Here is a 144,179-nt window from a genome sequence, read left to right as displayed (position 1 = left end):
ATGAGGTAGTTCCATTATCATTTCAAAGCACGTCCAATATTTTTAGTAGCTCAAATTGCTCAGGAGGTCGCTTAGGAACTGGAAGGTTTCCTGTTTGATCCCGGGCTCCCCCAGAGTTAGTGTCGAAGTGTTCTTGGGAAAGACCACTGTCATGAAATGTGCCTAATGGACATTAATTATTCCATTCACGACATTCACGTCGTTGTAGACATTGTGCTACACTAGCTGCGGATGTACCGTGGCCCAAAAACTCTTCTGTGTTGCTCCTTCCCTAAAATCTTATCTCACTTTTTTTCCCCTGGGCGCTACTCTCCCTCGGCCAACCTGGGGCGAGCCAAGAACTGAGCTCATGCTTCATTCAATGCATGAGGAGTGAGCAGGCCGCTTCTTATCACCTGACAGGGGGGGGGGGGGGAGTTTCCCCGGTTGGACGTAGCGCGTGGAAGGAACATGTTATTCCAACCAACCAGTTCCTTTCCCCTCCATCAGGCCGGGCGCCCCGGCCGACCTCGTCGCACGTGGCAGAAATTACTTCGCCACACATCCTTGCCAGTCATTGCCTTATTATTATTATTCCAATTATTCAATGGAATAATTCATTTCCATTACGCACATTAATGATAGACCCGATGAGCACCTGCCTTGCATGGTTTCCGTCGACATCGTCGGTGTATGAGTGTATGTGTGAATGGGTGAATGTAATGCTCAATCATTGTAAGGCACCTTGGATAAAGGTGCTATATACTGTAAATGCACCATTTACATCTCCCAAGTTTGGTAAAAGCGCCGCAAACCCTATCATAGATTTCACTTTCTTCGTATATGGTATCCTTTCCACAGCACAGCAATTGAGGCGGCTCACTGTAATGACCCATCCCATGATTGTGTGTGTGGTTCGTCTGGTTTGATACTAATTGTTATGTTTTCTGTTCCTGGAGGAGAGGGCCACTGGGCCGGCCTGCTGAGGTGTGTCTTGGGATTGACACACCTGGTCCCAATTATCCCCTTGGGTATTAAAGCAGGCTGGCCGAGGCCATTCTCCCAACCCAGAGAGATGCGGTGTTGCATAACGTTTCGCGCTAGGGTAAATCTTTCACCAGACAGTGGCCTTGTGGTTAGAGTATCTGCCCTGAAACTGGGAGGTCGGGGTTCGATCCCCGGCCTGGTCATACCGAGCGAGGCACGGCTAGCCGCTCCAAGAGAACGCGGTAACGTGTGAGACAAAACCGTACGACTTTGAATTTGTTGTTATCACTTTGGGGAATGCCCAAGGAAGCTTACAGAAGGAAGGGACATGGTCACGTGACTGACTGGTCACATTCATGGATGCTTTCATGGGAGCCAAACTACACCCGGAGGTTTGGCAGAATGCAGTGACCAATTCATGAACAAACACTATTTCTGAATGACTGAGACCTTTTGTAAAGTAATCGCTTCTGGAAAATAACAGAAGACATATAACACATTATTGTCTGTTTCTTTTCAATGTGTACACTGTGTAACTGTGCAGAGGTATCTAAAGAGCAAAAAGGGTGCTATTGTTTCTGAACGTGCAAAGTATCGCAAGAATGTCCACAGTTTCCTGTCTGGCAGCCAAATATCTCGATACATCCGAGACAGAAACGATACCTGCTGCTGTTTAGATCCTCAAATAAAATGATATAGGCTACTGTGCACTCTGTGCACATCGAAAAGCAAGTGATTAGAAAACATGTAATATGTCTTCTTTTATATTCCTGAACCGATTTATATGACAAATTGTTCAGAAATAATGTTTATTATGAGCTGGTCCGTGTCATGGCGCAGCCCAGTCACATGACCATGACCTTTCCTTCTCTAAGCTTCCTTGGGAGGGCCAAGGAAAGAGTATTTCGGTAAGACAGGGTCAAGTTTAATGCTACACTAGGCTAGGTCATTTTGTTTTCCCCTTTGCTGATAAATCAGCTTGAAGAGACAATGGAACTGACATTCTTATTGACATTCTTAACTCAAAGGCTAGGTCTACATAGTATGATGATGAATGCTGTCACAAAAGCTACAAAATAAATGCAAATTAAGTCGTCATATCACTCTCAAATAAGTATGTATAGCTATGAACTTTTAATAACGTGCCACAGCACAAGGAAACCGATGCATGTCCTCAGACATTTCATGAGAATTTAGGACATAATGCATGTCATAGGCCTACCCAAAAGTGTGAACTTCTGCTGATAGGCTGATAGCATCTTACCACACAGGACACTGTGTGGACACTGCAGCCAACAAGAAGCAAACTATAATTGTGTAGCATTCAGTTACTTCACATGTGAAGATGAAGTTTGCATCAACCTGCACAATATCATGTGAGTAGTTTTTTCATCCTTATTTTTAGTTTACTTTAACTATTACACTGTATTTAGTCAAGTCATAGCAGCATCAACAGTTTGTCTGTATCATAGAAGGTCCTCACAGCAAACATTCCCCTCACCCTGCTGTGGAGAGAGCAAACTGTCCCCAGGTTTAAAATAAAAAATCACACCCGAGTGAAGTGAGGGGCGCTAATATATTAAAGTCTAACTTGTGTCTAACATGTTGATTAGGTGATGTAATGGTGATGTAAAACAAACGTGCATAAACATTAAATGCCATTAACCCATTTTGACCTGAGATCAGATTCTAAAAATGTCTTCTACATCCTGACAGTTTTCTGAAAAAGCTATGTTTCTATGTCAGTCGTTCTTCGATTTTTCAAAAATAGCAGACCTACAAGCTCGTAGCGCGCCACTCGGTGGCGCGCTATGAGCTTGTAGATCTGCTATTTGTAATAGCTAAAGCATAACATGATGCTAACACCAAAATGGGCGTTCTTAAAACAAACATTGAACTAAAAACAAACATTAAACCTGTATATAGGAGGGGCTAGCGACCCTCAAAAATGTGTGAAAAAGGGAGGAAGAGATCAAGAGTCATTATGAGAAAGTGATAAAAATAATGAATAAGAGAGAGGAAAACAGAACACACGCACGCGCACACACACACACACACACACACACACACACACACACACACACACACACACACACACACACACACACACACACCCCTCAGGGTATATTCTGGTCTAGGCAGGTATAATTTGCGCAGAGGTATATTAAGGGCTGTTACACCTGTTCGATACCCATTTCACCCCTGTTATGGGTTAATGTCAAAGTGTCATTGAGCAAGACACTGAACACCTGTTGACTTCAGGAGATCCCCCCCAGTTCCCCGGAGCAGTGTTGTCCATGGTGAGCAAGTTGACCATGGTGAACACCTACAAATACTACATTTGACAGCAAGCTGAAATTCGATGTAAACTGTGATTTGCTGTGTAAGAAAGGCCAACAACGCCTCTTTTGTTTGAGGAGGCTCGCCAAATTTCAGGTCGATAAATCTCTAATGAAACTGTTCTACAGTGCATTTATTGAGTCGATTATCTCATTCTCCATCATTTGCTGGTACGGAAACCTGAACATAAAGGACGAAAACCACCTTGGTAAAATGTCAGTACATTTCAGTATCCTGGATCATATATTTAAAGAACAGGTGCTTAAGAAAGCCAAGTCCATTTGTACGGACAACTCCCATCCCCTCAGCTCTGAGTACAGGCTGCTTCCTTCCGGCCTTCGCCTAAAGGTTCCAGGGGCCAAAAGTAACAGGTATAAATTCTCCTTCGTGCCTGACTGTGTCTATCCAGGCCTTAAACGACGATAGGAGGAGGAGGTAACTTTGTCGCTGTTATGAATTTCCATTGCTATACACTGAAACCTTGATCTGCCATCCTGTTTTTATTTTCTATGTGTACCATGTTCTTTTTACTGTATTGTATGTGATTCATGTGTCTGCCTGTTATGCTTTGCTGTAAACCAAATCGCCCATCGGAGACAAACAAATCTCTTGGAGCGGTGAGCTGCAGCCGTGCCGCGCTCGGGAATCATTTGATTAGTAAATTTGACCCCCCAATCCAACCCTTTGATGCTGAGTGCCAAGCAGGGCACCCATTTTTACAGTCTTTGGTATGACCCGGCCGGGGATCGAACCCCGACCTCCCAGTTTTAGGGCGGACACTCTAACCACAAGCCCACTGTCTGGTCCTACAGTAAATGCTCCTGATTATTACTAACATATTTTGTCTGTTCTCTCTCTCTCGTTCTCTCTCTCTCTCTCTCTCTCCCTCTCTCTCTCCACACAGTGCTGTATTTCCTCGTCTGCTGTGGACCTGCTCAAACAGATGGTGAGACAACGTCAATGCAAGGCATTATGGGTAGTGATAGACAGGTCATCTGATGTGTTCCTACCATCCTGCTATACTGTAATACACAATTCATTTTAATACATGCACAGTTGTTAGCTTTCATAGAATAATAGTCAATACTGGTCATTTGGATAGTCCGTATTAGCATCGTCGATAGGTAGATGAGGCATTGTTTATTCTTCCACTTCCTTGTTTCAGGGTCATGTGAAAAACAGCCATGTTCAAATGCAATGTACAACCGTAACATTTCTGCCCTGGTGATGGAGTTGGTAAAAATGGCACAAAAAGGAAAATGAATTATCTCTTTGTTATTATCACTGCTATTATAGTTAGTTATATAGTTGGAACTAGGAATTATCATGGAAGACGGAGGGGGGTGGCAAGATGTCAGATCTGGGAGCAGTTTGGGGTGGGGGAGGAGTGGGGTGGAGTCTTAGGAGGAGTGTTGATTTAAAAAAGAGGGGGGAAAACAAATAGTATTTATTACATTTTACACAATCCATTTCAGTTGTTCTTCTAATAACGCTAAATTTCATGTTTTATGTTTTTTTTTTTTCCAGTGAGGCTGGTCAACGGACCACATGCCTGTGCTGGCAGAGTAGAGATCTACGATGATGGTTGGTGGACAGTGTGTGATGATGTGTGGGATATGAATCATGCCCAGGTAGTGTGTAGACAGTTAGGCTGTGGAACAGCTCTGTCAGCAAAGAAGAACGCATTCTTCGGACCGGGAGTTTGGAGCATCTCGAAGAAAAAGGTCAGCTGTTCAGGCCGTGAATCAAGTCTCTCACAGTGCAGCCATTCTTGGATTGGAACATTTTACTGTGATCACAGTGAAGATGCTGGTGTTGTTTGTGAAGGTAAATATAGGCTACTAGAGGGTCCGGCCGCCATGCGGCCCTCATGTCTAGAGTTTGGTCACACGCTACGTCGCGCCACCTCACGTTTGTTTATGGTTGAGTAATATGACATGCCTACTACTATATGGGTGTATCAGCTTTGTTTATGGTTATGTCTGAGACAGGGTGACGTGGCCGTGGTTAACCCGCCTGCCAACCGGCCCTCCCATTAGCCCATTTTATTAATATAGGATGCACTTAATAAATGCATATTATTGCTACTGTAGGTCAGAGTTTACTATGAAAAGCATCTTGCGTCCGTCACGCCTCGTGACACGCTCCATATATGGCCAATACAGAATTAATTCCATATGTTGATCTGACCTCATCAAACCCTGTACACTCAAGACATGCTCTATATACGGCGTGTGTCATGGAGAAGACTGGATCATCACCTACATCTGCATATATGGAGCCGGCCAGCAACTCTACATCTGACCTCACAGATAGCAGATTAATAGTTTAACTCCTGCTTCTTAACTGTGCCGTATGAAGAAGCTCTGTTGTTTCAGCGCGACCTCACCCTTTAGGGCGTCTTACTGATATATTTTTAACCGTAGTATAATTGGTATGTACATGTGTGTTAGAATTTGTGAAAATAATTCTTGAATTTAACTTTAGAGGAGTGACTTTGAGAGGTGTTTTTAATCCAGATAAATGTACTTTCCAACAGAGCCCCAGCCTGTTCTCAGTGTGTCTCCTCCATGGTTGAGTCCTGGAGTCTCAGTGACTCTGAGCTGTGAGGTTAAAGGATCATCTGCAGACTGGAGCTTCTACTGGTACAGAGCTGTTCCTAAACCTTCACACAACAACTACATGTATGACCTTAAGCTCTTACCTGGTAGCCTCAATGGAACTGTAGAAGGTTCCGTCATCATTCATGATCCTACAGGAACAGGAGAATATGTGTGTAAAGCTGGGAGAGGAGACCCAGTTCATTACACTAGCTACAGTGAACCTCAGTTTGTCTGGTCTGGTGGTGAGTTTGTTTTACATATTGTAACTTCTAGGTAGATTTTTAGATAGCCCACATGACAGCCTCTGCACTTGCTTACTTACTTACTTACTACTTTTCCTATTTTCGCTCACATTCTCAGATTTTTCCAGAGTTTAGTTTAGTGTCATTGCAACACTGTTTTTAACCACTGACCTCTGACCCTGTGTTGTGTTTTAGATTCTCATTCTTCAGGTTCTCTCACAGTGAGTTCTAACAGAACTCAACACTTCCTCTCTGAGCATAATTCTTACTCAGTGAGATGTGAGGTTACATCTACTGAATGGAGAGTGATGAAATACGGTTATCAAAACAAACAATTACGTGCAGGTGAAAGTGTCACCAAAGTGTTCTATTGTGAGTCTGGACTGGGAGAGTACAGCAATGCTGTCAACATCACAGTATATGGTGAGTCCAGTGTTACTTCATTCAATACCTAACAATACTGTTGAATTCCATAAACTCATTACATATTGTAACGACCCTGCGAAAGACCCGGCCGTAACTTGCTCCTCCAAGGGAGCTAGCTCTCTTGGCGCAGCTTGTTGCTTGTTGCCTTGTCTACTGAGTTGGAGGCCGGGGTTCGACTCCAGCTCAGGGTGCTAAACGTTACAATATACTTTTGTATTACCCCATATTAATCCTAGCATATGGGGTGTTTATTTTTTATTTTTTTTACTTCTTACAGCTGGTCCTGTCATCCTGGTGAGTCCTGTTCACCCTGTGACTGAGGGACATGAAGTCACTCTTCAATGCAAACACAGAACACACTCGTCTCTCTCCAACGTGGACTTTTATAGAAATGAAGAACTGGTCCAAACTAACACCAATGGAGAGATGATCATACCTGCTGTATCTGAGTCTGATGAGGGATTCTACAAGTGTAACTATTCTGGAGGAGAGTCACCACAGAGCTGGGTGGCAGTAAGAGGTATACTGTGAACCCATTTATGTTTTACTTTCTTTTTGTATTAATTGTTAATCTGTTCAACCTTCAATGACTGGATCTACTCAACCCTCAGTGACTGGATCTACCCAACCCTCAGTGACTGGATCGCAACCTCCAGTGACTGGATCTACCCAACCCTCAGTGACTGGATCTCAACCTCCAGTGATTGTACCTGAACAGAGTTCTCCACATGTAGTGTGGTTGATTGTAGGACTTGTTGTGATTCTTCTACTGACCGTCCTTCTGCTGCTGCTGTATCGATACAGAACATCTAAAGGTGAGAACCACTCAAACAGAGTTTATCCCTACAATAATGTTAGTGTAAAACACTATTTTCTTTTCTTTTTTACAATATATGTATTGCATTTTCCTTTTTTTAACAAACAAACAATACAACAGAACAATACATAACACACCAGACAATACAATTACTTAAAAAAACAAAACAAAAACATGCAGTACATACATATATAAATACAGTAGGCTATAATATGATAAGGGCACTTAGACTGGTAACAACAACAGAGTCTTTATGGCCACAAGACCAAACAACTGCAGAGAATACAATTAGACACTTTCAGTCTCCACCATTAAATAGGATACATCATTGTCTGTAATATATTGGATGTAAAACACTATTTAACACATTTTACTCTTTGTTTTTAAATTACAGATCCATGTTGTGTCAGGTAAGTACTGATCTATATGTTTGTATAGGGCTGTTCCCGATAATTAATATCCTTAGTCAACTGGAAGCTCATCCTTAGTCAACTGGAAGCTCTTACATTTTCTACAGAGTATTACAAGACAGTGATAAGTAGCCTTGGGAAACAACAGTGGCCCATACTGTAGTTCAGGATCATATCTCCTGTGTTTGTAGCGTGAGGTGGCTTGATGTACACACCTGTTATACCTCCCCTGGACATGATGCATATGCCATAGGAACGTTACCCCCAAACCAACCCTTGACGCTGAGTGCCAACTGCCAAGCAGGGATAGGCACTGTCCCATTTTATAGTGTTTGGCATGACCCGCCCGGGGGAATTCAACCCCAACCTCCCAATGTCAGGACGGCCACTCTAACCACAAGGCCACTGAGGGTGTTACAGACGATGGAAGGGGTTAATTAATAGACTTAGTAACAAATTATAGTTGGCATGACAAGTTTGTGTTTACAGAGATAGAGATGGGCCAAGCTAACGCTGATGGCTAATGGGAATGGCACAAGATTTCAATGTTCGCTAACCAGCATCAGAATGAGTCTAAATCCACCATCAAACCAAGGAAACACCTGTAGATGAACCCAGGAGAAAATGATACACTGGTGCAGTTTGTCTGTCCCTGATACTGTATTATGACCTCATGATATGAGAATAGGTGTAGGACTAGCAATGTGTATAGAATAAAAACCTTGACGAATCAATGGATTCTTATTCAACCACCCAACTATGAGGGGGTCATCTGTGTGTAGCCTACTTTAAGACACGATCACAGCAGATCTTATTCACTACTTTATGATGCTAAATATTTACCTGGAAATAGATCTGTCAGGTTCCAGGGAACCAATCAGCACTCAGGAGCGGACCAGAGGACCAATCGGCAAGGAAGTCCAGACGGCCATTCCCCACTTCAGCATTGTAAGCCTTTCAATCAATCAAACAATCAATCAATCAATCAAACAAACAAACAAACAATTACCCCAGTCCTTGCCTCACTCCCCTGGCTACCTGTTAGATTTAGAATAGATTTTAAGATTGTATTATTTGTTTTTTAAAGCCCTAAACGGGCTCGCTCCCCAGTATCTATCACTCCTTCTAAATCCATACACCCCAGCCAGGTCCTTGAGGTCAGCTGACCAGCTGCTTCTGACTATGCCCTCAACTAAGTACAGGTCTAGAGGTGACTGAGCTTTCTCAGTGGCCGGCCCCAAACTCTGGAACAGTCTGCCCCTGCGGATTAGGTCTGCTCGCTCCCTATAGGAGCTTTCAAGTCCTCTCTTAAAACTTGTTTTTTCTCCATGGCTTTTAACTCTTGCTCTTTTGTTTGTGTTGTTATACAGTTGGGTGCCACCGATATTGTCCCTTATCATTTGACCCATTTAGGCCTGACCTCAACATTTTAAAGAATCCTTCTAAATCCTCCAGTTTTCTGAAATAAATATTTTCACGATTTTTCAAAAATAGCAGACCTACAAGCTCGTAGCGCGCCACTCGGTGGCGCGCTATAAGCTTGTAGATCTGCTATTTTTCAATAGCTAAATTATAACATAATGTTTAAAACACCAAAAGGGGTTCCCGCCCAAAATGGGTTAACTGTCCTTTTGCGCAGATCACGCAAACCTCAGCAAAAATAAAAGGACAATATCGATGGCCTCCAACTGTACCATGCTATTTTTGTCTTATTCTTCCTTTATTTGATCCTGTACAGGACTTTGGTTGACCCTTGGTCTTTGTAAATGTGCTTTATAAATAAAGTTTGATTTGATTTTGATTTGATTTGATGAAACAAACACACAGGCAAATGGAATATTTACAGATAGTTTCAACCAACTCATCTGGACAGCAATATAAACCAACCAAGGTCAATGAAACAGTCAAATTTAAGGCTCTCAAGCCACGATGTAAACATGTACAGTACGTAGCACATCATGTATCACATTATTGTTTAGATGAGTGGACGCTGTTAGATTTTATATCATCACAGTGTAGATGATATGAATTTACATATTTCTTTGTTTCAGACGAGGCTGCCGCTGAGTCCAGTGATGTGACATATTCAGAGATTGAACTCAAACATCTGGGCAAGAGAAAGAATGGTGAGCAAACAAACATAGTTTAAGGTTATGGACTGTATAGTGGTGATTGTATTTAACAACCACTGTCTGTCTGTCTGTCTGTCTGTCTGTCTGTCTGTCTGTCTGTCTGTCTGTCTGTCTGTCTGTCTGTCTGTCTGTCTGTCTGTCTGTCTGTCTGTCTGTCTGTCTGTCTGTCTGTCTGTCTGTCTGCCTGCCTGCGTGCGTGCGTGCGTGATCAGTCCAATTAATATCCTTTGTCTCGTCAAAATAAACAAATAAAGTAAAGGTAAAGAGTGTGCGTGCATGTGTGTTATGATGTCAAATATGCACATGACATGAGGATCCATTAAGACAATAAATTGTCGTATTGTTTTAGTCTCCCATAGTCCTAAATGAATGAGCTCAACTACTACATTGTCATACACAACACGGGGTGTCTTCATAACAGTGTAAAATCATTTCTACGTAGTTATTAAACATATACATTAAATACAAGTGTTCCTAACAGAGAGTTTCTTCCGCAGAGAAACCCGCTGATCCATTTGAGAGTTCTTTGTATTCTGAAGTGAAGACTGGATCACACACAGGTAATATTCAGTTCCTATCAGTAAATTGTTCATATGAATATCCGACATGCATTACATTTTGTTTTGGTGTAATTTTTAAGGGTTAATTATTTACCTCCAACATAGTGTGCATTGTGCAATACACTTCAGAGAACTTAATAGTAACTTTGAAAGAAGCAGCCAAAGTGTATATTGTGAATTGAACTGAATTAATTCAATATATCAAATAAAAGTTCTGAACAGGTTTTAATGCTTTATTGCTCTGACCTGTGTTTTGTAGCAGCAGATGTGACGTACGCCCAGGTTAACTACCAAAACAAAGACAGGAATAAGAAAGGTACGTGACATGTACCTACATGCACTGTCAATATACACAATATACTATAGGAGTTATATATAGCTCTACAATGCATCTGTTACATAATGAGAAAATACTAAAACTACAGCAGCAGCTAGACATATTAATATGGTTAAAGATTGAAACAGCTTGAATCAACATTGTGGATGTGCTCTACTTATAATTTGTTAATATGTGTGTGTATTGACATTCATCAGCAGCTCCAGAGCAGAGTGAAGATACAGTTTATTCTCAGGTCAAAGCAGGGACATCTCTCGGTAAGATTCTGTCTTCATATAGAACAGCATGCAGAGCTAATGCTGCTCATAACATAACTAGCCGTTTCCTCAAGACCTCATGTGTCACTTTGATTAGCATCTTGCCATGTCATTTAAGTGTTAGCCAACATACTTCTCCATTGTCAGTAGTTGTTATGACAACCAAATTTATAGTAACATTATTGAAAGGATTGAGATGTATCATGTCATTTTCGAAGGGATCTAAACTCTATTTGATTCAGTGTAGCAGTGAGTGATGGGTGGTGAATGGTAGTGGTAAAACTAACCGCAGAAGAGAGAGATCTGCCATGCATGGTTCATAAACCATAATGTTTGTGCATCCACTGACCAATGATAAGGTTCTATGAACATGGTGATGCCCTGTAAACTGTTTATATTGTTCATCAATAGCTGTGTAAGGCTATTGTGGTTCACCACTGTCTTTATAGTTGTGGTCCCTTGAGTTGGATTGACTTCATAGTTAACATTCTTTACAGAGCTGAAGGCCAACAGATCTGTCCATGTGTGTAACCTAAGCAAGACACATAGGTGAAAGCAAATAGCGATATCATATAATTATAATGAGAGTAAAAATTAAATAACTTCAGAAATTGTGGTGGGAGAAATGTAACTGTTGGGAACTATACAGAATCTCTCTGTGTATAAATGCAATGCATGTGACTTTTTGGAAGTTAAATTGGTAATGCCAGACTGTGACATCTATTTGGAGTTTTTTTTGTTAAATTGTATGACGCTATTTAATTTCAGGTCTGTGAAGAAAACTGGCTGAAGGGAAAAACAGTCCTGCAGATGTTAGAACGAAGTCTATGGCTCTTTTCTTTTTTTAGGTATTGTTTCATTGAAATCTTATTGTCATCACATGGCTTTGATCATGTTTGATGTTATGTTCGTAACTAGGTGCCAAGGATATAAAATGTAACTTTTATTATGCTTTATACATATAATGCTGTTTTAAATCATGTGCCATTGATTCCAATTCCATGCTCCAAATGTAAGTGCTACCGATGACACTCCTCTGCAGGGACCATACTGTATGTAAATGATATTATAACTATTTCTAATGCAATATATTTACTGTGCATTGTATTCTGTCAAATGAACAAATAAAATCTATATTATGGTCCCATTTGAACTCATTGAACAGTCCTAAAACTGCATTGTTTGCAGAGTCAGATAAAGCATTGCACAAAACGACCCAAATGACCCGCCGGCTGTCGGGGTGCATACTTAGTTTAGACTAGTCATTATAGACATGGGTTAAGGTTAGGTTTAGGTGTGCAAATATCAACGATGCACCAAGGCCCAGACGCCGTGGGGGCCCATGGCCATGAAGGAGAAGGAAGAAGAAGAAGAAGAAGAAAGAAAAAGGAAGGCGACGGTGAAAATAAAGCCTGGGTACCGAGACTATAGTGAAAAGTTGACTCGGTCGCATGAAGAGTAACACCAAGGATTGGTCAGTGATGTCACTGACTGACTGGTTTATAAACAGCTTCAAGTCCGTACTATAGCCTACTTCCGCATTGCATAACAGTGACATCACTGTCGAGTCCTTCTTGGTGAACAAAATATTTGCACCGGGGCCTATCACCATGTCGGTTCGCATGTGTGATAGACTCAAAAGGTTACTCCAAAGGGAAACCTTTTGGATCGTTTTACTTTAAAAGCCACCAGTGTTCCCTGGTTTTAATCGTGACAGCCATGCAACGCCTGCTTGCAACCAACAGCTATCTAGACTCCAATGACAGTTGGAAGGAGTTGCATTGGTGCAGTTAAAACTGTTTTTGTTGCAACTGGTGTGGTTTGGGCTTTAAACAGTACCAATTTTTGGTCATTTGCCAGTTAATTGGATTGGTATATTAATGTTCAGCCAAGTCAGATGCTCCACGGTGGATTCAAACCTCTAGACTCCACAGTGGTGGACGTGTACTTTCACTGGCGGCCCGGGGCCCACATGTGGCCCCCACCTTCACTTAATGTGGCCCGCAGGTTAATATCTGAATTCTGATATATTATTGATTTCAGCTGTTACAATTCCCAACATGCAAACATGACCCGCTTTAATTACTTAAGTCTAAATTAGTAGCTTAATGACTAGTATTACAATTGTATTGTCTTTTTTATGTCCAATGTATTTGCATTTAAGTTCATAAAGTTAACTAAACACATTTGAAATTAAATAAAAAGTTTACTTTTCAGGATTCCAATTCCAACATATCAAAACAATAAATTCAGGATTTCAATTCAAATATAGCAAAAATAGCAGATCTACGAGCTCAAAATGCAACTCAGTGTGACATGCTTTGAGCTTGTAGATCTTCTATTTTTGATACGACAGTATATGCCATGTGGCCCTGCCTCTGGAGTGAGTGTGGAACTGTAGTTGGCAGTGGCCCTCTCCATATTCAAAGTTGCCCACCCCTAATCTACACCCTTTACTTCTAAACTGCTGCATAAGACAATTAACATTGGTTTATACCTGCACTGAATAAGATCACAACTTTGTCTTTCTACATCTTTCTTCAAAGAAACACACTTCTGATTTTACTAAAGAAGTTAAAACAAAATATGCTGAGCTCACGACATGAAGTGTAGCTTCTCTCTCACCCCCATCACCCTTCCTCCCTCCATCCCTCCCTCTCTCTCTCTCTCTCTCTCTCTCTCTCTGTATTTCTCACAGCAGTATGTATTATTTCCGTGTGAACAGGAAGTAGACACGTTTATTTAAATTGTTCATCACAGGAGAGGATATGGCTCATATATTGCCCTGCGTTCTCCTCTGTGAGTAAATCACTATTATGATTAGTAGCTTTGTTGTCCATTGAAATAATATGTAAATGTAGTTAAACAACAATTAAGGTTTTATAAAAGTCTAACTGTTGCAGTGTTTCAATACATTAAAAACAAAATTGTATACTCAATGTGTGTCACAGATGAACCAAATAACCCTGCCATGTGTGTGTGTGTGTGTGTGTGTGTGTGTGTCTGTGTGTGTGTGTGTGTGCGTGTGTGCGTGCGTGCGTGCGTGCGTGCGTGCGTGCGTGCGTGTGCATCCATGTGCGTGTGCATCCATGTGTGTGGGCACACATTGCAGCCAACCATTGCCCTAGCACTTGCCTTCAAGAGGAAGTGCCCTTGACAAAGCTCACATTGTTGCAACACAATAGGTTACGTCATGAGCTTGCAGATCAGCTGGTGTCCGTAAATGGATTTGGTGTAGAGGCAAATACTTGCGGACCCGAGTACAGAGCCCTGAGGATCAACTAAATATAAGTGTTTTTTGTCTATAATTCATTTTATTTATTTTACTGAACCCTGCAGTTGCTGTCCACCCTGCTCTCATTCTATCTATGTGCTGTGCTGTGACTGATGTCCAAAGAAACTATGTCCAAAGAAAAACTTTATAATATTTTCAGTTTTTTTGTTGCTGAGCCAAACTGCAAATGCAGAATCATGAAAAAAACAAGAGGCATGCAAGCATGTTCGTTACAATTGCCACCGCAAGCACGATCAGTGCAGCTGCACTGCCTTCTTTGTAGTGTCTACATGAAGTCATAACAAGCACATGGTTATCTTATCGTCAGTTTTAAATTTTGCCAAATGGAAACATGCTCTTCTGCGAGACATGTGAGCGTGAAGTCGCTGTAAACGTGTGAACTTGCTGTACTTTCCGTTGACAGGCTGAGCAACTCACCGCACGGGAAGTGAACACTGTCTGCAACGAGAAGCAGAGGGTCAAACTACGCAGCATTCAGTCACTTGTTAAGATGACGATTTTTTTTTACAAAAAGGCAGATGTTAGGGTAAATTTCACCCGGGTTTAGTGATAGAGGATACAAAAATCTACAATGGGCAGTTGATGTTGGTGATATTCCCTCAAAACTGAAGCAACTTACTGTTTCTTCTGCGTGACATTTGTAGTTTGGTGTGCAGCAATGATGTAAATTCACCTTTGAATCACTATAGGTCTGAAAAATCATTATCTTTCATTGCCATGCCAAATATGTGGTTGTTTAGTTTAGTTTAGTTTATTTAAGATCCCCATAGAGCACCGAAGTCTGATGTCAATATCGGTAGAGGGCACAAATCCACAGGTTCATGTACTTTTTTTTTTGCATTGTAATCCCCATAGGAGGATTTTAGATCGCCTCATATAAGAACTGTGTTTGCAGAACCAGGGGACGAGTGACGTCAGGACTTCGGCGCTCTATTAGTCTACATTGTAGTGGAGACTATTCTTCCTGGGGTCCAGTTGTTGTGGATAAAAGGTTCATTATGGGTTTCTATGCGTTTCTTTGCGTCATCACTTGAGCCTGATTGGATGCAAAATTATCCCAGTCCCACCCTGAAAATGCATTTTTCTGTTACTGAACAAACACTCTATAGCAAAGAGTAGCCTACTATCGAGTATATAGCTTTTAACACCTTATTAATCCATATTTATAATTATGTGTCTGACTCTCTCTCTCTCTCTCTCTCTCTCTCTGTGTGTGTGTGTGTGTGTGTGTGTGTGTGTGTGTGTGTGTGTGTGTGTGTGTGTTTTTGTCACGCCTCCATATGGTCACGTCTCATGACATCACACCTCCATATATGTTGGTCACACCTCGTGACATCATGCCTCCATATATGGTCACGCCTTGTGACATCACACCTCCATTTATGGTCATGCCTCGTGACACGTCACGCCACCATATGGCCATCTCCATATATGAAGATCACAACACTGACCTCATCTAATCCTGGATACCCATACATGGAGAAGACTGGATCATCACCTAGATCTGTATATAGCCAGCCAGCAACTCTATATCTGACCTCAAACCCTTAGATCTCCATATATGGAGTTACCTGTTTTGACATTCCATATGTTGATCCTCCCCACCTGTCCTTCCTGTTCTGACATCGCATATGTTGATCTGACCTCATCAAACCCTGTGTAATGGCTGATAATAATTCCCAATAAATGACTCATGCCGGCAGGCTAAACCTGGGAGCTAAATACAAACTGTAATGACGCGCCACAAACAATGATAAAATGATTCATGTCCAAACGAGCTCATAAGTTTAAAATGTTTATATAGTTATTCAGTGCACCAAATATCACAATACAATTTCCAATACATATATATATGTAATAAATATGTGCAAAGAAGCCAATTTAAACAGTGAGCAAACAAAACGTGAATGAACCAAAATATCAATAAAGTGCGAGTGCGGTCAACAAAATGTATCGCTCCCAGCTCACCCTGCCTCCAAGTTCAAGCGTCCTTAGAGTGAGCTGGTAGATACCTGTATTTGTCACCTATCTGGTAGACTGGAACTCACCTATGCTTTCTATGGCATAGGCAGCTCCCGGCAGGATCCGCCGGGAGAAACTACACACAGCTGCAGGACATGAGACTAATTAATTAGAGCGACAGAGAGAGAGGAGGGTGTGTGTGTACGTGTGCGTATGTGTACGTCAATTTAACAAAGGTGCAGACGATCAGAAATCAGCAGAGAGTGAGCGACGTTTGCGCTACTCTATGCCGAATTGAAGTGGACTCGGCCCCAGACTTTTTTCTCCCTGGAAATAAAAACGTCTGGGTTTCCGAGGCTACCTATCTGGTGGCCACCCACAGAGACGCTCCCACCAATAGTGAAGCGCCAATGCGGTGCCCACACCCATCACCAACCAAGTGAGAATCATGTAGGCTAACAGTATATGTTTTGGCTCCTACACCCTGTACACTCAAGACACACTCCAGTACATAATTCATTCCATATGTTGATCTGACCCCGCATGCCAAAGTGCAAGCGCTCGCCCAGCAGTCTGCCGTCTGCCGTCACTCAGGCGGATGTGCGCACGCGACCTCGCCCTTTAGGGTTCTCACCCTCTGGAAAAGCATTCTAGCAGCCAGCTTGTAGTATGGCTTGTTAGGCAATATACTTTCAATCCCTACCTCCTGGGTTCGAATCCTGCTCATGTCATAATTTTTGTGTCCACCGCAAACAACTTTTTTGCGGATAAAGTAAAGTTTACTTTGGTCCGACATGCGTTGCGTCGTGCTTGCGGTTAGGGTTAGGAGTAATGTCCGACATACAGTACATGTTCACCCGTGGCTTTGTGTGCTCAAAGCCACTCAAAGTGACTACTGGGTTGGGCTTGCTGGATGCATGGCCCAACCCCTTGTATTTCTGTCAGAAGGCATTGAGGGGTGAAAACAGGTGGAAAACGGTCCCGTTAGTATTGTAGATACCTTTGTTCTTCTTTTTGTCTCCACCAGGCCGACGGCATGGGGAGAGAGTATGTTTTACACGCCGTCCGTGTGTGTGTGTGTGTGTGTGTGTGTATGTGTGTGTCCGTGTGTGTGTGCGTGTCCGTCCGTCCGTCCGTCCGTGTGTGTGTGTGTGTGTGTGTGTGTGTGTGTGTGTGTGTGTCCGTCTGTGTACAGCTAATCTCCGGCACCGTTAACCCGGTCGATGCCAAACTGTGCACACACACTCCCAAGATTCCAACGATGAACCTCTGCCCCAAATCTTCCAGAACGGCCTGTTATAGCACCACCAGGAGGCAGGGCCGGTTCTAGGGGGGGGGCAGGGGTGGGCATAGCCCACCCAAATGTGGGTTTGACACCCCACCCGCGCCGGCGGAGTCGCCCCCCTTACAATTATGTCTGCCCACCTGAGTGGGGCTGGCTAAATCCGGCCCTGCCAGGAGGGCGACTTTTGTAAAACACATTTTTTGATATTACTCGTTACACAGTATCTCTATAGTCATGTGCTCAAGACTCCGATATTTCATATTCCATCCTGATTGGCTAACATTGGCTTTCAAAGTTTACAGGATTGGCCCATTTTGAACAAAAAGCCTCAAATCATGAACGCAGCGTGCAATTTATACGTGACATCTTTCACAGACGTTCCTACTAGGCTGAGGAATATATCCCACCCTTTTCACATTGGCCTGTTATAGCGCCACCAACAGGTAGATTTTTGCAAAACACATTTTTAGAACAGAATGCCTCAAATAATCCAATTGCCATCCAAGGCTTAAGAAGAAATGGCACCCTTTTCATATTGGCTTATTATAGCGCCACCAGGAGGCCACAACCTGACCTGCCCTGGTGGAGACCTGTGCCCCGGGGGGCACTTTTTCTAGTTTTTTTTAATTTCCCCCACAAAATCCCACGATTTTGTAACCTATTTTTTCACCCTGCAGTGTCAATTATCTAATGTAATCCCTGGCGCTACACTTCCTCTGCCAACCTGGGGGGGGCAGCGGACTGACCTCATGCTTCCTTCTATGCATGAGGAGTCCAAGCTGCTTCTTTTCACCTGACAGGGGAAATTTTCCCCGGCCAGACGTAGCTTGTGGAAGGAACACGTTATACCGACCAGTTCCTTTCCCCTCCCGGCTGGCCAGGGGGAGGTAGTTTAGAGACCAGGATTCCTTAGTTCTTCATTTTGCTCACTGAACTCTGTGTAAAAAAACAACAACACACCATCCTTGCTGCAATCTGCAGAGATGATTGTATATTGAATATTTCAAATAAAATAAAATCAAGGACTCTGTCCAGGTTTGAACCAGTGCCTCTCGGCAAACACTACCCGCACTGAGGCAAAGTGTGACAATGGCTTACTGTATTTAGACCACACATGCTTTTATTGTATAATATTTATTTTATTCAAATTACATGCTAGATAGAGCGACATGACAGAGAGAGAGAGTTGATCACAAGGGAAGATAGTCCGGCAGCCGAGGTGGACGGGTGGGAAATTTGGTATATATGGTCTTTTTTATTGGCCTAAAATATTGTCTATATACATATTTTACATTCATGAATCCACTTGCTGACTGGCTGTCGGTATTGGTCTTTTTTTATAGGGGTTTCTTGTGACCCTACCATTAACATCCTAGGCAAAAATGTCATAAATGTCAAACTTCCCTTTTGCTTGTATCATGTGTGTCAATATATATATATATGTCAAACTAGGGGGTTTTCATGATTCTGAATTCATTCCAAGGATTAGTTTTGCACAAAATACTGGGCTAAAAACGGCCATAGAGGTCATGACAAATGTGATGAGGTTAGCACATTTTGGGCACATTTGGGCAAGTGGCTATGGCTGCCTTTAGCGTAGTGTATTTTGTGCAATTTTTGTGCAAAACTAATGCTTGGAATGAATTCAGAATCATGAAAAACCCAGCAAAAGGAGCAAAAGGAAAGTTTGACATTTTGCCTGCCATAGGATGTTAATGGTAGGGTACAAGAAACCCCTAAAGAAAATTGCCCAATACTCACAGCCAGTCAGCAAGTGGATTCATGAATGTATAATATTTTAGTCCAATAAAAAGACTATACCAATTTTTCCATTTTAAACAAAAGAAGCCTGTCGGCTGCGGGACTAATAGGGCTGAGGGAACATAGGGTCTATTTTGTGATGAGGGAACATAGGGCTGAGGGAGGGGGATATATGAACACCAAATGATGTACATTGTGGGTACAGCGATGTATCCTATTATTGATATATGTATTTTGAGGTGTAATCAGTCTGCTGTCAGAGGCAATTGCCCGTGGGGTGCATACATTGGTTAGACATACCAACAGTCCTACAGTCATTAGTCCGACAACACTGTCGCTCCCGAAGATGTGCTGCGGGTTAAAAGTAACCCGTGGCGGGTTAGGGTTAGGGTTTTGGGTAGGATCTCGGACTCATGACTGTAGGACTGATAACCAAACACATGGACCCGCAAGTAGTACAGGAAAGGTGCAATTCTGGGGAAATTGCCAAGTGTGGTTGGCTCGATGGCACAGACAGACACCCCCTATTGGTACTCTAAACATTGGGACATAGGGACAAAGCTGTTCCTTGGAGTGCTTGCACCACTCAAAAAACAAAAAAAACGTTTTTTTGTATCATATCATACGGTCGCGGCCCACCGGGAATATGCCCGGTACATGTATGTATGTATGTATGTATGTATGTATGTATGTATGTATGTATGTATGTATGTATGTATGTATGTATGTATGTATGTATGTATGTATGCATGCATAGATGTATGTCTTTCAATGTTTTGATGAATTGAAAATCAATCAATCACTCATAGGCCTAAGGCCCAATCCCAATCCGCTCCCTTGCTGACTCAATGAGCCCTCAATGAGCCCTCAGCTTCATTTCCATCCACCACCGCGACCGTTCTTCACTTTTCGCGGTGGCGAGTTGGAAAAGGGGCGACCGTACCTGTTACCGTTCAGAATACCGTTACCAGGGGAATGAGAGGGAATCCTCCGAACTGTTCGGATTTGAACACACAACCTTGTGGTCCGAAGGCAAGAGCTCTACTGACTGAGCTACACGGACACAATCAGTTACTACATTTTAAACAGTGTCATGAATTTTGGCCAAAAAAGCATGAGTTATGACTGTTCAAAGGTTTCATTTAAAAGAAATGCTATAGCGCCCCCCTTTGGCCAATTGGAGTAAGACTGCTTTCAGTGGTATTTGGCATGACCCTCTGCTATAGCCTACTGTAAAGTGACATAAGCATATGATGCTGCATCATGTATGTATTATAGGCAGAAGAAGAATTTTCACAAACCAGCAATTTTCATTGGCTCATAACAACTTCATTTTTTCACTTAAAAATAAATTACTACGATGTATTGTCCGTATAGGTCCAATGTTCATGTGTAGACGTTTTTGTGCATTTTGATCAAAGATCCTGGGAGAAGATACATTTGAACTGTTTTTCATATAATTCAAAATGGCGGGTGATCTAAAGGTCAGAGGTCAAAAGTCAGAACACGAAAGTTGTTCGGCATGAGACACATATGTGTATAAAAGTGTCATTGCCAACGGTCAAATGGTTCATGAGCTATGCACGTTCAAAGTTTGCATTTTCAAATGAGTGCTATAGCGCCACCATTTGGCCAATCGTCATGGGCTTCGCATAGTCACCGTTTGGCATGGCCCTCTACCAGATTACCGCGTTTCGCGGTAATTGGCACGGTTCAGCCAGAACTGCTATTTTTGGCGGAAGGAGAAGAAGAAGAAGAGAAAAAACACAAAAACAATAAGTGACCAAAGTCACTTTGTGACTTCTTGGTCCCTTAATAAGGGAAACATGATGATAAATGACTAATGAGCAAAGTAAAATAATATGGAAATGCAATTTATAATGAATATTATGAATATCTCTGCTGTCGGGAGGAAACCTCATTACTCCAAATGTTCATTTTTCAGGAAATTAAAAATATACATTTTTCAGGAAATGAATAAAACCTTATCTTTTTAAAACCCATATTTTTAAAACAAAGCAATACAGCCTCATCAAAGTTGGTGTTGTAACTTTATATATTGTCAATTTATACTTTTTTACATTGTATGGGTCCAATAGTTAAGAGGTCAAACTCCAAATCACTTTTTACTACTTTCCATTGGTTCGATATTTTCGAAACAGCACACAGACGTAAAGGGTGTTCAATATTACAACCCCTATCACACAGGAGAGTATATTTATAAAACCAATAATACAACGATCAGCTTAAATACTAAAATAGACATAGACATGTATAAATAGGTGTCTTCAAAGTGCTGTCCCATTCCTTTCAGGCTTTCGCAACAATTTGGAGCCCACTTGCAGCCTCTCAGCCCCAATCACTTACAGCTGACGTCACTAAAGTAAATGAGGGTTCAGGGCTCAGGGCTTGAGGGAGGCAATTGGGATTGGGCCTTTAGTCAAGACCTTGAAGGGCGTACCGCGTGCGTGTTCAAGAAAAAATATATAGGCTATTGGGCTGCCCAATAATTCACTTCAGCGCAGCGCTTCTCGCGTGCATGCATGGCGTCGTTTTATTTCTGCTTCATTTGTTGGAGATACGAGTTGACTTGGTTTTGGTTCCAGATGGAGAAATTAAACGTCCCTTCCAGAGAAAATTCCCTGGAAGCAACAGTTGAGGTGAGGCCTGCATGCCTGCGTTCTTCTAAATATGTCATATTTATTTCATGTTTGCATGCAACATTTTCTAATTGTTTCAATGCGTTACATTTAGCAAAATTGTATGTCTTCAACAATGTGTCAAAACTTTAACCAGCCGGGGATGCTGTGTCATGTCGACGGCGTCGTCGGCTTATGAGCCTATAACCTACGATATGCCTACAGGCTATATATTTTTGTACCTATATGTCTTTCTAAGTCGCAAGCTGAAAATGTTTGTTCACTGTTTGACATGGTGAAAAGACGTTTCTAACGATATCATTCGGGGTTCCTTTATCAAGGCTATAGCTATAGGTCTATCTTATATATTGGGTTAGGCTATTTTATAATGATTTAGATTGTAAAGTAGCATAGCCTAACTCAACGATCCAAATCCAGTTTTAATAATGTGATTCAATGTGACAATCAGTTATCCGATTTCAACAATTAATTAACAACACGTGTTCTGTCGCTGCCTGCCCTTTGATGTGCGCCAACATCAAAGGCGCTGCTCTGGGTCGCTCTGACCTGGCTGCACTCTCTGTCAGAACTCAGCAAAAGCCACGGACTTTGCTGTTGCCTGTGTTGGATAATAAATCGCATATTGTACGGCATATTTGTTCCCCTATATTTTTGTCTAGGTCTAGTCTAGATATGACATCACGTTATGTGCGTACGCGGCACGCGCGCTCATCAATGAACTATACTAGCCGTGTGTCACAGAGCAAGGGGGAGGTGTGTGTGTGTGTGTGTGTGTGTGTGTGTGTGTGTGTGTGTGTGTGTGTTAGTGCGTGCGTGCGTGCGTGGCTGCGTGCGTGCGTGCAGTGGTGTGCTGTGGATTTTTTTAAACTAGTTATATTTTAATGGCGCCACGTGCACGTGCACATGCATGCGCAAGCATACTGTATTCAACATTATGTGTTTTTTTCATGTAGGCCTAATTACATTTCTTATTATTTAGTTGCATTGGTAATTTTTGTTATTTGTTCTTCATTGAATTAATTATTTTCCTTTGTTTTATATACAAGCCATTTACATAGACAGACTCCATTTCACGTTTAAGTAAAATAATCACACGACTTGTCTTTACTTTGATATGTCCAATGTAATGGTGCCCATTAAAAGACCACCCCAAGAGAAGTAACGGAATGCAGAATTGCAGATGTGCCATTTTGTGGGGTTTGAGCACCTGCCCCCTCAGTGTTCTCTGCACGGCCCATTGTACATTGGAAGAACTACATTATTGACAAATTGTCTGATTTGTTTGTTGGTGACTGAGCACTTTTAAATGTCTTCATTTTCTTGGAGTTTTTACAAGTTATCCACAGTGTAGAGGGACCAGAAGCTGGTGATTTCATCAAGCCACTGTGTGTGACTCTTTGATTGATTGATTGATTGAAAATATTAACAGTTTGCAGAATTACAGTACATTTCAAGCACAAACTCATTCAGATTTTACAGGGGCCAGTTTCGAATTGCAGCCATCCGTAGGTGCCCTTTGAGAGCGGTTTTGAAGGAGTCAAGGGATTCGCATGTCTTAATGACTGTTGGTAGGGCGTTCCACATTTTGGTGGCATAGGAGCGAAAATAATTTAGTCCCTTGTTTGTGCCGAATCTGGGTTGTACATGGTTCGTTGCACTCCCTCTGGTGTTGTGGGTGTGGACTTCTTCACTTAACTTACTTACTTTTTCCTAATTTGTTTTACATTATGCCAATAATAATAATGCATGTGTTTCATCCTGATCATAATTCATAGTTTGAGTGGTTGTAGTTTATTATTTTGTGGCAGGGGGGGTCACCAGAAACCACTGACTCAAATCCACCCCTAAAATGTTGTCCTGAATGTAAGTCCTCAGACTCCCCAGGACTTTTTTGTGTTATATGCTTTTACTTTTAGCCATATAATGTCTGACTGTACCACTGTTTACATTTCTGACTAAAGTATTCAATCAATCAATCAATCAATAAATCAATCAATCAATCAATCAAAAGGGCAGTGATCCTTGATATTGTCTCGTCAGGGACCCCCATCATATTAATTTGGCCTCGGACCCAATCTGTAAAGATTTTATGCCAACCAGGGACGCCCATAAGAGAAGATTTGTAAAGATTTCTGAGGGGCGCCCTATGCCCAGCTTTTCGTGTTTGTGTAAACACAAACATTGAAGACAAAAGTGAGGTCAGAAAAGTGAAGACACAAATTGTGATTGGCCGGAATGACATTTGTGATGACATGATTTCATTGGCTCAGGACGGAATGTGATGTATGTATGATGATAAGAGTGCCAGTGAGGGTGAGACCACAAAATGAGATTATGTATGATGATGTATGATGATAAGAGCGCCCCTCACTTCACACAGGTGTGTTTTTTTATTATTGTTGAGGGTATCCCTCTATATGCACAGCACGGAATATGATGATTTGATTGGCTGAGCATGGAATGTGATGATGTATGATGATAACAGCACCCCTCACTTCACACGAGTGTGATTTTTCTTTTTTAGATTAACAAGCTATTTTATAGCTGATAAGTAAAAAAGTTTGAACTGTTCCTCAATTTGCTGACCCCTGGACCCCTGGAACACCCTCAAGGACCACTTTGACAATATTAGACAAATATCCTGTTTTGGTAATTGGTAGCGATCATTGTCAATCATTTCTTTGTATATTTAAGATATTTGTTTACTAAATTAATTCATGTTATCAATTCAATCTACACTAAGTATTTTCTTAACCGCTTCGCTTACACAAACCATATCATATACTTGTAAGTTATGTTAGCTTGTAGGTTTTTATACACTTTGATTGATAGATTGAATCAAATTGCAATTATTTAAACCATATCTTTAATATAGGCCTACAGACGGTATTCAATATATTTCCCATTTTGCAATTTGAGAGGTGCAGTTTTTTTTCTTCGGGCCAAGTTAGTATTGTCTATATCATGAATTAGTGTACCGGTAGTTTGATTCAGATATTACAAAACCACCACACTAATGCCTTTACATAGTTAAAATATATTGAGATAAAAATGTAAGGATTGTTTGTTGACCTCTGGCTCCCTCTAGTGTTTGTTGTGTGCTACAGCCCATTGGTTAGTTCAGAATACCAGAACAGATCCACAAATCTCACACCCAGCCAGGTGTGAGACAATCACTGAGAGACACTGAGGAGTGTGATTGTCTCACACCTGTTAACAAGAATGGGTGTGTATATAAGAAGATGTTGGTATCATTGCTGTAAGACACTCTTGATGAAGGTCCAGAGGGATTTGAGCTTTCATTCAATTTAAATAGAAGTTGATTTGGAGGATTTCATGAAATACTTTTTTCATGATTTGCACTATAGTGGAAATAGCCAATCTACAATCTAGATTGTCTATTTATGCCATTTTTGGAAAATGTTTGAACATTTTTAAACATGGTGAAATATTATGATGGTCAACATAGTTTTGCTTATCTCAAATCATTGTGATTAGGTGATTATGTAAAGATTGTGACAGTGTGTTGCTGAATGAAAAACACAAAAAGGGTTGAAGCCTGATTTTTCATGGCTTTCACCCACTTTACACCTGTAAACCTGTGATGTGACAATATGGTGGATTCTCATTCTGGCATCTTTGTTTCCAGAGTCTGCAGGTAACACAGTGACTCAATCTGCTGCTGTTTGCAAAGTCTGTTGAAGACACCACTCAACAGAACCAAGTTAACCAACACTACAACACCAGCAAACAGGTACACACGCACAACTACTACCAATAAACACTGTCAGCTGCAATTTGCAACACTAGATGTTTTTATAATGGGATGCAATACCCTCCATTGACATCCCATTGATCCAAATTGCATTTCCGATCTGCTTGTATTAAACAACGTTAAAGTCATCAACATTGCAGCTGTAGGAAAGCTTCATCTTTCAAACTGCAAAGTGTTTGTTTCATAAAAATCCACCATAGATAGACATGTCGATTTTCACCCCTGTGCCAATTATCTAATGTGATCCTGGGCTCTCTACGCCAACCTAGTCCCCATATATGGGGGACATGGGGAGAGCAACGGACTTGAACTCATGCTTTTTCTAAGTGTTGGAGTTTGGAAGCGCTTGTCAGAGTAACTGAATGGCCCTGCGTACCACCTGTTTCGAATTTTCACTTAATCGGGAGGCAGCAGCACGACCCATTAATAAAAACGAGTGCTTCTAAACTCCAAAAAATATCACAGCATGGAATTTCTTGACAGAAAGTAGCTCATAACATGACTACGGTGGATTTTTATTAAACAAACGCTTTGCAGATTGAAAGAGGATAATTCAAGTCTTCCCTACAGCTGCAATGTTGGTGAGTTTAACGTTGTTTAATACAAGCAGATCGGAAATGCAATTGGATGAATGGGATGTCAATGGAGGGTATTGCAACTCTAGATTCATCCCATTATTTTAAAAAAATCTATTGTTGCAAATTCATATGAATTTGGCCTCGGACCCCATCTGTAAAGATTTCATGCCAACCAGGGATGCCCATTAGAGAAGATTTGTAAAAAATTCTGCCCCTCCTATGCCCAGATTTTTGTGTTTGTGTAAACACAAACATTGAAGACAAAAGTGAAGACACAAATTGTGATTGGCCGGAATTACATTTGTGATGACATGATTTCATTGGCTCAGGACGGAATGTGATGTATGTATGATGATAAGAGTGCCAGTGAGGGTGAGACCACAGAATGAGATTATGTATGATGATAAGAGTGCCCCTCACTTCACACAGGTGTGATTTTTTGTATTATTGTTGAGGGTGCTATCCCTCTATACTGTATGCACAGCTTTGTGTGTCTGTGTTTCCGTAGCACGGAATATGATGATTTGATTGGCTGAGCACGGAATGTGATGATGTATGATAACAGCACCCCTCACCGTGGCTCAGCTGTCCAGGCACCTTGGCTGGTAATCCAGTCTGGCAGTGTGCCGTGTGTTCGACTCCCGATCCCGACGGCCTTTACTGCATGTTAACCCCCCATCTCTCTCCCCATTTCCTGTCAGCCTACTTACTGTCTGTCCCTCCATAAAATAAATAAAATAAAGGCAAAAGCCACAAAAAAAATAAACATAAAAAAGGACCACTTTGAGAACCAGTGTTGTCATGTCATCCCCGATTTTCCCCAATACCAATATTATGTATTACTTATTTTAATTATTATTACATTTTAATTTGTTTTAGTTTTGCATAATCAGTAGGACAAGTCTGCAGATGTATAACATCATGTTTCATTACGTTGCATGTTAGTTTTTAGCTTGTGTTAGTTTAACACAGATTGTGTGTTTGTGTGTGCATGTGTGTGTGCTGGATGATGGCATCCTTCCCTGCTATATACATCTAGGGTGAACAAATGTTGGAAAATATTTATAAATCTTCAAACATTTATAAAACTCAACACGTATATGAGCTTGTAGATCGGCTATGTGTGAGATATTTTGAAAACAATATTAGACAAATATCCTGTTTTGTTAATTGGTAGTGATCATTGTCAATCAATATTTGTTTACAAAATTAATTAATGTTATCAATTCAATCTACACTAAGTATTGTCTTAACCGCTTACACAAACCATATCATATAAGTTATAAGTTATGTTAACTTGTAGGTTTTTATACACTTTGATTGATAGATTGAATCAAATTGCAATTATTTAAACCATATCTTTAATATAGGCCTACAGACGGTATTCAATATATTTCCCATTTTGCAATTTGAGAGGTGCAGTTTTTTTTTTCAGGCCAAGTTAGTATTGTCTATATCATGAATTAGTGTACCGGTAGTTTGATTCAGATATTACAAAACCACCACACTAATGCCTTTACATAGTTAAAATATATTGAGATAAAAATGTAAGGATTGTTTGTTGACCTCTGGCTCCCTCTAGTGTTTGTTGTGTGCTACAGCCCATTGGTTAGTTCAGAATACCAGAACAGATCCACAAATCTCACACCCAGCCAGGTGTGAGACAATCACTGAGAGACACTGAGGAGTGTGATTGTCTCACACCTGTTAACAAGAATGGGTGTGTATATAAGAAGATGTTGGTATCATTGCTGTAAGACACTCTTGATGAAGGTCCAGAGGGATTTGAGCTTTCATTCAATTTAAATAGAAGTTGATTTGGAGGATTTCATGAAATACTTTTTTCATGATTTGCACTATAGTGGAAATAGCCAATCTACAATCTAGATTGTCTATTTATGCCATTTTTGGAAAATGTTTGAACATTTTTAAACATGGTGAAATATTATGATGGTCAACATAGTTTTGCTTATCTCAAATCATTGTGATTAGGTGATTATGTAAAGATTGTGACAGTGTGTTGCTGAATGAAAAACACAAAAAGGGTTGAAGCCTGATTTTTCATGGCTTTCACCCACTTTACACCTGTAAACCTGTGATGTGACAATATGGTGGATTCTCATTCTGGCATCTTTGTTTCCAGAGTCTGCAGGTAACACAGTGACTCAATCTGCTGCTGTTTGCAAAGTCTGTTGAAGACACCACTCAACAGAACCAAGTTAACCAACACTACAACACCAGCAAACAGGTACACACGCACAACTACTACCAATAAACACTGTCAGCTGCAATTTGCAACACTAGATGTTTTTATAATGGGATGCAATACCCTCCATTGACATCCCATTGATCCAAATTGCATTTCCGATCTGCTTGTATTAAACAACGTTAAAGTCATCAACATTGCAGCTGTAGGAAAGCTTCATCTTTCAAACTGCAAAGTGTTTGTTTCATAAAAATCCACCATAGATAGACATGTCGATTTTCACCCCTGTGCCAATTATCTAATGTGATCCTGGGCTCTCTACGCCAACCTAGTCCCCATATATGGGGGACATGGGGAGAGCAACGGACTTGAACTCATGCTTTTTCTAAGTGTTGGAGTTTGGAAGCGCTTGTCAGAGTAACTGAATGGCCCTGCGTACCACCTGTTTCGAATTTTCACTTAATCGGGAGGCAGCAGCACGACCCATTAATAAAAACGAGTGCTTCTAAACTCCAAAAAATATCACAGCATGGAATTTCTTGACAGAAAGTAGCTCATAACATGACTACGGTGGATTTTTATTAAACAAACGCTTTGCAGATTGAAAGAGGATAATTCAAGTCTTCCCTACAGCTGCAATGTTGGTGAGTTTAACGTTGTTTAATACAAGCAGATCGGAAATGCAATTGGATGAATGGGATGTCAATGGAGGGTATTGCAACTCTAGATTCATCCCATTATTTTAAAAAAATCTATTGTTGCAAATTCATATGAATTTGGCCTCGGACCCCATCTGTAAAGATTTCATGCCAACCAGGGATGCCCATTAGAGAAGATTTGTAAAAAATTCTGCCCCTCCTATGCCCAGATTTTTGTGTTTGTGTAAACACAAACATTGAAGACAAAAGTGAAGACACAAATTGTGATTGGCCGGAATTACATTTGTGATGACATGATTTCATTGGCTCAGGACGGAATGTGATGTATGTATGATGATAAGAGTGCCAGTGAGGGTGAGACCACAGAATGAGATTATGTATGATGATAAGAGTGCCCCTCACTTCACACAGGTGTGATTTTTTGTATTATTGTTGAGGGTGCTATCCCTCTATACTGTATGCACAGCTTTGTGTGTCTGTGTTTCCGTAGCACGGAATATGATGATTTGATTGGCTGAGCACGGAATGTGATGATGTATGATAACAGCACCCCTCACCGTGGCTCAGCTGTCCAGGCACCTTGGCTGGTAATCCAGTCTGGCAGTGTGCCGTGTGTTCGACTCCCGATCCCGACGGCCTTTACTGCATGTTAACCCCCCATCTCTCTCCCCATTTCCTGTCAGCCTACTTACTGTCTGTCCCTCCATAAAATAAATAAAATAAAGGCAAAAGCCACAAAAAAAATAAACATAAAAAAGGACCACTTTGAGAACCAGTGTTGTCATGTCATCCCCGATTTTCCCCAATACCAATATTATGTATTACTTATTTTAATTATTATTACATTTTAATTTGTTTTAGTTTTGCATAATCAGTAGGACAAGTCTGCAGATGTATAACATCATGTTTCATTACGTTGCATGTTAGTTTTTAGCTTGTGTTAGTTTAACACAGATTGTGTGTTTGTGTGTGCATGTGTGTGTGCTGGATGATGGCATCCTTCCCTGCTATATACATCTAGGGTGAACAAATGTTGGAAAATATTTATAAATCTTCAAACATTTATAAAACTCAACACGTATATGAGCTTGTAGATCGGCTATGTGTGAGATATTTTGAAAACAATATTAGACAAATATCCTGTTTTGTTAATTGGTAGTGATCATTGTCAATCAATATTTGTTTACAAAATTAATTAATGTTATCAATTCAATCTACACTAAGTATTGTCTTAACCGCTTACACAAACCATATCATATAAGTTATAAGTTATGTTAACTTGTAGGTTTTTATACACTTTGATTGATAGATTGAATCAAATTGCAATTATTTAAACCATATCTTTAATATAGGCCTACAGACGGTATTCAATATATTTCCCATTTTGCAATTTGAGAGGTGCAGTTTTTTTTTTCAGGCAAGTTAGTATTGTCTATATCATGAATTAGTGTACCGGTAGTTTGATTCAGATATTACAAAACCACCACACTAATGCCTTTACATAGTTAAAACATACTGAGATAAAAATGGAAGGATTGTGAATTGTTTGTTGACCTCTGGCTCCCTCTAGTGTTTGTTGTGTGCCCATTAGTTAGTTCAGAATACCAGAACAGATCCACAAATCTCACACCCAGCCAGGTGTGAGACAATCACTGAGAGACACTGAGGAGTGTGATTGTCTCACACCTGTTAACAAGAATGGGTGTGTATATAAGAAGATGTTGGTATCATTGCTGTAAGACACTCTTGATGAAGGTCCAGAGGGATTTGAGCTTTCATTCAATTTAAATAGAAGTTGATTTGGAGGATTTCATGAAATACTTTTTTCATGATTTGCTCTATAGTGGAAATAGCAAAAGTAGCACTTGCACAAAAACAAATTTCACCCACTTTACACCTGTAAACCTGTGATGTGACAATATGGTGGATTCTGATTCTGACATCATTGTTTCCAGAGTCTGCAGGTAACACAGTGACTCAATCTGCTGCTGTTTTGCAACTGTTGAAGACACCACTCAACAGAACCAACACTACAACACCAGCAAACAGGTACACACGCACAACTACTACCAATAAACACCGACAACACAAACAGACAGGGAACACACTCAATTATTAGTTTCCCAACCCAAGGCTGTGCAGATAAAACGTAGAAGGACACTTCCACAAATGCACGGAACCCAGACCTGTGATCTTCAAGCTGCTGATGCATCAGTTTTGTTGACAAGTGACACCATTGTGTGACAAATATAAATTAAGCATCATTTTCCCACATAATACAGAAAAAAGCTTAAATATAGGCAGTGGCCATGAATGCAAGATAACTGGCCGTTGTATGAAGTAGGCAAATTAATAGCATATCAAAATTAATTAATTTACAACGTAACTTTTCAAGTTGCATCCATATATTTTTACATTGGAAAGCTTAGTGGCTATCTAAATGATTGTGAAACTTGTAGAAACTAGCAATTTATATATCAAATTCCAGAGACTGAGAGATCGGCTTATACAAACCCGGACGTATAGGCAGGGACCACTTTACCCATGTCCAAAGTTATATTCTGAATGAATGCTTTGATAATGTAAACAAATGAGGAACGAGGAATACTTGTATTCAGGTTCCATGTAAACAGTTGGGTATGAATCTCTGTTCGGAATGAGTGCATTTTGAATGAATACATATTGTATATGTACATACAGCCGTTAACACTATCTTTGGAAAACTAGAGTTCGGGCCACTACGAAGCCCTCACGCCTGTGTTGCACCGCCAATCTGACTAATATGTCTGAGTCATAGTGTTTGGACTTTGTTAGAGTACCTTTTGTACCCCTCTGTGTCCCTTTTGTATATGGGACACACTTACTGTTTCTGTCAGTCCGGGTCCTTTTTTTGCCCATATGTGGAGATCGCCGATGACATCGGTTTATGCCCATATATGGGCATGACCACTTTATGCTCATATTATGGAGATCACTGATGTTATCAGTTTATGGCATGCCCATATATGGACATGGACATGGACCTGACGTGGCCGTGGTTTGTTTATGGCTGAGTCAAACTGATGTTAGGAGGTCCGCTTTACGGCCAGCCCACCGGCCCTCCCATTAGACAATTTTAATATATTTACTTTATGTGGATCACAAAGTTCTATTGAAAGCGTACGGAGGTGCTCTTCAGAAGATGCTGAATATTGTTCAATCCTGCTGCTCAAAATTTAGGTTTATGATTAACACTTTGATTGCTACAAGATCTCGGCAGGCCTATTTGGATGTTGCTACCGTTTAACATTGCACAAAGGCCTTGTTCGGGGGCCCACAGCAAAATGTTCTCTTATAGCGAGAATCACACGCATACATCAAAAGAAAGCTGAACTTGTCCACTTCAATTTAAAAAATACATTTTGATTTTACCATGTTCCATTCTGGAGATATTGACCTTTTTGCAACACCTGCATTTGCCTGGAAGTGGTTATCTTGAACAGCGAGCAGAGTTATGGATGGTTTAAAGTCAGAGACATTGACAGGCAGATATAAAATTGAACGCAATAAATATCCTATACATCCTATACACCGAATGAAAGCCCTGAATGTGTACTTTTACGAGGAAAACAGTATACATTGATCCCATCTACAGTTAGACAGTAATTGGTTATTGAATGCAGCTTGTGCCCACCAGATAACTTCAGAGAAGACATGGACGTGAACTCCTCAATATTCACAAAATATCACACCCCTGTGAAGTGAGCGGTGCAACTGTTCTCTACAGTTGCACCGCGCAACTGTAGAGAACAGTTGCACCGCTCACTTCACAGGGGTGTGATTTTTATTATTACAGTAGAAGTTTACAGACCAAACTGTAAATAAAAGGTTTACATGACTTTCTGTCTCAGTCCGTATATAGCGAGCTGTAGTGAATAAGTACAGAACAGTTGCAACGCTCACTTCACAGGGGTGTGATTTTTATTATTACAGTAGAAGTTTACAGACCAAACTGTAAATAAAAGGTTTACATGACTTTCTGCCTCAGTCCGTATATAGCGAGCTGTATTGAATAAGCAGAGAACAGAATATGGGACAGAGTTGCACCACTCACTTCACATGGGTGTGATTTTTATTATTACTACAGTAGAAGTTTTTGAGTGGTGTAAACCACTCCTACAACTGGCTTTTGTGTGCAGAAAAAAATGAGCATGGTTGCTATGTTCAAAATAATTTCTGACGTAATTAAATCACACCCGGGTGAACTGGATGACCGTAGCAACCGTGGTCATTTTCTCTGCACAAAAAAAGCCAGTTGTGAAATCACATCCAGGTGTGATTTCATTATGTCAGATCAGAGCTGATCAGGCTATATAATACCTTACCTTATATAATAATAATGATTTCATTACGTCAGACATTACGTCAGACCACAGCTGATCATGCTATATAAAACCTTACACCACTCAGTTCACACGGGTGTGATTTTTTTCTTATGAAAGCAGAGAGTCTTCTGTTTCATACGGTATATAGTATTTATATGACGCTATAGGCCTTATTTTGTGAATATTGAGTTCGGGTCCATGTCTTGTCCATGCAGTTATATCTGGTGGGCGCAATGTGCATCCACCCAGTAACCAATTCATGACTAACTGTACATGGGATCAATGTTTACTCTTTTCCTCGTAAAAGTACACATTCAGGGCTTTCATTCGGTGTATAGGATGTATAGCATATTTATTGTGTTTATTGTTATATCTGCCTGTCAATGTCTGACTATAAACCTTCATAACTCTGCTTTCTTTAGATGATGATGATGATTCACTGCTTTCATTGTTTTAATCGCAGTAACATTGGGGGGGGGGTCATGGGCACATTGGGCAGCAAAAGTCTTGATCGTACGGCTATAAAAAGTCCCATTCCACCGTTCGGTTCAGAACTATAGTATAACGGTGAGACGCGTTGTCATCATGAGCTGATTTTGTTTTTCAAGCTAGTATAGGGGAACATGCCTGGGCATGCACGGTTTAGGACGCGGAAAAGTTCGTTATACATTACACCCGGGTCGATTACGTCCCCGACGCGTTCATTGCGGTCTTATCACTACAATTATAATGAATAAAAAAGCGTTACAATCACACGTCCGAGCGATCTCCGATTATGACGGCTCTGCATGGCGATACGTGATCCCCCAACGGTAGACTGTCTGTTGTCATGGCGGCCCCTCTCGACACTGTAGTTCGTTTGTTAGTTCGTAGTATTGTAGGCTCGGGGATCGTTTGGTCGCTACAGTATGAAGAAGTAAACATGCATCTGTCCATGTGTGTTGCAGACGTTGTGCAATACCGATCTGGTGCAGAATCTGCAGATCATGTGTTAGGCAGCGTAACAGCGTTCCGTTCATCATGTTTTTTTCCGAGACATGAGCCCCCATCTCGCAAGGCCCTCCTCCTGCAGGAGAAACAGGAGGGGAGGGGGGAATCGGGTATTATAGTGTTGGGTAAAAGCCAATAGGTGAAGGAAAGCCTGGTGAGGCGAGGTTAGGTGAAATTTGATTCTTTTCACACACCGACTAGATCGGCATGGGCGCATCCATTTTACAATGGCTTCTACACGTAAAGCGGCCCGCCCTCCTGTTTTCAGGAGGGGAGGTGTTTGTTTTTTTTTGGTTTTTTTTCTGATCACGTGAGCGGGACTAAGCAGCAATGACAGGGGGATGGTTCTTCATTGTCCGGGTGGGTAAAAAGATGAATGAAAGTATGCTATAAAAAAGTGATTAGAACGTATGGATACGTGGTTCGCGTCGGCTGTGTTAACCAGAGTAAAACTCAGATTATGCACTTTAGAAAAAAAGGTACAGAAAGATCTCCTCAGAATTTCTCATTTGGTACCCTGCCTCTGGACTATACTACTGATGCATAGAAGTAGGCTACTTGGGTTTTATCTTGAATGACTTTATGGCTTATGATCTTGTAATTGGAACATTGGCAGACTCTGCTGGTAGAGCTGTTGGGTCACTAATTAGTCAAATAAAAATTTGTAAAGATATTGGTTATTCCACATACTCACAGCATTATGATGCATGTGTCTGTCCAATACTCACGTATGCAGCTGGTGTTTAGGGTTAGAAAGTGCCCTTTCCCTAAAAAAAATCCCATTTTTGAGGGAAATAAAATATTTATTTTTTCTTAATGTTGTTGGCCACATAAGGGGATGTGGGGGGCCAATAAGGGCTTGTGGGGGGCCAATAAGGGCTTGTGTGGGGGGAGCAATAAGGGCTTGTGTGGGGGGCGAACAAGGGATTATTTGGGGGGCAAATAAGGGCTTATATGGGGGGCCAATAAGGGCTTGTGTGGGGGGCAAATAAGAGCTTGTGTGTGTGTGTGTGTGTGTGGGGGGGGGGGGGGGGGGGGGGCAATATGGGCTTATGTGAGGGCCAAAAAGTGCTTGTGTGGGGGGCCAATAAGGGCTTGTGTGTGGGGGAAAATAAGGGCTTGTGTGGGGGTGCAATAAGGGCTTATGTGGGGGCCAAAAGGGCTTGTGTGGGGGGCCAATAAGGGCTTGTGTGGGGGGGGCAATAACTGGCATTGGCCCTTCAAGACGAACATTTGACAAGTAATGATAATTCCACTATCATAATGAATTATCTTTTAATCTGTCAGTTTTAGTTTCAGACTAATGAGAACATATTGCTTATTTTACTGCTTATTTTACTGTCCAATGACATGAAATGGCACAAGGGACTGACTCCACAAAAAGCTACGCGCTCCCACACATATGCCCTTTTCTGGAGTTTGAGCCCCTGCCCCCTCAGTGCTCTCTGCACGGCCTTGATAAGGTGTTTTCTTGGCGTACATGCATTTGCCCTTTCCCTTGCAATTCAGGGGTTGGGCACTGATGGAGATTAGGCAAAAGGGAGAAGTGAAGGTCCTTGCAGACTGGACACGTTTTTCAGGAAAAACGCTGCATTGTGCAGGGACCTTGATCTGCTTGTGGAACCATCTCATTAATCTGCCAGGAGGTAGGTTAACAATGACCCCTGGATAAAGGAGGTTTTTTTTACCAGTGGCTTGAAAAGCACTGGTCTATGAATACCCATGAAAACTTCGAGTTGACATATCGTCATACTGACGCGTAGTTCTAATTGGCTGCCTTTCTACGAAACCCATAGAGGGGGGACGCAACCAGACACGTTTAATGCCATAGTCGAAATGGTCACGCCTCAGCACAGCAAAGCAGAGCACACCGGAGCACACCCGCTGATTTCACAGTAACACATTCGGACCCCCACGCAGCCTACCGCGGACCCCCACGTCGACCTCCGTGCCTCCGCAGGGACCCCCGCAATGTTGACACATGAGAGATGTTCTTTGTACCTGCCAATGTACCAAGCCAATGTCAACACTACAATCGACAGCTGTGCGTGAGGAGCGACATATAATGGTTTGGAGAATATGCTACCTGAGAGTGCACAAATTCAACCAAATACAAACAGTCCATTTGTATTCTTTTTTTATTGTTATAAAAGGGTCATTTGGTTCCATTTGTAGTAGGGTAAGGCTACACTGTCAGTTACAGAGTCACCTCGACAGATCCTGTTAAACTCATTCAGTGCCACCTGCTTGACACCAAAGTGTAGACTCGAGGTTGTGCCATTTATGGCCATTGTGACAAATACAAGGCAATTAAAATCTGTTGTGCACGTCATGTGCACGTCGTCACGTGCACACCGGATTCGATCAATTAAATAAAATATTTACATTTCATAGCACAATTCTGGAGATATAAGGCAGCCACTGGTAATTAACTGATAATTGATCAGTTCTTGTTACTCATTTCAAAGAGGCAAATCTGGTTTATATCTTTCAGAATATGATTTGTGGTAACATCAATAGGTTGAAACAAAAACTATTTTGTAATTACAAAGATATATGGTCTAAGCCAAAACTTAAATCATGTGTCCAGATGAACCAGTGTTTTGGTGTCAAATCCTTTCTAACCATAAACCAGCAGCCATAGTGGGCCCAGCTGAGAACTGGTATCCTGCCTCTGGCTATTGAGGTAGAGCGGTTTTCAGCGGTGCCAGAAGAGAATAGATTATGTAATGTATGTGACCAATGTTCCCTCTAATTTTTCATCGGTCTGAGCAAACACTCCAACCTTCTGAGTGCAACTTGAACAACTACTGAGCAACATATACGTATGATGAGCGCACTTTGTACATTAAGCTCATGTCATGTTATGGCTTATTCAAACCTATAGAATAACAGTTGCATTTATTTTGATAAACTGTAGGCTATAGGGGCAGTTACATAAATAATAAAAAAACACACCCGTGTGAACTGAGTGGTGTAAGGTCTTATATAGACTGATCAGCTGTGGTCTGACGTAATGTCTGACGTAATGAAATCACACCCGTGTGAACTGGGTGACCATAGCAACCATGCTCATTTTTTTTGGTACGAACAGACACGGGTACATTTCTTTTGGTACGAACAGACACGGGTACAAAGCCAGTTGTTGGAGTGGTTTACACCACTCAAAAAGCATATCCATTATTCAGTATTATAGCTATTTGAACACATGTAGATGTAGAGGAATACATGTTGACAAAATGGTGTGTACATAAACAACAGGCCATTTTAGGCCTACCATTTGTAGCTTTACTAGTCTAGATTAGGGTTTGATTGAAGTATTTAACAGTTTGCAGAATTACAGTACATTTCAAGCGCAACTCAATAGGCCTACAAAAACTGTTAACTATGGACGACACCATTACACTTGTTTACAATAGGGTCCACCATTTTCAATTCATCAGAAGGTGAAAATCATAATGAAATGGCCTAGGCTAATTTAAATGAATTTAATTTGGGGGTCCTTGAAATTAAAATGGCTGAGAAGCACTTGGTTAAACTGTCTCAAACCCTCACCCTAATATACTAAACACACACCATAGATCAATTACAATCAAATATGTGACGAGCACCGAAAAAATAGATTTCCTAGATGTTACTGTCTTCAAAGGCCCAAATTTCAACACAAGTGGTAAATTAGATTTCAAAGTGTATTTTAAAGAAACTGACACACACGCTCTCCTACATAAAACCTCCTTTCATCCACCACACACTTACAGAGGCATAGTCAAATCACAGCTGTTGAGATTCCACAGAATCTGCACACAACAAAGTGATTTTAAAATAGCATGTCAAACTCTATTTAACGCCTTGCGGAAACGGGGTTACACAAGAACCTTCCTTAGAAAAACACATGACACATTTCTAGAGGTGAAAGAAAGGGACCAGAGTCCCAAACTAGCTTTAGTTACTACCTATTCGACCCTAAGCAGATTAACAAACATGAAAATAAAGAGGAATTTTGCAAATAGGACGGATGACCTACTTAACGGATACAAAATTATACCAGCATATAGGAAGAACAAAAACTTGAAAGATTACCTTGTACATAGCAAACTAAAGGAGACAGACAGACCGATACGCAAGAAACCGGATTACTTCAGACCTAAACAACAAGTGAAAAATAGAACCACAATGAGAATGGTGGGAATAAATCAAATCATACAGGCTAATACTAGTAACTGTGTCTATCTAATTACATGCAACAAATGCAACCTACAATATGTGGGTGAAACTAGAAACACAATAGCAGATAGACTAAACCAACATAGATATAATATAAATAATGCAAAAGAAACAACTTTATTAATTGTTCAACATTTCATGACCCATGGGATTATTTCCGTAGACAACGCCCTGGTAACGTCTGTCCCAACAGCCAGGAACCTTGGTGTTGTCCTGGACAGTCAGCTCTCGTTCAAAACTCACATCACAGCTGTCACTCGATCCTGTAGGTTCACACTCTATAACATACGACGAATTAGACCGTTCCTCACCCAGGAATCATCCCAGCTCCTAATCCAGACAACAGTCCTGTCAAAACTTGACTATTGTAACTCTCTCCTTACTGGCCTACCGGCATGTGCACTGAAGCCTCTCCAACTGATCCAAAATGCCGCAGCTCGCTTGGTCTTCAACCAGCCAAAATTCTCACATGTCTCCCCCCTGCTCCGCTCCCTGCACTGGCTCCCGGTCGCTGCCCGCACAGAATACAAAACCCTGATGTTGGCATTTAAAGCAACCAAAGGTATGGCTCCCCCATATCTTGCCAGCATGATTGAACCCTACAAACCCTCCCGCGCACTCAGATCAGCCAACGCAGGGAAGCTGGAAGTACCCTCACTAAAAACGCCGGGACAACGCTCCACACGTCCCAAACTCTTCTCCCTTCTGGCCCCAAAACTGTGGAATGCACTTCCCGTTGCAATCAGAACTGCAGCATCACTCCCGATCTTCCGCCGTAGTCTGAAAACCCACCTTTTCAGACTCCATCATGGCCCATAGCACTTACCCTACCCCCCTTAGACAGCACTTCTTAGACTTATATAGCATTTGAAACAGACTTATAGCATGTCATGTAGACAGCACAATAAGTGCATTGTATGTAGTCATAGCACTTCATAGTATATAGTGTATAGTAGTCATAGCACTTCATAGTATATATGTACAGCATAGTATAGCATATATGTGTAGTTTATATGTATAGTGTCATTATATAGATATGTTCTAGTTATAGTTTATATGTATAGTGTCATTATATAGATATGTTCTAGTCACGTTCTTAGCTTACGCATGTTTCGCGATAAATGCTTTTTACATATGTGATGTATTCCCATGCTTTTGTTCTTGCTTATTGTAAGTCGCTCTGGATTAAGAGCGTCTGCTAAATGCCTAAATTGTAAATTGTAAATTGGAGGTTTGTGGATTAGAATCTAATCAAACCTGGACAGAGGGGGAAAGGAGATATGCAGAGAAGCAGTGGATTTTAAAATTAAACACCACATTTCCACACGGCTTAAACAATACCAATCCAATAGGCCTACAGGGAACAGGATAGTAAACAAACCCTTAAATGCTAAACTCCTAAATGGCTCTTAATTAGAACAGAGCCAGGACAATAGCAGTAACACAAAGCCATTCAGATTCAAAATCAGACCATCTTGGTCTGAGGTTGACACTAATGGGCTTGATGGGTGGACTTAATCCCCTCAAAAGATTAATCATCAAGGTTGAATCATCAATCAACACTTTAATCGTTGACCTCAGAGGTATACGACTAATTAATTGCCCAGACTCTTCTTCAACCAAGATGGCGAAAGCAAACATTCTTTGTTCGGTACTCATACAATAGTTTGGTACAAAACACTGAAGTCCTTAAACCAGAAACCTAACCTCCCACGGGGCAGCACACCTAAACCTAACCTTAACCCATGTCTAACCACTTTATTATTTAGCGACAGGCAGGCAGAAAATACAATGATTCGACGTCACAGTCTTTGTCAAGTATATTGGTCGAAACGTCGTATTTTCTGCCTGCCTGTCGCTAAATAAAGTTTGGAGCATCTTAAAGTGAGTTGCGAGCCCCTGCTTTCTTTTTAATGTTTCTACAGTTTTGGCTCAGCACCAATGGAGGATGTGCGTTACCTTTTTTGTCTCCACCAGGCCGAAGGCATGGGGAGAGAGTATGTTTTGCATTCCGTCCGTGTGTGTGTGTGTGTGTGTGCGTGTGTGCGTCCGTCCTTCCATTACCAGCTAATCTCCAGCACCGTTGGGCCGATCCATGCTAAACTTTGCACACACACTCCCTGGATGCCAACGACAAACCTCTGCCCCAAATATTCCTCAACGGCCTGTTATAGCGCCACCATGAGGCCGATTTAGGCAAAACACATTGTTAGTCGCACAGATTTCATCCAAATCTCACGCAAATCGGTACACATGATCTCTGTAGTCATGTGATCAAGACGAGTCTGTTGGATTTCTCAGATTCTACACTGATTGGCTAAGATTGCCTTCCAAAGTTTTCAGGAGTGGCCCATTTTGTACAAAATGCTGCTCATCCAGAATTCTATCCTCAGAGATGCTATGAGTGATCTGGCTCTGCATTTCCTCAACAAAATGAAGAACATTGTTGCAAAAAACAAAAACAAAATTAAAGTTTATATTACTCCTAAACATTTTGCCAAACATCACACACACACTCCTAGCCTCCTGGTGGAGACCTGCGCCTAGAAGGGCACTTTTTCTAGTTTTCCCTGGTATTTACTTGCACAAGCAGAGCGTGCAAGTAATGTTTGTCCGGTGCTCCGACATGTATGTCCGTGGCTGCGTATGACATAAGGATTAATTTGTGCTTGATATGGCATTGGTTTCAGATTACATACATGTATACATAGGGGCATTACCTTTAATCCACCCAACACTGAAACACATCATTACGTCACCATCGAGAGCCAGTTATACCCTGGCATTGGTACATATCTTCATTACGTCATAAGCAGCTACGGACATACACATCAAACGACCCAAGTAACCACAGTATACTGCTAATCAACTTACAAATTACTTATACATATATATATATATATATATATATACATAGAGGCATTTCCTTTAATTCACCCGACACTGAAACATATCTTTATTACGTCACCATTGAGAGCCAGTTATACCCTGGCATTGGTACATATCTTCATTACGTCATACACAGCCACGGCATACGCATAAAACGACCCAAGTAACCACAGTATACTACTTTTCAACTTACAAATTACATATACAACTTACATATACATACATGTATATATGTAATCTGAAACCTATCTTTATTACATCACCATTGCGAGCCAGTTATACCCAAGGGGGCAGGCAGACTTTCCAACGTTGAAGCTCTGGGTCCTAGTGGTAGGAGGAGGGACTACAGGCGGACCCGTGGATTCATGACCGGGAAACCCCGTGCAGCTGGGCTTTAACGTTGAGCGCTCGGTTGCCCTACGTCACTCAGGACCTCAAAGTTGAGGTCCTGGGAGGGACTTCCGGCAGTCTTCCGGGTGCTTCAAAACGCCACTGAGCAACTTCCACTGACATGAATAGCTGGGGGGCGGAGCTTCGCGCCAGTTCAGTCTCTATTATATATATACTCTATGGTTATACCTGGCATTGGTACATATATTTCAATGTTTTACAGAGAGGCTGAGATTTGAGAGTTCGTAGCAGTCGACAGTACTTGCGCGCTCTGCTTGTGCATACTAGTGTATGGCCTACTAGTGTGCAACACGAAAGTAGGCACTCGACAGAGTGCAGTTTTAGTTTATTTTATGGTCTTTTATTTTGTGTTGTATAATTATGTAATCTGCCATGTAAGAATCTTGGGTGTATTTAGGGACCAAGAAGTCACGCAGTGACTTTGGTCACTTATTAGGGACCAAGAAGTCACGCAGTGACTTTGGTCACTTATTAGGGACCAAGAAGTCACGCAGTGACTTTGGTCACTTATTAGGGACCAAGAAGTCACGCAGTGACTTTGGTCACTTATTAGGGACCAAGAAGTCACGCAGTGTCTTTGGTCACTTATTGTTTTTGTGTTTATTTTTCTTCTTCTCCTTCTTCTCCTTCCGCCAAAAATAGCTGTTCTGACTGAATGGTGCAGTCGGTTTTCGCGAAACGCGGTAATCTGGTAGAGGGCCATGCCAAACGGTGAATATGCGAAGCCCAAGACGATTGGCCAAATGGTGGCGCTATAGCGCTCAATTGAAAATGCTAACTTTGAACGTGCATAGCTCATGAACCTTTTGACCGTTGGCAATGACACTTTGATACCCATATGCGTCTCCTCATGCTGAACAACTTTCGTGTTCTGACTTTTGACGTCTGACCTTTAGATCACCCGCCATTTTGAATTATATGATCAGTACTTCTTCTCCTTCTCCTTCCGCCAAAAATAGCTGTTCTGACTGAACCGTGCAGTCGGTTTTCGCAAAACTTGTCAACATGATAAAGGACCATGCCAAACGGTGACTATGCGAAGCCCATCATGATTGGCCAAATGGTGGCGCTATAGCACTCAATTGATGCAAAACTTGCAAACTTGCAAACTTTGAACGTGCATATCTCATGAACCGTTTGACCGTTGGCAATGACACTTTGATACACATATGTGTCTCCTCATGCCGAACAACTTTCGTGTTCTGACTTTTGACCTCTGACCTTTAGATCACCCGCCATTTTGAATTATATGAAAAACAGTTCAAATGTAACTCCTCCCAGAATCTTTGCTCAAAATGCACGAAAACTTCTACACGTGAACTTTGGACCTATACGGACAAATAATCGTAGCAGATTTTTGTTAAGTGAAAAAATGAAGTTTTTATGAGCCAATGAAAATTTCTGTTTTGTGAAAATTATTCTTCTGCCTCTAATACACACATATGCTTATGTCACTTTACTATGCGAAGCCCATCACGATTGGCCAAATGGTGGCACTATAGCACTCAATTGATGCAAAACTTGCAAACTTGCAAACTTTGAACGTGCATATCTCATGAACCGTTTGACCGTTGGCAATGACACTTTGATACACATGTGTCTCCTCATGCCGAACAACTTTCGTGTTCTGACTTTTGAACTCTGACCTTTAGATCACCCGCCATTTTGAATTATATGAAAAACAGTTCAAATGTAACTCCTCCCAGAATCTTTGCTCAAAATGCACGAAAACTTCTACACCTGAACTTTGGACCTATACGGACAAATAATCGTAGCACATTTTTGTTAAGTGAAAAAATGACGTTTTTATGAGCCAATTAAAATTGCTGGTTTGTGAAAATTATTCTTCTCCCTCTAATACACACATATGCTTATGTCACTTTACTATGCGAAGCCCATCAAGATTGGCCAAATGGTGGCGCTATAGCACTCAATTGATGCAAACTTGCAAACTTTGAACGTGCATATCTCATGAACCGTTTGACCGTTGGCAATGACACTTTGATACACATATGTGTCTCCTCATGCCGAACAACTTTCGTGTTCTGACTTTTGACCTCTGACCTTTAGATCACCCGCCATTTGGAATTATATGAAAAACAGTTCAAATGTAACTCCTCCCAGAATCTTTGCTCAAATGCACGAAAACTTCTACACCTGAACTTTGGACCTATACGGACAAATAATCGTAGCACATTTTTGTTAAGTGAAAAAATGACGTTTTTATGAGCCAATTAAAATTGCTGGTTTGTGAAAATTATTCTTCTCCCTCTAATACACACATATGCTTATGTCACTTTACTATGCGAAGCCCATCAAGATTGGCCAAATGGTGGCGCTATAGCACTCAATTGATGCAAAACTTGCAAACTTGCAAACTTTGAACGTGCATATCTCATGAACCGTTTGACCGTTGGCAATGACACTTTGATACACATATGTGTCTCCTCATGCCGAACAACTTTCGTGTTCTGACTTTTGACCTCTGACCTTTAGATCACCCGCCATTTGGAATTATATGAAAAACAGTTCAAATGTAACTCCTCCCAGAATCTTTGCTCAAAATGCACGAAAACTTCTACACGTGAACTTTGGACCTATACGGACAAATAATCGTAGCACATTTTTGTTAAGTGAACAAATGAAGTTTTTATGAGCCAATGAAAATTGCGTGCACGCACACACACACACACACACACACACACACACACACACACACACACACACACACACACACACACACACACACACTAAAGTTTGAGTACTTATGCTGAACTAACACTGAATGATTTTCCTGTTAACAATGGAGTAACTGATTGTCTCCGTGTAGCTCAGTCAGTCGAGCTCTTGCCCTTGGACCGCAAGGTTGTGTGTTCAACTCCAGCTGCTGACAACTCAGCTTGTCAGTCTTATTTGTACATATTGTTGAACGCCCTGTCGGCTATATCAGTGAGATCAATAACTTTAAAGACTGGTGTGATAATAGCCACCTTATGTTAAACACCACAAAAAAACACACACACACACACACACACACACATGCAGCCATGCATGCCACGCACGCACGCGCACACACACACGCATGCAGCCACGCATGCCACGCACGCACACGCACACACACACGCATATGCAGCCACGCACGCACGCACGCACGCACGCACGCACGCACGCAGGCCGGCCGGCCGGCCGGTAGGCCGGCCGGCAGGCAGGCAGGCAGGCAGGCACGCACACACACACACACACACACACACACACACACACACACACACACACACACACACACACACACACACACACTTTAACTGTGCGTGAAAACACACTGTAGTAATGGATAAAGACATGCCCAAAATGAGGACACACCTTCTTGTTACCAAATCACTGAATGGTTTTACTGTTTACAATATAGTCACTGATTGTCTCTGTGTAGGTTCATTTAGTAGAGCTCCCGCCTTTGGTCCACAAGGTTGTGAGTTCAAATCCCGGTACCGACAACTCAGCTCGTCAGTCTCAGTTGTGAATGTTGTTCTTATTGCGCATTCTATCTTGGTCCCGCTTTATTGCTGCTTGCAGCTATATTTGTTTTTGTGTTTATTTTTCTTCTCCTTCTTCTTCTTCTTCTTCTCCTTCCGCCAAAAATAGCTGTTCTGACTGAATGGTGCAGTCGGTTTTCGCGAAACGCGGTAATCTGGTAGAGGGCCATGCCAAACGGTGAATATGCGAAGCCCAAGACGATTGGCCAAATGGTGGCGCTATAGCGCTCAATTGAAAATGCTAACTTTGAACGTGCATAGCTCATGAACCGTTTGACCGTTGGCAATGACACTTTGATACCCATATGCGTCTCCTCATGCTGAACAACTTTCATGTTCTGACTTTTGACCTCTGACCTTTAGATCACCCGCCATTTTGAATTATATGATCAGTACTTCTTCTCCTTCTGCCAAAAATAGCTGTTCTGACTGAACCGTGCAGTCGGTTTTCGCAAAACTTGTCAACATGATAGAGGACCATGCCAAACGGTGACTATGCGAAGCCCATCATGATTGGCCAAATGGTGGCGCTATAGCACTCAATTGATGCAAAACTTGCAAACTTGCAAACTTTGAACGTGCATATCTCATGAACCGTTTGACCGTTGGCAATGACACTTTGATACACATATGTGTCTCTTCATGCCGAACAACGTTCGTGTTCTGACTTTTGAACTCTGACTTTTAGATCACCCGCCATTTTGAATTATATGAAAAACAGTTCAAATGTAACTCCTCCCAGAATCTTTGCTCAAATGCACGAAAACTTCTACACCTGAACTTTGGACCTATACGGACAAATAATCGTAGCACATTTTTGTTAAGTGAAAAAATGACGTTTTTATGAGCCAATTAAAATTGCTGGTTTGTGAAAATTATTCTTCTCCCTCTAATACACACATATGCTTATGTCACTTTACTATGCGAAGCCCATCAAGATTGGCCAAATGGTGGCGCTATAGCACTCAATTGATGCAAACTTGCAAACTTTGAACGTGCATATCTCATGAACCGTTTGACCGTTGGCAATGACACTTTGATACACATATGTGTCTCCTCATGCCGAACAACTTTCGTGTTCTGACTTTTGACCTCTGACCTTTAGATCACCCGCCATTTGGAATTATATGAAAAACAGTTCAAATGTAACTCCTCCCAGAATCTTTGCTCAAATGCACGAAAACTTCTACACCTGAACTTTGGACCTATACGGACAAATAATCGTAGCACATTTTTGTTAAGTGAAAAAATGACGTTTTTATGAGCCAATTAAAATTGCTGGTTTGTGAAAATTATTCTTCTCCCTCTAATACACACATATGCTTATGTCACTTTACTATGCGAAGCCCATCAAGATTGGCCAAATGGTGGCGCTATAGCACTCAATTGATGCAAAACTTGCAAACTTGCAAACTTTGAACTTGCATATCTCATGAACCGTTTGACCGTTGGCAATGACACTTTGATACACATATGTGTCTCCTCATGCCGAACAACTTTCGTGTTCTGACTTTTGACCTCTGACCTTTAGATCACCCGCCATTTGGAATTATATGAAAAACAGTTCAAATGTAACTCCTCCCAGAATCTTTGCTCAAAATGCACGAAAACTTCTACACGTGAACTTTGGACCTATACGGACAAATAATCGTAGCACATTTTTGTTAAGTGAACAAATGAAGTTTTTATGAGCCAATGAAAATTGCGTGCACGCACACACACACACACACACACACACACACACACACACACACACACACACACACACACACACACACACACACTAAAGTTTGAGTACTTATGCTGAACTAACACTGAATGATTTTCCTGTTAACAATGGAGTAACTGATTGTCTCCGTGTAGCTCAGTCAGTCGAGCTCTTGCCCTTGGACCGCAAGGTTGTGTGTTCAACTCCAGCTGCTGACAACTCAGCTTGTCAGTCTTATTTGTACATATTGTTGAACGCCCTGTCGGCTATATCAGTGAGATCAATAACTTTAAAGACTGGTGTGATAATAGCCACCTTATGTTAAACACCACAAAAAAACACACACACACACACACACACACACATGCAGCCATGCATGCCACGCACGCACGCGCACACACACACGCATGCAGCCACGCATGCCACGCACGCACACACACACACACACGCATATGCAGCCACGCACGCACGCACGCACGCACGCACGCACGCACGCAGGCAGGCAGGCAGGCAGGCCGGCCGGCCGGCAGGCGCGCGCGCGCGCACACACACACACACACACACACACACACACACACACACACACACACACACACACACACACACACACACACACACACACACACATACACACTTTAACTGTGCGTGAAAACACACTGTAGTAATGGATAAAGACATGCCCAAAATGAGGACACACCTTCTTGTTACCAAATCACTGAATGGTTTTACTGTTTACAATAAAGTCACTGATTGTCTCTGTGTAGGTCAGTCAGTAGAGCTCCCGCCTTTGGTCCACAAGGTTGTGAGTTCAAATCCCGGTACCGACAACTCAGCTCGTCAGTCTCAGTTGTGCATGTTGTTCTTATTGCGCATTCTATCTTGGTCCCGCTTTATTGCTGCTTGCAGCTATATTTGTTTTTGTGTTTATTTTTCTTCTCCTTCTTCTTCTTCTTCTTCTCCTTCCGCCAAAAATAGCTGTTCTGACTGAATGGTGCAGTCGGTTTTCGCGAAACGCGGTAATCTGGTAGAGGGCCATGCCAAACGGTGAATATGCGAAGCCCAAGACGATTGGCCAAATGGTGGCGCTATAGCGCTCAATTGAAAATGCTAACTTTGAACGTGCATATCTCATGAACCGTTTGACCGTTGGCAATGACACTTTGATACCCATATGCGTCTCCTCATGCTGAACAACTTTCATGTTCTGACTTTTGACCTCTGACCTTTAGATCACCCGCCATTTTGAATTATATGATCAGTACTTCTTCTCCTTCTCCTTCCGCCAAAAATAGCTGTTCTGACTGAACCGTGCAGTCGGTTTTCGCAAAACTTGTCAACATGATAGAGGACCATGCCAAACGGTGACTATGCGAAGCCCATCATGATTGGCCAAATGGTGGCGCTATAGCACTCAATTGATGCAAAACTTGCAAACTTGCAAACTTTGAACGTGCATATCTCATGAACCGTTTGACCGTTGGCAATGACACTTTGATACACATATGTGTCTCTTCAAAACAGTTCAAATGTAACTCCTCCCAGAATCTTTGCTCAAAATGCACGAAAACTTCTACACCTGAACTTTGGACCTATACGGACAAATAATCGTAGCACATTTTTGTTAAGTGAAAAAATGACGTTTTTATGAGCCAATTAAAATTGCTGGTTTGTGAAAATTATTCTTCTCCCTCTAATACACACATATGCTTATGTCACTTTACTATGCGAAGCCCATCAAGATTGGCCAAATGGTGGCGCTATAGCACTCAATTGATGCAAAACTTGCAAACTTGCAAACTTTGAACGTGCATATCTCATGAACCGTTTGACCGTTGGCAATGACACTTTGATACACATATGTGTCTCCTCATGCCGAACAACTTTCGTGTTCTGACTTTTGACCTCTGACCTTTAGATCACCCGCCATTTGGAATTATATGAAAAACAGTTCAAATGTAACTCCTCCCAGAATCTTTGCTCAAAATGCACGAAAACTTCTACACGTGAACTTTGGACCTATACGGACAAATAATCGTAGCACATTTTTGTTAAGTGAACAAATTAAGTTTTTATGAGCCAATGAAAATTGCGCACACACACACACACACACACACACACACACACACACACACACACACACACACACACACACACACACACACACACACACACACTAAAGTTTGAGTACTTATGCTGAACTAACACTGAATGATTTTCCTGTTAACAATGGAGTAACTGATTGTCTCCGTGTAGCTCAGTCAGTCAAGCTCTTGCCCTTGGACCGCAAGGTTGTGTGTTCAACTCCAGCTGCTGACAACTCAGCTTGTCAGTCTTATTTGTACATATTGTTGAACGCCCTGTCGGCTATATCAGTGAGATCAATAACTTTAAAGACTGGTGTGATAATAGCCACCTTATGTTAAACACCACAAAAACTAAAGAGATGATCTTCAATCCAAATCCATGGTTATGAACGATTGTCTGCCTAACACACACACGCATGCAGCCATGCACACACGCACGCACGCACGCGCACACGCATGCACGCACGCACGCACACACGCACACACGCGCGCACACACACACGCACGCACGCACGCACGCACGCGCACACACACACACACACACACACATGCAGCCACGCATGCCACGCACGCGCGCACACGCACACACACACACACATGCAGCCACGCATGCCACGCACGCGCGCGCACGCGCACACACACACACACACACACACACACACACACACACACACACACACACACACACACACACACACACACACACACTTTAACTGTGCGTGAAAACACACTGTAGTAATGGAAAGACATGCCCAAAATGAGGACACACCTTCTTGTTACCAAATCACTGAATGGTTTTACAGTTTACAATGTAGTCACTGATTGTCTCTGTGTAGCTCAGTCAGTAAAGCTCCCGCCTTCGGTCCACAAGGTTGTGAGTTCAAATCCCGGCACCGACAACTCAGCTCGTCAGTCTCATTTGTGCATGTTGTTCTAATTGCGCATTGTTCTCCTTCTTCTTCTATCTTGGTCCCGCTTTATCGCTGCTTGCAGCTATATTAGTTAGTTTATTATTGTCTGCGAACTGTCATGTCTGTTTATTGTCATTTATTGTCATTGTTTATGTAAACTACAAAGTGTCCTGCAAGTCCATATGGGCTGGGCTTCTTCGGAAGCATGATGTTGTACCCCTGGAACAGGGGATAATAGTATGTGAAACAATACGCAGACGTCTTCTCTCATTCAAGGCTTTGTATTGAATGGAGGACGGTGCTGCGGTTCCCCCTACAGGCAGGCAGAAGGCATGCGCAGACGTCTTCTCTCATTCAAGGCTTTGTATTGAATGGAGGACGGTGCTGCGGTTCCCCCTACAGGCAGGCTGAAGGCATGAGCAATCGATCGATCTCACAGACATTACTAGTCAATTATCTTCACTGTAGAAATACTATGCACTGTATGCAGTTCACTATCATGCAGAAATATCATTCTATTACATACTCCCCCTCAAAAACAGATGTTGTCCTCAACATTGTGATCAGTAATCCTGTAGTGATCGGCGATATCCTAGACCTCACTAACTCTTTTGAAACATGAAACTCTTTCACCAAATAAAAGCCATTGCAACTCTTTTGCAAACATTCACATTCAAGTAGGACTTTTTATGCCCTCGCTAACAGTGTCAGTGCTCACAATTCTGGAACTCTTTTTATACCCTTGTTAGTAGTTTGCTGTGTGTAACAGTCTTTGAGTTTATCTGTCACTCGGCTTTGTTTCAAGTCCACGAGTAAGTGACAGTTCAGGACAATGAGTGTACATGAAAAGGGGTACATACAACAGTCCATATATTCCATATATGAAGGGAGGCTGGTAGTAGTATGGCTGCATCGGAACTGTCCATGGCACATGGGCATTTGCATAATAAGGCAGCACCGCTATGTTTTGGCAAGTTGGATTGCCAAGCTGGTCATACGTGAATATCTTCGGTGGTCTGCACTCCCTCTGAGGCCGTTGAGATCTCTGCTCTTCCTCAACACCTCGGGCTGGCGACTGAGGTACTTCTACAGGTAAGTTCTCCATTTGATTATTCTCAGGTAGGTTCCGGTAGGTTCGGTTTCCGTCGCTGTCAGGTACGTTATCCTCTTGACCCTCCTCGCTCTCAGGTAAGTGTTCCCCTGAGCTCTCCCCGCGGCCAGGTACGTAGTCCACTAAGTCCGTCCATTCATCCATGTCCTCCGGTTCAGATAGCCAACTGTCGACAGGTTCCCCTGTAACAACCTCCTGCTGATCCTGTGGTTGCCGTCGTGGCATGTCCACCAAGTAGTACTCCTCTTCATCGTCGTCGTCGTCTTCAGTAATTTATTTATCCGTCTCCGCTGTTCTCTGCGGTTTCACGCGTGGGTGTACTTGATCCTCCAGTGGCAGGTAGTCGCAGGGCAAGAGAAGATTGCGATGTAATACCCTAGTTCTCCCTTTCCCTTGCTCTGGTTTCAGCTCATAGACTGGTACATCTCTCCCCACTTGACGAACGACAGTATGGATCGTATCTTCCCAATGATTCCTCAACTTGCCTGGACCTCCCCGAGGCGTCATATTCCTCACCAGGACGCGGTCCCCTGGATACAATGCTGAGCTCCTGACTTTGGTATCATAAGCTCCTTTGCTCTTTACTGTAGCTTTATGCATGTTTTCTTGTGTGATCTTATAGGCCTCTTCCATGTCCTTTTTCCATTTCTCCACATAGTCACGGTGACTGCCACTGCTTGGTTCAGGATTCAGGTCGAATAGCATATCAATGGGTAGTCGTGGGGACCGTCCAAAGAGGAGGTAGAATGGGGAGAACCCCGTTACTTCACACCGAGTGCAATTGTATGCATATATCAGCTTGTTCAAAGAATCCTTCCAATTTGACTTTTGTTGGTCAGTGAGCGTCTTTAACATCTGAAGTAATGAGCGATTAAAACGCTCTACTTGTCCATTCCCCTGAGGGTGGTAGGGCGTTGTCCTCGACCCAGCGACGCCGCAGATTCTCAAACTCCGCCCCCTGATCATGATGTATCCTCGACGGAAATCCATACTTGAGAGGTGGAGGAAGTCAATCGAGACAAGTTCAAATGGCTGGGTTGTGATGATACTGGTGAGTGGTGCTCTTGTCTGACGGCAGGGTGTTTTCTGTTTCAGACAGCTACAACTCCTAAGGACATACTGCTCCACTTCTCTTTGCATATATGGCCAAAAGAACCGCTCCCGTATCAATGATGTTGTCCTGTCTATTCCTTGATGGCCCATTTCGTCATGTAGTTCCCTGAGCACTGTAGCTTTATGCTTTCCCGGCAGCACCAGTTGTCTCCGTTTTGCTGTCTTCCTGTAGAGTACTCCACCGTCCCATATCTCAAGCCTATCCCATTCCCTTAACAGGCATCGACTGTGCATGCTGAGACGTTTCAGTTCTCTCCCAACTGGTCTCGTTCCCGACAATTTGTACTGTACCACTGGTGCTATGTTTGGGTCATCGCTCTGACTCTGTTGTATCTCTGCTACGGTGAATGGTATAATAGATGCACTCCTGGTTGCCACTGCACATGTAGCCGAGATAGCCATCGACCATGTGACGTCAGACTCTTGCTGTGCTCCTACTGCCTGTGAAGTTGCTCCCACTGCATCAGATGACATCTCCTCGGTACAGTGTCGCATTAGGGTCTCCATGTCTATGGGCATCCTAGACAAGCTGTCCGCATCTATATTCTCTTTTCCTGGGCGATATTTAATGGTGAAATGAAAATCAGCAAGTTCTGAGACCCATCGACTCCCTGTTGCATTCAATTTGGCAGTGGACAACACATATGTGAGCGGGTTGTTATCGCTATACACTGTGAAGAATGGGGCGTAATATAAATAATCACAAAACCTTTCGGTGATGGACCATTTAAGAGCCAGAAACTCCAGTTTCCCCGAGTGGAGATTGTAGTTTTTCTCTGGTGCTGTCAAAGTTCGTGATCCATACGCAATGACTCTGAGTTTCCCAGTCTTTCGCTGATATAACACAGCTCCTAAACCCTTGTTGGACGCGTCCGTGTGAAGGATGAAAGGCTGAGAAAAGTCTGGGAATCCAAGGACTGGAGGCTGAACTAGACAGTCAATCAGCTGCTCTAGGATCCGTTGGTGCATGTCTGTCCACTTGATGGTACTCCTCTGATCTTTGCTTTTGTCTGCAGCTTCCTTCCTCTGTATTGTCCCTTGTTTTCTTCTTCCGGCACTTTTAGTAGGTCGTAGAGCGGACTGGCGATGCGAGAAAAATCCTTTATATATTGCCTATAGTAGCTTAATAGGCCCATAATACTCCTCAGCTCACCGACAGTCTTTGGCTTTTTCTTCTTGAGGGCCCGCACGGCTGCAGTGTCGGCTGGGTCCATTCTGCTACCTTCCGCAGACACAATTCTGCCAAGATACCGGACTTGAGTCTTGAAAAGGTCACACTTACGTGGCTTGAGTTTAATCCCATACTGCCGCAGACGCTGTAGTACTCTTCTGACATCGTTGACATGGGTTTCAAACGTTTTGCTTAACACAATTGTGTCATCCAAATATGGAACACATATTTCATCCCTTAAATCATCTAAACACTCCTCCATGCAGCGTTGGAATACTGCAGGTGCATTCATGAGCCCGAATGGGATTCTAACCCACTCATATAAGCCCCACGGGGTCACGAAGGCTGTCAGGTGCTTGCTTTCTTTGGCCATGAAGCCCTGGTGGTACGCTTTTCCCTGATCCAACAGAGAAAACAGGGTGTTCCCCCCCAGGTTATCCATAATGTCCTGTACCCGGGGGATTGGTTGCCGGTCAGGGTGAGTCTCTGTAGTCTATACATAAGCGCAAAGTGCCGTCTTTTTTCCTTACACAGACCACAGGAGAGGAATAGGATGAGTTTGATTTCTCAACCCAGCCTTGTGCAATCAAATCAAGTATATATTCCTTCATTTCCTGGTACAACGGCTTTGGGACAGACACGTATGTTCGTGCCACTGGGTCACTCTCTTTCAATGAAATGTTCAACTGTAACTGTTCAATACAGCCTATGTCATCATCAGTCCTGGAGAACGAACTGGATTCCTCCCATAGCATTTGACTTACTATTTGTCCCTGTTCCTCACCCATGTGACTCAGGTCAACAGGGGGGTCCCACAGCTCCTCACTGATATCATCCTTGTTGGCACCACGATTCTGAATGTGGTTTACATTGACAGGTGAGTGAGCCTTTTCCAGTATGCTGGCTGGATATATTGACTTGACAGGCTGTGCAGTGCCAATTAGGGTTTTCCCTGATACAATTATATCATGGTTGGTGGGGTTCTGCACATCCACAGTGACTTTTGGTGAAGCTCCCTTTCTGACTAATAAGAGGGTGTCACAAAATTCAAGCCTTCTGGCCATTGCTGGTTCTCATCTGGCTCAAATACCAGTGTTGTGTCCTCTTCAAAGGGCCTTGCCTGCACCCGACATTTAACCTGAACTGCACAATGTTTTGGCACAGTGATCTTCCCAATCATTGTTTTCACTGAATATTCACCCATCTGTTCTGTACTCACTGCGTTGATGAAAGCTCTTACTTGGTTCTTTTTCAAAGTCGGGAAAGCCATCTCCACGGTCTTCACCAAATTCTCTGGGTGAGTGTATTCTGTCTGCTTCTTTTGACTGTTTACGATGATACACTCAATAACATTAAAACCAAGTATGGGGCGAGGCTGCTGGTTACCTTTCAACACCAACACTGGGATTTGGAGCTCTGGGATTTGGAGCTCTTTAGCGTCAGCTGCCAAACTGAAAGTCACTTCTACATACCCGACATAGGGCATTCCGGTTCCATTTGCAGCTTCAAGGTGTAAGGGCTTAAGTGGATCAATAATCTCTGCAATTTCTCTCAGTTTTACATCCGGTAAGTGTTCAGCCTTCCACTCTTCATCTATAACACACACCTGTGAGCCTGTATCCCATAGCATCTGAGTTCTCTGTCCTTGTAAGTTTCAACTAGACATTTCTTTCCCACCAACTCAATCACTGTGGATCGACTTCTTGTCTGGCTGTTCCTGCCTTTATCATTAACACTGTGACATGTGTAAGTTCTTTGTCTCTCTTCTTTTGGCAAGTTGCATGGTGTACAGTTGTTTTTATGTTCTGACCAGTGGATAACTTGACATTCTCTTGAACAGTAAAGTGTTTTCTTACAGACAGAGCACTGTTTCAATGTTTGGTTTTCCTCTCCTCTTCCACAGTTTGCACAGCGTTGGGACACGTTTAAGTGTCGGGTCACTCCCGGTCCTGTGGAAGCGACCGCTCTTCGTTTAAAGGACTCTCACGGGCTGGTCTTGGTTTTCTGTACATCCTGCAGCCTGCACGGAAGTGCTCGCTACTTCCACAGTTGAAGCAATGCTGGCAGTACTCCACACCATTCTGTCTGCAGTTGAAACATACTGACCGGGCACGTGGTGCGGTGTAGAATCGTTCGGGTGAAGATCTCTGTTGAAACGGCGCTGTTTCTCTCATTGGGCCCTGTCCTTGAGCCCTGTCCATTGACCCTGTATCGGCCCGGATGGGTGATTGTAGGCTGGCATATTTCCATATTCTCTATCGGCCGGCTGATATTGCTGAGGCCCCTGTGTTGGCTTCTGGATACTTTCTCTGATGTGGGCGACCTCAGCTTTCAGATCCTTTAACATCACCATGTCTGATCGTAATTCTTTAAGCTCCATTAACAAATCAGATGCAGGGGTGGTTGTCTGTTGTTGTGAGTTACATTTCTTCTCGACAGAAACATCACTGGACTGGACTACATGGACATTAGTGGAACGAGGTGGTAAGTTCTGTCTCTTTTTATCCTGCCTCTTTGGCATTAGCGCATGCAACATTAAGTTTCTCCAGCAGCATTTCATCCGAGGTAGATGTCTGTAGGAGGTAAGGTTGTAGGTCACTCTTTACACTGTCGCTCTGTAAACCAGTAAGTACTGTATGCATGAACAGGCTCTGTACTAGTATGGGGTCGTACTTAAGGCCAGACTCTGCCTCCTGAGAGGCAAACAGAATTTTCTGTCTAAAGTCCATTGTACGCAGGAGAAAGTTCTGTGGGGTCTCCTTTTGACCCTGTGCGTCCGCGGTAAGTTGCTTGTACAGCTCTGTTGCACTCTTCTCCTGATAATGATACCTGAGGATACTACGTAAGGTAGGTAACGTGAGATCTTTTTTTCCTTCAAGGTAATTCCGCAGCTGCAGGCCTGGTACGATAGCTCTGATCACAGCGTCCACTATTTCTAGGTCTGAATAACCTTTACTCAGCCCGTTCTCCATTTGACGCGCCAGACTAGAAAACGTGAGCCTGTCTTTCTGTCCAAGTTCTCCTATTTGACCCGATATATTGAACTCTTTGCGCCAAGGTGCACTATCTGGATGGGCCGGTACCACATTATTTTGTGGTGAGTTGGGGTCTAGAGTAGGATCCACCTTTTTATTCACCAACACCTGCATTTCACTCTCCTTCTGCTGCAGAGCAAGTTTCAGTGTCTCTAGCTCCCTTTGCAATTTTTCCTGCTCCTCATTTTGTTTTGGTTTAGCTGATGAACTAATTTCACTAGTATCTTCAAATTTGTCCATCGTATCCTTTAAACTCAGCATCCATGCCATCATCTTCTAGGTTCTCCAAATAATCACTGTCCACATATTTTATGACATGTGAGATAAGAGCGTTGCGAGTTTTGTCCATCACATCCTCCTTCACTGACTGTGGTATTTGCAGCTCAATGATTTTTATCAGTTGGTCTTTGTTAAGTCTGTACAATGCTCCTTTTTAGCAGGTAGGTGGACAACAGTGCTAGTGTAGAGGGTTTTCACTGAATGTTGCTGCTCCCTAGTGGTCAGTTTGTTCACCTCAGAATGCACACGTACCAGTCACTTTTGGCCCTCTTTTATAGCCACTTTGTCCTCTGCTGCCTGGGTTGTTTTTGGAAGATGCTTGATGAGAGGGGTCCTTGTGGGTACTGAGGATGGTCCTCCCTTCTGGCATCTCCCAGCAGTGCCTCCAAATGTTGTACCCCTGGAACAGGGGATTATAGTATGTGAAACAATACGCAGACGTCTTCTCTCATTCAAGGCTTTGTATTGAATGGAGGACGGTGCTGCGGTTCCCCCTACAGGCAGGCTGAAGGCATGCGCAGACGTCTTCTCTCATTCAAGGCTTTGTATTGAATGGAGGACGGTGCTGCGGTTCCCCCTACAGGCAGGCTGAAGGCATGAGCAATCGATCAATCTCACAGACATTACTAGTCAATTATCTTCACTGTAGAAATACTATGCACTGTGCAGTTCACTATCATGCAGAAATATCATTCTATTACAATGACACTTAAATAAATAATCAATCAATCAATCATATAGGATGTTTCAACATGTGTGAACATTTTTCAACATGGTCAACACTCGTGATGATCAAAATAGTTGCGATTATCTCAAATAATTGCGACTAGGTGATTATGTAATAATTTCACAGGACTAATATACTGTAGGACCTATCCAGTTTCTGGATATACTGCAAAACCGCTGCAATCTGTTGACATCTGTTGTCATGACCATATATGGTCATGCCTGGGGGTGATGGACTCACTAACTGAGGGGAAATGCAAGTTTTCATAGTAAATGCGACCTGCTGTCTCAATAACCTGGAAGCCAAAGCTATTTTCTACAAAGGTTTTGAGGAAAACAAGTTGTTTCTTCTCAATGGTCAGTTAAAGTCAGTTTAAACTTCAGTCAGTTTTACCATGTACCCGTCGCCAGGCTACCGTTGTACCAGTCTTCCTGTTCATCTTATGCCCAATAATGGAGAATCTTGTGTCTGTCTGTGTCCGTTGCGTTGTATGCCCACATAAGGAGTTCTGTGTCAGGCCACCAGGTGTGCTCAAATACGGTGTCATCATGATGACAACAGTGTCCTCCATATATGGGGTTTTGTGGTTGTATCAACATTTGGTTGATGATAATAAGTATGGTGCACATTGTCGACATCTGCTCTATGTATGAAACAACCAACAGAGAAACCCGTCTACTGTTAAAGGCACGCGACACCGCTTTTACATCTGGCGACACAGAGGCCTACAGCACAGCCAGGGCTAATCTGAAACGGGGCATCAAGAGGGCCAAGCATGACCACAAGCTGAGGATTGAGGAGCACTTCGCTAACAACTCCGACTCCCGGCGCATGTGGCAAGGTATACAGGCTATTACAAACTATAAATCCACTAAAGCTTCACCTCTGTCCAGTGACACCTCCTTCCCTGACGAGCTGAATACTTTTTATGCTCGCTTTGATAGGGAGAATATGGAGACAGCCACCAAAGCTGTCCTCCCTACAAATCACCAGCCCCTCATACTCACCACCACTGACGTGCAGGCGGTACTGTGCAGGACAAATGCACGGAAGGCTGCTGGGCCTGACGGAATCCCTGGTCGGGTTCTCCAGGCCTGTGCTGTACAGCTATCCGGGGTTCTGACTGACATTTTCAACCTGTCCCTGACCCAAGCAATTGTTCCTATGTGCTTTAAAACCACCACCATCGTACCGGTACCGAAGCACCCCTCTGCTGAAAGGCTGAATGATTTCCGCCCTGTCGCACTCACCTCCATCATAATGAAGTGTTTCGAGAGGCTGGTCCTGGCTCATGTGAAATCCACCATCTCACAAACCCTAGACCAGTTCCAGTTTGCCTTTCGGGAAAACAGGAGCACGGAGGACGCCATTGCTACAGCCCTACACTTCACCATCTCTCACCTGGATACTGTCAACACCTGTGTGAGAATGCTATTCATAGACTTTAGCTCAGCATTCAACACAATCATCCCCTCCAAACTGATTAAGAAACTTACCGACCTTGACATTGACCCCCTGCTCTGTAACTGGATCCTTGACTTCCTTGTGAACAGACCCCAGCAGGTCAGGATAGGCAACCTCACCTCCTCAACCATCACCCTGAACACTGGTCTCCCGCAGGGTTGTGTCCTGAGCCCCCTCCTATACTCCCTCTTCACTTTCGACTGCACACCTGCACATGCCTCAAACCATGTCATCAAGTTCGCAGACGACACTACAGTGATTGGCCTTATCAAGAACAACGACGAACGCGCCTATATGGAGGAAGTACAACACCAGGTGAGGTGGTGCGCAGAGAACAACCTCGCCCTTAACACCTCCAAGACAAAGGAGCTGGTTGTGGACTTCAGACGGAGCAGAGGGGGGCAGCATGCTCCGATCCTCATCGATGGTGTGGAGGTGGAGCGTGTCACCAGCTTCAAGTTCCTGGGGGTCCACATATCTGAAGACCTCTCCTGGACCCTAAACACATCATCTCTCATAAAGAAGGCCCACCAGCGTCTCTTTTTCTTGCGGAGACTAAGGAAAGTCAAGCTATCCCACCAGACTCTGGAAAACTTTTACCGGGGTACCATTGAAAGTACATTGACCTACTGTATCACCGCTTGGTACGGAAACTGTACTGTGGCAGAGCGGAAATCACTACAGAAGGTGGTGAAAACTGCACAGCGCATTATAGGTTCCTCATTACCATCAATTGAGTCCATCCACAAACAACGCTGCCACTCTAAAGCCCTCAGCATCATCAAGGATGCCTCCCACCCCAACAACAGACTGTTCCACCCCTCCCATTCACAGAGGAGAAAAGGCTACAGATGCCTCAAGACTTCAACCACCCGATCCAGAAACAGCTTCTTCCCCTCAGTCATTGTCCTCTTGAACTCTCTGACCAAGAGATAGAGTCGTCGTCTCCCCCCCCCCCCCCCCCCCCCCCGGTCCAAAAACATGAACTCTTCACTGACTGTACATACACTGGTATTTCTTTTTCTTACTGCTTTTTATTATTGGTACCTACTGGGTGCTACTACTGACACATATGATTACTTTTGTACTGCTTTGGAGTGATGTCAACAAATCAATTTCGTTTTACATGTGTGTAAACAGTGTTCAATGACAAAATAAAATCCATCCATCCATCCATCCATCCATTCCACAAGTTCATTTGTTTTGAATGTACATTTCTTGAATTAAGCTAATGGCTTGTTTCTTTAGGAGAAGCATTGCATCTAAGCTGTCAAGGATATTGCATCAACCTGAAGATGTTTTTATTTCAGCTCTTTCAGCAGTTCCAGTTTCAAACAAAAAACAGACTGCTGATTTCAGATTATCAATTGTAACACTGGTCAAGGATGGGATTCTAACATCCAATGGAAACCTCCAGTCACAGACAGAAGCTTTACTTAATGAGTTAAAGCAGGACAGTGTAGTAGAGGAGATATCTATTGGACCTGGAGTGATCAACTTCAGGCTTCATCGTAAGCTACTTGTGCAGAAAATGTTGGAGCCCCTTGGAAAGGAGGATTCATTTGGATTAAATAGTGAGCTTTTTAACAGACTGGAGAAAGGAAAAACGTTGGTTGAATTCAGTTCTCCAAATATTGCCAAAAAATGTCATGCTGGACACCTGCGGTCCACAATGATTGGTAACTTCATTGCTAACCTTAAGCGGTCCCTAGGAAATGATGTTATTCGGATGAACTACCTTGGAGATTGGGGCATACAGTTTGGAATGCTGGGAGCTGGCTTTGAGCAGTACGGGAGCCAGGAGAAGCTTAAGGAGAATCCCTTGCAGCATCTGTTTGATGTCTATGTTCAAGTCAACAGAGAAGCAGAAATCAACAAGGACATACGGCATGCTGCTAGAGTCTTCTTTCGACATCTGGAACATCACGAAGTTAAAGCCATGGCACTGTGGCAACAGTTAAGAGAAATCTCAGTGAAGGAATATCAGCAGGTTTATAAGCGCTTAGGAGTCCACTAGTTTGACTGGGACAGGATGCTACAGGCAAAGGGAGACACAGGGGTGTTCCTGCAGTACACACATGCCCGCCTCTGCAGTCTGCTACACATGCAAGGTAATGGTCAGGAGCTTGAATTGGATCCTTCTGTTCTCCTTGAGCCAAGGACTATATCCATTCTGCAGCACCTCCTTTGCTACGATGAGGTGTTATATCGCTCTGCCCAGGATCTGCAACCCAAACACCTTGTCAACTTCCTGACAAAGCTATGCCGCTTGGTTGCCTTAGCACTCAGGGAGTTGCCAGTTAAAGGAAGCCCTCCCAATGTTGCACAGGCAAGGCTGCAGCTTTTCAACAGGACACGCTCGGTTTTGGCTAACGGCATGAGAATTCTCGGCATCACACCTGTTGACAAGATGTGAGTCTAACCTGTGTCTATATATGCAGCTGGCCACCTTGCCCTTCTGGGAGACGTACAGTTCATCTCCAATGTAGCATTCTTATCTGATATATTTGTCCACCTAAACCAGCTTAACCTCGACCTACAGGGATAGAGAAAGTCATTGGATATCATGCGAATAGTGACCGAGGGGGGAGGTGCCATTTTTCACACTAAGTAGCCTACCTACCAAGCCTGTTGTTGTAAAATAATAATAATATATACGAAGTATAGTAAAAACAATTGTATTAGAAAACTAGGTAAAAGGTTAAAAACTAGAAAACAAAATCAAAGTGGACAAACAAGAATGGTGTGTGTGTGTGTGTGTGTGTGTGTGTGTGTGTGTGTGTGTGTGTGTGTGTGTGTGTGTGTGTGTGTGTGTGTGTGTGTGTGTGTGTGTGTGTGTGTGTGTGTGTGTGTGTGTGTGTGTGTGTGTGTGTGTGTGTTGGCAGTGCTTGACCTGAGGGAGCGGGTGGGGGCATGGCGTTGGATTTGACTGGGAGCCAGTGCAGTTCACAGAGGACAGGTGTGATGTGGTCCCTGGATCGGGTTCTGGTGAGCAGGCGGGCGGCAGAGTTTTGGACATACTGTAGAACCTTGGTGGTGACGCTGTACAGGAGGCTATTGCAGTAGTCGAGTCTGGATGTGATGAATGAGCGTCTCAGCGGCAGTGTGTGATAGCATGGGACAAAGGCGGGTGATGTTGCGGAGTTGAAAAAAGGCAGTTTTGGTGATCTGGTTGACATGGGGCTGGAAGGAGAGGGTGGGGTCAAGAATGACACCGAGGTTACAGACTCGGGTGGAGGGGGTAACAGTGGAGCCATCAATAGTGAGGGAGAAATCATGAGAGGAGCGGGTGAGTGAGCGGCTTCCGATGGTGACGTATATGTCGATCAGTGTCGGGTGGATTAAAGGAAATGCCTCTATGTATATGTAATTTGTAAGTTGATTAGCGGTATACTGTGGTTACTTTGCGTATGCCCGTTTGATGCGTATGTATCGTAGCAGCATATGACATCAGAGTATAACTGGTATAACTAGCTCTCAATGATGACGTAATAAAGATGTGGATTAAAGGACCCAATGCCAGGGTGTAATTGGTTTTCGATGGTGACGAAATGACGATATGTTTTAGTGTCGGGAGGATTAAAGTTAATGCCCCTATGTATACTGTACATGTATGTAATCTTACACCACTGCCATATCAAGCACAAGTAGTCATTAGTCATACGCTGGCACGGCGCATAGACATCAAACGGCGACGCACTGGACGAAAACTATTACTTGCGCGCTCTGCTTGTGCAAGTAATAATAATTAGTATTTCTACTTATAATCAAGTGATTCCCTGGCGTGATTACTATAGGCTACGGCAAAAATAATTATACAACACTATTGGAAATTGTACAACTATTATTTAAACTTGGGCGAATCCACTTGGTCACGTATTTTGTCTGGCTTTGGGTTGGGTGACCGGAGTCACCGGACGAATTAATTTGTAGCGTATTCCGCAGGTGCGCCGTTGTCTCTTGCTGCTACACAGCACTGCCCCCTCCACCACAGGCTGCAAACACACAGTGGATTATTTTTGAGCGAGCAAAACTCGAGCCAAGGCAGCGCATCAGACGTTCCTTTGGCTATATCTTGGATGGAACTTGACGCGACTTGTCTGCTAGTGCCCAAGCAGCTCGATAGTGTGTGACGCAGCAGTGGTGGTACACATATTCAGAGACTTGACACGAATACATTGATTAAATTAGGTTTGCTTAAAGTCGACGTTCTACCACCTTTGCACAACAGGATTGCACCCACTGGTAAAATCCAACCACACTTCTGAGGACTTTTGTATTTGTTCGACATGCTGCTACACTCTGTCTCCGTCTGACCGTCTCACTCTAAGTTTCCATGCTGGTCCTAGATCAGTGGGAATAGTTATAGTATCCACCCCACTCACTCATGTAGGTGGTGTGACGTCACCACAGAGACAGATAAGACCCGTTTGCAGAACCGTTCATTCATAAAAAACGATTGAGTACCAACCCTAGTTCTGCCATTCCATTGTTGGTCCTTCCTCACCCGTCCATCCTGTTCTGACATTCCATATGTTGATCTGACCTCATCAAACCCTGTGCACTCAAGACACGCTCCATATATGGCCAGTACAGAATTCATTCCATATGTTGATCTGACCCCCCATGCAAAAGCGCCAGCGCTCTCCCAGCAGTCTGCCGTCACCCAGGCGGATGCGTGCACGCGACCTTGCCCTTTATTTACCACATCTTACTGGTAATTATTTAGATTTTGTTTGTCACCATCTTTGTGTAGTGGGAGGACATGAGCCTGTATCCAAATACGGGGAAAGCGACGTGTTAAAATAGGGATTTATGTGTAACAGGTCCGAGTGAGGTGACCATGTATACAGCTATAGTTGATCATAAAGTAGCCGATCTCTGTGAAATTAGGACAGAATGATGTAAGACAGAGACGGTGGTTCTTTGCTCTTTCAGTGCTGTGTAAACAATTGACGTTTATTTTGAATGAACACATTCTTCTCATGTAGCCCATGTTTTGTTATTGCATCATCATGCTATTATGTCCATTTTACAGTAATGTAGAAATGTCCTTTACAGAAATGTATTAATTTAGAATGTCCAAACAATGACCAATCAATGCAATGCATCTTGATGAACTCCTTCTCAATTGTGCACATATTACCCTATAAACAGTAACCATATGTCTTTGGGCTAACATTCTTAATAAAACCCTGATTGATTAATTTATAGGCTCTTGGAGAATGGTGAAAGTACAGAGTGGACTCGACAACAATAACATAATAACACTTTTGTATCATCACACTTTTGTATCATCACACACATATAATGCTGGACCCAGCTGAACCCAACCTGAACCATACTGCTGGGGAGAGTCTTAAAGCTAATGATATAGCCACTTAGCACTCAAGCACTTTACATTACTATAGTTCACCATTACGTTTTTACTCATCAAATTACCCCATGAATTGTAGCCACACCTGCTCAAAACAACACTCTTTTAGTTACATACTAAAAACTACTTTGTTTGATTGATTGATTGAAGAATTTATTAACAGTTTGCAGAATTACAGTACATTTCAAGCACAAACTCAATACAAAGGCTGTTAACTGTGAGTGGACGACCCAATTAAGCATTACACTTGTTTCCAATAGGGTCCACCATGTTCAAATCATCAAAACATTTAGAGACGTACAAATAGACACTTCTATAGACAGAACAGGAATTCATCATAAAGGAGGTAAAAAGGGAAAAGAGATATATACAGTGAGGGGAAAAAAAAGGGGGGGGCGGGGGGGGGGGATTCAGATTTTACGTGGGCCAGTTTCGAATTGCAGCCATCCGTAGGTGCCCTTTGAGAGCGGTTTTGAAGGAGTCAAGGGATTCGCATGTCTTAATGACAGTTGGTAGGGCGTTCCACATTTTGGTGGCATAGGAGCGAAAATAATTTAGTCCCTTGTTTGTGCCGAATCTGGGTTGTACATGGTTCGTTGCACTCCCTCTGGTGTTGTGGGTGTGGACTTCGTTAACATTAAGGAAGTATCTAGACAGGTACATGGGTATCTTGGTGGTGTATCGAATCTTGTGGACCAGACCCATTGCAAGATGCTGTACTCTGTCGTCGACCCTAAGCCATTCCAGCCTGTCGAAGTGGGCAGGGGTGAGGTGGGTTCGGGGGGCTAGATCAAGTAGGAGCCTGACCAGTTTGTTTTGGGAAGTCTGGAGCCTGGTTTTAAGGGCCTTTGAGGTGCTGTGGTACCAGGAGGTGCATGCATAGTCAAAGAATCCCTGTACAAGGGCTCCTGTTAAGGTCTTCAAGGTGTTTTTGTTGACCAGTGAGGAGATCCTGTAGAGGAATCTTGTTCTATGGTTGACTTTTTTGATTACGTTGGTGGCCATTTTATCACCGGAAAGATTAGCCTCCAGGATGGAACCTAGGTAGGTAATTTCATCTTTACGTGTGATAACATTGTCACCCACTCTAACCAAGAAGCCATTTGCCTTGCTGAGATTACTAATAGAGCCAAAGAGAATGGATTCAGTTTTTCCCAGGTGTAAACTGTGTTACTTTTGTGCCTTACAAACCTGTGAAATTAGGACAGAATGATGTAAGACAGAGACGGTGGTTCTTTGCTCTTTCAGTGCTGTGTAAACAATGACGTTAAAATGGGCTCCTGTCTACTAGTACTGCAATAGCGACACCACTGCCTAGCACTGCCCCCTACTGTTTTGGAAGACACATGGCAGTTTTACAACAGAGTTGACAGGCAGAATTAAATGAAATGAATACATCATAACCAAGTTAAATATCCATTTTGTGACCACACAATAGTGGGCGTCACACACTCCCCCTCAAAGAAAAATGGCTCCAATATAGCATTGCAAAACAAAACAAAAGGATTATGTTTAACTTTTCAATACCCCTGCCATAAGGCACAAAGGTTGTACAGGGAAACCACTGATATGGCATAGTGAGGTAGGGTAGTTGATATGGAACGTGTGGTGGCTGCATTTCCCATACTGGTATATGTGGCACGTACCCATAGGCACTTAAAATGTCAACTCTGCCCTGTGGCTGGTAAGACGGTTCACCCAAAGTTTCATATGTAAACCTCTGAGCAGGCTTCTTCTCACGAATGGACTTTCTGGTTGTAGTACCTTGGCCAACTGGCTGGCCTGACGGCGGGGCATGTGTCTGAGGACCTGACAAGTAATAGTCTGTCTGTGATACAGCTGGACTAGGCATAAACCCTGACTGCTCATTGGGTGATTGAGGCGATATGGGCCTATACTCTTCGTCCGATACCACTTGCTCTAATCCCTCCCCCTCATTTGCTGACCCTGTGTGAAATGCTGTGTTGTCTGGTATGTCCTGTAATGTCTCTTCGTGCAGAAGAGAGTGGGCAGGGGCCTTCCCTGACTCTTGCATGACTCTTAGAGGTTCACTGACAGGTCCTCTTCTTATTCGGAGCCAGTAACCCTGTCGCTTCGTGCCTTGTACAATTGTAGGCCTGGATCATCTGCGGCAAGTGCTCTTTCCATCTGTGTTTTTCTTTCTCTTTCAAGGTGCGGAGTAGTTGCAGCAGGGTCCTGTTGAACCTTTCTGAAGAGTGCTCAACTCCTGAGAGCCGTTGCAAGGTCTTAAACAGATTGTTTTCAAATTCCCGGCCCTGGTCATAGTGGAGCTTTCTCATATAACCGAACCGGGGAATGAAATCATCAAATAGCTTTTCTGCTGCTGTCTTGCCTGATTTGTCGGATAGGCTTGGGCAAACCGAGTAAAATGGTCGACGACAACTAGGATGTACTCGAACCCTCCAACACTCGGCTCTAGGTGCATATAATCAATTGACACTAGTTCAAGGGGTGCTGTGGTGGTAATTGACCCCATAGGAGCCCTTATATGAGAAACCGGTTTCTTTTGTTTAATACATGGACACTTCCTTGTCACATAGATCTCGATTTCTTTCTTCATATAGGGCCAATAGAATCTCTCTCTGGTTAGATTAATGACCTTCTCGGTTCCCACATGACCCATGTCATCATGGAGGTGTTTCAGGGCAGTGGCTCTGTATTTTTCAGGTAAGACCAGTTGACGTCTCTGCCCTGCCTTTCTGTACAGTAGTCTATTGTCAATCTGGAGTCTTCCCCACTCGTGTAAGAGCCTCTTCACTGGGCCACTGGCACCTTTCCTGATTTGACTTGTTAGGTTGGTGTGTCTTTCCTTGAGTTTGATGACTTCACGTATTACTGGGTCCTCTCTCTGAGCATTCACCAGCTCTTCACGACTCATGACAGACTGGGATCCCAGAGCGTAGGATACTGAACTTCCCTGGGCCAAGTTTAGAACAGCAACATAGGCCACATCCTTTTCCTTGGCTGCCTGACTACCTCCCCAGGTTGCTTGAACTGTCTCCTCTGACAGTTCCTCCGTGCATGCAGTGACATACTCAGCCATGTCCAGTGGTAGTCTGGAGAGAGTATCGGCGTCAATGTTGGCTTTACCCGGCCTGTATCGGATATCAAAGTGGAAGTCCGACAACTCCCCAACCCATCTGTGGCCTTCAGCATTCAGTTTGGCGGTGCTCATTACGTAGGTCAGAGGGTTGTTGTCAGTGTACACCGTGAAATGGGGAGCATAGAAGAGGTAGTCTCGATACTTCTCGCACACCGCCCACTTTAATGCAAGAAACTCAAGCTTCCCAGAGTGGTAGTTCTTCTCTGCAGGGGACAGTGTTCTCGACCCATAGGCAATAACCCTCAACTTCCCCTCCTGGCGCTGGTATAACACGGCCCCCAGGCCTTTTGCTGATGCGTCTGTGTGTAACACAAATGGCAGGTCGTAGTTGGGATAGGCTAACACCGGTGGGCTGGACAAGACGTTTATCACACGATCTAGGACCCCCTGATGTTCCTGCGTCCACCGTATGGGGGTTCTTGAGGACAGCTGGCCTTCCTTCCCCTTGCTGCTTTTGAATGCCGACGGTGTGATGTGGTTTCCCTTTACTTGTAGGAGGTCATACAATGGCTTCGCTATTCTGGCAAAATCCTGCACATAGCCTCTGTAGTAGCTTAAAAATCCCAATAGCTTCCGAGCATCGCCAGCCGTTTTTGGGGTTCTTTCTCTCAATGCTTGGACCGCTGTCAGGTCTTTGGGGTCAATCCTCACCCCATCAGCTGAGACAAGCCTCCCAACATAGCGCACCTCCTTCTTGAATAGCTCGCACTTATCAGGCCTGAGCTTGATGCCATACTGTTGGAGAGCCCTCAGGACCCGTCTCAGCCTCTCCACATGTTCCTCAAATGACTTTGCGTAGCAAAGAATGTCATCCAAGTAGGGGATGCAACACTCATCCCGTAGGGAATCCAACACCTCCTCCATACATCTCTGGAATGCGGCCGGGGCATTTGAGAGGCCGAAGGGGATGCGGACCCACTCGTAGAGTCCCCAAGGGGTGATAAATGCTGTCAGGTACCTGGATCCCTCTGAGATATACCCCTGGTGATATGCTTTCCCTTGGTCCAAGATAGAAAACCAGCGGTATCCTCCCAGTGTGTTCATCAGGTCCTGGATCCGTGGGAGGGGGTGTCTGTCTGGTACGTTTTTTCTGTTGAGGAGTCTGTAATCAACACAGAGTCTCATTGTCCCATCCTTTTTGCGTACACATACCACTGGAGCAGAATAGGGTGACTTTGATTTCACTATCCACTTTCTGGCCAACAGGTCTTGAATGTACTCTTTAACCTCTTTATAAAGTGGTTTAGGTATGGCTGCATATGAGCGCTGCACCGGAATGTCATCCTTCACCGTGATCGCCATTTGAAGGTTGGGAATGCAGCCAATTTCATCATCATGCGCGAATGCATTGGACTCTTCATAGAGCAGCTGCTTCACCACAGCCTGCTCTTCATCATGCAAATGACCGATGTCAACGGGTGGGTGCCATAGTGTTGCTGGCTTTGTTTTGTCACCCCCATTAGTGGGAGAGAGTGTGCCAACTTCATTCACTTCAACATTGCTGACTTGGTCTGTTTCAATTATTCTGTCAATCGGTTGGATGCTGCCCAAAGGTGTGCGGCTAGCTAAAGTCACATCATGTGTAGTTGTGTTGCCCACTGGGATTACAATGAAGGGTCTTTCAGTGTGGTGCACTTCAACCAGACCATCACCCATGTCTAGCTGCTCGAGCCGTTGGTCATCAGGACAGTGTTCAAACAGGGCAAGGGAATGAGTGAAACTTACAGGTACTGGGAACTTAAGGTGGGCAACCTGACCTGGGTGAATAACAATATCATGTTGGCCTACTTTTGCGGACACTTGCTCACACTGGTGGGTGTTTTTCTCGGCCTGGATGAAGTTTACTACTGCCTCGACTTTGTCAGTTTCAATTTGCATGGCCCCTTTGAGAAGGCTGCATATGACCGGTAGGGCTTCTGTTTCATTTCCCTGACTCAGAATGATCTCTTGGATGACATTAAAGCCTAACAGTGGTCTTAGAAGGTCGACTCGGCTAACAAGGAATGGTACTTTAATGGAATAGTTTGGATTATCATTATCAGGCAAGTAAACAATCACTTCCATCCATCCATCATAGGGGATTGCTCCTCCATTGGCAGCAAAGACCTTCAGATCATAATCGCCCATCATTTCACTCAAATTAATTGTGTGCAAGAACACATTCTGTACGGTATGTGCCTCATACTTAATTTCATCTGCCTGCCTGGATGTGACAGTGACCCTTTGCTTAAGTCCCACCACTGCGTTTCATTTTCTAGCTGTCTGGCTGTAATCAATTCTTGGAAGAGTTCTGTTGTGCCCCTCTCCCCCATGTGAGACCGTAAGAAACTCTTTAACTCAGTTATTGTCATCTCATCTTTGCTGATCAACATGTCTTTGAAATGACCTGGCTTTATCACCCGAATGACCTCACCCTCTGTGTGTTGTTCCTTCAAACCCTCGTCTATCTGCTTGCAGATGTTACTGTAGCTAATATCTGCTGTGCTGTCACCTATTTGACCACCATGCACTTTAAACTATTTTCTGTGGAACAGTGCTAAATCTCTGAGAGTCACTAGACTATCACCCCTATGAGAAGATGGCTGGGAAGAGGGGACTGGCCTGGTGGTATGTGTACTTATGGACTGATTAGAATCAACATGGTCACCGGTAGGCGAAGGGGAAGAGGTACTATGGCCACTAGGAAGAACTGCACTGTAAAATAGCTCGAACCAGTGCTGGTTATTTAGTTAGGACCCACGACAGTGGTGTTCGATACGAACTTAACCGGGATGTTGAAACCTCCAATGAAAAGCTCTATAATTTGCTTGGCCAGATATTCCGTCCTATCCAACTGACTCAGGCCAAAGATATTAGAAGATATTCTGCCACCTTAAGTCTCTGACTGTAATCCTTTTATACTTTTTAGTTATATGTGTGTCATAATGACAATGCTATCCAATCGCATATGACGATGACACACGTGTACATCCCTATATGGGGTTCCCACATCAATCCGATGTCAGCATTGGATATTTCCATTATCTCCACATATGGGCCATAAATCATCATCATATGTGGAGATCCAAGTGACAGCCTTTTATCCCCATATATGGAGATCCATTTGAGAGCCTTCGCAACAGCCATCCCCAGATTTCCCATGGAAATATGTAAAATATCAAGAAGGCTTGAACAGTTCGCCCATTGCAAGCGTACCTGGCCCTTGGGCCACCCCATCGAAAGCGTACCTGGCCCTTGGGCCACCCCATCGAAGGCGTACCTGGCTCTTCGAGCCACCGCATCAAGAGCGTACCTGGCCCTTGGGCCACCCCATCGAAGGCGTACCTGACTCTTCGAGCCACCGCATCAAGATCGTACCTGGCCCTTGGGCCACCCCATCGAAGGCGTACCTGGCTCTTCGAGCCACTGCATCAAGAGCGTACCTGGCCCTTGGGGTGCTACTACCGTACCATGCATGATGACTGTTCGTCACCGGTTATGCTCATGGTAATTTCTGCAAGAGTGACCGTCCAGCCTCCTTGCTGGACTACTTCGGTCCCTATGAACCTGGACTTCTGGTCTGTCAGCTTGCACTTTCATCTCGATATCCTATCGGTGAACAAAGCCTCTGCCGTCCTCCGACTGCTCCAACATCTATGGGAAGGTTGATATAGCTCCGATGCCCTTGCATCATCATGCTGTCCAGACAATGCTCTCATGATATCCACCAGAGCGTTCCGCTTCCGTCCTCCGACTGCTCCAACATCTATGGGAGGGTTGATATAGCTCCGATGCCCTTGCATCATCATGCTGTTCAGACAATGCTGATATCGCCACATTGCCACCCCCAGATTTCCCATGGAAATCTGTACCATATCTAGAAGGCTTGAACAGTGGACCCCTCAGGCCACCCCAATACAAGCATACGGAGGCTTGAACAGCAAACGTCAGCCATTCAGGCCACCCCATTGAGGGCATCCAAGCGTCCCGCTTTCTTCCTTCACCAACTGTGTCTTCCTGGTGAACGAGACCCTCGTCGGATGTTGTATCTTGCTGGTGAACGAGACCCTCGTCGGATGTTGTATCTTCCTGGTGAACGAATCCCTCGTCGGGTGTTGTATCTTGCTGGTGAACGAGACCCTCGTCGGATGCTGTGTCTTCCTGGTGAGCTGGATCCTCGTTGGATGCTGTGTCTTCCTGGTGAGCTGGACCCTCGTCGGATGCTGTGCTGTGTCTTCCTGGTGAGCTGGACCCTCGTTGGATGCTGTGTCTTCCTGGTGAGCTGGACCCTCGTCGGATGCTGTGTCTTCCTGGTGAGCTGGACCCTCGTTGGATGCTGTGTCTTCCTGGTGAGCTGGACCCTCGTCGGATGCTGTGACTTCCTGGTGAGCTGGACCCTCGTCGGATGCTGTGTCTTCCTGGTGAGCTGGACCCTCGTCGGATGCTGTGTCTTCCTGCTCCTTGTCGGCTGCTGTATCTTCCTGCTCCTCGTCGGCTGCTGCATCTTCCTGCTCCTCGTCGGCTGCTGTATCTTCCTGCTCCTCATCGGCTACTGCATCTTCCTGCTTCTCGTCGGCTGCTGCATCTTCCTGCTCCTCGTCGGCTGCTGTATCTTCCTGCTCCTCGTCGGCTGCTGTATCTTCCTGCTCCTCGTCGGCTGCTGTATCTTCCTGCTCCTCTTCGATTGCTGTATCTTCTGCTCCTCGGTAGATTCCGCCATCGGTGGTATATCCATCGTAGTCTTGATGTCCGAGCCTGCTCTGCTGTCCCAAGAATCGATTCCCATGCCGTTTTGAAGATGAACTCTCCTGTCCTACGCCGGGTCCTTCAATCTCTGCTGGACATGGAAATCCCACAACGTCGGGTCCCTGGCATCCAACCAACTAATGCTCAGAACCTCCGGAGCCCACATGCTCCGAAGGCGAAGTGTGTCCCACCACTTCGGATCCCTGGCATCTAACCAACTGATGTCCAGAACCTCCGGAGCCCACCTGCTCCGAAGGCGAAGTGTGTCCCACCACTTCGGGTCCCTGGCATCTAACCAACTGATGTCCAGAACCTCCGGAGCCCACCTGCTCCGAAGGCGAAGTGTGTCCCACCACTTCGGATTCCTGGCATCTAACCAACTGATGTCCAGAACCTCGAAGTGTGTCCCACCACTTCGGGTCACTGGCATCTAACCAACCGATGTCTAGAACCTCGAAGTGTGTCCCACCACTTCGGGTCCCTGGCATCTAACCAACCGATGTCCAGAACCTCGAAGTGTGTCCCACCACTTCGGGTCCCCGGCATCTAACCAACCGATGCCCAGGACCTCCAGAGCCCATAGACTCTGGAGGCAAACGTCCAGAGTCCGTAGGCCCTGGGCCCAAATGATGATTGTTGAAGCGCACCTGCTCCACAAGCTATACCACCTACCTGGTGTTGTAACCTCCTGGCTCCTGGGGAATCCGTCCCACCACCATCCTCTAAGGTCTCCGAAATCCTGTTACTGCCGTACGCCCTAATCCGTTCTCGAATGGACCATGTAAAATAGCTCGAACCAGTGCTGGTTATTTAGTTAGGACCCACGACAGTGGTGTTCGATACGAACTTAACCGGGATGTTGAAACCTCCAATGAAAAGCTCTATAATTTGCTTGGCCAGATATTCCGTCCTATCCAACTGACTCAGGCCAAAGATATTAGAAGATATTCTGCCACCTTAAGTCTCTGACTGTAATCCTTTTATACTTTTTAGTTATATGTGTGTCATAATGACAATGCTATCCAATCGCATATGACGATGACACACGTGTACATCCCTATATGGGGTTCCCACATCAATCCGATGTCAGCATTGGATATTTCCATTATCTCCACATATGGGCCATAAATCATCATCATATGTGGAGATCCAAGTGACAGCCTTTTATCCCCATATATGGAGATCCATTTGAGAGCCTTCGCAACATGCACCATTATCAACATTTTCGGGTAGTGTGCCGGTGTTGTGAGTGTCGGTCGGTTTTGACTTTGCATGAGCCATAGCACTTCCTGCCCCTTCCTCTACGGTTTCAACACGGCCGGAAGGGCCTTTCATCATTTCGTCAATAAGATCTTTCAACATGAATAAGTGGGACATCCCCTCATCCTCTAATTCAAGTACGGATTTGGAGGACATGTATGAACAAACATAATCAAAACAATCTCCTTCATCACCCTTATCCCACTTATCTGCATTAGGTGATTCTGAGATGATCCTTGCGGCTTCAGAGATCTGATCGGCAGAAAGGCGTAGCAGTCCCTTCTTTATTGACCAGACCAGCTCTTTTCGTACGTTGGCCATAGTTCACGCTTGCCCGACGCTCAGGTGACGCTGAGCTGAGCTCCTCTCTGACGGTAGACAGACGTTGGACTGACGTGACGCTGAGCTCCTCTCTGACGGTAGACAGACGTTGGACTGACGTGACGCTGAGCTCCTCTCTGACGGTAGACAGACGTTGGACTGACGTGACGCTGAGCTCCTCTCTGACGGTAGACAGACGTTGGACTGACGTGACGCTGAGCTCCTCTCTGACGGTAGCAGATGTTGGACTGACGTGACGCTGAACTCCTCTCTGACTGTAGACAGACGTTGGACTGACATGACGCTCAGCCCCTCACTCTGACTGTAGACAGACGTCCTGGACCGCTGGACACGCTCAGCCCCTCACTCTGACTGTAGACAGACGTCCTGGACCGCTGGACACGCTCAGCCCCTCACTCTGACTGTAGACAGACGTCCTGGACTGCTGGACATGCTCAGCCCCTCACTCTGACTGTAGACAGACGTCCTGGACTGGCGTAGCCCCTCTGCTTCAGACGGTCAACTGGTTCAGTGATCACTGGACTGATGCCACATGGCGTGCTGATGGCGTCAATCCCGGACGAGCCCCCATGAAACTGTAACAGGTCCGAGTGAGGTGACCATGTATACAGCTATAGTTGATCATAAAGTAGCCGATCTCTGTGAAATTAGGACAGAATGATGTAAGACAGAGACGGTGGTTCTTTGCTCTTTCAGTGCTGTGTAAACAATTGACGTTTATTTTTAATGAACACATTCTTCTCATGTAGCCCATGTTTTCTTATTGCATTATCATGCTATTATGTCCATTTTACAGTAATGTAGAAATGTCCTTTACATAAATGTATTCATTTAGAATGTCCAAACAATGACCAATCAATGCAATGCATCTTGATGAACTCCTTCTCAATTGTGCACATATTACCCTATAAACAGTAACCATATGTCTTTGGGCTAACATTCTTAATAAAACCCTGATTGATTAATTTATAGGCTCTTGGAGAATGGTGAAAGTACAGAGTGGACTCAACAACAATAACATAATAACACTTTTGTATCATCACACACATATAATGCTGGACCCAGCTGAACCCAACCTGAACCATACTGCTGGGGAGAGTCTTAAAGCTAATGATATAGCCACTTAGCACTCAAGCACTTTACATTACTATAGTTCACCATTACGTTTTACTCGTCAAATTACCCCATGAATTGTAGCCACACCTGCTCAAAACAACACTCTTTTAGTTACATACTAAAAACGGACATTTGTATTACTTTTGTGCCTTACAAACCTGTGAAATTAGGACAGAATGATGTAAGACAGAGACGGTCGTTCTTTGCTCTTTCAGTGCTGTGTAAACAATGACGTTAAAATGGCGCTCCTGTCTACTAGTACTGCAATAGCGACACCACTGCCTAGGTTATGAATACATCATAACCAAGTTAAATATCCATTTTGTGACCACACAATAGTGGGCGTCACATATGCGTAATGTATGTTGCAATAAAAGGTGCCATATATGGAGATCTAAGTGTCTCCATGATGTCACGAGACATCACATGGCGCGATATCATATATGGAGTCATGGGTGACTAACTAACGGACGGGAGATGCACGTCTTCTAAGCTTAAGTAATTTCTCACACATTGTTTTTATTTAAAAATAAGTGTTTGCTTCAGAGCCAACCATAGTACTATAACGGCTGTAACTCTAGTTACTAACAATATTTTAACTTCTCTGCACAATACATTACATTGCGCCGCCCTCTTTGTGGATCTTGATCACTAACCTTAACCATACCTTTCCCTAGGAAATGATGCTATTCGGATGAACTACCTTGGAGATTGGGGCATGCAGTTTGGAATGCTGTGAGCTGGCTTTGAGCAGTACGGGAGCCAGGAGAAGCTTAAAGAGAATCCCTTGCAGCATCTGTTTGATGTCTATGTTCAAGTCAACAGGGAAGCAGAAATCAACGAGGACATACGGCATACTGCTAGAGTCTTCTTTCGACATCTGGAACATCAAAAAGTTAAAGCCATGGCACTGTGGCAACAGTTAAGAGAAATCTCTGCGAAGGAATATCAGCAGGTTTATAAGCGCTTAGGAGTCCACTATGACATTTACTCTGGGCAGTCGTTTCATCAGGGACAAACCCAGGAGGTGGTACAGCAATTACACAACCTGGGGCTGCTAAAAATAACAGAGAAGGGAACTGGTGTTGTGGACCTGTCTCCTTGTGGGGACATGTCCAGCTACTCAACAGCACTCTGCAGTGATGGTACATCTCTCTACATTACCAGAGATATTGCCGCAGCCATAGACAGAAAAGAAAAATACACTTTCCACGAGATGATTTATGTGACAGACAAAAGTCAGGACAATCACTTCCACCAGTTGTTCCAGGTTCTGCTGACTATGGGACATTCCTGGGCTCAGATGTGCCGACATGTCCTTTGGCCTGGTGCAGGGCATGAAGACCAGATGTGGCGAAGTGATCTTTCTGGAGGATGTGCTGGATGAGGCTCGTGCCAGGATGCTGCACAACATGAGCCAATCAATGACAACAAAATAAATGGAGAACCCTGAGGACACTGCAGAGAAAGTTGGAATCAGTGCACTTATTGTTCAAGATTTCAAAGGTCCCCTAGAGTCCGATTATAAGTTTGACTGGGACAGGATGCTACAGGCAAAGGGAGACACAGGGGTGTTCCTGCAGTACACACATGCCCGCCTCTGCAGTCTGCTACACATGCAAGGTAATGGTCAGGAGCTTGAATTGGATCCTTCTGTTCTCCTTGAGCCAAGGACTATATCCATTCGGCAGCACCTCCTTTGCTACGATGAGGTGTTATATCGCTCTGCCCAGGATCTGCAACCCAAACACCTTGTCAACTTCCTGACAAAGCTATGCCGCTTGGTTGCCTTAGCACTCAGGGAGTTGCCAGTTAAAGGAAGCCCTCCCAATGTTGCACAGGCAAGGCTGCAGCTTTTCAACAGGACACGCTCGGTTTTGGCTAACGGCATGAGAATTCTCAGCATCACACCTGTTGACAAGATGTGAGTCTAACCTGTGTCTATACATGCAGCTGGCCACCTTGCCCTTCTGGGAGACGTACAGTTCATCTCCAATGTAGCATTCTTATCTGATATATTTGTCCACCTAAACCAGCTTAACCTCGACCTACAGGGAGAGAGAAAGTCATCGTGGACATGGTTGAAAAGCTTGAGACATTCACAAGGAAGCTGGAGTTGTATGAGACAGACATATCCACTGGCAGGCTCCTACATTTCAGTATGCTAAAAAAAAACAGGAATTGAGAAAAGTGACAGAGCTGATGACTGACTTCATCAAGCGCCTACAAGAGAACTTCACTGGTTTGATGACTACTTTATCCCAAGATAACTCATTGACTTTGTACGTGACCCTCTCACAGTCAAACCGGGTGAAGACTTCTCCTCCCAGGCGAAAAAACGGATTCCCTCGTTATGAGGCTGCATTGGAAATGGAGTTAATTGACTTCCAAACAACCACCCTGAGATACACTCCAAAGTGCTGAGTCCACGGCTGCCTTTTGGGTAGCATGCTCAGAAGAGTACAGTAACATCAAGAGACTCCACCTATGTGTGTAAGTCGGCCTTTTCCTCAATGAATGTGATAAAGACGCACGAGAGGACTCGATTGACACACAAAAACCTTGAGAACTATGACGTCCATATCACCAGATATCATGCGAATTGTGACCGAGGGGAGATGCCATTTTTCACACTAAGTAAGTAGCCTACCTACCAAGCCTGTTGTATTTTGTATTGAGTTAATAAATGGCGCATTGTAATTCATGTCTAATGTAGGAGAACTGTTCTGTCGTTTCAGGAGCTTCTGTGATAAAGCAGTTCATGTATAAGTGGAAGATTACATTTTTATTTTTGGTTCGATTTTAAGTTGGTTTAACTGCATTTCGTCAGTCACATGTAGGCCTGAAATAAAGTTTGAGTGAAAATCAATCAATCTTTATTTCAGACCCAGGGAGATCCATATCACAAACATTACAATATAACAATGAATGAATGATTAACTGAACTGGTGTTTTTTTATTTCACACCATACTTGTTTGCTATTTCAGCACCAGGTGCTGTCCATTGACTTTTGTCATGTCATTCAGCAAGCGCCACTACACTGCGGCTATACCCCGATCCCATACCGTCCTGTGCACGTCATTCACTTTCAACACCGTAGGTGCATTTACTCTGAAAACCTGCATCTCCCGTCCGTCCGTTTGTCACCCACTCCTCCATACATGGTCACGGCTCTGACATAATATCTCATATATGGTCACACCTCGTGACATCACCCCACTCACTCATGTAGGTGGTGTGACGTCACCACAGAGTCAGACGAGACCGGTTTGCGGAACCGTTCATTCATAAACGATTGAGTACCAACCCCAGGTCTGCCATTCCATTGTTGGTCCTTCCTCACCCGTCCTTCCTGTTCTGACATTCCATATGTTGATCTGACCTCATCAAACCCTGTACACTCAAGACACGCTCCATATATGGCCAGTACAGAATTCATTCCATATGTTGATCTGACCCCCCATGCAAAAGCGCCAGCGCTCTCCCAGCAGTCTGCCGTCACCCAGGCGGATGCGTGCACGCGACCTTGCCCTTTATTTACCACATCTTACTGGTAATTATTTAGATTTTGTTTGTCACCATCTTTGTGTAGTGGGAGGACATGAGCCTGTATCCAAATAGATCTAAGTGTCTCCATGATGTCACGAGGTGAGATCCAAGTGTCTTCATGATGTCACGAGACATCACGTGGTGCGATATCATATATGGAGACATGGGTGACTAACTAACGGACGGGAGATTCACGTCTTCTATTAAATCATTTCTCACACATTTTTTTAATTTAAAAATAAGTGTTTGCTTTAGAGCCAACCATAGTACTATAACGGCTGTAACTCTAGTTACTAACAATATTTGAACTGCTCTGCACAATAAATTACATTGTGCCGCCCTCTTTGTGGACTTATCAAATGTTAACTGTTCCATGTCTTCAATATTGTCGATGATGGTTCAGCATTGTTTATAGTTCGGTATGTCAGTCTTGATTGAGCCAGTTCCCAGTTCCTTGTGATCGCTTTTTTTTTGGGTCGAATATAGTTCTTCAAATATTGCCAAAATAACTTCAAATGGACACCTGTGGTCCACAATGATGGGTAACTTGATCACTAACCTTAACCATACCTTTCCCTAGGAAATTATGCTATTCGGATGAACTACTTTGGAGATTGGGGCATGCAGTTTGGAATGCTGGGAGCTGGCTTTGAGCAGTACGGGAGCCAGGAGAAGCTTAAAGAGAATACGGCATACTGCTAGTCTTCTTTCGACATCTGGAACATCACAAAATTAAAGCCATGGCACTGTGGCAACAGAATCCTCCGAATACGCTGGCCAAATCAAATCAGTAACCGGGAACTGTGGCAGCGAACAAGTCAACACCCGGTGGAGGAAGAAATCATGCCGCAGCCATAGACAGAAAAGAAAAATACACTTTCCATGAGATGATTTATGTGACAGACAAAAGTCAGGACAATCACTTCCACCAGTTGTTCCAGGTTCTGCTGGCTATGGGACATTCCTGGGCTCAGATGTGCCGACATGTGTCCTTTGGCCTGGTGCAGGGCATGAAGACCAGATGTGGCGAAGTGATCTTTCTGGAGGATGTGCTGGATGAGGCTTGTGCCAGGATGCTGCACAACATGAGCCAATCAATGACGACAAAAGAAATGGAGAACCCTGAGGACACTGAAAATAGGAATCAGCGCACTTGTGCAAGATTTCAAAGGTCCCCTAGAGTCCGATTATAAGTTTGACTGGGACAGGATGCTACAGGCAAAGGGAGACACAGGGGTGTTCCTGCACTACACACATTCAGTCTGCTACACATGCAAGGTAATGGTCAGGAGCTTGAATTGGATCCTTCTGTTCTCCTTGAGCCAAGGACTATCAGCGCACTTATTGTGCAAGATTTCAAAGGTCCCCTATAGTCCGATTATAAGTTTTACTGGGACAGGATGCTACAGGCAAAGGGAGGCCGGGAGACACAGGGGTGTTCCTGCAGTACGCTACACATGTAAGGTAATGGTCAGGAGCTTGAATTGGATCCTTCTTTTCTCCTTGAGCCAAGGACTATCAGCGCACTTATTGTGCAAGATTTCAAAGGTCCCCTAGAGTCCGATTATAAGTTTTACTGGGACAGGATGCTACAGGCAAAGGGAGGCCGGGAGACACAGGGGTGTTCCTGCAGTACGCTACACATGTAAGGTAATGGTCAGGAGCTTGAATTGGATCCTTCTTTTCTCCTTGAGCCAAGGACTATCAGCGCACTTATTGTGCAAGATTTCAAAGGTCCCCTAGAGTCCGATTATAAGTTTGACTGGGACAGGATGCTACAGGCAAAGGGAGACACAGGGGTGTTCCTGCAGTACCCACATGCCCGCCTCTGCAGTCTGCTACACATGCAAGGTAATGGTCAGGAGCTTGAATTGGATCCTTCAGTTTTCCGTGAGCCAAGGACTATATCCATTCTACAGCACCTCCTTTGCTACGATGAGGTGTTATATCACTCTGCCCAGGATCTGCAACCCAAACACCTTGTCAACTTCCTGACAAAGCTATGCCGCTTGGTTGCCTTAGCACTCAGGGAGTTGCCAGTTAAAGGAAGCCCTCCCAATGTTGCACAGGCGAGGCTGCGGCTTTTCAACAGGACACGCTCGGTTTTGGCTAACGGCATGAAAATTCTCAGCATCACACCTGTTGACAAGATGTGAGTCTAACCTGTGTGTTGTGTAAATACAATATATTTAACACCTAAAAAGAATGCGCACACACACAAGATAATATAATTTATAACTTCAATTTCTGTCGTAAATTCAATATTGTTTTTCGGTTAGTGTCGGAGCATTAACCAAAAAAAATGGTTGGGAATGGTTGCTATTCAAGATGAGGGGAATAAATGTTTAAAGAATATAAGGAAATAAATGGAGGGTGGAAATGTGGTCATTCTGTTTCAAACTGTTAGCAAGCAAGTCTTGTTATCTGGTGTCCAATTTAATTTCAATTCCATTTTTTAAACAAGTTGTCTCAAAAAGCTACATATAGAGCAGAAACTGACAGAGATCCCACCCAGAGCAAGCAATATTGCGAAAAACAGAAAACGTCAAGCAGAACCCTCATCCTGTCATTAAGGGTGATGCCTTACTAACACCACTTTGTGAAGGCTCAAATAAGTACAAGTGCACATTCTGCAGAAAGGTAGTCCGACTATGGGCAGATTGTGGCATTTCTGCAGACCCACAAGGACAGCTGTTAAACATTGAGGTATTTCTTAATCTAAATAAATGTTGCAGATCTTCCAAATTAACATGGATTTGAATACAGTTTACATTTTTATATTGCTGGATTTCTCTTTGTTTGTAGTAGATACAATGTACAGGTGCAATGGTGAGTGTTCAAAAACCTCCCATTTCTACTGTTGCTACTGTGGAGAGACTAGAACCCAACTATAATGAAACATGTTCAGAACTGCGCAGGGGCACCAGAAGGAGTGGCCATAACCTTGTTCCCCCCTTAATAACAACTTAAACATGGGAAAAACACATTATACAACTATACTGCTATAATGTGGAATGCCCTACCATCTCCCATCAAATGTCTTGACTCAGCATCCACCTTTAAAACAAAACTGGAATGTGGTTGTCCAAAAATTACAATTGGACCTAGCTAACGTTATCCCCTACAATCCTGTTCGCAAAGTGACACAAGGTGATCAATAAACCCCACATTTTCTTTCCTGTAAATAGATTTGGGGTTTTACATAAATATTTTATTTTATGATGCTGTGTAAACTGTTGAGTTGTGTTTGTTGTATGTCTTGATAGTGTACCAAGGACTACAATGGAAACAAGCCCCTGGCTTTCTGTCATCCTTTTATTATAGATCTGCATCTGTTCTTTGTACTGTATTTTTAACTTTAGATCAACCTATCCACTGTCACCTCTGCAGCCTCCATGGTGGCCTCCTCAGCCCCAGCAGCCTACACTGTTACCCCAGCAGCCTGCACTGTTGGATCGCTTCACCAGAGTAAGTGATGCACATGAATGAACACACCAGAAGGAGTGGCTGTAACCTTGTTTATAATGGGCATATTTCATAATAAATGCAGATAAGAAATATTATATAAAAATATTAATGATAACCCTGGGGCAGGCTACTTTGAGATCAAAATTACCCACCCTACAACCCACGGTACCACCAAGCCACATTCCTAAATCTTTACACCATTGAACTTTGTTTACTTTAAAACAAACAGGTCTTTTAAACAAATGACTGTGGGGTCTTCATGTTAATGGTGAGTGAAAAGGTTTCCAGAAGGGGGAAATAATGCTTTCCTCCTTGCCATAACTGGCATTGGGCTCAAAGGAACACTATCCAAATGTCTGTATCTCTCACACAGCGTTACTTCATTGCCTCAGTTCCACCTAAAGCCATTTAACATTTTTTAGGCGATTGAGTAAACAGGAAATTAACCGGAAGTGAAATAAATAATGTAAAGCGCCTTTATCCAAGGCGCTTTACATAGATTGTGCATTACATTCACCCATTCATACACCGATGGCAGCGGAAACCATGCAAGGCACCAACTAGCACATCGGGAGCAATTAGGGGTTCAGTGTCTTGCTCAAGGACACTTCGACAGTAACTCTGGGGGAGCCCGGGTTCAAACTGGCAACCTTGCGGATTGCGGTTCCCATCCAGGCACTCTACCCCTGAGCCGCCCCGCCCCGCGAAATGTATGCCTCCATACATTTAATGTCAATAACATTTTTTAAATGCATTTATTTCGGATTATTTTCCCAGTCTTTTTTTTTTCAGGGGCGGAAGAATGAATTATGAAATAGTGCTATTAGGTGTTTGGTCCATTAAGACAGTGGTTCCCAAACCTTTTCATATTAAGGACCCCCAAATTGACACTAAATGGCCTGCAGACCCCCCAAAGATATGCCAGGGACCCCAATAAGAGAAGATTTCTATGACTCTAGCAGTGATTTTCACCCAGTTTAATTTCAAGGACCCCCAGTTTGACATACATTAGTCTACGGAACCCCATTTAATGGCATTTCTATCTCTGAGACCCCCAATTTATATTGTAAAATCAATGCTAATTTAACTGGACCCGTTAGGGTCCATTTGGTTCCATTTGTACACTCTGAGTTACAGACCCATAAGGGTCCATTTGGTTCCTAACTATCATTTAGCTGGGTCCCCCCTGGGGGTCCACGGACCCCACTTTGGGAACCACTGCATTAAGAGACCCCCATCTGTGGTCCTTCCAAAGAGTGTTTCCCTTCACTTTTTTGAATGGTACTCTTCTGGTAATGCACACTGTTGGTAGAGAATCTTCAGGTTGAAGGGTACGAGTGTCGTTAAATAATCAAAAATAATTGAAAGATATTATTAGCAATCTGTGTCAGCAATGTAATTTTGATTTACTACAGCCATGGATGTAGATTTGTGATGAGCTCACCATGGTAAGAAATAAACGTTTTACAGAGCCATGAAACATCTACAAAGCTATTGGGCAATTTGTATCTCATTCACTTGATGTAAACAGTAGGAACCTGTCCCCTTGAATACTTCCAAGATGGATCTACAAGCTCATAACAAGTCACATTGTAGATCGGCTGTATATGGTTACTGTAGGTTTTGTATTAATAATAAATAACAAGTTCCTGCGAGTTACTAGCGTCAGGTCCAGGGGTGTACTTCATGCACATCAAGCTGCCTCATGGCTCTGCATGGCCTACTTATTGTACTGTTCATTATAAGCACTTGTGATGCTTGAGTAAACATGGTTACTTTGCACTGCTTTGACAGCATGAAACATCCCCAGGTGCACTAATTGCTAGCGTGCAGAGTGACATGGTTGCTATTATTGGTCTAAACTCAAAGTGTATACATCACACAGCTTAGGTCTTTGGATTAAATCGGAGAGCAGACCGGTGCAAACTTGGATATAAAAAAAAATATCTGTAGTGTAAAAATCACGGCCGCAGTGACTTTACAAAAACATGGGTCATTCATCCTGTGTCCTCTCTCCCTTCTAGCAAACACCATTAGTAGTGTGTTGGAAAAGCTGAACAGACTGTTAGATCCACATGTGCTTTAAAGTGGGATAGCTTCAAAAGTATAAATGCGATCAAAAAGTTAAACACAGTAGCGAGCCCCCAATGAACACAAACATCCATGGAGGAGCATGTTGGCTGGTGACAGAGAGTGTAGTGAGTGAACTCTGAGCAGAGCTGCTTAAATAGGGAGAGAAGGCCAGAAAGCCACTCCCTCCTCAGGTGGCCTACATTTCACTGACGGCCCCTAAATGGACACTGCAAGAGATCCACTGAGATGTCTGTGGTTTAAATATCTATTGAAATAAGAGTGTTTTTCACACTTTTAGATCATATCCGTGGTCATCATATGGGCATACCTAACAATAGATGATAGATGAAAACCATGGGGAAATTTCCATTTTTGTGTATTTTCATATGAAGTCCCTAAATAGCCAATTGTAATCACTTCCTGTGAACGGAAACATATTATGCATGATGACATACATAAACTTTTAGGAATATAAAATAATCTTGATTCCCATAGCTGCACATTAATTCAAACACCTGAGTTTAATAACAGAGCTACTTTGTATTACTCATTTGAAACTTAATCTTCACGCTAAAATACATGTATGTATCTGAAAACATTGATTTATTGATTGAAAATGTTAGTAACAGATTGCAGAATGGGTCAATTCCAAGGAAGGTACAGGTCAATACAAATACTGCTAAGAGGATAAAACAAAAAGAAAGCACTAAGACTTGTTTACATAATTTTCAATTCATCAAAACATTTAAAGACATACAAATATATACACATCTATGCAATATCATATACACAGTTAGGGGGCGCTAATATATTAAAGTCTAACTCAGCGGTTCCCAAACCTTTTTGGCCATGCACCCCCTGTTACCTCGCGACCTAGCTGATGCACCCCCCACATGGAATATATTTCCTATTTATCCACATATATGAACCTGAATATGGCATCATCATCATCCTTCATCCTTCGAGTGCCTTCGAGATCTGCAACACAAGCTGCTTCCACTGGTCTCTGTTGCTCACAGTCAGTCCTGTGTCCCTACTCAGAACATCTGGAAATGTGAGAGGTCTTGTTCCTCTTGATGGGCAAGGTAGTCTCCACAGAAGAATATCCTAAATGACCTGGTCTTTTGCTCTGTGGCAGTGTCCAGCAAAGCGGAGTCTTCTTTCTGCCACAACAACTGAGATGGGGGGGGGGGGGGGGTGCCTCCATAAATCTGAGCTTTAGTGGGATGGTCCTTCCATGAGAGGTGCTGGACACGCATGAGGAGTCTTGTGTATGTTCCGTCAAGACGATCCCGAAACTCCTCATTCATTGTTCATGTTTCGGCACCATAAAGAAGGATACTTTCCACACAGGCTTTGAACAGGTTGATCTTGGTAGCTCTTGAGATGTCTGACTGCCATATAAGATGTAGCTTATTACAAGCGCTCCAGGCCTGTCCTTTCCTTGTCAGGAAGTCCTTTCTGCTACTGACTACATATGATCCAAGATATTTGAAATCCTCAGTTTCTTTGATGTCACTGCCGTCCATGGAGCAGATGGTTGGGTGAACAGAGTCTTCATTCAGAAGCAGGCATTCTGTCTTTTTGGGATTGAGCAATAGACCAACTTTGGCTGCTGACACTTCTAGTGATGTTAAAAGCTCTTGAGCAGAGTTTATGTGTTTATGTTTATGTCATCCGCGTAGTCAAGGTCGGTCAGCCACTTCTGACTTTGACGACCAGATCTTCTGCCTATTGTGAGACCTCTGGAGGAGATGGTATCCATCGCTTGCCTAAGGACATAGTCAACGACAATGACAAAGAGAAAAAGAGCGAGTGTGTCACCCTGAAGGATGCCTGTGGTTGTCTGGAATTCCTTTGTTGGTCCATCAATGCTCTGCACAAAGCAGACAGGGTTCTCATACATCACTGCTATTGCTTTCACCATTTCTTCTGGTATTCTATAGTTGAGCAGTATATGCATCATAGCTTTCCTGTTCACGTTATGCTTTCTTATTTGATACCCGGAGTTCTTTGATTATTCTCCATAAAGCAAGGATCTGTGGTAGAGTTGATCTTTTCTTACGGAAACCATTTTGGTTCCTACGGAGAACTGTAGATTTTGGAAGCAGATTTTGGAAGCAATGGCTGACAAGCATAATATGCTTATCAGCCATTGCTTGTCAGCCATTGCTTCCAAAATCTACAATTATTTTTTACAATTATTTACAATTATTAATTATACCTCCTGTAGTTCCCAGGCTGCTGGAGGTCGCCTTTCTTGGGCAACGGTATGAGGCTAGGGTTGGGATTCGTTAGGATTTTAACGGTTCCGGATCCTTCCCGGATCCCACTTAACGGTTCCGGTTCCTAACGTTTCCCTTAACGGATCCTAATATTATTTTTTTCTGACATAGATTATGCTTATATTTTAACTAACCTAACCAAGTACATAATAAACAAAAAATCATTAATTCAATTATTGAAAATGCACTTTACAATTATGAGGGGCACTATTATTTAAACTTCACCACCACAACAATATCATTGTTGCAATTTGTACTGTATATTGCAATTTGTACTGTATATTAAATATACAGTACACATTGCAATAATGATATTGTTGTGGTGACAAATGTTGTCTTTAATGTTCAGATTAATTTAATATGAAGGACCCCTTACCCTAATGGAAACAAGCCATAGTGCTTTCTTGGATTATAAAATCATTTTAGCAGACCTTGTATTGAACTGTAGGCTACGTTCCTGTGCTTCCTGTTTATAAAGTAATCAATCTATGGAGATATGCACCTAAACGCTGGGCTCTCCACAGTCACACGATTAATTTAGAGCCAAATCAAAAGCAGTTGAGTTGCTTATAAGTTGTAAAAATAAGTGCAGACAAATAGTAACTCTATAGTTAACGTGATTCATAAAATATCAGACAGAAAGACGTCGAGTCATTGGCGTTCTAAATTAACACCATTAACAACAGTTGTACAATACGCCTAATGAAAAGCTCTGTAGACCAGCCTTGCATCAGATCGTCCCCCGCCGGCTGTGGTGGAGCTGCGGGGAGAGCGGGCACGGCTTTCCGCATGGCTCACAAACGCGCCACAAAATGTGCCTAGATTATTCTCGTGAGTTGTGGACTCATGTAGGCATATGGATTTTAAGATGTTTCCTCAATGTGGACGTGGTACAAGTTAAAACAACCTTTGCAGGGAACTATAGCATCGCATTTATTGCACTTTGCGTGCTCAGCTTCTCTCGTGTGCCCTTTCCAGTTCAGCTGTTTTAAACTGGATGTGATCCTCAAGTGTTCTGGTATAGGCAACGTCAAGAGCAGATTTGGCTGCCTTCAGTCCTGCTTGAGAACCTCTGGTCCGATGGGTCTCTGAGGCTTTCTTCAGTGCTATTCTTTCCTTGGCAACTTTAGGGCTGTCAGAGGTGGACTGGGTACTCTTCGCTTCTTCGGGAGAGATTTCAAAGCTGTGTCTTTAGTCGCTGCAGCTAGGAGACGTAATGAGGAATATGGCATATATATGCAGCATAGGCTATATTCTGCATATACTTGCCATATATTGGCATAATATGTTAATATATTTAAAATAAAACCATAGCACCACCATTAGCCTTTTCATGTCGCGCACCCCCTAGAAGGTGCTTGCACACCACAAGGGGTGCACGCACCACAGTTTGGGAATCACTGGACTCTTAACTCATGTTGATTAGGTGATATAAAGGTGATGTAAAACAAACAGTGCCAACACAAACATTAAACGCCATTAACAATAAAGAGACAATTTGACGTAATGAGGCACATTATGACGTACATTTTCCTTTTTAACTAAAGACAAACATTGTTTGAAATTCTTTATTTAGGAATACCCCATTGAGATATAGTATCTCGTTTTCGAGAGGGTCCTAACTGTACAATTAATACAATACAATACAAAAAAAGAGAAAACAAAAACACAAAACATAAAAACAGGGTATTACAATATGCAAGCACAATAGCAAAGAGATGGATCATTTGTTCCGTCAGATATCACTGTCATTTCCGTTGGTCAGCATTAGAATACAGTTAATTGAAAATAATAATAACTAGAACTGCACTCTGTCCAGTGCCTACTTTACTTTGTTGCACATGGCCTACTAGTGCGCAGCAAGTGCTGTAGACTAGAGGGCAGCACGGGTCCACCCGGACCCGAATACCTGAGATCCGAACCGAGAACCGAGCCGGTTCGGGTGCAAAATATTCGTTCCGGGCATCTGAAATGCAGAATACCCGAAATGCCCGTGCAGGACCCGAGCTTTATTATATATTAAACCTTTCAACTGAAAACTGAAAATAGACATATTATGGTTATGCGTGCGTTCAACTGCGTTGTAATGATTATGTTCTAAAATACACGCCTCGAGGATTTGGAAATGGAACGTATCCACTGGTTGTGGGTGTGTCACAGAGCGCGTTCGGAAATACCCCACCGGAGCACACTCGACTATTAGTTTGCATTGCACAGTGCGCTCAGTGCGCTATTTCCGAACGTGCCCAGTGTGTGCGCGCAGTCACAGTAACAACACGAACACTAACATGAACATCATCATGGCGGCCCCCTTCTTGAGAGAGGTGAAACCGGTGAAACGCAAACTACAAGCAAACGATTACAGCACGCAATCTCCTAAAGGGAAGTCAGATGTCTGGGACAGTTTTGTTGTCATTGTCGACGCAGACGGTAACAATGTTGGTGCTGCTAAATGCACAAGTCAAAGTGTGACTCACTGCTTACTTACGACATGCAGAAGACGGGAAAATCTTCAGTGTTTCACAGTCACGGTGAAAATAAGCATACATAAGTATAATAAGACGAAAGTCCGTGAAAATGTAGTTCTGTTCTGAATCTGCATTGTGCTGTGCAAACTGTACTTAACCATGCGACGCATTGCGAGCTTCTTGTAGATCGGCTATTTTCAGCGCTCCTTTGTAGAGGCGGGGGTGATGCTATTGCTGACGTTCAGACGTTCAGTCTCATAATCACAGTCACGGTGAAAATAAGCATAATATAGGATTGGACACACCACGTGTGTAACAGGTCTTTCGGACCGGGTAGGTTTATTTCGGATCGGATCCTGTTTTTATCGGCTCCGTTTCGGACCGGATCCAAAACTTTCGGGTCCGGGTCCGGGCCGGGTGCGGCCAATTAGAATGTTTTCGGATCCGGATCGGTTCTGTTCTGATATCACCGGGTCCGTTTCGGACCGGGTCCAATTTTATGGACCCGTGCTGCCCTCTACTGTAGACCGCTACAAACTTTCAAATCTTAGCCTCACATTTATTATTAGATTTAGTATTTTTAAGTATGGTAAAATCTTCTATCTCTAAAGAAAATATAGTTCCATCCTTTTAGAAGTGTCTAGGATCCACTTGTAGTTTCAAAAAAATAAAAAATAGGTCATGGATATCAGATAAAAAAAATGAATATTATTCGAAAACAAATATGTTGTCAAGTATACAGTGTAATATTATTTATTTTAAATTCTCAATAACATTGCTTTACATTTATGTAATCTTACACTTCATTGATATCAATACTAAATCATGGTCTGAATAATAGGTCTCTAACTTCAATGTTTGTAATGAAATCTTCATATTTATTTAAAAATACATGATCTAATGTACTTCCGTAATCTGTGTTAATTGTTTAAAGCCTAATCCGGACATGAAGGTGTTTATATTTCCATCTTTTCCATTATACAGGTCATCATTTAAATCTCATAGTATCATAATAGAAGATGACGATATATAGATATATTTCTTTTACATATATACACACGTGTTCTACTCTTTCTAATGTAATGTTGTTTATATTTTGAATTATTTCAATGGAAATATCTAGTGTTCTGAACTCTTCCAGCTTGTCTATGTATATGTCATTTCTGAGTTGGTTAGTGGTATCTTGGTCTCGGTGGTAATGGCCAGCAAGTCTCATGCTCCTTACTGCTATCAGTTGAGAAAAATAAATATATCAGTTAAAAAAAAGGTCACCCTCTCCTCTGGGCGGTATTAGTTGAAAAAAAAAAGATGTATCAGTTAAAATAAGGTATTCTCATCTACATATTATGATCTTGTTTATGTTTTATTATGATCTTGTTTATCCAAGACTCCAAGATAGTTACATTTTCTTTGGTCTTATTTTTCTCTATGTTCATGTTGATTTTAAACAAAATGATTTCTGATTTTAATTAATCTAGATGTTTATATTTTAAAGATTATTTTAAAGATTATTTTCAATCCCGATTTAAATTCTCAGATTTGGAATCACAAATAACAAAAGTAGTCTTTATTCTGCAATCAAACTACCGAATTATCGCAATTTATACATATACCTTTCCGAGGAATCTTTCAATTTGAACTCAATTATCCTCCCAAAATAACTATATAACATATTTGTATCTAACTCATTTCTATTATCTATATAAAAAGAAGGGTCTTTTAAGTCTGTTGGTTTCTCCATATCGTCTTCTAAGCTTGTTGCCTCTAAAGCCGACGATCAAGGCTAAAGGTCTATTTTGTCCTGACGCAATACAATTTCTCAGGTCTTCCTGAGCTTCGTCTATCCGTCTAGCCTCGAGCCTCGTCTATCCCGGCTTCTTACCCTCAAGTTCTTCTCTCCAAGACTCCAAGTCTAGTCTTGTCTATAAAGCTTGTTGCCTCTAAAACCGACGATCAAGGCTAAAGGTCTGTTTTCTCCTGACGCAATACAATTTCTCAGGTCTTCCTGAGCTTCGTCTATCCGTATAGCCTCGAGCCTCGTTTATCCTGGCTTCTTACCCTCAAGTTCTTCTCTCCAAGGCTCCAAGTCTTGTCTTGTTGTCTATAAAGCTTGTTGCCTCTAAAACCGACGATCAAGGCTAAAGGTCTATTTTCTCCTGACGCAATACAATTTCTCAGGTCTTCCTGAGCTTCGTCTATCCGTCTAGCCTCAAACCTCGTCTATCCCGGCTTCTTACCCTCAAGTTCTTCTCTCCAAGACTCCAAGTCTTGTCTTGTTGTCTCTAAAGCTTGTTGCCTCTAAAACCGTCAGTAGAGTGCAGTATGTCCAAACTGATCTCTTTGCAGCTATACCTAAATATATCTCTATGAAATACTTTTAACATATGTTGAAGAATAATGATGGTAATTCATTATAAGTTTTTCGAGATCACACTGGAACACGTCATCGTTACGTCACCATCAATTATACCCTGGCATTGGTACATATATTCATCACGTCATATGCTCATATGTCCATATGTGTATATGTCTATATGTATGTATATGTAGTTTCTGAGTGGTTGGTGGTATAATGTGGTTACCTGGGTGGTTTGATGCGTATGTACTTGACACTGAAACATATCATCAATTATACCCTGGCGTTGGTACATCATCTTCATCACGGTTCACGGAAAGCATACCTGCACGGTCATCTTCCGTATGTCCGTATGACGTCATATCACGTGCATTCTAAGGGACATTGGTACATATCTTCATCACGTCATGGGACATGCTTCGTAGCATGACGGAAAACATACCTGCACGGTCAGCTTGGGGCCAGCATATGACGTCATAACATGTGCTGGCCCCGAACACGCGCATCGTAGCACCTGACTGATAACATTACTTGCACGCTCTGCTTGCGCAAGTAATAATAAAAAAATAATATATGTATATATATATATACACACACATACACATATACACATATAAACAGATATATATATACTATATAGACATATGTACACATACACATATATACTATATACACATATGTACACATACACATACATGTTACATAAATATCTAGATAACAGATAAGGGAAGGCTCGAAGACCAATTTGTTGGAATTATAATTAAGATAAAACCAATTAGTTGCATATAAAATGCAGAAGGGACAATTAATGTTTCACTAATAAAATAAAGGACTGTATAACTGAATTACTGAGCTGCACAGAGCTATAACTGTAAAAATACTTGTAAGAAAGTAATCAAAGAGTACCAATAAATACTCAGCACCACAATGGTAACAAATGGTTACCAAACCTTTTAGATAACTATTAGCTTTAACAGGATTACTTTTAAGAGAAAGATCAACCTCCAAATGTTAATCTGAGCAGGAAATACTCTTTTAGAAAAATACCTTAAGTACCCAATAAAAAGATGAGACCACCAGGAAGAAGGATTGTCCAGTCAGAGCAGAATATGATTATGTCGATTCATTTTCAGATCAGAGAGACAGAACAGACACCCACATACAGCCAAATTACAAAATCTCTCCCTGTGCAACAAAATGCACAGGGTTCTCTCTGCCGGACACATCATGTGCCAGGCATTAATACTGTAGATCACGTCAGTTGTTGATAAACTTTCATTGGCTGAATAGACAGTTAATTTCCGCACTATGCCACGCTGGCGCTGGTTGTCGAGCACTTATTGGACCAGCACATGGATGATGAGACTGGTATCGTGACAGCTTCCTTGGTTCCGTCATTGAGGGCCATAAACCGGGAAAGCTCAGAGGCTGGCGTTGCTATGGCAACCTGAAGATAACATTCTTTCCCTGCTAGCGGTAAACTTTCGACAGAGAGAAAGACTCCTATCTACTTTTCTCACTAGGCACCAAGGTCAAATACATGCAGTTCTCATATCAAAATAGACCTCTCAGTATGCGAGTTAACTTTGACTGGGGACAGACATTATGGAGACTGAATAAGGAGTCAAAAAGATATTAAATCTGAATGTGGCGTCAGGAAATCCATAATATAAATATGATAAAATAATATCAAGGATAAGATGAACAACCCGGAGTAAACAGGCAGTAGGCTATGAGTAAACTGATGATAAAAGGGCAAGATGACAAAATATGACCTATATGGAACACGGTCTGGGCCAAAGGGAACATTTACAATTCCATCCACCAAACTAACAGATCTACCATAACTCAAAATTATCCATCAATACAGTATACACATCCATGCACATATACATGCATACACACATATACACACAAGTACACTCAGTTTAGTTCACTGTTTATATATTCATTGAGAGTAGCTATAAGTAGGCTAAGCGAAGTATATCATATAATAAATAAATTGAATAAATAAATTGAAGAGCAATAGTCATCATTGCCTCATGGGCATGTGCAAGAGGTCGTAAGGTAAGAAGACAGCACCCTTTTGAACATGTTGAAAGATGCAATGGTTCGAATATTGGTTGGCAAGTTGTTCCAGTCAGATCGGGGGCTTTAAACATAAATGCGTTCTTACCTAATGCATTGGAGACTGTGGGAACAAAAAAACAAGGTTGAGTGGAATGCCTCAGTTGGTAATTGGTAGTGGGGTAGTTCTAGAAACTGTTTGAGATATTGAGGATAATTGAAGTGTATACATTTAAAAATAAACTAAATTAAGTGACACTGTCTTCTTATAGTAAGAGAGGGCAACTGGGCGCCCGGTGGCCTAGTGGTCCAGGCGCATGCCACATATAGGCTCTGGCCTGACAGTGTGTCGCGTGTTCGAGTCCCGCTCATGACGACCTTTGCTGCGTGTCTCTCCCCTTCTCTCTCTCTCTCCCTCTTTCCTGTCAATCTTCACTTGTATCTATCAATAAAGGCAGAAAAGCCAAAAACAAAGTGTTAAAAAAAAAAAAGAAAAAAGAGAGGGCAACTGAAGATTTTCATACATAATATAATGGTGAGTTGTAAAAGGACAACCTAAGGGCCGATTCATACTCCTATTTTAGAGCCGAATAAAAGTCGGTTCGGCTCTGTAGAGCATACAATGTGACATAATTTGAGGTTCGGGGGGGCGGATACCGTCCTAAAGTCGGCTCTTCGGTGCTGGCGAAAATTGTATGAATCGGCCCTAAGATGAATCTGCACAGTTTGTTATAAACAATATTGAGAGTATTCAGATTGGTTTTAGATGCGGTTAGATACACAACATTGGCATAATCGAGTATCGGTAAAATAAGCTGTAGGACTAGTCTTTTCCTAACACAGAATGTAAAACAGTTTCTAGAGCGATAGAGAACACCAATACTGAAGTTAACTTTTCTTACAATGTGATCAATGTGACATTTAAACAAAAGTTCGGTATCCAGCCACATGCCCATATTTGCAGAGGAGTACCATCCAAGCTGGTTATAGAAATGAATGATTTAATAATTTTGATATAATATTTTGATGTGTGCCAAAGATCATTGTGAAGGATTTAGTTGAGTTGCAGTTTATTGGCTGCTAGCCAGTGTTGTAAAGTGGTAAAATCTGATCTGTAAGGCTGATTCAATCTCTGGTAAAGTAGATTTGGAGGTGTATAGAACTGTATCATCAGCATAGAGTTGAACATTGCATTTGGAACATATTGAAGGGAGGTCATTGATAAATATAGTAAATAAAAGTGGTCCGAGGGAAGAGCCTTGAGGCACACCTCGTTCCTGAACTGACAAATCAGATTTACATCCTTGACGACACGTTGTTTTCGATTATGCAGATATGAATTTAACCATAAAAGAGCATTGCAAGATAGACCAACAGAATATAATTTATCCAAGAGGAGGTAATGGTCAACCAAATCAAAAGCCTTCGAAAGGTCAATGAAAATTGCTCCAGTAATTATTTTGTTGGCGGATGCTGATGTAATATCATTTGTAAGTTTTAGTAAAGCAGTGGTTGTGGAGTGATTAGATCTGAATCCAGATTCATAGGGTGATAAGATATTATTTTCGTTGAGGTAATATGACAGTTTGTTATGGATTAGCTTTTCAAAGATTATTACAGTTGAACAAATAATTGAGATAGGTCGATATTTTTTTGGGTTCCAGTGCATCACCCCCTTTGTGCAAGGAAGTGATACAGGAACACTTCCAGACAGCAGGTAACTGACAGGTGGTTAGTGACATATTGATGAGATCACAGAGGGGGTACATGAGAATGTGGGGTGCTAATTTGAGAAATTCGGTTTCAATGTTATCTAACCCAGGACCACTGCTCTCCTTTAAATCAATAATTACATCACGGACCTCTATTGGTGTTATTTTCCTAAAAGAGAAGGAACTATTACAAGTCTGCATGTTGTTAAATGCAAAGAGCAGGTCAACATTAAACCTGTATATAGGAGGCGCTGGCGCCCCTCAAAAAGAAATATGTGTACAGAAAGTATAGAAAGACAGCGGTTTTGAAGGAGGCTAGGGATTCACATTTGTGTTGGTAGAGCGTTCCACGTTGTTAAACGTCCTCTCGTGTTGTGATCGTGGACTTCGTTGACATTAAGGAAGTATTTTGACAGATGCATGGGTATCTTAGTGGTGTAGCGAATCTTGTAGAGTAGACCAAGCCCATTGCAAGTTGCAAGTTTTCTACCCAGAGCCACCCTAGGCTATCAACATGGGTTGCAAAAAGATGGGTCAAGGGCCCCAGGCCGAGAAGTAGTCGAATTAGTTTGTAGCTTGGTCTTTAGTGACATAGAGATGTTTGAGAACCAAGAGGTGCAAGCGCAATAATTAGGGCTCCGGCTAGTCTTGAGAGCACTTTTGTTGACAAACGAGGAAATTCTGCCCAGAAATCTTGTTCTTTGGTTTACCTTTTTCATTACCCTTGTTGCCATACATTCACCTGTCAGTTTGTTGTCAAGAATACAGCCAACATATGTAATCTCTTCTTTGCTGGAGATTACTATGTTGTCAACTCTGACCTTGAAATCATTTACATTTACTTCAGCATGTTTGGACACAAAAATAATGGATTCTGTTTTCCAGAGATGTAGTGAGAGTTTGTTATTGGTAAGCCAAGTTTGGATTTTGGTGAGTTCCAAACTGAGAGCCTCATCAACCTGCATGTTGTCCTCTCCCGAGATCAGGATTGCTGAATTGTCAGCAAAAAGTAACACTTTGCAGTTACAGCATTCATGTCGTTAATGTAAAGAAGGAACAGTAACGGCCCTATAATACTTCCTTGGGAGGGGGGAGGACAATCATTCCCGGGATTCCTTCAAAATAGGAGCTCTGGAGTGCCCGAAAGAAATGGCCACTTTTACTCTGAACCCCCCCCCCCCCCCCCCCCCCCCCCCCCCGGATGAGGAGCAGAAATGAAGAGCTAGTATATCCATCAGATCAAAACCACGGAGAGCACCCTGGATTAGGAGAGACGAGGCATTATTTCTGCCGCGCTAACAGCTAAGTCAACATGACCCTAGAGCGCGAAGGACGGTGGGCGAGAGTCGGACTGAAAAATAAAAAAAATCTGAATATTCTTCTCTCGCCTGGTATCATTGAGGATGCGCTAGGACGTGTACACACGTCCAATGCATCCCTCGATTGGAATCCCTAGGACGTTTCCAGACGTCCTACGGATGGAATGTGTTCCAACCGATTGCCTTCAGCTTGTCCAGTAGAATTTAATGATTTACATTGTTGAACGCCTTTTGGAGGTCCAGCATGACCATGCCACAGTATTTGCCCGAGTCTACCTCACGTTTCAAATAGTCGTTCAAATACAGTAGGCATCAGTGGAGTGAAGCCAGATTGGAATTCAAACAGCAGTTTACGCTCGTCTAGGTAGCTGCTGATTTGTTTCTGAATTAATCTCTCTATAACCTTTGAGGTGGAATAAAGCATGGAAACGGGGCGGTAGTTGCCATGTTCCAGTTTGTTTCCTTTTTTGTACAGAGGGATTACTAGCGCCACATTGAAATCCTGTGGTACGTGACACTGACTGATACAGTAGATACATTTGTAATGTGGGCTACTATTGGACCAATAGAGGTTGCTGCATCTCTGAGGAATCTGGTGGGGACTTTGTCATGGCCAGTGGCTTTGTTTGGCTGAAGGGCGATGAGTTTTTTCAGTACAGCATAAGTTTTCACAGGTTTAAATGAGAATGCATCTTTATGAGCTCCAATTTCTCATAGTGAGCTTGGATGTGATCAAAACCGTAAAGACCTGAATGCAGGGGAAGTTTGCGCACCAACTGTGTGGAAATGGCGGTAAAGAAACTGTTAAAACAGTTAGCCACCACCAGTTTGTCGGTGATAAGCGAGCCACTTACATACATGTACTTACGTACATTTAGTTTGCAGTTTGTTGCTGCAGCTTAATTGGATTAGTCTTTAGAGCCTCCCAGAGTTTTTCTGGGTGCTTTTTGTTTGTTTCAATGTTCAAATTTATGAAGTTTACAGTGTCAATATCCTTTTGGAGGTCCAGTTTGAACATGCCACAGTATTTGCCAGCATCCACCTCGTGTTTGATCTGGTCGCTCAAATAGAGGAGGCATGTGTTAGTGGAATGGGATGTTGTGAAGACAGATTGGAATTCGTACATTTTTTTGTATTTGTTGCCGGGGACTCATTTTGCCATCTTCCTTGTGTAGGGGGGTTACTTTCGCAAGTTTAAAATCTTGAGGGACCTGTCCCTGTTGATGGAGATGGTTTATTATGTGGGTGATGATTGGAGCAATGGAGACGCCTGAGTCTCTGAGAAATTACCAGTTTTAAATCGTCTTTGCATACACCTAGGTTTTTGTAGAAGGCTTTGATGTGCTCTCTACACCACAATGCCCACAGTCGGAGAGCAGTTTGTTAACCAGAGTTGTTGCTATGTTTGTAAAGAAGATGTTTAAGTAATTGTCCACATCAAGCTTGTCAGTGATGAGTGTTGTTCGATTTGATGTTGATGTTTGTAAAGCTGGTTTTCAGTTTCTGACTGCAGCCTAGTTGTTTGTTAAGCTTCCAAGTGGTTTGTTTTTGTTTTCCTCAGCTTTATCATTGAGTTTCTTTTTGCAGATTTGGTCATGGCAGTTACAATGTTTTTTTTTTAGCTTTGTTATGCTGTTTTCTTCCCCAGCTGAGCTTGGAGATCACTGTTGAAGCAAGCTTTGACTTGCATTTAAGAAATTCAGAGCATTTGTTGTCACTGGCTTTCATTGCTAGCCTGACACTCAGCCTGAATTTTCATTTCGTTTCACTCCATTATTCAGTCTGAACGCCCTCCCTACTACAGCCGTTTCTGAGATGGGCGTTGACAAAGAGGCAGTCTTCGGCGATTGGTTCACCCTTAACCAATCACAATAGTAGCAAAGCAGATGACAAGGCTCCGACCGCAGCAGGCTGAACTTAGCCGTGGTTGAGGGCATGTCAGCGGGGGGGGACAGAGCTAAATGGCCGGGGCATGGGACTCGAGTGCGAAATTGCGATTATGCAACAGTTACCAAAAAAAAAAAACACGTCAACTCAATGTCATTGTAACTAACATTTTCGAGCGAAAAAATAATTTTTTGAATGAGACTTTCACCCAGTATGAAGCTAAATGTGACACCAAAAGAGTAGCATAAGTTGCTATGCTACGTCTGGACGGCGCTGTTTTTTTGACGTCATCGAGTTGAAACGACGCTGATTCGTCGGTCAGATTTCCAACCGAGTCTCAGACCTCCTTCGAGAGCGTCACCAGACCCTGAATCGCCTGAATATATTTTTTTAATGGGCGTGGCTAGCGATTCAGGGGCTGGAGCCAGGCTATTTCATTGCAGTCAGTATGTCCGAATGCATCGATGGCTCAGAGCGGGTTGTAACCCTGATGGTTCTCAAGGGAGCCATGTTGTTTAGTACTGATCTATGTAAATTTGGTTTTGAAGCCAAGCCATGTTTGTTCAACTATATCAACTATAGCCTCTTAGCTCATCGGACCAGTCCAGCCTCTCCAGTTCGTGGTTAAAGGCTTTGTGTTTTGTGACAGCCGGCCTTTTGTTTTTTTGTTTTTCCCGGGTACAGAATATGATTCTTGGAGATTTTGAATTTTTAACCCCCTAGAGGCCCAGGACAAATCTTTGACCTGCAGTTTTTCCACATCTGCCTTTTATAGCGCCATCAGAAGGCTGACTTTTGTTTAGCCAAAAAAAAGAATTAAAAAAAGAGAGAAATTGCTCCTTCAGATTCTGTCAAAATCCCGCAAATCGGTACACAGTATCTCTAAAGTCATGTCATCAAGCCAGATCTGGCTTCCAAAGTTTGGAGGATTGGCCTGGTTTGAACAAAATGCCTCAAATCATGAATACAGGGTGCCATTTACGTGAAAGCCGAGGAATAATTCCCATCCTTTTCACATTGCCGGTTAATAGCGCCACCAGCAGGTGGAAAAACCCATTTTTGTTTTTGGAACAAAATGCCTCACATCGTGTGTGTGTGTGTGTGTGTGTGTGTGTGTGTGTGTGTGTGTGTGTGTGTGTGTGTGTGTGTGTGTGTGTGTGTGTGTGTGTGTGTGTGTGTGTGTGTGTGTGTGTGTGTGTGTGTGTGTTTTCTGATTTTAATTAATCTAGATGTTTATATTTTAAAGATTATTTTCAATCCCGATTTAAATTCTCAGATTTGGAATCGCATAAATAACAAAAGTAGTCTTTATTCTGCAATCGAACTACCGAATTATCACAATTTATACATATACCTTCCGAGGAATCTTTCAATTTGAACTCAATTATCCTCCCAAAATAACTATATAACATATTTGTATCTAACTCATTTCTATTGTCTATATAAAAAGAAGGGTCTTTTAAGTCTGTTGGTTTCTCCATATCGTCTTCTAAGCTTGTTGCCTCTAAAACCGACGATCAAGGCTAAAGGTCTATTTTGTCCTGACGCAATACAATTTCTCAGGTCTTCCTGAGCTTCGTCTATCCGTCGAGCCTTGTCTATCCCGGCTTCTTACCCTCAAGTTCTTCTCTCCAAGACTCCAAGTCTTGTCTTGTTGTCTATAAAGCTTGTTGCCTCTAAAACCGACGATCAAGGCTAAAGGTCTATTTTCTCCTGACGCAACGTCATCGTTACGTCACCATCAATTATACCCTGGCATTGGTACATATATTCATCACATCATATGCTCATATGTCTATATGTATGTATATGTAGTTTCTGAGTGGTTGGTGGTATAATGTGGTTACTCGGTTAGTTTGATGCGTATGTCCCTGACACTGAAACATATCATCAATTATACCCTGGCGTTGGTACATAATCTTCATCACGGTTCACGGAAAGCATACCTGCACGTTCAGCTTCCGTATGTCCGTATGACATCATATCACGTGCATTCTAAGGGACATTGGTACATATCTTCATCACGTCATGGGACATGCTTCGTAGCATGACGGAAAACATACCTGCACGGTCAGCTTGGTGCCAGCATATGACGTCATAACATGTGCTGGCCCCGAACACGCGCATCGTAGCAACTGACTGATAACATTACTTGCACGCTCTGCTTGCGCAAGTAATAATAAAAAAATAATATATGTATATATATATATACACACACATACACATATACACATATAAACAGATATATATACACATATGTACACATACACATACAGTATACACATCCATGCACATATACATGCATACACACATATACACACAAGTACACTCAGTTTAGTTCACTGTTTATATATTCATTGAGAGTAGCTATAAGTAGGCTAAGCGAAGTATATCATATAATAAATAAATTGAATAAATAAATTGAAGAGCAATAGTCATCATGGCCTCATGGGCATGTGCAAGAGGTCGTAAGGTAAGAAGACCGCACCCTTTTGAACATGTTGAAAGATGCAATGGTTCGAATATTGGTTGGCAAGTTGTTCCAGTCAGATCGGCGGCTTTAAACATAAATGCGTTCTTACCTAATGCATTGGAGACTGTGGGAACAAAAAAACAAGGTTGAGTGGAATGCCTCAGTTGGTAATTGGTAGTGGGGTAGTTCTAGAAACTGTTTGAGATATTGAGGATAATTGAAGTGTATACATTTAAAAATAAACTAAATTAAGTGACACTGTCTTCTTATAGTAAGAGAGGGCAACTGAAGATTTTCATACATAATATAATGGTGAGTTGTAAAAGGACAACCTAAGGGCCGATTCATACTCCTATTTTAGAGCCGAATAAAAGTCGGTTCGGCTCTGTAGAGCATACAATGTGACATAATTTGAGGTTCGGGGGGGCGGATACCGTCCTAAAGTCGGCTCTTCGGTGCTGGCGAAAATTGTATGAATCGGCCCTAAGATGAATCTGCATCTGTTGTTGTTATAAACAATATTGAGAGTATTCAGATTGGTTTTAGATGCGGTTAGATACACAACATTGGCATAATCGAGTATCGGTAAAATAAGCTGTAGGACTAGTCTTTTCCTTACACAGAATGTAAAACAGTTTCTAGAGCGATAGAGAACACCAATACTGAAGTTAACTTTTCTTACAATGTGATCAATGTGACATTTAAACAAAAGTTCGGTATCCAGCCACATGCCCATATTTGCAGAGGAGTACCATCCAAGCTGGTTATAGAAATGAATGATTTAATAATTTTGATATAATATTTTGATGTGTGCCAAAGATCATTGTGAAGGATTTAGTTGAGTTGCAGTTTATTGGCTGCTAGCCAGTGTTGTAAAGTGGTAAAATCTGATCTGTAATCTGTAAGGCTGATTCAATCTCTGGTAAAGTAGATTTGGAGGTGTATATAACTGTATCATCAGCATAGAGTTGAACATTGCATTTGGAACATATTGAAGGGAGGTCATTGATAAATATAGTAAATAAAAGTGGTCCGAGGGAAGAGCCTTGAGGCACGCCTCGTTCCTGAACTGACAAATCAGATTTACATCCTTGACGACACGTTGTTTTCGATTATGCAGATATGAATTTAACCATAAAAGAGCATTGCAAGATAGACCAACAGAATATAATTTATCCAAGAGGAGGTAATGGTCAACCAAATCAAAAGCCTTCGAAAGGTCAATGAAAATTGCTCCAGTAATTATTTTGTTGGCGGATGCTGATGTAATATCATTTGTAAGTTTTAGTAAAGCAGTGGTTGTGGAGTGATTAGATCTGAATCCAGATTCATAGGGTGATAAGATATTATTTTCGTTGAGGTAATATGACAGTTTGTTATGGATTAGCTTTTCAAAGATTATTACAGTTGAACAAATAATTGAGATAGGTCGATATTTTTTTGGGTTCCAGTGCATCACCCCCTTTGTGCAAGGAAGTGATACAGGAACACTTCCAGACAGCAGGTAACTGACAGGTGGTTAGTGACATATTGATGAGATCACAGAGGGGGTACATGAGAATGTGGGGTGCTAATTTGAGAAATTCGGTTTCAATGTTATCTAACCCAGGACCACTGCTCTCCTTTAAATCAATAATTACATCACGGACCTCTATTGGTGTTATTTTCCTAAAAGAGAAGGAACTATTACAAGTCTGCATGTTGTTAAATGCAAAGAGCAGGTCAACATTAAACCTGTATATAGGAGGCGCTGGCGCCCCTCAAAAAGAAATATGTGTACAGAAAGTATAGAAAGACAGCGGTTTTGAAGGAGGCTAGGGATTCACATTTGTGTTGGTAGAGCGTTCCACGTTGTTAAACGTCCTCTCGTGTTGTGATCGTGGACTTCGTTGACATTAAGGAAGTATTTTGACAGATGCATGGGTATCTTAGTGGTGTAGCGAATCTTGTAGAGTAGACCAAGCCCATTGCAAGTTGCAAGTTTTCTACCCAGAGCCACCCTAGGCTATCAACATGGGTTGCAAAAAGATGGGTCAAGGGCCCCAGGCCGAGAAGTAGTCGAATTAGTTTGTAGCTTGGTCTTTAGTGACATAGAGATGTTTGAGAACCAAGAGGTGCAAGCGCAATAATTAGGGCTCCGGCTAGTCTTGAGAGCACTTTTGTTGACAAACGAGGAAATTCTGCCCAGAAATCTTGTTCTTTGGTTTACCTTTTTCATTACCCTTGTTGCCATACATTCACCTGTCAGTTTGTTGTCAAGAATACAGCCAACATATGTAATCTCTTCTTTGCTGGAGATTACTATGTTGTCAACTCTGACCTTGAAATCATTTACATTTACTTCAGCATGTTTGGACACAAAAATAATGGATTCTGTTTTCCAGAGATGTAGTGAGAGTTTGTTATTGGTAAGCCAAGTTTGGATTTTGGTGAGTTCCAAACTGAGAGCCTCATCAACCTGCATGTTGTCCTCTCCCGAGATCAGGATTGCTGAATTGTCAGCAAAAAGTAACACTTTGCAGTTACAGCATTCATGTCGTTAATGTAAAGAAGGAACAGTAACGGCCCTATAATGCTTCCTTGGGAGGGGGGAGGACAATCATTCCCGGGATTCCTTCAAAATAGGAGCTCTGGAGTGCCCGAAAGAAATGGCCACTTTTACTCTGAACCCCCCCCCCCCCCCCCCCCCCCCCCCCCCCCCCCGGATGAGGAGCAGAAATGAAGAGCTAGTATATCCATCAGATCAAAACCACGGAGAGCACCCTGGATTAGGAGAGACGAGGCATTATTTCTGCCGCGCTAACAGCTAAGTCAACATGACCCTAGAGCGCGAAGGACGGTGGGCGAGAGTCGGACTGAAAAATAAAAAAATTCAGAATATTCTTCTCTCGCCTGGTATCATTGAGGATGCGCTAGGACGTGTACACACGTCCAATGCATCCCTCGATTGGAATCCCTAGGACGTTTCCAGACGTCCTACGGATGGAATGTGTTCCAACCGATTGCCTTCAGCTTGTCCAGTAGAATTTAATGATTTACATTGTTGAACGCCTTTTGGAGGTCCAGCATGACCATGCCACAGTATTTGCCCGAGTCTACCTCACGTTTCAAATAGTCGTTCAAATACAGTAGGCATCAGTGGAGTGAAGCCAGATTGGAATTCAAACAGCAGTTTACGCTCGTCTAGGTAGCTGCTGATTTGTTTCTGAATTAATCTCTCTATAACCTTTGAGGTGGAATAAAGCATGGAAACGGGGCGGTAGTTGCCATGTTCCAGTTTGTTTCCTTTTTTGTACAGAGGGATTACTAGCGCCACATTGAAATCCTGTGGTACGTGACACTGACTGATACAGTAGATACATTTGTAATGTGGGCTACTATTGGACCAATAGAGGTTGCTGCATCTCTGAGGAATCTGGTGTGGACTTTGTCATGGCCAGTGGCTTTGTTTGGCTGAAGGGCGATGAGTTTTTTCAGTACAGCATAAGTTTTCACAGGTTTAAATGAGAATGCATCTTTATGAGCTCCAATTTCTCATAGTGAGCTTGGATGTGATCAAAACCGTAAAGACCTGAATGCAGGGGAAGTTTGCGCACCAACTGTGTGGAAATGGCGGTAAAGAAACTGTTAAAACAGTTAGCCACCACCAGTTTGTCGGTGATAAGCGAGCCACTTACATACATGTACTTACGTACATTTAGTTTGCAGTTTGTTGCTGCAGCTTAATTGGATTAGTCTTTAGAGCCTCCCAGAGTTTTTCTGGGTGCTTTTTGTTTGTTTCAATGTTCAAATTTATGAAGTTTACAGTGTCAATATCCTTTTGGAGGTCCAGTTTGAACATGCCACAGTATTTGCCAGCATCCACCTCGTGTTTGATCTGGTCGCTCAAATAGAGGAGGCATGTGTTAGTGGAATGGGATGTTGTGAAGACAGATTGGAATTCGTACATTTTTTTGTATTTGTTGCCGGGGACTCATTTTGCCATCTTCCTTGTGTAGGGGGGTTACTTTCGCAAGTTTAAAATCTTGAGGGACCTGTCCCTGTTGATGGAGATGGTTTATTATGTGGGTGATGATTGGAGCAATGGAGACGGCTGAGTCTCTGAGAAATTACCAGTTTTAAATCGTCTTTGCATACACCTAGGTTTTTGTAGAAGGCTTTGATGTGCTCTCTACACCACAATGCCCACAGTCGGAGAGCAGTTTGTTAACCAGAGTTGTTGCTATGTTTGTAAAGAAGATGTTTAAGTAATTGTCCACATCAAGCTTGTCAGTGATGAGTGTTGTTCGATTTGATGTTGATGTTTGTAAACCTGGTTTTCAGTTTCTGACTGCAGCCTAGTTGTTTGTTAAGCTTCCAAGTGGTTTGTTTTTGTTTTCCTCAGCTTTATCAATGAGTTTCTTTTTGCAGATTTGGTCATGGCAGTTACAATGTTTTTTTTTTAGCTTTGTTATGCTGTTTTCTTCCCCAGCTGAGCTTGGAGATCACTGTTGAAGCAAGCTTTGACTTGCATTTAAGAAATTCAGAGCATTTGTTGTCACTGGCTTTCATTGCAGTCAGTATGTCCGAATGCATCGATGGCTCAGAGCGGGTTGTAACCCTGATGGTTCTCAAGGGAGCCATGTTGTTTAGTACTGATCTATGTAAATTTGGTTTTGAAGCCAAGCCATGTTTGTTCAACTATATCAACTATAGCCTCTTAGCTCATCGGACCAGTCCAGCCTCTCCAGTTCGTGGTTAAAGGCTTTGTGTTTTGTGACAGCCGGCCTTTTGTTTTTTTGTTTTTCCCGGGTACAGAATATGATTCTTGGAGATTTTGAATTTTTAACCCCCTAGAGGCCCAGGACAAATCTTTGACCTGCAGTTTTTCCACATCTGCCTTTTATAGCGCCATCAGAAGGCTGACTTTTGTTTAGCCAAAAAAAAGAATTAAAAAAAGAGAGAAATTGCTCCTTCAGATTCTGTCAAAATCCCGCAAATCGGTACACAGTATCTCTAAAGTCATGTCATCAAGCCAGATCTGGCTTCCAAAGTTTGGAGGATTGGCCTGGTTTGAACAAAATGCCTCAAATCATGAATACAGGGTGCCATTTACGTGAAAGCCGAGGAATAATTCCCATCCTTTTCACATTGCCGGTTAATAGCGCCACCAGCAGGTGGACTTGCAAAACCCATTTTTGTTTTTGGAACAAAATGCCTCACATCGTGTGTGTGTGTGTGTGTGTGTGTGTGTGTGTGTGTGTGTGTGTGTGTGTGTGTGTGTGTGTGTGTGTGTGTGTGTGTGTGTGTGTGTGTGTGTGTGTGTGTGTGTGTGTGTGTGTGTTTTCTGATTTTAATTAATCTAGATGTTTATATTTTAAAGATTATTTTCAATCCCGATTTAAATTCTCAGATTTGGAATCGCATAAATAACAAAAGTAGTCTTTATTCTGCAATCGAACTACCGAATTATCACAATTTATACATATACCTTCCGAGGAATCTTTCAATTTGAACTCAATTATCCTCCCAAAATAACTATATAACATATTTGTATCTAACTCATTTCTATTGTCTATATAAAAAGAAGGGTCTTTTAAGTCTGTTGGTTTCTCCATATCGTCTTCTAAGCTTGTTGCCTCTAAAACCGACGATCAAGGCTAAAGGTCTATTTTGTCCTGACGCAATACAATTTCTCAGGTCTTCCTGAGCTTCGTCTATCCGTCGAGCCTTGTCTATCCCGGCTTCTTACCCTCAAGTTCTTCTCTCCAAGACTCCAAGTCTTGTCTTGTTGTCTATAAAGCTTGTTGCCTCTAAAACCGACGATCAAGGCTAAAGGTCTATTTTCTCCTGACGCAACGTCATCGTTACGTCACCATCAATTATACCCTGGCATTGGTACATATATTCATCACATCATATGCTCATATGTCTATATGTATGTATATGTAGTTTCTGAGTGGTTGGTGGTATAATGTGGTTACTCGGTTAGTTTGATGCGTATGTCCCTGACACTGAAACATATCATCAATTATACCCTGGCGTTGGTACATAATCTTCATCACGGTTCACGGAAAGCATACCTGCACGTTCAGCTTCCGTATGTCCGTATGACATCATATCACGTGCATTCTAAGGGACATTGGTACATATCTTCATCACGTCATGGGACATGCTTCGTAGCATGACGGAAAACATACCTGCACGGTCAGCTTGGTGCCAGCATATGACGTCATAACATGTGCTGGCCCCGAACACGCGCATCGTAGCAACTGACTGATAACATTACTTGCACGCTCTGCTTGCGCAAGTAATAATAAAAAAATCACACCCGTGTGAACTGAGTGGTGTAAGGTTTTATATAGCATGATCAGCTGTGGTCTGACGTAATGTCTGACGTAATGAAATCACACAAAATATGTTAAGTAAAAAAAGCTATCATTTTTGATAAATGTATGTATCACACCTGGATGTGATTTCACAACTGGCTTTTTTTGCGCAGAGAAAATGACCACGGTTGCTACGGTCATCCAGTTCACCCGGGTGTGATTTAATTACGTCAGAAATTATTTTGAACATAGCAACCACGGTCATTTTTTTATGCACACAAAAGCCAGTTGTAGGAGTGGTTTACACCACTCAAAAATAATATATGTATATAATAATATATGTATATATATATATACACACACATACACATATACACATATAAACAGATATATATACACATATGTACACATACACATACAGTATACACATCCATGCACATATACATGCATACACACATATACACACAAGTACACTCAGTTTAGTTCACTGTTTATATATTCATTGAGAGTAGCTATAAGTAGGCTAAGCGAAGTATATCATATAATAAATAAATTGAATAAATAAATTGAAGAGCAATAGTCATCATGGCCTCATGGGCATGTGCAAGAGGTCGTAAGGTAAGAAGACCGCACCCTTTTGAACATGTTGAAAGATGCAATGGTTCGAATATTGGTTGGCAAGTTGTTCCAGTCAGATCGGCGGCTTTAAACATAAATGCGTTCTTACCTAATGCATTGGAGACTGTGGGAACAAAAAAACAAGGTTGAGTGGAATGCCTCAGTTGGTAATTGGTAGTGGGGTAGTTCTAGAAACTGTTTGAGATATTGAGGATAATTGAAGTGTATACATTTAAAAATAAACTAAATTAAGTGACACTGTCTTCTTATAGTAAGAGAGGGCAACTGAAGATTTTCATACATAATATAATGGTGAGTTGTAAAAGGACAACCTAAGGGCCGATTCATACTCCTATTTTAGAGCCGAATAAAAGTCGGTTCGGCTCTGTAGAGCATACAATGTGACATAATTTGAGGTTCGGGGGGGGGCGGATACCGTCCTAAAGTCGGCTCTTCGGTGCTGGCGAAAATTGTATGAATCGGCCCTAAGATGAATCTGCATCTGTTGTTGTTATAAACAATATTGAGAGTATTCAGATTGGTTTTAGATGCGGTTAGATACACAACATTGGCATAATCGAGTATCGGTAAAATAAGCTGTAGGACTAGTCTTTTCCTAACACAGAATGTAAAACAGTTTCTAGAGCGATAGAGAACACCAATACTGAAGTTAACTTTTCTTACAATGTGATCAATGTGACATTTAAACAAAAGTTCGGTATCCAGCCACATGCCCATATTTGCAGAGGAGTACCATCCAAGCTGGTTATAGAAATGAATGATTTAATAATTTTGATATAATATTTTGATGTGTGCCAAAGATCATTGTGAAGGATTTAGTTGAGTTGCAGTTTATTGGCTGCTAGCCAGTGTTGTAAAGTGGTAAAATCTGATCTGTAATCTGTAAGGCTGATTCAATCTCTGGTAAAGTAGATTTGGAGGTGTATAGAACTGTATCATCAGCATAGAGTTGAACATTGCATTTGGAACATATTGAAGGGAGGTCATTGATAAATATAGTAAATAAAAGTGGTCCGAGGGAAGAGCCTTGAGGCACGCCTCGTTCCTGAACTGACAAATCAGATTTACATCCTTGACGACACGTTGTTTTCGATTATGCAGATATGAATTTAACCATAAAAGAGCATTGCAAGATAGACCAACAGAATATAATTTATCCAAGAGGAGGTAATGGTCAACCAAATCAAAAGCCTTCGAAAGGTCAATGAAAATTGCTCCAGTAATTATTTTGTTGGCGGATGCTGATGTAATATCATTTGTAAGTTTTAGTAAAGCAGTGGTTGTGGAGTGATTAGATCTGAATCCAGATTCATAGGGTGATAAGATATTATTTTCGTTGAGGTAATATGACAGTTTGTTATGGATTAGCTTTTCAAAGATTATTACAGTTGAACAAATAATTGAGATAGGTCGATATTTTTTTGGGTTCCAGTGCATCACCCCCTTTGTGCAAGGAAGTGATACAGGAACACTTCCAGACAGCAGGTAACTGACAGGTGGTTAGTGACATATTGATGAGATCACAGAGGGGGTACATGAGAATGTGGGGTGCTAATTTGAGAAATTCGGTTTCAATGTTATCTAACCCAGGACCACTGCTCTCCTTTAAATCAATAATTACATCACGGACCTCTATTGGTGTTATTTTCCTAAAAGAGAAGGAACTATTACAAGTCTGCATGTTGTTAAATGCAAAGAGCAGGTCAACATTAAACCTGTGTATAGGAGGCGCTGGCGCCCCTCAAAAAGAAATATGTGTACAGAAAGTATAGAAAGACAGCGGTTTTGAAGGAGGCTAGGGATTCACATTTGTGTTGGTAGAGCGTTCCACGTTGTTAAACGTCCTCTCGTGTTGTGATCGTGGACTTCGTTGACATTAAGGAAGTATTTTGACAGATGCATGGGTATCTTAGTGGTGTAGCGAATCTTGTAGAGTAGACCAAGCCCATTGCAAGTTGCAAGTTTTCTACCCAGAGCCACCCTAGGCTATCAACATGGGTTGCAAAAAGATGGGTCAAGGGCCCCAGGCCGAGAAGTAGTCGAATTAGTTTGTAGCTTGGTCTTTAGTGACATAGAGATGTTTGAGAACTAGAGATGGGATTTATGGCTCTTTGAAGGGAGCCGGATCTCTGGGATCCGTTCCTTTCAAAGAGTCGTTCAAAAGACTGGCTCTTTTGAACGACGTTCCCGATGGGTGGGGGGGGGGGGGGCAAACTCTGTCTGCCCTGTGTCCCCCCAGTGCCTCCCCAGTACCTCCCCAATATCTGCCCAGGGCCTCCCTAGTGACTCCCCATGCAGTGTCTCCCCAGTGCCCAGTGTCCCCCCCAGTGCCTCCCCAGTCTCCCCCCCAGTGCCTCCCCAGTGTATCCTGCTTAGGGCGCCAGCTTGCTCATGACCGGCCCTGGTTGAAACCCCCCTGCCCCCCTCCTCCTCTAAAAAGGAACGGCTCCCTACTGTGAACCGGATCCCATCGTTCCTTTCAAAGAGCCGTTCAAATGATCCGACTCGTTCACGAACGTCACATCTCTATTGAGAACCAAGAGGTGCAAGCGCAATAATTAGGGCTCCGGCTAGTCTTGAGAGCACTTTTGTTGACAAACGAGGAAATTCTGCCCAGAAATCTTGTTCTTTGGTTTACCTTTTTCATTACCCTTGTTGCCATACATTCACCTGTCAGTTTGTTGTCAAGAATACAGCCAACATATGTAATCTCTTCTTTGCTGGAGATTACTATGTTGTCAACTCTGACCTTCAAATCATTTACATTTACTTCAGCATGTTTGGACACAAAAATAATGGATTCTGTTTTCCAGAGATGTAGTGAGAGTTTGTTATTGGTAAGCCAAGTTTGGATTTTGGTGAGTTCCAAACTGAGAGCCTCATCAACCTGCATGTTGTCCTCTCCCGAGATCAGGATTGCTGAATTGTCAGCAAAAAGTAACACTTTGCAGTTACAGCATTCATGTCGTTAATGTAAAGAAGGAACAGTAACGGCCCTATAATGCTTCCTTGGGAGGGGGGAGGACAATCATTCCCGGGATTCCTTCAAAATAGGAGCTCTGGAGTGCCCGAAAGAAATGGCCACTTTTACTCTGAACCCCCCCCCCCCCCCCCCCCCCCGGATGAGGAGCAGAAATGAAGAGCTAGTATATCCATCAGATCAAAACCACGGAGAGCACCCTGGATTAGGAGAGACGAGGCATTATTTCTGCCGCGCTAACAGCTAAGTCAACATGACCCTAGAGCGCGAAGAACTAGAATTTAATGATTTACATTGTTGAACGCCTTTTGGAGGTCCAGCATGACCATGCCACAGTATTTGCCCGAGTCTACCTCACGTTTCAAATAGTAATTCAAATACAGTAGGCATCAGTGGAGTGAAGCCAGATTGGAATTCAAACAGCAGTTTACGCTCGTCTAGGTAGCTGCTGATTTGTTTCTGACTTAATCTCTCTATAACCTTTGAGGTGGAATAAAGCATGGAAACGGGGCGGTAGTTGCCATGTTCCAGTTTGTTTCCTTTTTTGTACAGAGGGATTACTAGCGCCACATTGAAATCCTGTGGTACGTGACACTGACTGATACAGTAGATACATTTGTAATGTGGGCTACTATTGGACCAATAGAGGTTGCTGCATCTCTGAGGAATCTGGTGGGGACTTTGTCATGGCCAGTGGCTTTGTTTGGCTGAAGGGCGATGAGTTTTTTCAGTACAGCATAAGTTTTCACAGGTTTAAATGAGAATGCATCTTTATGAGCTCCAATTTCTCATAGTGAGCTTGGATGTGATCAAAACCGTAAAGACCTGAATGCAGGGGAAGTTTGCGCACCAACTGTGTGGAAATGGCGGTAAAGAAACTGTTAAAACAGTTAGCCACCACCAGTTTGTCGGTGATAAGCGAGCCACTTACATACATGTACTTACGTACATTTAGTTTGCAGTTTGTTGCTGCAGCTTAATTGGATTAGTCTTTAGAGCCTCCCAGAGTTTTTCTGGGTGCTTTTTGTTTGTTTCAATGTTCAAATTTATGAAGTTTACAGTGTCAATATCCTTTTGGAGGTCCAGTTTGAACATGCCACAGTATTTGCCAGCATCCACCTCCTGTTTGATCTGGTCGCTCAAATAGAGGAGGCATGTGTTAGTGGAATGGGATGTTGTGAAGACAGATTGGAATTCGTACATATTTTTGTATTTGTTGCCGGGGACTCATTTTGCCATCTTGCTTTTGTAGGGGGGTTACTTTCGCATGTTTAAAATCTTGAGGGACCTGTCCCTGCTGATGGAGATGGTTTATTATGTGGGTGATGATTGGAGCAATAGAGACGACTGAGTCTCTGAGAAATTACCAGTTTTAAATCGTCTTTGCATACACCTAGGTTTTTGTAGAAGGCTTTGATGTGCTCTCTACACCACAATGCCCACAGTCGGAGAGCAGTAAAGAAGATGTTTAAGTAATTGTCCACATCAAGCTTGTCAGTGATGAGTGTTCGATTTTATGTTGATGTTTGTAAACCTGGCTTTCAGTTTCTGACTGCAGCCTAGTTGTTTGTTAAGCTTCCAAGTAGTTTGTTTTTGTTTTCCTCAGCTTTATCATTGAGTTTCTTTTTGCAGATTTGGTCATGGCAGTTACAATGTTTTTTTTTTTAGCTTTGTTATGCTGTTTTCTTCCCCAGCTGAGCTTGGAGATCACTGTTGAAGCAAGCTTTGACTTGCATTAAAATATTTGATGCCCAATAATAGAATATCATGTTGGGTGAGGCAAGTCCTCCATCTTGTTTGGGTCTTGACTTTGGTGATTCTAGGGTACTTATTGGCCCACATAAAGGATGATAAGATTTTATCAAGTGAATTAAAAAAAGATTTGGGCAAAAAAAGAGGGAGGGTTTGAAAAAGAAAAAGGAGGCGTGGCAGTATGTTCATTTTAATTGTTTCAATGCGGCCCACCAGTGAGAGAGGAAGCTTATTCCACCTTTGAAGATCTAATTTAACCTTTTCAATTAATGTTGTGTAATTCTCCTTGTGTAGCGAGCTAAGTGAGTGACATACAGTTATACCCAGGTATTTAAAGTTATTTAACGAAAGGTTCAAGGGTAGCGCGCCATGGGGGATTGATTTGGCTATGTGGTTAACAGGGAAGCATACACTTTTAGCAATGTTCAGCTTGTAACCTGAGAAGGCTCCAAAGTTGTTCAATAGATTAACAATGGTATCGGCACAATTAACGGGGTTTTGGACAAATAAGAGTAGGTCGTCTGCATATAGTGCCACTTTATGCTCAATTCCTCCTCTCCTTATGCCTGAAAACAGTGTAGAGCCTTTTAGAGCAATGGATAAGGGCTCTATAGCTAATGCGAGCAATAGGGGTGACAAGGGGCAGCCTTGGCGTGTACCACGTGTGAGGGGAAAAGATGGAGAGACATCAGAGTTCGATTTAACGCTGGCCAATGGAGCCGAGTAAAGAAGCTGAATCCAAGAGATACATTTTGTACCAAAGCCACATTTCTGCAAAATCCTGAATAAGTATTGCCACTCAACACGATCAAACGCTTTTTCTGCGTCTAACGAGATTATCATCTCTGGTTCTTGGGAGGTAGAAGGCGACAGAACGACATTCAGGAGCCTGCGAACGCTGGATGATAGTTGGCGACCTGTGACAAAGCCTGTTTGGTCCTGAGAGATTATATTGGGGAGACATGCATCAAGCCTGCTTGCCAATATCTTTGCCAGGAGTTTGACATCATTATTAAGCAGACTAATAGGTCTGTAGCTGCTGCATAGTCTGGGGTCTTTGTCTTTTTTTAACATGAGTGAGATTAGAGCCTCATTTAAGGTTGGTGGTAGAACACCTTGGTCTAAGGAGTGATTGAAAACCTCTAAAAGTAGAGGAGCAAGTTGTGCAGCAATTATTTTATAAAAACAGGCAGAGAAGCCATCGGGGCCAGGAGCTTTATTGCTCTGCATTGTGGAAATGCATGAACTAACCTCATCTAAGGACAGCGGGGTATCTAGACGTTCAGCTGTGGCTACATTTACAGTTGGTATGTCCAAATTATTTTGGACATACATCTGAGGGAGGCTCCGATTTATAAAGGTTAGAATAGAAAGAAGAGAATTCGGAATTAATTTTGCCAGGATCGGTGGTCAGAGTATGGGTAGAATCATAGATTTGTGATATCAAATTTGGTTTTGAAGCCAAGCCATGTTTGTTCAACTATATCAACTATAGCCCCTTAGCTCATCGGACCAGTCCAGCCTCTCCAGTTCGTGGTTAAAGGCTTTGTGTTTTGTGACAGCCGGCCTTTTGTTTTTGTTTTTCCCGGGTACAGAATATGATTCTTGGAGATTTTGAATTTTGAACCCCCTAGAGGCCTAGGACAAATCTTTGTCCTGCAGTTTTTCCACATCTGCCTTTTATAGCGCCATCAGAAGGCTGACTTGTTTAGCCTAAAAAAAGAGAGAAATTGCTCCTTCAGATTCTGTCAAAATCCCACAAATCGGTACACAGTATCTCTAAAGTCATGTCATCAAGCCAGATCTGGCTTCCAAAGTTTGGAGGATTGGCCTGGTTTGAACAAAATGCCTCAAATCATGAATACAGGGTGCCATTTACGTGAAAGCCGAGGAATAATTCCCATCCTTTTCACATTGCCGGTTAATAGCGCCACCAGCAGGTGGAAAAACCCATTTTTGTTTTTGGAACAAAATGCCTCACATCGTGTGTGTGTGTGTGTGTGTGTGTGTGTGTGTGTGTGTGTGTGTGTGTGTGTGTGTGTGTGTGTGTGTGTGTGTGTGTGTGTGTGTGTGTGTGTGTGTGTGTGTGTGTGTGTGTGTGTGTGTGTGTGTGTGTGTGTGTGTGCGTGCGCGCAGTCAACAGCAGGGTTAATAGGCCGTAGTCTCTAAACAGAAGGGTCAACCCCAATCAGCAGGGGTGAATGGGCTATGCTCACAGTACATACATACAGACCTACACACTGGCTCACTTAATGCCAATGGGTAGTGCTCATACATACGGACAGAAATACACAGTCACGTAATGGAGACGGTGTGCCACCGCTCAAAAAATAACCTGAACATTGTAGACAGTCATTCAGACAGAGCCATTCTGTTTTTTTTTCTCATCAGGTGTGGTGACCTGGAAAGGGTTTCAAGAAGTACACCAAGACATACAGGATCCCGTACAAGATTGTGTACTGCAGACAGTGCCACAACAAGGATACTGAAGGCTACAGGATGGATGTAGATGAAAACGATCTGGCAGGATTCTGCAGTTTAGACTGTTTCTGTGACACTGGAGACAGAAATTACATGGTTCCAGGAGGGGATTAGCAGCGGGGGAGAGGGTAGATGACCTCAGACCTGCTGACACTTATATTTTCCACTCTTCCTCTCCGACATCTCAGTTTTCCGGACGCAGTTTGCCCGAGGAGCTGGCAATGACCCGTGCGCCTTGCAAGTCTGGATCAGTAGAGCCCTCCACCACCCACTGATGTTTAGGGTGCGTGCGCTACGAGTGTGGCATCCGAACGTGTGTTCAGCACGGCAGGGAATATTGTTAACCCATCGCGTTCTCTGCTCAAGCAAAAAATGGCAATTATGCTTGTTTTTCTGGCGAAAGAACTAGCCTAAGCAGGTCTAGCTTGTTTTGTTTTTATTATTGAGTGGCCTTTGTGTTTTTATTAGGCCTATTTAAGTTGACCCTGTAACTACAGTATATTTTTTGTTTATTCTATTTAGTCCAGGCAGCCTTTACTAAGGCAACGATTTTAGAGCCTACCGGTTTCCAAGGCTAACCGGTAAGTGGCAGAAGGCTTGACAGAATGAAGATAATGTTGTGTTATTATGGGCAAGGATAATTTGTATTTGTATTGCACTGCCACAGTGCACTAACCTGACTCCGCCAGATGGGGCAGCAGAGAGTACACATGGTTCCCCCCTCCTGGAACCATGTGTACTCTCTGCTGCCCCATCTGGCGGGTTTAACAGTGCACTGCTGCACTGTCAAACAAGGGTAGTTTGCATTGTTTATTTCTTATTTTGCTAAACAGAGAGACTGAGTTGGTTTTGTTGTCAAAACTCTTAAGGTAATTCTATCATTTAATGATTGTTTACAAGAGGATGTAATTACATTAAGGTTAGTTAGGCCTGTGTGTATTGACTAGTCTACTTTACCCACACAGTATTTGCACTGCCACTGAGGCTGTATGCCTACTGTTTTCAAACTCATGAAGGTTTCTATTAAATGTTACCTTGATTTGGTATACATACATCTTGTCCTTGACTCCTTGTTTTGTAACAAAATGCCGGTAATAAAAACATCAAGCCTTGCTAAATGATTCATAATTAAGAAACAAATGGACCCCCACAGTAAACTATAGGCCTAATTAAGCTAAATTATAATTTGAAACCAAATGGTTGAATTACCACTGAGGAGTAGTGTACAGGGTAGATCGGTTGTCCCAGAACAAGGCTTGCACCTGGACCGCTGGGCCATGCAGGCACTAAATGATTGATAATTAACACAGCGAACGCTAATCGCGTATCAATACGTTATCAATTAATCAAACGTCCGGTGCGAACCACGTATCCATACGTTCTAATCACTTTTTTATAGCATACTTTCATTCATCTTTTTACCCACCCGGACAATGAAGAACCATCCCCCTGTCATTGCTGCTTAGTCCCGCTGCAACACTGTATCACATGTAAAAGTCAAACCTCGACTTTTTGACAGACCCCGGGAAAAGTCACCGTTTGACTTTTTAAAAGTCAAATACTGACTTTTCTCAAGGGGGCGCTGTTTTTCCTTTTGACTTTTTAAAAGTCAAATACTGACTTTTCTCAAGGGGGCGCTGTTTTTCCTTTGTCTTGTCAATATTAAACCGAACGGGGATAAAAACGGTTAAAACACGTGGATTTAATGCAACATAACGCACGTCACTCGCCACCCTAACAATCCTGGGAATATTATGATAATATTGAATATTTTTCAATTAGTATTGTTTGAGACCGAGAGTTTTGAACATTTCCGACTACATGACGTCATGTCAGATTACTTCTGTCTGCCTGCCTTTCTGTCTATCTGTCTATCTATCTAACCGTGTGCTTGTCTACTATTCCGGCACTTTAATGAGTCATTTATGAAGGTTTCCAACGGAAATATATTATTATTATTTGTATTATTATTATTGCGTGACTCCATTTTGGATTGCGTCATGACGTCACTGGACGTCCGTCCACTTCCATGCAACGTCTACAGGCACTCTATTATGCTCCAGCTTCCTGCATCCGGATCTGAACGTAAACAAACCGTTTCCGTATCCGCTCTTTAAATAGACTCAGATTTGTTTGTTTTATGGCTGTTAATAATTAATTAATTTACTATATATAATGTACGTTTAATTTGTTATGTCAAATCTGATCGGAGTTGGTCAATCACTTTTGTTATTGTATATTTATAGGTATTTTATAGGACTATAGAAATAGTCCTATTGACGTCACTACCTGTCTGTCTACCTACAGTACGATAACACTAGTGACGTGCTTCAGGTAAGAGCTATGATTCTTTTCTAGCATACATCTATAGATAAATACATGTTTAATCTGCCCCACAACATGACACAACCGCCATGGCGTTATTAACATGTCGGGATGTGTAGGTTAGAATGTTGGCAGGTCTGTAAACGTTTTAATACTGCTTTTCTTTGTCTTTAGCATTTAGCTTTAGCATTTAGCTCAACTTTAGCTAACAACCATGGGAACTGGAGTAAGCTAAGCTGTGGGGGTCCCTAAAGCAATGGATCCCAAAGTGGGGTCTGGGGACCCCCAGGGGTCCTTGATGGAGTTCTGTCTGTCTGTCTGTCTGTCTCTGCTGTGTCTGTCTGTCTGTCTGTCTGTCTGTCTGTCTGTCTGTCTGTCTGTCTGTCTGTCTGTCTGTCTCTCTGCTGTGTGTGTGTGTGTGTGTGTGTGTGTGTGTGTGTGTGTGTCTGTCTGTCTGTCTGTCTGTCTCTGCTGTGTCTGTCTGTCTGTCTGTCTGTCTGTCTGTCTGTCTCTGCTGTGTCTGTATGTCTGTATGTCTGTCTGTCTGTCTCTGCTGTGTGTGTGTCTGTCTGTCTGTCTCTGTCTGTCTGTCTCTCTCTGGTGTGTGTCTGTCTGTCTCTGCTGTGTCTGTCTGTCTGTCTGTCTGTCTGTCTGTCTGTCTGTCTGTCTGTCTGTCTGTCTCTCTCTGCTGTGTGTGTCTGTCTGTCTGTCTGTCTAATGCATGTCAAACTGGGGGTCCTTGAAATTAAAATGGCGTTGAGAATCATTGCTAGAGCTGTACAAATACAAATCTTCTCTTATGGGGGTCCCTGGCATATCTTTTCAAATGGGGGTCCACAGGATAATTAGTCCTTGACATGAAAAAGTTTTATTTGTATATTTTTCATTTTCTGAAAAAGCAAAGATCCTCATAGTTAAGGGGTCCTTGCAAATAAAGCATTTGAGAATTGTGTTATTTTTATTTGAAAATAGCTGATCTAAAATGCAATGCATAGCAATGCGATTTGTTGTGGGCTTGTAGGTCTACTTTTGGGCAGTAATGTACAATGTAGAGTGTTGCATTCTCTGTTTTGTTTTCTCTTGCAGATCATTCCTATACCAACCTCATTCCTGCCAACCTCCCAAACCTACCACAACCTCTTTCAAACAAACCAAAGGCACTTTTAAGAGCCACGTTTATTGTCTGTCTCTCCCTCTCCTGTCACGCTGTATCTGTCTGTCTCTCTCGCCCTTTCTATTTGTGTGTCTGTCTATACCTTTGTTTGTCATCTACATCTGTTGTCTGTGTTTTGTACTTTTTACTCATCACCATGAGTGACTCCGAAGATCCGTTCGCGGACCTGGATGAGTTTGTTGATCAGCTAGAAGGAATGTATTAAACACTCTTGATGACTTGTTTCCACTGGAGTCACAAGGGGAGGCACCACCAGCATCTAAGAAGTCAAAGAGAAAGACACCTCAGCCAGCGGTGAAGTGGGCAAACAGAGATTGCGATGGAAACATCATCCCTGTGAGGCCCAGTTCAAGCAGGACACCGTCAAATCAGGGTCAGTATTGTTGTTGCATTAAATATATTTGAGAGATCTTGCTTATTTTGCCACTCAAATCAAGGAGTACAAAACAAGTAGTCACTAGTGTTGGGTAATTGAAAGAGATAAATTAAGACTTATACTAGTACATACAGTACTAAAGCAGTATACAAAACAAGATAATCAAAGTTGTCGTCATTGTGAGCTGGGACGGCACTGTTTCAGGCAGTAAAGCAACTGCTGAGCTGAAGTTTACCGGTTAAAACCCCAGCTCCCCCTTGGGTTAAGGCCTAATCATAGTTGAGTTTTCGGTGATGAGGTGACCACTGCTATCACCCAAAACTACAACATGACGTGACGTCACTGCACGGCGGTGAAGAGAAACCACCTCTCTCCCCAGCCCTTCTCTCTGTGTTTACTCACCACCGCTCCGGGCAATGTCATTGGTCTAGAAGTTGTTATGTTGGGCTGGCTATAGTGTATTTGATAATAGTTGCTCAGCTCGCACACACACACAGAAACACACTCGTCATGGCCAGGACCGTTGTGGTTTTGTGAGTGTGTGTGTGTGTGGGGGGGGAATGGGTGGCTGCGTATAAACAGTGACACTTGGTGGTGAAAAAACGCTATTTCCGTGCTCAGAGTGGCTGCACCACTCATAAATAGAATAGGAACAGAAAAGGACCAGAAAGGCATATAGCCAGTAGAGAGAAAACAATGGACGAATTTGAGTGTTGGCCATGGAGGGTAGGAGATATGAGCATGGTGATGGACTAACTTTCATCAAAACAATGGTGCCGGTTCGATTCCCCGGACGGGCAGGAAAAATCTGGGTCAGGAAGTGATTGGTCATCACTCACCCAACACCGCTGAAGTGCCCTTGAGCAAGTCACTCTGACTGAACCCCCAACTGCTCCAGTGGAGCTGCTTAGTGGCCAACGGTATAAGACTGATGTTGTTGTACTGGTCAGCTCCCAGGTTTTAATGTGTGTCTGTGTGTGTTTCTATGTGTGCAGGGCGTTGCTGAAAATGAGCATGCTCAGCTATACCCTGGGTAAATAAAGGAGGGAAAGAAAATGAATGGCGCTTCATTAATTTCATAGGCAATTGAACTGTTGTCCACTGAAATGTATACTAGTCATCTCAGGCTGGATAATAAGGTTGCCTGCCACTACTAGCCTTTAAACAAATAGGACATTGATTTTAGTCTTATGAATGTGAATGAGTGTTTCTTTTGTTATTTCTTCTGTTAGCAGCTGGTCCAAGTAGGAAGGATGTATCCCGTCAAAAGACTGTTCCTCCCTCTGTTCCTGACACTAACTATGAGGTGGCAGTTTCTCCAGATAATGTTGGTGTGTATTTCATTATCACATTTATATTTTATTGTAAGTTTGTAACAATCTGTCATCGAGTTCAAATGTTAATTACATGTTTGTATTTCAAATTCTTCTCAACTACACTCTTCCCAGCCATTCCATGCATTATACTTTGTATATCATGTAAAACAGAAAGTGATTTTTGATTTTCAATATGCCGTAATATTTTAACAGAGTTTCATACAAGAGCTCCAGCTCTCACTGGGGGATGTTCAGGAAGCACCAACCGCATCAGCGCCTCTCCAGGCTTCTTCCGACTGGAGTACACGGAAGCGTCTCTTTGCAGAGAGATGGAGAGCAGAGAGACCCAGGCTAGTCAACAGTGCAGCAGCAAAAGAAAATGTAGCCCCACACATCTGCCAACAGTGTGCCATGAATCCAGCTGCTGTTCGCTGTCATGACTGCCAACCACGCCCCTACCTCTGTGCTGAATGTGACGTCATCACACACTCCAGATATGTGCTCCACAACAGAGATGCCATGACTGCCGGTTTCTACCAGCCGTTGTCTCCAACCACTTGCATTGTGGATAAGGCTACCTGCCATTGTGGTAAGTTCTTGTTTGTGAGTACACCGTAACATATTTAACTGACACGTTAAGCTTGTTAGTTTGATCACTTAAACAATACTTTGTTGTTTTCATTTTAAATGCATTTGCATGCCCCATGTCAATCAGCTTCCTGAGAATATATTGGAATACTTTTTCAGCAATCTATTTGACATTTCTCAAGAACAGATTCTGTCTCTTGTGGTCGTTCAAGCGATCATGATGTATTTCCTATTGAATTTATGATGTATGATTTTTTTCAGAGCGTTTTGTACCTGTGCAGATACCTGATTTAATTTGTAGTTGTCCAAAAGAGGCATTGAGGCTGAAGCCAGGGAAAGGGGTTTCTCTCATCACAATAAATGGTAAGGAACTGAAAGTCTTTAATAAAATCCTTCTTAAAACTCAAGTTTGTCTTCAGTACGTATATAAAATATATGCCACACCCACACTGTACCACCCTAACCCTGTTGATGTGTGTGTGTGTGTGTGTGTGTGTGTGTGTGTGTGTGTGTGTGTGTGTGTGTGTGTGTGTGTGTGTGTGTGTGTGTGTGTGTGTGTGTGTGTGTGTGTGTGTGTGTGTGTGTGTGTGTGTGTGTGTGTGTGTGTGTGTGTTGCTCCCTAGGACGATATGATCTCCACATGCCCGACCTGAGTTGTGATGCATGCAACGCCACTTGGACTGCTGGAATAGATGCGTTAGTAGTAGTAGTAAGTAGCCTTGCCGAGCCATGAGGCCCATAGGGCAGGAGCCTATCTCCTGTTTCTGTAGCGTGAGGCAGCTTGATGTACAAGTACACCCCCTGGACATGACGCTAGTATGTCGCAGGGACTTACCCCCAATCCAACCCTTGATGCTGAGTGTCAAGCAGGGAGGCACTGGGTCCCATTTTTACAGTCTTTGGTATGACCCGGCCGGGGATCGAACCCCGACCTCCCAGTCTCAGGGCGGACACTCTAACCACAAGGCCACTGAGTTGGTCAATAGATGCGTTAATTAACCGGAACTACTGGCCTGCTACGCTTCAGTTCGCCACCGTTTATGAGACGGATGTTTTCCATTCATTCGAACAGATGAAGATGGCATCACCAGGGTTGTCCTGCCAGGCCTTTTTTAGAATGCTTGATCAGCGCACTGTCCACTTTGGTCGTGTGAGTATTGAACTTCTGTAGCCTACAGAACATCTGTTTGTCATCTGGGTTGAATTGGCTGCTAATATAATGGTTGCACATTATTAGCTGTCGATTTCTTTATTTTTAAATAGACTGGGACGATCCTAAGAGATGCCTTTCAGAAATCCTTTTTTGAGTGGGAAGCGGTGCAGTTTGAGCTGGAAAACCTCTGCAAGGAAGAGCCTTTCAAGTGTCCAGCATGCACACCGGACATGGTTGCATTATCAGTGGACGGAAATCGCAAACATTACCGTTTCAAGAATGCAGCCAGGTACTTCTAAATTAGTATATTGTAACACCATTTATCTAAATAAAAAAACAAGTCTAATATGCACCAAGTGTCCTCATACTGTAAGATATAGTAAGCTGTTCGTGTGCCGTTTTTGTTTTCTTCAGATCTGAGGAACCGGCTATCTTTGAAGGCAACTTCATAGCCAAGGATGAAGACGTGCACAGATTTGTGGAATACATACACCAGAAGACAAAGCATGTAAGCATGATTGGATTGCATACAATAATTATATGTGCACGAGTACATACGAAGGTTTTCATCTTTCATATTCCATAATGTAGAACTCCGGAAAAGGTGTTTGTGGAGGGGAGTGGACAGCAGCCAGAGAGACCTCCAGAAAATCTACCAGCTGTATAGATGAAGAGGGACTGGAACTCGCGGTGTGTCGGCATGGAGTGTTACTCTGTGCCCTAAATATGTACAGGGGAGAAATATATGCCTACCCCATGTACCTGCAGCAAAAGATGGCCAGCAGCCAAATCAATTTTTTTTGTATGGATGTGACATGCAGATATTGGCCCTACCTCAAAAAAGTTTCAGATCAATGTCCAGAGCTGAAGCATCTTTTGAACATGAAGCCATTTCTTTCCGTGTTTCATGCCAAAGCCCATGATTTCAAATGTGAGGTAAGGAAACATTGCCATTGGATTGAATGACTATCAGAACACTAGTACGTGAATGTCGCGGCTTGTCGCCATCATCTGAGCATTGTATTTATTGTATATTTACCCAGGTGAAATGGAGTGGGCAATACCAGGATGGCGCGGGTCAGACACTAGGGGAGGAGGTAGAGCAATGCAATGCCTTCCTCTCTAGGATTGCAGTGACCACAAAACACATGTCAAAAGCAGGTGAGGTGACCACAGACAGCACTACCTGTAAAGAAAAAACATTACTTAAGTGTACTTAGGATGTTAACATTTATTGTCTCCACCAGCCGAAGGCATGGGGAGAGTATGTTTGGCTGTTTGTCTGTGTCCATCCGTGTGTGTGTGTGTCCATCCATCCGTGTACAGCGAATCTCCGGCACTGTTGGCTCAGCCGATGCCAAACTGTGCACACACACTCCCTGGATGCCAACGACACACCTCTGCCCCAATTATTACACAATGGCCTGGTATAGCGTCATGAGGCCGATTTTTAGCAAAACTAATTTCTTTATATTTTTTGATAATGTTGATATCAATTTCTTTTGGCAGGACGCAACGACATGTTAACCCTCATGGCTATGAACTGGAATCGGAAAAAGTGTGACAATTTAGCCACCGCACTGGCTCGCCGGTATCAGAAGGTAATGACATCAATAACGTTCTTTTAGATGTTGAATATCCCGACATGTTAGAGACAACATTTGTTTTATTGGCTATGATTCTTTGTCATTGTAGACCAGCAAGGCTCTTCAAAGCCACTTACAGAACCTTGAGTCGATGAAGGTCGAATTTGCAGTGGCAGAGAGCCAGTTGGAAGAGTGGGTCCAGGATGTAAAGGAGTGGGCTGAAGGTATAAGGCTGTTCTCATTAAATGCTTTTGCCAGGTGACATCAGTAGAGAATGTAATGTTAACTTCCACTCACATTGTGCCTTGTACTCATCCTCTACTGCAATCTTGCATGAAATTGTGAATAATTGTTCACTTAAAGTGCAACCCACCTATTTCGTCTTTGCAGCACCAGCTGCATACGGGCCCAGTGGCTTGGAAAGCACAATTGAGATGCTAGTGGTGAGTCTCAGGAGGAGGACCCAGCGCCTTTATGCCGATAATTCTGGGAACAAGGGGCGTGCCAGGATCCGCCGCAAGATTAGGTCGGAGAAAGAGGTCTTGTCTTCTGCTGTGGAGCAATATAACAGCATGGTTCCATGCAACGAAGCCCTGTCCATGGAAACCATTCTGTCTGTTGAGAAAGCATGGCCATGGCACCTACAACTCACTGGTATGTACACTAGTCTGTTGACTACCAACAAATCAGATGCATAACGACACAATAATAGATCATATGCTTGCTTGTTGAACTGAGGAGTGGCCAACACATGAATCATGTGTTTACAAATGGCAATTGGCAATCCTACTCATTCTCCCTGTGAATCTGTGTCAAAAATGCATTCCAGACTCTGTCGATCTCAAGACGAAGAGAAAGGCATTCGACACCGTAATGGCTGTAAGGAGACATGAGGAGGAGAAGAAGATCCTCGTGAAAGAGATGAATCAACACTGGAAGTCTCTTTCAACTCGTGCTGATGGCCTAAAGGAGCTATCTTGCATTATTTCATCTGAGGCAACGGAAGGTATGTATTGCAATATAATAATTCATAGACATGATACACAACTCTGACGACTGTTGTTAACCCATTCTGGGCGGGAACCCCTTCTAGTGTTGTAAGCATTATGTTATACTTTAGCTATTGAAAAATAGCAGATCATAGCGCGGCACTATGAGCTTGTAGATCTGCAATTTTTGAAAAATCCTGAAAATGTGGCGCAAATCTTTGAATATATATTCTGTCACAGTGAACATTCTTTGCTTCTGGGGGGGAACAACATATTTTTAGAGGGGCGTCCAAATACAGATAATTATGGGGTCCTTGACATGAAAAGGGTTGAGCACCACTGACATAGAAACATGTCCTCAGGTCTAAATGGGTTAAAGTTACTAACAGACTTTTTCTTGTGTTCTAAGAGTCACCCCCGTTGGGCCTGAGTGAAGACGGGTTGAACGGTCTGCAGAGCATCATTCAGAGAAAGCTGTGGAAGATCAAAGAAGTGATGACCCACTCAAGGGAATGTTACCTGAAGGGTTTATCTGGAGCAGAGAGCGTCAGCTTTTTGGAAGATAGTCCTGCTGATGATGAAGAAGAATATGACATTGACTCTGACACGTCCGATGACGAACTGTAAGCAGCAAATGCCCGGGACTAACAAGCAATAGCATCCATCTACAGGCTTGGATACCTAAAGTGCTATTCAGCCACGCTGGAACACTTTTGTTGGACTGCTTTTTCTATGTTTGATTCCCCCCCGGGTGTGGATTAGTTACCAATTTGTTTCCGACAGCAGAGACATCTTATCAACATGTCAACAACATATCAACAACTGACTTGCTTAGTTGAATGCTTGATTCTGAATCAATGCATTCTAATCATTGAATAATGACAAAATTCCTTTTTTTGCCATGAACACATTAGGCAACAAAGTCTTATGCGCACACATATGGTATGAGACAGGTACATAGGCAGGGCTCAATGTATTCAGAAAAATGCACATAAAGTGCACAAAGACCTGCACACCGTCTGCACTTGCAATACAAACTTTATTTAGGCAACGTTTCTTTGACCGAAACGTTGCCACGGACACATTTGTCTGTATGGACATATTATGACCCCTGGATGGTCTGGACCTGACCGCTCAACTCAATAACACTGCTAACAAATCCACCCGCTTTGAATGTGATCAACCCGATAGTCACCAGTGGCAGTAGTCTGGGGTTCCTAATTAGGAAACACAGAAGTGACTGCGCTTCTCCGTACTTGTAGTTATGTTTAGGTTAGTGTATGAGGTGGGTTGTTCTCAGTAGGCTCCCAGCATGTGCAGTAGGTCGATACGATCGTCTTGATAAGTAACCTACTGGTGATTATCGGTTGATTTTCAGTCGAATCTGCTAGACAAATCCAACACTCAGCACCTGGCTCTTATCAATCTGCATTGCTTTAAAAACAATATCCAAACACATTGTCATCTACAGCTGAAAAGTACAAAATAAATTCTAGGAATCTGTGTCATGTTTGTGTCTCTTGCTACCAAATATATAGTCGGAATTCCGACACTGACAAAGGCCTGCGCGCAGAAACGCGTCTGCCTGGTTTGACTGCTGCTGTGGATTCTAACTTTATTAAACAAGACTACTACTATTACTGAGAGTCTGGATTTCATTCTCTTTCTATACGTATTCCCTGAATCTGCACCATGCCTGAACACTCACAGACTCAACTTGGGTTGACCGAGCCTTTCCCTTACAGTTAATCATACATGTTTGCAGGAATATAATTCAGCTATATTTGAATTAAGATAAATATTGTGTATGTGTGTGTATATATTACAGTAACACCAGTGAATAAATTAATGTGGTAATACATAGTGTGCTATTAATGTGGTAACATGTAGTAAGAGTGTGCTCTAAATGTAGTAATAGTGTTGTAATAGTGTGCTATAAATGTGCTATTACATAATACACATAGTAATACAAAATAACACTTGTGTGAAGTGAGGGGCGCTCTTATTATCTCATTCTGGCCAATCACAATTTGTGAACTCACTTTTGTCTTCAATGTTTGTGTTACACAAGGTTGGTGTACAGAAACACTCAAAGCTATACCCTCAACAATGGAAACAATGACCTGTTAGGAGCACAGCCAATCCAGAGCCAGTTCACTGATACCACTTTTCTGACAGATAGTTTGGTTAGCATCAGCTCACAACTAACAGGCCTACTGACCTTTTTTCATGAAAGAATTCATAGCATTGACACTACTATATCCTATACTATACTGTATTGCCATACAGTATAGGCTTTATTAGGGTTCGGCTTGGGTCATTTATGGGTTGATTATGGGGATAATGGGGTCTAAAGTGTTCCAAATTATAAAGGATGACTATGTATGGTACATGTAAATATATTGAACATGTTTGGCTATTAAATACCCCCTCAAACATTTGACTGATTTCATCATATAGCTTGGCTCTGAAATGGTCTGAGAGAGTATATGTTTTATGAGACTGGGTTTGGAAGGCAATCAAGATTATATTTTGTCGTGGCACAACAGTGAAGACATCTTTGGAAAAGTCTTGACTGGTAGAGAAACGTATTTGAGGGTGAGTATCGTGTGTGGTTCCTGTTCAGTGCTCATCACAGACGCCCTTTGAACCTGACACTGATTGAAGGCTTGTAAGTCAGCATCAAAATGTGCTAGAGACAATGAGGCACTGAATATTCATTGTGAACAGATTAACCAGGTATGTTCATATAAATACCTATAGTAGGAGTATAAATAGAATATCTCCTGTCGTGGAAAGATCACTAGCTACTATAGCAGCTACTATAGCTACTATAGCACCAAGATCCTTTGGTGCTATAGTAGACGGATTCTTCTTTTGTTTTTCACTTCTGTAATTATGAGTGTTCTTCAGTACTGTAGTACCACCTGGTATGGATGTTTGTCTGTAGCCTTAAAGTCACAACTGCTGCAACAACTAAACATTTGTTCAAAGATTGTTGGACAACCACTGCATAGGCTCTACATCCACGTATGATAACAGCATCCTAAGGTTAGCAAGGAATACTAGCCATGTTTGCATGGAGAGTATAGGTTGCTGCCTTCAGGAAGGAGATATGGTGTTGAATGGAGAGTATAGTCTGCTGCCTTCAGGAAGGAGATATGGTGTTGTATGGAGAGTATAGTCTGCTGCCTTCAGGAAGGAGATATGGTGTTGAATGGAGAGTATAGGCTGCTGCCTTCAGGAAGGAGATATGGTGTTGTATGGAGAGTATAGGTTGCTGCCTTCAGGAAGGAGATATGGTGTTGTATGGAGAGTATAGGTTGCTGCCTTCAGGAAGGAGATATGGTGTTGTATGGAGAGTATAGGCTGCTGCCTTCAGGAAGGAGATATGGTGTTGTATGGAGAGTATAGGTTGCTGCCTTCAGGAAGGAGATATGGTGTTGTATGGAGAGTATAGGCTGCTGCCTTCAGGAAGGAGATATGGTGTTGTATGGAGAGTATAGGTTGCTGCCTTCAGGAAGGAGATATGGTGTTGTATGGAGAGTATAGGCTGCTGCCTTCAGGAAGGAGATATGGTGTTGTATGGAGAGTATAGGTTGCTGCCTTCAGGAAGGAGATATGGTGTTCCAGCATACAATAAGGTCAGACTGAAGAGGTATTTTGTCCAGCAGTCGACCCTGAGGCTTAATCAGGATTTTGGCCAGGACTATATTGAGCTGTGGACATTGCTCTCTGCCCTTATGTTTCTATATACGTAATTGTATTTCCTAGTTTTGTCCTGTGTTATGTCAAATGTGTGTATATGTGTTGCATACAAGGCCGCTGGGTCGCAAAACAAATTTCAGTGCAAACTGACAATAAAGTATTATCATATCATCATATCAATATGGTATATCAAAAAGCAATAAAAAGTATAAGTTTGTTGTTTGTAATTACATAGTTGTATCTTGAGAAAATGTATGCCATAAGGAAGCAGCTGCTCTGTTTGAGACTGACATGGCTGTGTTCAATGGCAGATTGGACAAATCAGCTCTTAAAACTATGAATGAAGTGACGTGTGGCTTACATGCGCAAGGTGTCTTCACAATAACTACAATCATCAATGGATTAATATATACGTCAACCGTTTTAAGCTGCTAGATGAAGGCTAGAATAGATTATCTCTGCAGCAGGCTCATATGGATTTATAATATCATTAGCCTATGATGTAATCAGGAGCTTGTAATAGGCCTATATAGTGGTAATAGTGTGGTAATAGGGGACCAACAAAGGTCTAAGGGACACGAATGCGCCTTGATGTACATTTTGTTCTATGATGGGGTTGTGTAAGGTCACAATGGGTCACAGTTTCTACTCATTGTGAGCTTGTACATATATAGGGATGACTGCTGGAGACGGCATATGACAACACTAGACATCAATATATGGTATATTAATATTGAAGGCTGAATCATTAAGTAAAGGTTTGTAATGTATTCAATCACTTATTTCCATTCCATTCCACAATTAACATATTTTGTGTATGTACACCCCATGCATGCATCACCTTAATCAAATTTGATGTCCTCTTCTTGGATAACTAAAAAAAAATCCAAATTAATGACTCATTAACACGTACTCTGTAGTGTACAACCAGGTAGCCAATGTATAAATGGTCATTTACACATTGGCTACCAGGTTGTAGAAACAGGATAGTTGCCTGCTTATGTTAACTGCTGTTTCACTGCTGACAGTTGCTGTTGATTGACTGTAGTGTAGCCTACTGTACATAATCATCTTTCCAACTGTTCATACAATAAGTAGCCTGACACGGCACACATATCTGCATCATATACAGTTAGCAGTCTGTACATATACTTATATAGTAGACTACAATACATTCATTTACTGACTATATGTTGCTTCATTATATATTATATATCTGAACTGGTTATTCCTCTTTTATTGGAAATGTTGCCTACTGCACTTCTGCCTAAGCACCCACTTTTAAAATCCTTAATCTAGGTGTGCACAAGCTTTTTTGTTTTGTTTTACACACTACTGTATTACAGTAACACATGCATGTTGGGGGTTGTTGGCAAGTTATGCAGCATCCAACTAGAAGGGAATCACTCTGAGAGAACTTGAGAGATATAGCCTATTCTGTTACATGTCACAAAAGAAACATAATTTAGAACCTAATGTAGGTAGTGAAAATATGCATGGGTACTACAATAACCACCTGTGGTTCTTATTTGTTACTCTCAACCAAACATGCATGCAATATACAGTATATCAAACTTTGCATACAATTAATTGAATACCTGGAAGAAACACTACATTCACAGTGAAAAAGGCTTTTAATGAACATTCAACATAAGGTGCAAAAAGTAGCAGCAAATCTAAATAGTAGGTAGTAGGAGGTAGTAGAGTGGCTGAAGGAGGCTGAAGGGTACATTCAGGGTTCTGCTGGTTTCCAGGTGTCCCCTTCCAGTTCCCGTCCTGAAGGGTAGGGTTTCAAAAAGGCGTTCCCGCCTATAATGGGTTAAATGAAGAGAAGAAAAGTTAAGCCATGATGCAATGTTATGTACATATCTGCATTATTTTACATAACATAACAATATGAGTTTGTCCCTAGCTTTTGTCAAAACAACAACCGGTCTGTACTGGTTTCACTCACATAGGCCTACTGTAGCTCTATTAGCTTAAATCACATTAACAGTTGCTACCCATTCCAATAGAGGGTATGCGCATGCTTAAAGTGAATGGCCCATCGAGTGGCAAATCGAGTGGCAAAGCAACATGCAAAGTGAGTTTAACATTGTGTAATGTTGTTTAATGCAATTTTCTGTTTGTATGTATGGGTTGTCAAGGCCAGAAAATATTTTTTTGCCACTCAGTAGGCATTCCTGCATAACTTCCAGAACATCTGACATAGAAGCTCACAACGTGTCACAGAAACGACCATGGTGAGCTTGCAGATCTGCTATAGTTGGCCATTCTCTGTGTGCGACACCTTTGTTCGATGTAACATAAATTAGGCAGAGGATTATTATCTATTGAATTTCAAGAGCGAGAGATCACAGTAGTGGTGGCCAGTCCTCTTGGTGCCGACATGTGCGCATACTGATTCTTATCTGTGTGAAGTTGTCCATGTATTGTTTCTTACTTCAACTGGGAAACTGATAAACTGAACACAGACTGCCATATCATGTTCTTTTTTATAAGTAAGATCAATGTGAAGTTTAAGAAAGGTTCTGGATCAAGATACAGCTGTATTTAAATGAGTACACTTAATTCAGATAAGAGGCAAACATTCAGTGAAAGCAGCCGATCTACAAGCTCACAATGCGCCATGACTAAGGATTCCCTCTTAACGGTTTGATTCCTTAACGCTTAACTGTAACAATTCCTATTTGTGTTTTCCAAGTGGACAGTTACAGGTCTCCAATTCTGAGTTTGTATAAATGGAACAAAATGGTTGAGTCCTTCAAATTAGAAACTTTTAGAACAACCAGTAATGTAATTGTATAGCAGATGTGAAGTCCACATACGGTAAGCAGCTCTGACAGTGTGATGAAAACTTAAAAGGGCACACACGTGCATGCATGCACGCACACACACACGCAACGCCACACACACACACACACACACACACACACACACACACACACACACACACACACACACACACACACACACACACACACACACACACACACACACACACACACACTATTTTTGCCCCAAAATAGTAATACAAGCGTTATAATAATCCTGGCTTCTACTACAGAGACCATATATTAATAGTGCAGCGTTAAGACCATGCAAAGCAAAATTTACCCTCTCCTTTCCTCTGGTCGCCCTTTTTTGGCCTCCCTCTCTTCCGGGGAACCGGAGGAGCTGAATCTTCCACCTCTGGTATGGGACATTGGGAGTTAACAGAGGAGAAGAGAGAGGGAGGTGAGAAAGGAAGCAGGAGGAGACAGTCTCATTTCACTGAATATACAGTTATGACATGCCCAGAAAATGATATTAGCCCCAAAAAAACAAAGATTACCCTCTCCTTTCTTCTGGTCGCTCTCGTTTGGGCCCTGTCTTGGCCTCCCTCTCTTCCGGGGAACCATGGGGGCGGGGACTGGAACAGACAGTTCCTCAGGAACCACTTCCCTGCTGACGGAGGGAACAGGAGGAGACTCCATGGGGACGGAGGGAGCAGGAGGAGACTCCAGGGAACTCCAGGGACTCCAGGGAACAGGAGGAGACTCCATGGGGACGGAGGGAACAGGAGGAGACTCCATGGGGACGGAGGGAACAGGAGGAGACTTCATGGGGACGGAGGGAACAGGAGCAGACTCCATGGGGACGGAGGGAGCAGGAGGAGACTCCATGGGGACGGAGGGAGCAGGAGGAGACAGACAGACAAGAGACTCCATGGGGGCGGGGTCCTCTGTAACCAGTTCAATGAAGAAGGAGGGAGCAGGAGGAGACAGAAAGAAAGGAGACTCCATGGGGGCGGGGACAGGAGCAGACAGTTCCTCTGGAACCACATGGAGATGAATTACTATCTCTGGTTGGCTCTCTGTGTCCTTTGAGGTGGACGGCATGTTTACTTTCATTTGTAATGCGTACAAAAACATGCACTTAAAAAATATTATTTTTTTTTTTATTTCTTACGTTTCAGGAGATACTCATATCCCCTCTTTAATTTCTTCAGCATCTGCTCCAACAGGGGAGAGGTTTCCAGGTCATGGATGATGCGGGCCTCCCACTGCTGTTCTTTTTTTTGGCCATAGAGCAGAATTGGCTTACAGCCTAAAGAATTGAGTTTGGTCACCTGAAATGAACAAAAGCATTTGGCACACATCCACACATTAGCTAAACCCATTGCATTACACACATTGTTCTGTAGAAAGCCTTTTCAATTGATAACCGCAACCGGTGTCATTTAGATTATGATCTTAGAAGCAACGTTGCTGTAGCTCAATGGTCAATTCACCGCACCACCGTTGTTTTGGACAAGTCTCAACAGTCCACTCATTCACGTAATGTCTGTCTCATAGTCTGTCTGCTTGTACAATGTCTTTCTATCAGATGTGAGAAACTCCAGATCAATATCAAACATAACAATACAAAACATGTTTTTTCGGGGCAACTCTGACTGTCCTGTGAGCAACTCATGAGGCTTAAAACTGGATCTTTGAACTGCTCATACTAGAAAATGATGAATATGTATTCGCTACCTGCTACCACACCTTACTTAACACTCAACTTCAGTGTATTGTCACATCACAGGTTTTACATAAACATTTTAAATTAAGACCAAATAGATGAATTCAAATTAATATTACAAGCACTTGTTTTGTAGAATTGAAGGCATTACATTTAGGTTGACTCGGTTCCACAGATAAATATTGTGAAAACAGTCCATCTACAAGCTCACAATGCCTCGCACTGTGAGGCATTGTGAGCTTGTACATGGGCTATTGTCTCTTTCTGATGTAATTGGCAATATGGCATATCATTTTGGCACATTATAAATGTGGTTTGTTTACTGTTGAATGAAAAAACACTGTTGCTCATTAAGCTATAATGCTCAGGGGGGTGCGTAGCGTTAGTCCGACGTCCCAATAATCTGACGTTACTAACCCTACTCCTAACCATAACCGCACGCGGAAGCAAAGGGTGGGTCTTAATGTTGCGTTCACACAGGCAGATGAAACGATGCAGTCCACCATTCTTTGTCAATGGAAGCCAGCGACTTGAAGCTACGAAGCAGCTATGACGCATGAAGCTGCCGCAAATTATGCTGTGATGCGTTTTTGCTTCGTTTCATCTCCCCGTCTGAACAACTCCTCCAGAATATCAATCATTTCCGGGCTTCAGGTGAAGATGAACTCTGTCAACCTCAACTCTGCTGAACAGGAGGAAAACAAAGACTTCCCTGGGCCCCCTTAGTGCCAACCTACATCTCTCTGTAAAAAACCTTGGTGTAACCCTCGATAGCAACCTTAAACTCGACAAACAGATCAGCTCCGTAGTTAAAGCCAGCTTCTATAGCTTTTTTAAAGCCCTAAATGGGCTGGCCCCCCTGTACCTGTCAGAACTCAATGACCCATATGTTCCGCTCAGACCCCTCAGGTCAGCTGACAAGCTACTCCTGACCGACCCCAAAACCAAATACAAGATGAGAGGTGACCGGGCCTTTGCAGCGGCCGGCCTAGACTCTGGAACAGCCTACCCCTCCACATTCGTTCTGCCACCTCATTAGAGGTTTTTAAGTCCCTATTAAAGACTCACTTTTTCTCGGTGGCCTTCGACAGTGCCTGATTATGTAAATGTCATACTGTATAGCTCTATTTATTCTTATTTAGTCTTTCTGTTCCTCCATATTGTTGCCATGCACTTTTGTTATGTTTGCATGTACTGTTCTGTCTTTTCTATTTTTATATACCTGTACACCATTGGTCGTTGTGATATGTGCTATATAAATAAAGTTTGAGTTGAGTTGAGTTGAGAAAGACCTTGTGCTGTGTCATCAGTCTGGCCTCCCCGTCCTACCAGAGGTGAATGAACAAAGAAGCTTGGCTAAGAAAAAACTCTAACTCCTATGACCAGTGTGGAAAATGCTTCCCGACCATATCGAACCTTAAAAGCCATCAAAGAATTCACACAGGAGAGAAACCCTATGGATGTGATCCGTGTGGACAACACTTATCTCAAATGTCCAACCTTAAACAACACCAGAGAATTCACACTGGAGAGAAACCCTATGGATGTGATCCGTGTGGACAACACTTATCTCAAATGTCCAACCTTAAACAACACCAGATAATTCACACTGGAGAGAAACCATATCAATGTGATCAGTGTGGACAACACTTCTCTCGATTGGCCCACCTTAAAGAGCACCAGAGAATTCACACTGGAGAGAAACCCTATCGGTGTTATCAGTGTGGACAACACTTCTCGATTGGCCCACCTTAAAGAGCACCAGAGAATTCACACTGGAGAGAAACCCTATTGGTGTTATCAGTGTGGACAACACTTCTCTCAAATCTATGTCTACTAAATGTCTAAATTGTACACACCATAACCGGCCACGTATGTTGGACTATGGCAGGTCCCTCTCATCTGGGGACACGCCAAAATTATTTGGGGATCCCCCTGGTGGTCCTGAACCCCACACTGGGAACCACTGGTGTATGACAAGGTCTCTTGTGCAAGCCAAAACCTATACAATAGCAGTAAAATAAATAAAACATATGGAAATATACGGTTTCAACAGTACACTCAATACTTACGGTAACTATTGCTGCTTTAAACTCGCGTGCAACATTGTGGTTTTTCTTAATGCTTGAAGCCCACTCACTGCTCTGGAATTTGTTTAATTTGTTCCTCCTCTGAAACTTGGCTTTGGTGACCAGGTCAGTTCCACACTTCCCACATTTTTGGGAGTTGGCCTGGGTTTCTTCCTGGCAGATGGGACAGACTTTATGTCTTGTCATACTTTAAAATGACCAGAGAGACAGAAACAAAAACAAAACAAAGACAGACAGACAGCAACAGTGAGCAGAGAGCGAGAGAGAGAAAGAAAGACAATGAACGTGGCTCTACATTGTACATTACTGCCCAAAAGTAGACCTACAAGCCCACAACAAATCGCATGCATTGCATTTTAGATCAGCTATTTTCAAATAAAAATAACACAGAAAATAACACAATTCTCAAATGCGTCATTTGCAAGGACCCCTTAACTATGAGGATCTTTGCTTTTTTAGAAAATGAAAAATATACAAATAAAACTTTTTCATGTCAAGGACTAATTATCCTGTGGACCCCCATTTGAAAAAAGATATGCCAGGGACCCCCATAAGAGAAGATTTGTATTTGTACAGCTCTAGCAATGATTCTCAACGCCATTTTAATTTCAAGGACCCCCAGTTTGACATGCATTAGTCAGACAGACAGACAGACAGACAGACAGACAGACAGACAGACAGACAGAGACAGAGACAGAGACAGAGACAGACACAGACAGACACAGCAGAGAGAGACAGACAGACAGACAGACAGACAGACAGACAGACAGACAGACAGACAGACAGACAGACACAGCAAAGACAGACAGACAGACAGAGAGAACTCCATCAAGGACCCCTGGGGGTCCCCGGACCCCACTTTGGGGTCCATTGCTTTAGGGACCCCCACAGCTTAGCTTACTCCAGTTCCCATGGTTGTTAGCTAAAGTTGAGCTAAATGCTAAAGCTAAATGCTAAAGCCAAAGAAAAGCAGTATTAAAACGTTTACAGACCTGCCAACATTCTAACCTACACATCCCGACATGTTAATAACGCCATGGCGGTTGTGTCATGTTGTGGGGCAGATTAAACATGTATTTATCTATAGATGTATGCTAGAAAAGAATCATAGCTCTTACCTGAAGCACGTCACTAGTGTTATCGTACTGTAGGTAGACAGACAGGTAGTGACGTCAATAGGACTATTTCTATAGTCCTATAAAATACCTATAAATATACAATAACAAAAGTGATTGACCAACTCCGATCAGATTTGACATAACAAATTAAACGTACATTACTAGAATTTCGCGGGCCTTCGGCCCGCTCATCCTCGCGCCATGCGATGCGTCGCAAATGGGAAGAAGGCAATGGCAACCCATGATGTTTTCATTTATGCAGTTGCTTGGAAAGCGCAAAGTTGCCAAGCTGGCTGAGTGGCCCTGTTTGGTTTTGTGTATTTGCGTATGAAAGCGAGCATGGCAAGGCGCAGGAACAGTATACTGTACTGTACTGTGCTGTACTGTAAGTCTTTGTACTGTACTGTACTCATGTGTACTGTACTGTTCTCTGTACTGTTGTATTAGTGTTTTTTTTTATTATTATTATTACATGGATTAATATTCTGATGTACTGTACTGTACGGTTCTCTGTACTGTTGATATTATAGTTATTAGTGTTGTGTTATTATTTATTATTATTATTACATGGATTAATATTCTGATGTGAGCTTTCTTTCTGTGCTGTACTGTACTCATGTGTACTGTGCTGTTCTCTGTATTGTTGATGTTATTGTTGTTATTAGTGTAGTGTTATTATTTATTATTATTATTATGATTGAAAGAGAGCATGGCAAGGCGCAGGAACAGTATACTGTACTGTACTGTACTCATGTGTACTGTACTGTACTGTTCTCTGTACTGTTATTAGTGGTGTGTTCTTATTTGTTATTATTATTATTACATGGATTAATAGTGTGATGTACTGTACTGTTGTCTGTACTGTTGATATAATAGTTATTAGTGTTGTGTTATTAGTTTGTATTATTCTTATTATTACATGGATTAATATTGTGATGTGAGCGTTCTTTCTGTACTGTACTCATGTGTACTGTACTGTTGTCTGTACTGTTGTTATGATTAGTGTAGTGTTGTAATTGTGTATTATTATTATTATTATTAGCGTTTTGTGGCGTGTGTGTGTGTGTGTGCCATTTCAGCTTCATCGCGCGGCGATCCAAACCCCCCCCAGGAAGTCAGGGTTGGCGGCCTTGTTTACATAGACGTGGCAACAATGTTGGCGGCGCAGCCCATATATCTATGGCGCAGCCAATGAAAAGAGTGGAATCACGGGATGCAGTGTTGCCAGGTCTGCGAATTGTAAGCGAGTTGTAAGTAGCGTGTTGAATGGCATTTTTTCTGTGCTTGTTTTCATAGACGTGGCAACAAATTAGGCGGGGGTGTCGGTGCTTGTGGCGTGTTTGTGTTTATTATTGATATTGATATTGTTTGCGAGTGTGGACGGGAGCCGGCTGTAGTGGCAGTGCGATGACAATGTTTACGCGGGTGGTGGCGAGTGTGGCCGTGCGGCGCGACATGAGGAGATAGGGAACGAACGACGCGGAGGGTAAGTCTGTGACGTGTTAGTGTGTTTAGTGGGTTGTTGCAGTGTGTGTTGCAGTGTGTCAGTGACGTAGTAGCTGGTGCCTTTTGTTCCTGTCCTGGGGACACCTTTTGGGGACACCTTTTCAATTGTATATAAGATATATAGTAAATTAATTAATTATTAACAGCCATAAAACAAACAAATCTGAGTCTATTTAGAGAGCTGATACGGAAACGGTTTGTTTACGTTCAGATCCGGATGCAGGACGCTGGAGCATAATAGAGTGCCTGTAGACATAGATATATATAAACACTAGATGGCTCAAGGCGGAGTTTCTGACGTCGTTCACCCGGCAGCCATCTTACTTCGGGGCTACAGTACAGTATGTTCAATGGCAGCTCAAACAGAAACAGTCATAACTCGCTCAAATCTTGACGGATTTACAAACGGGTTGGTTTATTACAAACGTTGTCAACGTGGCTATGATTCAGGACACTTATCTGCTTAATTTATTTTTTTATATGAACGTCGTATAAAAGCATATAAGTATGCGGACGTCTCTGACGTTTATAACAAACCAAACCGTTTGAAAATCGGTTGAAAATTGAGCAAGTTATGGTCATTTAAGAGTACATGCCCCATAGACACAATGTTATGTGTCCCGAGGTAAGATGGCCGCCACGTAACGACGTCACTCTCCATTGGCCAACAGCGCGGGTGAGCTATCTAGAGTTTATATATATCTATGCCTGTAGACGTTGCATGGAAGTGGACGGACGTCCAGTGACGTCATGACGCAATCCAAAATGGAGTCACGCAATAATAATAATAAAAATAATAATAATATATTTCCGTTGGAAACCTTCATAAATGACTCATTAAAGTGCCGGAATAGTAGACAAGCACACGGTTAGATAGATAGACAGATAGACAGACAGGCAGGCAGACAGAAGTAATCTGACATGACGTCATGTAGTCGGAAATGTTAATCAAAACTCTCGGTCTCAAACAATACTAATTGAAAAATATTCAATATTATCATAATATTCCCAGGATTGTTAGGGTGGCGAGTGACGTGCGTTATGTTGCATTAAATCCACGTGTTTTAACCGTTTTTATCCCCGTTCGGTTTAATATTGACAAGACAAAGAAAAGACAGCGCCCCCTTGAGAAAAGTCAGTATTTGACTTTTGAAAAGTCAAACGGTGACTTTTCCCGGGGTCTGTCAAAAAGTCGAGGTTTGACTTTTAATTGTGATACTGGGCCCGCTCACGTGATCAGAAAAAAAAAAAAAAAAAACCCTCCCCTCCTGAAAACAGGAGGGCGGGCCGCTTTACGTGTAGAAGCCAGTGTAAAATGGATGCGCCCATGCCGATCTAGTCGGTGTGTGAAAATAATCAAATTTCACCTAACCTCGCCTCACCAGGCTTTCCTCCACCTATTGGCTTTCACCCAACACTATAATACTCGATTCCCCCCTCCCCTCCTGTTTCTCCTGCAGGAGGAGGGCCTTGCGAGATGGGGGCTCTGTCTCGGAAAAAAACATGATGAACGGAACGCTGTTACGCTGCCTAAACACATGATCTGCACCAGATCGGCATTGCATAACGTCTGCAACACACATGGACAGATGCATGTTTCCTTCTTCATACTGTAGCGACCAAACGATCCCCGAGCCTACAATACTACGAACTAACAAACGAACTACAGTATCGAGAGGGGCCGCCATGACAACAGACAGTCTACCGTTGGGGGATCACGTATCGCCATGCAGAGCCGTCATAATCGGAGATCGCTCGGACGTGTGATTGTAACGCTTTTTTTATTCATTATAATTGTAGTGATAAGACCGCAATGAACGCGTCGGGGACGTAATCGACCCGGGTGTAATGTATAACAAACTTTTCCGCGTCCTAAACCGTGGTGTTGTCACTGTTGTGATCTGTGGAAGTCATTTTTTCCTTGTCGTCGACAGCACAGCCGGGCTTAGCACCTCTCTGGACACTCCCGGTGAAGCTTTTTTTTTTCTCCATCGCCCCCAATAAAGCTGAGCCACCGCTCACTTCACAGGGGTGTGATTTTTATTATTACAGTAGAAGTTTACAGACCAAACTGTAAATAAAAGGTTTACATGACTTTCTGCCTCAGTCCGTATATAGCGAGCTGTATTGAATAAGCAGAGAACAGAATATGGGACAGAGTTGCACCACTCACTTCACATGGGTGTGATTTTTATTATTACTACAGTAGAAGTTTTTTTCTTATGAAAGCAGAGAGTCTTCTGTTTCATACGGTATATAGTATTTATATGTCGCTATAGGCCTTATTTTGTGAATATTGAGGAGTTCACGTCCATGTCTTCTCTGAAGTTATCTGGTGGGCACAAGCTGCATTCAATAACCAATTACTGTCTAACTGTAGATGGGATCAATGTATACTGTTTTCCTCGTAAAAGTACACATTCAGGGCTTTCATTCGGTGTATAGGATGTATAGGATATTTTTTGGGTTCAATTTTATATCTGCCTGTCAATGTCTCTGACTTTAAACCATCCATAACTCTGCTCGCTGTTCAAGATAACCACTTCCAGGCAAATGCAGGTGTTGCAAAAAGATCAATATCTCCACAATGGAACATGGTACAATCAAAATGTATTTTTTAAATTGAAGTGGACAAGTTCAGCTTTCTTTTGATGTATGCGTGTGATTCTCGCTATAAGAGAACATTTTGCTGTGGGCCCCCGAACAAGGCCTTTGTGCAATGTTAAACGGTAGCAACATCAAAATAGGCCTGCCGAGATCCTGTAGCAATCAAAGTGTTAAGAACCAAATCCACCTGTGATAACTTTAAATGATTGATAATTAAGAACCAAATTGACCTGTGATAACTTTAAATGATTGATAATTAAGAACAAAATGGACCCTCACAGGTCTGTAACAGGTATGTTCACTAAACAAAATTATAATTAGAAACAAAATGATTCCATACAGGTCTTTCATGAAGAAATAAAATAAAAATTAGAAAACAAATGTTTAAGTAGTAGTGAAAACGAAAAATCAAAGAAATTTCATAAATTCGAAAACAAATTAGTTTAGTAATATCTAAAAGCTCAACGCGGCATGAAGCGATGTGTTGTGAGCTTACAGATTTGCTATTTTCACTAGTTTGGGTCCCGGGGAGACAACAAATTTCTCTTTTGGGTTACGATCATGGGCCAAAACGTTTGGAAAACACTGGTTTAGACCAGGGGTTCTCAACGTTTTTGGCCGGGGACCCCCGGAAATGCTTTGGCAACGACTCGGGACCCCCGCCCTGCCCTCCCTAGACCACTCGAGACCCAAAAAAGACCTTGGTTTGCCTGCGTGGGACCCAACTATAGGCAGCATGGTGACCCATGTTACAAATCATAAGTCTAGTGGTAAATGAGTGAGTAACATAGGAAGGGGGAGCAGACACCATGATCAAATACGAGGATTTATTATAAAAGTATATATAATAAATCATAATCAAACGTATATTTACAATAATGGCTCAATCAAACAAAAAGAACAATAAAGAAAACAACGCCTTTCCGAAGGGCGTTCGGAACGTTCCCCCCGAGCTGTCAGACACAGACTGACTATGTAGCACAGCGCACTCCTGGCCAAGGAGTGCACGTGACCGACAGCCAATCAGGAAGTCAGGCGTTGATCAGACGCCTGGCTAGAGCCGGCCCCTCGTTGATGTACTACAAGGCAAACACAGCCAATCCAACCTGAAGTGGAACAGAACACATATATAATAGAAGGCGCTCTCTATTCCAATATATGGTTCATAACAAGTCTACTAGATGTATAGCTATATATATTGTGGGGGCCGCTACTTCTCACACCAAGAACACACAGGAGGCAGCGTCACATCAAGCCAATTCTGGCACTGTTTTATTCATTCAAAGGAAAATGTTGTAGATTAGGCCTTGCCTCTACAGTGAGCAATGGAGGGACCAGTGGTTTCCAAAACAAGGTGAGTAAAGTTAACTTAGGGTTTTGGCCTTTATCCAAGTCAGTGCTCTGTGAAATAAACGGCACCTCTCTATCTCAAGGGGGGACGTGTGCCGTGCGCTCTTCTCGAGCCTATAGGTGCGCCTCTGACGCTTATAGTCATGGGGGGGGGTTCAGGGGGATTGTTGTGCCATAAGCCTCCGAGCCCAACGGTCCTATCAATCCGCACTGCCTGGAATGTCCTGTGAGGTGAGAGAACAATAATTAGGACCCCGTTATAATACATGGCATATAGAGAGAGGGATCATGGGTTTGTCTTACCGCGCACCGCAGGTCAGGTTGTTCCCCGGGAGAGTCGACTAGACTGAGGAGGGCGGAGGCTTTTATACCGTCTGGGCGTTGGCCCGCAGCTGTCAGCTCGACTGATAAATGAAGAGGTGACGTGGGATGTACCGTCCGTCCTGGACCACTCCCAGGTGATAGTGCCTTACTCCGTCCTCCCCCTCTCTCTCCCCGGGGTTGCTAACCCGTGGCGCGCGGTCCTCGATCGAGACGCCACAATATATATATAACTAGAACTGCACTCTGTCAAGTGCCTACTTGCGTGTTGCACACAAGTAGGCTATAAATGGCCTACTAGTGCGCAAGCAGAGCGTGCAAGTGCTGTAGACCGCTATAAACTTTCAAATCTTAGTCTCACATATTTAATTATTAGATTTCTATTTGCTACGTACCTTGCTTCTGAAGGAAAAAAAGTAGTATTTTTAAGTATGGTAAAATCATCGTTACGTCACCGTCAACTATACCCTGGCATTGGTACATATATTCATCACGTCATATGCTCATATGTCCATATATGTGTACATGTCTATATGTATGTATATGTAGTTTACTGAGTGGTTGGTGGTATAATGTGATCGGCTGGGTGGTTTGATGCGTATGTACTTGACACTGAAACGTATCATCATTACGTCACCATCGTCAACCAATTATACCCTGGCATTGGTACATAATCTTCATCACGATTCAAGGAAAACATACCTGCACGGTCAGCTTCCGTATGTCCGTATGACATCATATCACGTGCATTCTAAGGGACATTGGTACATATCTTCATCACGTCATGGGACATATGCTTCATAGCATGACAAAAACACACCTGCACGGTCAGCTTGGGGCCAGCATATGACGTCATAACATGTGCTGGCCCCAAACACGTGCATCGTAGCACCTGACTGAAAACATGACTTGCACGCTCTGCTTGCGCAAGTAATAAGAGATATCACAGATAGGTCCATACATATATATATAATATAACTATAACAATACCACCAGTTACCTCATATAGATATATACATATCTATACTACATAACAAAACTAATAACAAATAATAAACACTACACACGTGACCGCAGTCCACGTGACACCCAATAGTGGGGCGGCATAGCTCAAGATATAGACCAATCTTTAATTTTAATTTTATATTAATTTTGAATATATTGTTGATAGATATATTTGGAAACAAAACTGGATGTTATTTTGCTTTTCCTAACCAACTTTAGTGGCTACAGTTTTTGCACTAGGAGGCTGAAATGTTGTGTTAAGGTGTGCACATGTGTCATTATTGAATGTTGCAGACAAGTAGATTCACATATTTGCACAAGATTTTGTGGAATTTTTGGTTACGACCATAAGAACAGCTTCAGTGTTCATGTCAATAAGGGCCTTTCTCGGCCCAGCCCCGCTCCCGTTGTTTACATTGTGTTTTGGAACCAAATAGCCGCAGCACCACTCTCTTGATATGTTGTTCCCCAACTCTTGGAGAGTATTTAGGCCTTTTACTGGAGGTCCCAGCCCTAAAATGACCCAGGAGGGGTCAAACTGAATTGCTTCAGTTTGAGTTCATTTGAGCACCTAAATTCAGATTTGGGCACCGTAGCATGTGGTTTTTAAGTGGTGGGCCTCGGGTCATCCTAGGGGCTAGAAGGTCCAGGGAAAGGCCTACATACTCTCCAAGAGTTGGGAAAGAACATATCAAGAGAGTGGAGTGGTAGGCCCTTGGATTGACCAGTGGATGCAATGTCACTTTGAGGTGTCACGTTTTAGGCCTAGATTTAGGGTAGGATTGAACCAGTCGCCCTGTAGCCATACAAAGGCCTAGCGTTCCCAGATTGTAAAATGTTGTTCCTCCATCTTGGGAGAGTATGTACGTAAATTAGCATGAGGATAGGGTTAGGGTTATAATGTGTACCGTTTGAACAATAGGCCATTGGGCTGTTGTTATTGCACCTGGCTGCCATGGTCAACGGGGGCGGCAGTGGCTCAGGATTAGAGTGTCCGGTAGAGAGGCCGGATGGAAGCGTGAAGTTGCTAGTTCGATCCCGGGCTCCCCCAGACATAGTGTTGAAGTGTCCTTGAGCAAGACTCTGAACCCCTAATTGCTCCTGATGTTTTGGATAAAAGCGCTATAAAAATGCACCATTTACCAGAAAAATGGAAATGTCACAATTGTTATCGGTGTAATGATACAGATTCTGTAATTTATATGTTGATGTGTTATTACAATTAGTTTTGTTTTACCGCAATGTCCCACCCCATTTGCATACTGGGCCCTGGTTGGTTATAGCCTGGTTCCAGACGAACCTGGTAGTCTCATCACCACTTTGCTCGTGAAATCCTCCCACAATTGAGAGGGGCCAGACTTTTACACAAGAACGGTGTTCATAGAAACGGCAAAAGAATGTATTGTTTGCTAGGGTC

The 144,179-nt window shown here is 42.7% G+C and overlaps 2 protein-coding genes, 1 long non-coding RNA gene and 2 pseudogenes across 6 annotated transcripts in view; all 5 read left to right on the top strand.

Annotated features, from left to right (window-relative positions):
- LOC306918910 (scavenger receptor cysteine-rich domain-containing protein DMBT1-like) overlaps positions 1 to 12,213 on the top strand; it is a gene marked incomplete at its 5' end in the record, with an annotated part of 35,333 nt that extends 23,120 nt beyond the window's left edge. Inside the window, 13 exons of the mRNA XM_079531751.1 lie at positions 4,211 to 4,252; positions 4,834 to 5,133; positions 5,846 to 6,151; positions 6,347 to 6,574; positions 6,855 to 7,097; positions 7,189 to 7,392; positions 7,789 to 7,804; positions 8,658 to 8,752; positions 9,856 to 9,930; positions 10,434 to 10,496; positions 10,756 to 10,812; positions 11,031 to 11,090; positions 11,859 to 12,213. Coding sequence (XP_079387877.1) covers positions 4,211 to 4,252; positions 4,834 to 5,133; positions 5,846 to 6,151; positions 6,347 to 6,574; positions 6,855 to 7,097; positions 7,189 to 7,392; positions 7,789 to 7,804; positions 8,658 to 8,752; positions 9,856 to 9,930; positions 10,434 to 10,496; positions 10,756 to 10,812; positions 11,031 to 11,090; positions 11,859 to 11,866 — 1,697 coding nt within the window. The 3' untranslated portion in view covers positions 11,867 to 12,213. The remainder of the gene's footprint in view (positions 1 to 4,210; positions 4,253 to 4,833; positions 5,134 to 5,845; positions 6,152 to 6,346; positions 6,575 to 6,854; positions 7,098 to 7,188; positions 7,393 to 7,788; positions 7,805 to 8,657; positions 8,753 to 9,855; positions 9,931 to 10,433; positions 10,497 to 10,755; positions 10,813 to 11,030; positions 11,091 to 11,858) is intronic.
- Positions 12,214 to 28,202: 15,989 nt separating this feature from the next.
- On the top strand, positions 28,203 to 115,717 carry LOC306918920. Of its 2 annotated transcripts, none has more exons than XR_013789436.1 (5): positions 28,203 to 28,398; positions 28,550 to 28,654; positions 31,227 to 31,320; positions 82,167 to 82,244; positions 114,955 to 115,717. It is a non-coding gene; the product is annotated as an uncharacterized lncRNA (long non-coding RNA). The 2 variants fall into 2 exon arrangements; XR_013789437.1 differs by having other exon boundaries at positions 82,139 to 82,244.
- On the top strand, positions 75,900 to 77,154 carry LOC306918908 (putative arginine--tRNA ligase, mitochondrial; annotated as a pseudogene). Its single transcript has one exon. The product of its transcript is annotated as a putative arginine--tRNA ligase, mitochondrial (transcript).
- Positions 79,374 to 80,932, top strand: LOC306918907 (putative arginine--tRNA ligase, mitochondrial; annotated as a pseudogene). Its single transcript has 3 exons — positions 79,374 to 79,466; positions 79,595 to 79,931; positions 80,485 to 80,932. The product of its transcript is annotated as a putative arginine--tRNA ligase, mitochondrial (transcript).
- A 6,422-nt stretch (positions 115,718 to 122,139) lies between the features above and the next one.
- On the top strand, positions 122,140 to 125,178 carry LOC306918909 (uncharacterized protein; the record flags this gene model as incomplete). Its single annotated transcript, XM_079531750.1, has 9 exons — positions 122,140 to 122,265; positions 122,391 to 122,484; positions 122,568 to 122,912; positions 123,020 to 123,137; positions 123,486 to 123,577; positions 123,672 to 123,786; positions 123,953 to 124,216; positions 124,392 to 124,568; positions 124,961 to 125,178. Exons 1-9 carry the CDS (start codon positions 122,207 to 122,209, stop codon positions 125,176 to 125,178), a joined length of 1,482 nt encoding a protein of 493 aa, XP_079387876.1. The 5' UTR covers positions 122,140 to 122,206.
- Between the last annotated feature and the right edge of the window lie 19,001 nt (positions 125,179 to 144,179).

This window comes from Electrona antarctica (assembly GCF_951216825.1).
Source record: "Electrona antarctica genome assembly, contig: scaffold_116, whole genome shotgun sequence".
Classification (NCBI taxonomy): Eukaryota; Metazoa; Chordata; class Actinopteri; order Myctophiformes; family Myctophidae; genus Electrona; species Electrona antarctica.
Note: the sequence above shows the minus strand (reverse complement) of the source record. Positions and strands in the feature narration are given on the sequence as shown.